Source organism: Ranitomeya imitator, chromosome 1 (assembly GCF_032444005.1).
Source record: "Ranitomeya imitator isolate aRanImi1 chromosome 1, aRanImi1.pri, whole genome shotgun sequence".
In the NCBI taxonomy this organism is placed as follows: Eukaryota; Metazoa; Chordata; class Amphibia; order Anura; family Dendrobatidae; genus Ranitomeya; species Ranitomeya imitator.
The window spans coordinates 255,687,681-255,831,859 of record NC_091282.1 but is presented as its reverse complement, the minus strand read 5'-3'; the positions used below and the strand labels follow the sequence as shown (position 1 = coordinate 255,831,859).

The window sequence follows — 144,179 nt, the reverse complement described above, 5'->3', positions numbered from 1 at the left end:
CTTGGTAATATTTAGAAAGGTTGGGAACCCCGAAACCCCCATTTAAACAATGACGATAGAGGTTAGCTCTATTAACCCTGGGAAGGCCACCCCTCCAGACAAAAGTATCGACTAGTCATCTTCAGTGCGCCCACACGGCCGAGCAAGAAAAGATGTAACTTCTCCCATGACTGGAGTAGCAAACGAAATTTGCAGAGAATGTGGGGATAATTGGCTGCAAAAAGGGAGTCTAAATTGGCTGTCAATTTTACTCTTAAGGTACCTTCACACTAAACGATATCAATAGCAATCCGTGACGTTGCAGCGTCCTCGCTAGCGATATCGTTTAGTTTGACACCCAGCAGCGATCAGAATCCTGCTGTGATGTCGTTGGTCGGGGCTAGAGGGCCAGACCTTTCTTTGGTCGCTGGCTCTCACGCTGACATCGCTGAATCGGCGTGTGTGACACCGATTCAGCGATGTCTTCGCTGGTAACCAGGGTAAACATCGGGTAACTAAGCGCAGGGCCGCGCTTAGTAACCCGATGTTTACCCTGGTTACCATCCTAAAAGTAAAAAAAGCAAACAGTACATACTTACCTAACGCTGTCTGTCCTCCAGCGCTGTGCTCTGCACAGCCGTGACTGGCGTATGGGGCCCGGTGAGCAGAGGGGGCCCGCATCGGGCCCCCTCTTACCTGCTCACCGGGCCCCTACCGGCAGCCGCAGGCTGAACCAGGCCCTTAGCGGCGGCCGGCGCTACAGCTGTACGCTATTGACATGCGGTCCCGCGCCCGCACGTCAATAGTTAACAGCCGCCAGCCGCAGCGTGCAGGTCGCCGGCGTCTGACGTCATTGTCAGTCGCCGGCGAGTGCACGGTGCAGCTGCGTGGAGAGATCAGGAGCGCGGCAGGTAAGCAGAACTTTTTTTTTTTTTGTTATTGAGAGCGGCAATCCGGCGGGGGGGGGGGGGGGTCCCATGGCAGTAAAGCCGGACACAGGGGGGGCAGTAAGGCCGGACACAGGGGGGGCAGTAAAGCCGGACACAGGGGGGGCAGTAAAGCCGGACACAGGGGGGGCAGTAAAGCCGGACACAGGGGGGCAGTAAGGCCGGACACAGGGGGGGCAGTAAAGCCGGACACAGGGGGGGCAGTAAAGCCGGACACAGGGGGGGCAGTAAGGCCGGACACAGGGGGGGCAGTAAAGCTGGACACAGGGGGGGCAGTAAAGCCGGACACAGGGGGGGCAGTAAAGCCGGACACAGGGGGGGCAGTAAAGCCGGACACAGGGGGGGCAGTAAAGCCGGACACAGGGGGGGCAGTAAAGCTGGACACAGGGGGGGCAGAAAGCCGGACACAGGGGGGGCAGTAAAGCCGGACACAGAGGGGGCAGTAAAGCCGGACACAGGGGGGGCAGAAAGCTGGACACAGGGGGGGCAGAAAGCTGGACACAGGGGGGGCAGTAAAGCTGGACACAGAGGGGGCAGAAAGCCGGACACAGGGGGGGCAGTAAAGCCGGACACAGAGGGGGCAGTAAAGCCGGACACAGGGGGGGCAGAAAGCTGGACACAGGGGGGGCAGTAAAGCTGGACACAGAGGGGGCAGTAAAGCTGGACACAGAGGGGGCAGTAAAGCTGGGCACAGGGGGGGCAGAAAGCTGGACACGGGGGGGCAGAAAGCTGGACACATGGGGGGCAGAGTGCTGGACAGAGATGGGGCAGAGTGCTGGACAGAGATGGGGCAGGATTGGACAGAGATGGGGCAGAGTGCTGGACAGAGATGGGGCAGAGTGCTGGACAGAGATGGGGCAGAGTGCTGGACAGAGATGGGGCAGAGTGCTGGACAGAGATGGGGCAGAGTGCTGGACAGAGATGGGGCAGAGTGCTGGACAGAGATGGGGCAGAGTGCTGGACAGAGATGGGGCAGAGTGCTGGACAGAGATGAGGCAGGATTGGAAACAGATGGGGCAGAGTGCTGGACACAGATGGGGCAGGATTGGACACAGACGGGGCAGAGTACTGGACACAGACGGGGCAGGATTGGACACAGACGGGGCAGAGTGCTGGACACAGATGGGGCAGAGTGCTGGACACAGATGGGGCAGAGTGCTGGACACAGATGGGGCAGAGTGCTGGACACAGATGGGGCAGAGTGCTGGACACAGATGGGGCAGAGTGCTGGACACAGATGGGGCAGAGTGCTGGACACAGATGGGGCAGAGTGCTGGACACAGATGGGGCAGAGTGCTGGACACAGATGGGGCAGAGTGCTGGACACAGATGGGGCAGAGTGCTGGACACAGATGGGGCAGAGTGCTGGACACAGATGGGGCAGAATGGAGACAGATGGAGACAGATGGGGCAGGATGGGGAGATCATAAGGGGCAGAATGGATACTCATGAGGGCAGGATGGGAGAACATATGGCTGGAGCCTGGAATGAGACACACGGGGGCTAGGATGGCGAATATTACCATATGGGCTAATTAAGGGATATTATTATTGCAGTGATGTATTTATTTTATTTTTTGAGTATACTGTTTTAAATGGGGGGGCGGTCCTGTTACTGTGTAGAGTGATACTATGTTGCCTTCTTCATGTGGTGTAATGTAGAAGTTGGGAAAATTAAGCAATGTGTTCTACAAGCGGAACTCGAGATAACTGTTTTATTTCCTGCAGAGACGAGTCCTGGCTGGATGAAGTGATGGCGGTCTGTGCTGGATGAAAGATGAAGGACTTCACCTAGAGACGTCACTGGTGAGTCAGTGTTACCTATACACTGACACTATACACTGTATACTATATACAGAGGTCCTGTGTACAATGTCACCAGTGATCACTGTATTACCTATACATTATATACAGAGCTCCTGTGTGTAATGTCACCGGTGATCACTGTATTACCTGTACACAGACACTGCTTAATAATTACAGATCTCCTGTGCATAATGGCACTGATGGTGATAGTATTGTGGGTTTTTTTTATTACTGATCAGTATTGTAGTATTCAGTCATTTGTGGTAATATGCGGTCTGGTCATGGTGTAGCGGTATTTGTTCCTTGTATTTTGTATTATTCGATCACTGTGGTGGTAATATGTCATCTGGTCATAGTGCTGTGGTATTTGTTCCTTGTATGTAGTATTATAGGTCATTTTAAAAATTGAAAAATAAATAAAAATATACCTAAATTGTATTGCATATTTTAACAAATATTTAGTTGGTTACAGTAGAGTAGGGCCTGGCCAAAAGTGTCAACCGTGTTATGGTGGTGGCTTAAAAAATCTTTTGGCCAAAACAAAAGCTGCCGGCTATGTATGTGATCTGGTGATGGGAACTGTCAATGTGTGATAGGTGAGAAGTGGAGATTTTCCAAGAGAGAGCAGTGGGACTGTGGACAGTTCGTGGGGTGGAGCCTGGAGGCGGGGCTGGGGTGGAGCCTGGGCGGAGTTTCAAGGGGGCCCCGAAAATTTTGCCAGTATGGGGCCCCGAAATTTCTAGTGGCAGCCCTGGGTAGAGCAGAGGAGAAGCCATTATAACGGAGGTAAGCCGATGGTGAGCTGTAAAGAGCATGAATCCATGAAAGAAAGTAGTCGGGAAACTTCCACTTCCGCAAGACCGCAAACAGATAAGGCCAAGAAATAGAGTCAAAGGCTTTTTTAATATCCAGCGACAATAACATGCTTGATAGTTTGCGCTGTTTGCAGAGGTGCAGCAGATGGGAGACTACCCTATATTATCTAAAGCGCTGAGATAGAATTTTAGCCAGTATCTTAAGGTCTATGTTAATAAGGGATATTGGTCTATAGTTAGACCAGAGTAAGTGATCGGAGTTTGGTTTTGGTAGCATGGATATTGCAGCCATTAAAGAGGCTCCCCCTGGTTTGTTACCATCTCTAAAAGAGTTAAAATAGTTAGTGAGGTGAGGAACTAGAACCGATGAGTATTTTTTATAGTAAAGGGCCGTAAATCCATTGGGACCTGTTTTTTTTATTAATTTTCAGCTGTTGAATAGCTATTTCTATTTCACTAGGAGTGATGGCTTGATTTAGGAGTTCAATCATGTTAGAACTAAGGGCTGGAAGAGGAATAGAATCTAAAAAGGTATCCAACGTTTCTGAATTTATAGTGGTAGTGACGTTATATAACTGTCTAAGCTTTTGCTGAAACAAATGAGTAATCTGTTGTGGATTGGATGTAATGCCCGAAGCTGTACACAAACGTATGGGGGGACGGGGTAGGGGCAGGCATTTTAAACGGCGAGCTAGGTTAGACTTATTCTTATTATTAAGGGTGTAGTAGCGTTGTTGTGACCGGCGTATGGCACAGTCTGCATTCTCAGAAAGACAGAGGTCAAGTTCTGTACGAGCATGGGAAAGGTCTTGGTACGTAGCAGGTGAGGGAGAGTTCTTCATCCGGGACTGCAAAGCTAATACCTTGCTCTCTAATTCAGCTATCTTTGCACATCTGTCTTTTTTCTTGCGAGAGGCCTCTTGAATACAGAAGCCTCTTAGCACTGCCTTATTAGCTTCCCATAAGGAAATTGGTGAGGAAGCTGATTGTTGATTCAAGGAGAAATAATCATCGAGGTGATTTTTCAATCTTTGAGCAATTTCAGGGTAAGAGAGCAATGAATCATTTAGAGTCCAGTTGAATGAGCGGGGTGGTGGGTGAAGCGTAGAGCATGAAAATTGGATTGGAGAGTGATCCGACCAGGGAGTAGATTAAATAGAAATATTTGACACATTTGGGATAAAGGGTGAATGAACAAAAATGTGATCAATTTTGGTGTACACTAAATGGCTTGGGGAGAAATAAGTATAGTCTTTATCTGGAGGTCTCTCCATAGGTCCACCCAATGATGTTGGGAGAGGAGCTTGTTAAGGGCAGCTGAGTCAGCAGAAGGATATAATGTCAAGGGAGTAGGGGATTGAGGGCTGTAGACTTATCAAGGCTAGCTTTAAGTATGCAATTGGAGTCACCACATAATAGCGTAGTCCCTTGGGCATGTTCGGAGACTAGTTCCAATAATCAAGAAAAAAAAACAGCTTGATGAGTGTTAGGAGCATAATAGGAAACAATGGTCACTAGCTTGTCTGAAATTGAGCCCCTCACCATTAAGTAAAGGCCCTCTTTGTCTACGACCGAAGATTTAAAGACGAAGGGAACGGACTTCTTAAAACAGATAGCGACGCCTTTGGTTTTGTTTGGGGCATTTGCTAAATAGAAGAGCTGGTAGGAGGTGGACAAAAACCTCGGGTAAGAGCTAGTTGAGAAGTGTGTCTCTTGCAGACATACCACGTCTGTTTGTTGAGATCTGTAGTAGCGGAAGGCCTTAGTGCATTTGTGCAGAGAATTAAGGCCCCCCACATTGTGTGACATGATTGTTAGTGGCATGATGAAAAAATGTTAGACAAGCTTCTAATCGTGGTTTGCAATTGAAAGTAGGAGTATTATTTTGGAATGGACCAAATTGGTAGAGTTCACTCGGGCGAGTAACAGGAATGGGAAGTTGGATAGACAGAACAATACATGCAGTTTGGATAGGAAACCTATAGGGGAAAAAGGGATAACCTTAACAATGGCTAAGCACGAATTGCTGAGCAGCAGTGTGTAAAAACACTGTGGGGTCATGTGGGTTTGTCAGGGACAACGCAATATAATGTACAATAAGTAAAGTTAGGTATAGAAGGTGGGTTAGAGTGAGCTGGATGTATGAATTAACAGACTTAGGAGTATTTAAGCGAATACCAGAATTTTGTATAAATATTTGGATAATGCATGTAATGTGGTACGTGTAAACCAAAGAGTAGATCATGTTAAGATCTAGTGTCCCAGGAAGAGGGAATAGGCATCGCAATTCTAGGAGAAGTGTAACAGTATTAAGTACCAACATACCCAAAGTAAAAAGTAACATAACATAGTATAATACTGGATCAAAAACAGTACAATAGAATTTAGAACAAGTCTCAGAAGGGTAACAGTATTAAGTACCAACATACTCAAAGTAAAAAGTAACATAACATAGTATAATACAGGATCAGCGACAGTACAATACAATTTAGAACAAGTCTCAGATATACAAATGGAAGGAGTAAAAACCAACAGCATATATATTAAGCATAGTCACTTATCCTTTCTGGAGATCAAGTTGAGGAGCGGTTACCAGTCCAGATCACCGGGAAAAGCTGAAGCACTCGAATACTTCTGGAGAAATGAATATCGAAATTGTACGCTCCGAAAATATCTGAGAAAATAAACTGAGAAACCTTATAAAAAATCTCTATCAGAGAAGTCATTGAGATATGTCTAGAACTCAGGCGCGTATGGACATTCAAAGTTCCCAAGCATTGAAAAATGACAGGCTAGCAGTTGAACAAAGGGCGAAGAAGACACCGTATAAAGTAGCCTATTAAATGTCTTGAACTCGAAATAGAACCAGAGTTTATGTATATTTTCAAGAGGGAATAGTTGGATCATGCGGCCTGGAGCGGCGATACTTGGGTTGAGGCATTGAAGACGAGGTTGGAGGGGGCGAAGGGGGATCCATGAGCTGTAAATTAGTGAGGCAGCTGCTAGCACCTTTGGGGGAGAGGACTGTATGGACCACTTCAAGATGAGTAAACAATTTAAAGGGGAATCCACAACGATACTTAATGTTTTTGGCTTGAAGAATTTCTAGGTATGGTTTCATTGCCTGCCTTTTGGCAATGGTAGTAGGGACCAAGTCAGGGAAAAGTTCATAGGGATGGCCTTGGAATACCAAAGGTGTGGACTTTCTTGCCGCAGGTAGAAGTTGTTCTTTTGTTTTAAAGAAATGCAGCTTAAGAATTATGTCTCTCGGTGGGCCATCTGGCTTACGTTTGCTCAAAGCTCTGTGGATGCGGTCCATTTCTAAACGCTCAACAGAGATACCGGGTACAAGTTCTTGAAACAGAGCTGTTGCTGTAGACTGGAGATTTATTTATTTATTTTTATTATATATTTGGGGATTATTTTTTTTATATATATTTTTACACATTATATATTTTTTTTACTTTATTACATTGTCCCAGGTTGGGACATAACTATATAAAGTCAGATCGCTGATCTGGAACTTTACATAGCACTGTGTGAGATCAGCGATCTGACAGGCAGTATAGAAGGCATGCCGACACGTGCTCTTAGCAGGTGCTGACAAGCCACCTCACTGAAGGACCAGGAAGGACCCCGCGTCCATCTTGGAGCAGGGAGTCTTCATGGAGACCACAGGAGCAACACAAACGCATTGCGTTGTTCCGGTGGGAGAGATCAGGGAGCCCCCATCCCTGCGCGATTGTTCTCTATGCCGCTGTCAGTACTGACAGAGGCATCAGAGAGGTTAAATGCCCACGATCGGTGCTAGCACCGATCATGGGCATTGCTGCAGGGTGTCAGCTGTCACATACAACTGACACCCGCACCTGATCACAGCGGCGCTCAGCGTGAAGCCGCGGTGATCGTGCCACCATACAATTACTGCTGCGGGCAGAAATGCAGTTCCCGCAGAGCAGTACTAGTACAGCGAAGGTCGCGAAGGGGTTAAGTAGGTGTCTGCTACCCATGCATGACCAGCATTTAAAATTATATTGCGCTGATATATTTTTCTGGCCAGTTTTTGTTTGGGGAATTATATTGACTAAGCGTAATAAAAAATCTTTAAAAAAAACTGTACTCTTTTTATCTTCTACTATATAATTGTCTAAGGGTCACTTCCGTCTGTCCTTCTGTCTGTCTGTCACGGATAGTCATTGGTCGCGGCCTCTGTCTGTCATGGAAATCCAAGTCGCTGATTGGTCGTGGCAAAACGCCCACGACCATTGCCACGACCAATCAGCGACGGGCACAGTCCGGCGGCAAAAGGGTGAACGGAACGAGATCGGATAAATTTGATCTTGCCAGAGGGACTCGGCAGGGATGCCCTCTCTCTCCATTATTGTTCGCCCTTGCGATTGAGCCACTTGCTGCTCACATTCGGAGAGCAGCTGGTGTTAAAGGCTTTATGGAGGGAGGAAAAGATTGCACTCTATGCAGATGACTTTCTCCTGTTTCTGGAGGATCACGTCGAGTCATTGAGCCAGGTGGTAGCTATTGTCGAGCAGTTTGGAGGAATATCTGGATTGAAGATAAATTGGGATAAATCCAATCTTATGATGGTAGACAGTGATAGATTGGGAGAGCTTGGATTTACTAAACTTAGAGTTGTTGACCAGTTTAAATATCTAGGAATACAGATTGCTTTACCGATCACGGAATATTCTAGATTGAATGTGCTTCCGCTCTTGGCTAAATTTAAGGATAAGGCCCAGACTTGGTGCAAGCTGCGTCTCTCAGTGGTGGGTAGGACGAACCTGTCTAAAATGATACTTATGTCGAAGCTCCTATATGTGCTTCATAATTCGCCGATGTGGCTCCCATGGGGTTTATTCCAGAGACTTAATTCCATATTTCGAGATTTGGTCTGGGGGGAATGTCAGCCCAGGATAAAATTAAGGATCTTGCAGAGACCCAAGGATGGCAGGAGCCTTGCTCTGCCTAATCCTTGGATATACTTTCTGGTGTCCAAGGGCCAAGATATTAGAGGTTGGGTATCAGGGGTAGTTGGGAGTTCGGTGCAGGCTATGCTGGGTTATGTGGTTCAGAGGGTCCCTCTGGTGCAAGGGTTGGAGGATGGGAGTTTTGGGCGGTTGGTTAAGAGGTTCCCCACTCTGGGTCTGTTGCAGAAGATGTGGTCCAGGATCAAAAAGATTAGAGAGATCTCTGAAATGACAATCTATACCCCCATCTGGATGAATGAAAGAAAATTTGGGTGAATTCTATAAATTTGGGGAACAGAAAGTTTGGTCGAGTAGGGGAATATTTATCGCAGCTACTGGTGAATCAGGAGTTAAGGTTGTTTGAGTCCTTACAAGGAGAATTTCAGATGACAGATACAGATCGGTTTCTTTATATAGGTGTCCAGCATGCCTATAGGCTGCAGAGGTGGGTTAGTGGTCTAAGGGTCCAGAAAGATATTTTACTAGATTATATTTATATGGAGGGGACCACAAAAAGGGTTATTTCTATGATCTATGAGGACCTGTTACACAACTTTTTGCTGTGGCACCCTATCCGTACACGGGACACATGGGAGGAAGAATTAGGAGTATTGGATGATGAAGTTTGGGAGTCTATATTAGAATATGTTCCGAAATTGTCACTAAGCGAGCGTGGTCGTTTGTCACAATTATATACCATTCATAGAGCTTACAGATCCCCTGAGTTTCTTCATAGGGTCGGTGTGAGAGGCACTTCTGAGTGTTCGAGATGTATGAATGAGGGCGCTGGTATTTTGCATATGTTGTGGGAATGTCCGCGTTTACAAGTTTTTTCGATTGTGGTGATTAGTCTGATAGAGGGGAGATATGAATGTGTAGTGCCTAGGACTCCTTTAGTGTGTGTGTTAGGGTACGTTGAAGAAATTGGAATTAATAACTCAAAGAAGTTGGCAGTGGCTAGGCTGCTGTTCATGGCAGGAAAGTTAATTGACAGATATTGGATAAGGGCTGAGCCGCCCTCTAAAAAGGAATACATTCAGCAAGTGGATTATGCAGTTTGTATAGAAGAAAGTATATATCGGAGAAGGAATGCTGAAAAAAAGTTTGAACAAATTTGGGCATAATGGTTGAAGATAATGTAAGGGAGGTAAATGGACATTTAAGACATATTAGAGGTTGAATAAAGATTCCTGGGTGAGAGTCCTGTTCCAGCTGTCTATTGAATGTGTATTGAAAAATCTGGTATTTTAGGTACCCACAGGGAGGTGGAAAATGTGATTGCTGTGTATTGGAGGGGGGGTGGGAGGTGGGGGGGGGGGGAGAGCAGGTGGTATTTTAACAAATTTTTTATGGGGAGGAAACCAAAATCTTTTAAATGCCTTATTGTATGTTATAGGGTATAATTTGTACTTTTTATACTTGTTGAATAAAAATCATCTGATTTAAAAAAAAAAGGATGAGAAGACATGGGCATGATGGCGACGTGGGGCAAGAATGAGAGGACATATATGGGGGCATGATGGTGACGTGGGACCAGGATGAGAGGACATATATGGGGACATGATGTCGACATGTGGGGCCAGGATGAGAGGACATATATGGTGGCATCTTGGACACCTGTTGGGGGCAGGATGGAGACACATGGGGCCAGGAATGAGACACATGGGGGACTTTATTACCGGAAGGTGCCAGGATGTAGGGCATTATTACTGCAGGAGCGAATTAAGGGATATTATTACTGCCGTGATGTATTTTATTTTTGAGGATACTTTTTTCAGTAGTGGGGAGATCCTGTTACTGTGCAGGGCAACACTGTCACTTTTTTTCTTCATCTAGCATAGTGAAGAAGTTGGGGAAAAATTGGAAAATGTGCTCTAGTGTTGTGAATTCCGTTCTGGAGCTCCCTCCTGTGGTTGCTAATGGTATTTTTGTGAGTTCTGCCCTTGGGCTCCCTCTGGTGGTTTCGAGTGGAACTGCTGCTCCTTTAGGTAGCTGTAGCAGCTGCCTTCACTAATCGCCTTGCCTGCGTTTGTTATTTAAACCTGCTCTGGGCCTTAGTCCATGCCTGCTGTCAATGTTCTTGGTTGGATTTGGTTCTCTCCTTGGAATTTTCATATGGCCAGTCATTGTCTGCAAAAGATAAGTTTTTGCTAGTTTTTGTTTGTCCATTTGTTTGGACTCTATTGCTTTGCAAATATGTCTCTTTTTGTCCAGCTTGTCACTATGTCTTATTCAGGCTAGCTGGAAGCTCTGGGAAAGAAGATTTGCCCCTCCACACCGTGAGTCGGTGTGGAGTTCATTTTTGTAAACTCTGCGTGGATTTTGTAGTTTTTTATACTGACCGCACAGTATCCTTTTCTCTCTGTCTATCTAGTTTAGTATTGGCCTCCTTTGCTGAATTCTGATTTCATTTCTGTGTACGTCATTTCCCTCTCCATTCACAGTCAATATTTGTGGGGGGCTATCTTTCCTTTTGGGGGTTTTCTCTGAGGCAAGATAGCTTTCTATTTCCTTCTTTAGGGGTAGTTATTTCTTAGGCTGTGAAGAGGTGTCTAGGGAGAGTCAGGAACATCCCACGGCTATTTCTAGTGTTGTTGTTAGGATTAGGGACTGCGATCAGTAGAGATACCACCTTCTCAGAGCTCGCTCCATGTTGCGTTTTGGCCACCAGGTCATATCAGTGTGGCCTCTTAACCACCAGGTCATAACAAAAATGAATTAAATGCATCTCAAAAGAAGGAAAAGAAAGTTCTGAACCATTTTTTTTTTCTGTGCTCTGTTCTGTCTTTTTTTTCCTCTTGATATCTGGGTGGTGCTGGATATATGCTCTGGTATGGAGGTTCAGAGTTTGTTTTCTCGTGTGGATCAACTTGCTGCAAGAGTCCAGAGTATCCAAGATTATATTGTCCAGACTCCGGCTCTAGAGCCTAGAATTCCTACTCCTGATTTGTTTTTTGGGGACAGATCCAAGTTTTTGAACTTCAAAAATAGCTGCAAATTGTTTTTTGCTTTGAAACCCCGTTCTTCTGGTGATCCCATTCAGCAAGTAAAAATCATCATATCCTTACTGCGTGGTGATCCTCAAGACTGGGCTTTTGCTCTTGAAACAGGGGATCCGGCATTGTTGAGTGTGGATGCATTTTTTCAAGCGCTTGGATTGTTGTATGACGAACCTAACTCAGTAGAGCATGCTGAGAAAACACTGTTGGCCCTGTGTCAGGGTCAAGAAGCGGCAGAGTTATACTGCCAGAAATTTAGAAAATGGTCTGTGCTCACTAAGTGGAATGAAGAGGCTCTGGCTGCTATTTTCAGAAAAGGTCTTTCTGAAACCCTTAAAGATGTTATGGTGGGCTTTCCTACGCCTACCGGTTTGAGCGAATCTATGTCTCTAGCCATTCAGATTGATCGGCGCTTGCGTGAGCGCAAGGTGGTGCACCATATGGCAGTGTCCTCTGAGCAAAGTCCTGACTCTATGCAATGTGATAGGATTTTGACTAGAGCAGAAAGACAGAAATTCAGACGTCAGAATGGCCTGTGTTTTTACTGTGGTGATTCTGCTCATGCTATTTCTGATTGCCCTAAGCGTACTAGGAGGGTTCCTGGGTCTGTTACCATTAGTACTGTACAGCCTAAATTTCTCTTGTCTGTTACCCTGATTTGCTCATTGTCGTCCTTGTCTGTTATGGCATTTGTGGATTCTGGCGCTGCCCTGAACTTAATGGACTTAGAATTTGCCAAGCGCTGTGGTTTTTCCTTGGAGCCTTTGCAGAGTCCTATTCCCTTAAGGGGGATTGATGCTACGCCATTGGCCAAGAATAAACCTCAGTATTGGACTCAGTTAACCATGTACATGGCTCCAGGACATCAGGAAAATATTCGCTTTTTGGTGTTGCATAATTTGCATGATGTTGTTGTGCTGGGTTTTCCATGGTTACAGGTACATAACCCAGTGCTGGATTGGAGATCTATGTCTGTAACTGGTTGGGGTTGTCAGGGGATACTGTTGTGAATTCTGTTGTCGGGCTCCCTCCTGTGGTCATGAATGGTACTTCGGCTGGTTCTGTCCATGGACTTCCTCTGGTGGGTGTTTCTGAGTTTCACAGGTGACGAGGTTAATTCGTTAGCTGCTGCTCTATTTAACTCCTCTTAGATCTTTGCTCCATGCCACCTGTCAATGTTCCAGTATTGGTCTAGTTCTCTCCTGGATCGTTCTTGTGACCTGTCTTCCCATCAGAAGCTAAGTTCCAGCTTGTATTTCTTTGGTTTGCTATTTTTCTGTCCAGCTTGCTATTTATTTGTTGTCTTGCTTGCTGGAAGCTCTGGGACGCAGAGGGAGCGCCTCCGCACCGTGAGTCGGTGCGGAGGGTCTTTTTGCGCCCTCTGCGTGGTCTTTTTGTAGGTTTTTGTGCTGACCGCAAAGTAACCTTTCCTATCCTCAGTCTGTTCAGTAAGTCGGGCCTCACTTTGCTAAATCTATTTCATCTCTGTGTTTGTATTTTCATCTTTACTCACAGTCATTGTATGTGGGGGGCTGCCTTTTCCTTTGGGGAATTTCTCTGAGGCAAGGTAGGCTTTATTTTTCTATCTTCAGGGCTAGCTAGTTTCTTAGGCTGTGCATCAGTAACTATCAGGTCATTCCGTGTGCTCTTAACCACCAGGTCCATTATTGTCCTGACCACCAGGTCATAACAGGATACATAGTGATATTCCATTGATGTCCATTTCCTCGTCCCCTTCTTCTGAGGTCCCTGAGTTTTTGTCGGATTTCCAGGATGTATTTGATGAGCCCAAGTCCAGTTCCCTGCCTCCTCATAGGGACTGCGATTGTGCCATTAATTTGATTCCTGGCTGTAAGTTCCCTAAGGGCCGACTTTTCAATCTGTCTGTGCCAGAGCATGCCGCTATGCGGAGTTATGTAAAGGAGTCCTTGGAGAAAGGGCATATTCGCCCGTCTTCGTCACCATTGGGAGCGGGATTTTTTTTTTGTTGCCAAGAAGGATAGCTCCTTGAGACCCTGTATAGATTATCGCCTTCTCAATAAGATCACTGTCAAATTCCAGTATCCGTTACCTTTGCTTTCTGATTTGTTTGCTCGGATTAAGGGTGCCAGTTGGTTTACTAAAATCGACATTCGAGGGGCGTATAATCTCGTGCGTATTAAACAAGGTGATGAATGGAAAACAGCATTTAATACGCCCGAAGGCCATTTTGAATATCTTGTGATGCCATTCGGGCTCTCTAATGCTCCATCGGTATTTCAGTCCTTTATGCATGATATCTTCCGGAATTATCTGGATAAATTCATGATTGTGTATTTGGATGATATTTCGGTTTTCTCCGATGATTGGGAGTCTCATGTAAAGCAGGTTAGGATGGTATTTCAGGTCCTTCGTGCTAATGCGTTGTTTGTGAAGGGGTCTAAGTGCCTCTTTGGAGTTCAGAAGGTTTCTTTTTTTGGGTTTCATTTTTTCCCCCTCGGCTATTGAAATGGACCCTGTTAAAGTCCAGGCCATTCATGATTAGACTCAACCTACATCTGTAAAGAGCCTTCAGAAATTTTGGGGCTTTGCCAATTTTTATCGCCGCTTTATTGCTAATTTTTCTAGTGTGGTGAAACCTCTGACCGATTTGACTATGAAGGGCGCTGATGTGGTGAATTGGTCCTCTGCGGCTGTTGAGGCCTTTCAGGAGCTTAAATGTCGTTTTACTTCTGCCCCTGTGTTGCGTCAGCCAGATGTTTCTCTCCCTTTTCAGGTTGAGGTTGATGCTTCTGAGATTGGGGCAGGGGCCGTTTTGTCTCAGAGAAATTCTGATGGCTCTTTGATGAAACCGTGTGCTTTCTTCTCCAGAAAGTTTTCGCCTGCTGAGCGTAATTATGATGTCGGCAATTGGGAGTTGTTGGCTATGAAGTGGGCATTTGAGGAGTGGCGACATTGGCTTGAGGGAGCCAAGCATCGCGTGGTGGTCTTGACTGATCACAAGAATCTGATTTACCTCGAGTCTGCTAAGCGGTTGAATCCTAGACAGGCTCGGTGGTCTCTGTTTTTCTCACGTTTTGATTTTGTGGTCTCGTATATTCCGGGTTCTAAGAATGTGAAGGCTGATGCCCTTTCTAGGAGTTTTTTGCCTGATTCTCCGGGAGTTCTTGAGCCACCTGGGATCCTCAAGGAGGGGGTGATTCTTTCTGCCATCTCCCCTGATTTGCGACGGGTACTTCAGGAGTTTCAGGCTGATAAACCTGACCGCTGTCCTGTGGAGAAATTGTTTGTTCCTGATAGATGAACTAGTAGGGTAATTTCTGAGGTTCATTGTTCGGTGTTGGTTGGTCACCCTGGGATTTTCGGTACCAGAGATTTGGTGGCTAGGTCCTTTTGGTGGCCTTCCTTGTCGCGGGATGTGCGTTCGTTTGTGCAGTCCTGTGGGACCTGTGCTCGGGCTAAGCCTTGCTGTTCCCGTGCCAGCGGGTTGCTTTTGCCTTTGCCTATTCCTGAGAGGCCCTGGACGCATATTTCCATGGATTTTATTTCTGATCTTCCTGTCTCTCAGAAGATGTCATCTGGGTGGTTTGTGACCGGTTTTCTAAGATGGTCCATTTTTGTGCCGTTGCCTAAGTTGCCTTCCTCCTCTGATTTGGTTCCATTATTTTTTCAGCATGTGCACTCTATGCAGATGACTTTCTCCTGTTTCTGGAGGATCACATCGAGTCATTGAGCCAGGTGGTAGCTATTGTCGAGCAGTTTGGAGGAATATCTGGATTGAAGATAAATTGGGATAAATTGGGATTTTGACTAGAGCAGAAAGACAGAAATTCAGACGTCAGAATGGCCTGTGTTTTTACTGTGGTGATTCTGCTCATGCTATTTCTGATTGCCCTAAGCGTACTAGGAGGGTTCCTGGGTCTGTTACCATTAGTACTGTACAGCCTAAATTTCTCTTGTCTGTTACCCTGATTTGCTCATTGTCGTCCTTGTCTGTTATGGCATTTGTGGATTCTGGCGCTGCCCTGAACTTAATGGACTTAGAATTTGCCAAGCGCTGTGGTTTTTCCTTGGAGCCTTTGCAGAGTCCTATTCCCTTAAGGGGGATTGATGCTACGCCATTGGCCAAGAATAAACCTCAGTATTGGACTCAGTTAACCATGTACATGGCTCCAGGACATCAGGAAAATATTCGCTTTTTGGTGTTGCATAATTTGCATGATGTTGTTGTGCTGGGTTTTCCATGGTTACAGGTACATAACCCAGTGCTGGATTGGAGATCTATGTCTGTAACTGGTTGGGGTTGTCAGGGGATACTGTTGTGAATTCTGTTGTCGGGCTCCCTCCTGTGGTCATAAATGGTACTTCGGCTGGTTCTGTCCATGGACTTCCTCTGGTGGGTGTTTCTGAGTTTCACAGGTGACGAGGTTAATTCGTTAGCTGCTGCTCTATTTAACTCCTCTTAGATCTTTGCTCCATGCCACCTGTCAATGCTCCAGTATTGGTCTAGTTCTCTCCTGGATCGTTCTTGTGACCTGTCTTCCCATCAGAAGCTAAGTTCCAGCTTGTATTTCTTTGGTTTGCTATTTTTCTGTCCAGCTTGCCATTTATTTGTTGTCTTGCTTGCTGGAAGCTCTGGGACGCAGAGGGAGCGCCTCCGCACCGTGAGTCGGTGCGGAGGGTCTTTTTGCGCCCTCTGCGTGGTCTTTTTGTAGGTTTTTGTGCTGACCGCAAAGTAACCTTTCCTATCCTCGGTCTGTTCAGTAAGTCGGGCCTCACTTTGCTAAATCTATTTCATCTCTGTGTTTGTATTTTCATCTTTACTCACAGTCATTATATGTGGGGGGCTGCCTTTTCCTTTGGGGAATTTCTCTGAGGCAAGGTAGGCTTTATTTTTCTATCTTCAGGGCTAGCTAGTTTCTTAGGCTGTGCCGAGTTGCATAGGGAGCGTTAGGCGCAATCCACGGCTATTTCTAGTGTGTTTGATAGGTTTAGGGATTGCGGTCAGCAGAGTTCCCACGTCCCAGAGCTCGTCCTTATTATCAGTAACTATCAGGTCATTCCGTGTGCTCTTAACCACCAGGTCCATTATTGTCCTGACCACCAGGTCATAACAGGATACATAGTGATATTCCATTGATGTCCATTTCCTCGTCCCCTTCTTCTGAGGTCCCTGAGTTTTTGTCGGATTTCCAGGATGTATTTGATGAGCCCAAGTCCAGTTCCCTGCCTCCTCATAGGGACTGCGATTGTGCCATTAATTTGATTCCTGGCTGTAAGTTCCCTAAGGGCCGACTTTTCAATCTGTCTGTGCCAGAGCATGCCGCTATGCGGAGTTATGTAAAGGAGTCCTTGGAGAAAGGGCATATTCGCCCGTCTTCGTCACCGTTGGGAGCGGGATTTTTTTTTTGTTGCCAAGAAGGATGGCTCCTTGAGACCCTGTATAGATTGTCGCCTTCTCAATAAGATCACTGTCAAATTCCAGTATCCGTTACCTTTGCTTTCTGATTTGTTTGCTCGGATTAAGGGTGCCAGTTGGTTTACTAAAATCGACATTCGAGGGGCGTATAATCTCGTGCGTATTAAACAAGGTGATGAATGGAAAACAGCATTTAATACGCCCGAAGGCCATTTTGAATATCTTGTGATGCCATTCGGGCTCTCTAATGCTCCATCGGTATTTCAGTCCTTTATGCATGATATCTTCCGGAATTGTCTGGATAAATTCATGATTGTGTATTTGGATGATATTTCGGTTTTCTCCGATGATTGGGAGTCTCATGTAAAGCAGGTTAGGATGGTATTTCAGGTCCTTCGTGCTAATGCGTTGTTTGTGAAGGGGTCTAAGTGCCTCTTTGGAGTTCAGAAGGTTTCTTTTTTTGGGTTTCATTTTTTCCCCCTCGGCTATTGAAATGGACCCTGTTAAAGTCCAGGCCATTCATGATTAGACTCAACCTACATCTGTAAAGAGCCTTCAGAAATTTTGGGGCTTTGCCAATTTTTATCGCCGCTTTATTGCTAATTTTTCTAGTGTGGTGAAGCCTCTGACCGATTTGACTATGAAGGGCGCTGATGTGGTGAATTGGTCCTCTGCGGCTGTTGAGGCCTTTCAGGAGCTTAAATGTCGTTTTACTTCTGCCCCTGTGTTGCGTCAGCCAGATGTTTCTCTCCCTTTTCAGGTTGAGGTTGATGCTTCTGAGATTGGGGCAGGGGCCGTTTTGTCTCAGAGAAATTCTGATGGCTCTTTGATGAAACCGTGTGCTTTCTTCTCCAGAAAGTTTTCGCCTGCTGAGCGTAATTATGATGTCGGCAATTGGGAGTTGTTGGCTATGAAGTGGGCATTTGAGGAGTGGCGACATTGGCTTGAGGGAGCCAAGCATCGCGTGGTGGTCTTGACTGATCACAAGAATCTGATTTACCTCGAGTCTGCTAAGCGGTTGAATCCTAGACAGGCTCGGTGGTCTCTGTTTTTCTCACGTTTTGATTTTGTGGTCTCGTATATTCCGGGTTCTAAGAATGTGAAGGCTGATGCCCTTTCTAGGAGTTTTTTGCCTGATTCTCCGGGAGTTCTTGAGCCACCTGGGATCCTCAAGGAGGGGGTGATTCTTTCTGCCATCTCCCCTGATTTGCGATGGGTACTTCAGGAGTTTCAGGCTGATAAACCTGACCGCTGTCCTGTGGAGAAATTGTTTGTTCCTGATAGATGGACTAGTAGGGTAATTTCTGAGGTTCATTGTTCGGTGTTGGCTGGTCACCCTGGGATTTTCGGTACCAGAGATTTGGTGGCTAGGTCCTTTTGGTGGCCTTCCTTGTCGCGGGATGTGCGTTCGTTTGTGCAGTCCTGTGGGACCTGTGCTCGGGCTAAGCCTTGCTGTTCCCGTGCCAGCGGGTTGCTTTTGCCTTTGCCTATTCCTGAGAGGCCCTGGACGCATATTTCCATGGATTTTATTTCTGATCTTCCTGTCTCTCAGAAGATGTCATCTGGGTGGTTTGTGACCGGTTTTCTAAGATGGTCCATTTTTGTGCCGTTGCCTAAGTTGCCTTCCTCCTCTGATTTGGTTCCATTATTTTTTCAGCATGTGCACTCTATGCAGATGACTTTCTCCTGTTTCTGGAGGATCACATCGAGTCATTGAGCCAGGTGGTAGCTATTGTCGAGCAGTTTGGAGGAATATCTGGATTGAAGATAAATTGGGATAAATTGGGATTTTGACTAGAGCAGAAAGACAGAAATTCAGACGTCAGAATGGCCTGTGTTTTTACTGTGGTGATTCTGCTCATGCTATTTCTGATTGCCCTAAGCGTACTAGGAGGGTTCCTGGGTCTGTTACCATTAGTACTGTACAGCCTAAATTTCTCTTGTCTGTTACCCTGATTTGCTCATTGTCGTCCTTGTCTGTTATGGCATTTGTGGATTCTGGCGCTGCCCTGAACTTAATAGACTTAGAATTTGCCAAGCGCTGTGGTTTTTCCTTGGAGCCTTTGCAGAGTCCTATTCCCTTAAGGGGGATTGATGCTACGCCATTGGCCAAGAATAAACCTCAGTATTGGACTCAGTTAACCATGTACATGGCTCCAGCACATCAGGAAAATATTCGCTTTTTGGTGTTGCATAATTTGCATGATGTTGTTGTGCTGGGTTTTCCATGGTTACAGGTACATAACCCAGTGCTGGATTGGAGATCTATGTCTGTAACTGGTTGGGGTTGTCAGGGGATACTGTTGTGAATTCTGTTGTCGGGCTCCCTCCTGTGGTCATGAATGGTACTTCGGCTGGTTCTGTCCATGGACTTCCTCTGGTGGGTGTTTCTGAGTTTCACAGGTGACGAGGTTAATTCGTTAGCTGCTGCTCTATTTAACTCCTCTTAGATCTTTGCTCCATGCCACCTGTCAATGTTCCAGTATTGGTCTAGTTCTCTCCTGGATCGTTCTTGTGACCTGTCTTCCCATCAGAAGCTAAGTTCCAGCTTGTATTTCTTTGGTTTGCTATTTTTCTGTCCAGCTTGCTATTTATTTGTTGTCTTGCTTGCTGGAAGCTCTGGGACGCAGAGGGAGCGCCTCCGCAAAGTGAGTCGGTGAGGAGGGTCTTTTTGCGCCCTCTGCGTGGTCTTTTTGTAGGTTTTTGTGCTGACCGCAAAGTAACCTTTCCTATCCTCAGTCTGTTCAGTAAGTCGGGCCTCACTTTGCTAAATCTATTTCATCTCTGTGTTTGTATTTTCATCTTTACTCACAGTCATTATATGTGGGGGGCTGCCTTTTCCTTTGGGGAATTTCTCTGAGGCAAGGTAGGCTTTATTTTTCTATCTTCAGGGCTAGCTAGTTTCTTAGGCTGTGCCGAGTTGCATAGGGAGCATTAGGCGCAATCCACGGCTATTTCTAGTGTGTTTGATAGGTTTAGGGATTGCGGTCAGCAGAGTTCCCACGTCCCAGAGCTCGTCCTTATTATCAGTAACTATCAGGTTATTCCGTGTGCTCTTAACCACCAGGTCCATTATTGTCCTGACCACCCGGTCATAACAGTACAGGTGGCCCAAAGTACTAATGCATCTCAATAGAGGGATAAGAGAAGTTCTGAGACCATTTTTTTTTCTTTGCAGTGTGTTTTGTCTCTATTTTCCTCTTTACCTCTGGGTGGTTCAGGACACTGGTGTAAACATGGACATTCAAGGTCTGTTCTCTTGGATGGATAATCTCACTACAAGGATACAAAACATTCAAGATTTTGTGGTTCAGAATCTGATGTCAGAGCCTAGGATTCCAATTCCTGATTTGTTTTTTGGTGATAGATCTAAGTTCTTGAATTTCAAAAATAATTGTAAATTGTTTCTTGCCTTGAAACCTCGCTCCTCAGGTGACCCTGTTCAACAAGTAAAGATCATTATTTCTTTGTTACGTGGTGACCCTCAAGACTGGGCATTTTCCCTTGCGCCAGGAAATCCGGCATTGCGTGATGTTGATGCGTTTTTCCTGGCGCTTGGATTGCTTTATGACGAACCTAATTCAGTGGATCAGGCAGAAAAAATCTTGCTGGCTCTGTGTCAGGGTCAGGATGAAGCGGAGATATATTGTCAGAAGTTTAGAAAGTGGTCTGTGCTCACTCAGTGGAATGAATGTGCCCTGGCAGCAATCTTCAGAAAGGGTCTCTCTGAAGCCCTTAAGGATGTCATGGTGGGGTTTCCTATGTCTGCTGGTCTGAATGAGTCTATGTCCTTGGCCATTCAGATCGATCGACGCTTGCGTGAGCGTAAAGCTGTGCACCATTTGGCGGTACTATCTGAGCATGGGCCTGAGCCTATGCAATGTGATAGGACTTTGACCAGAGCTGAACGGCAAGAACACAGACGTCGGAATGGGCTATGTTTTTACTGTGGTGATTCCACTCATGCTATCTCAGATTGTCCTAAGCGCACTAAGCGGTTCGCTAGGTCTGCCACCATTGGTACGGTACAGTCTAAATTTCTATTGTCTGTTACTCTGATTTGCTCTTTGTCATCCTATTCTGTTATGGCATTTGTGGATTTAGGCGCTGCACTGAATTTGATGGACTTGGAGTATGCTAGGCGCTGTGGTTTTATCTTGGAGCCCTTGCAGTATCCTATTCCATTGAGAGGAATTGATGCTACGCCTTTGGCCAAGAATAAGCCTCAGTATTGGACCCAATTGACCATGTGCATGGCTCCTGCACATCAGGAGGATATCCGCTTTCTGGTGTTGCATAATCTGCATGATGTGGTCGTTTTGGGGTTGCCATGGCTACAGGTTCATAATCCAGTATTGGACTGGAAATCTATGTCTGTGTCCAGCTGGGGTTGCCAGGGGGTACATGGTGATGTTCCATTTTTGTCTATTTCGTCTTCCACTCCTGAAGTTCCAGAGTTTTTGTCGGATTATCGGGATGTATTTGATGAGCCCAAAGCCAGTGCCCTACCTCCTCATAGGGATTGCGATTGTGCAATTAATTTGATTCCTGGTAGTAAGTTTCCTAAGGGCCGATTGTTCAATTTATCTGTGCCAGAACACGCCGCTATGCGGAGTTATATAAAGGAATCCTTGGAGAAAGGCCAAATTCGCCCGTCGTCATCACCGTTAGGAGCAGGGTTTTTTTTGTGGCCAAGAAGGATGGTTCTTTGAGACCTTGTATTGATTACCGCCTTCTTAATAAAATTACAGTCAAATTTCAGTATCCTTTGCCGTTGCTGTCTGATTTGTTTGCTCATATTAAAGGGGCTAGTTGGTTCACCCAGATAGATCTTCGAGGGGCGTATAATCTTGTGCGTATTAAACAAGGCGATGAATGGAAAACAGCATTTAATACGCCCGAGGGCCATTTTGAGTACCTGGTTATGCCATTCGGGCTTTCCAATGCTCCATCAGTATTTCAGTCCTTTATGCATGACATCTTCTGAGAGTACCTGGATAAATTCCTGATTGTGTACTTGGATGACATTTTGATCTTCTCGGATGATTGGGAGTCTCATGTGAAGCAGGTCAGAATGGTGTTCCAGGTCCTTCGTGCGAATTCCGTGTTTGTGAAGGGGTCAAAGTGTCTCTTTGGAGTTCAGAAGGTTTCATTTTTGGGGTTCATTTTTTCCCCTTCTACTATCGAGATGGACCCTTTTAAAGTCCAGGCCATTTACGATTGGACTCAGCCGACATCTGTGAAGAGCCTGCAAAAGTTCCTGGGCTTTGCTAATTTTTATCGGCGCATCAGCGCTTCATCGCTAATTTTTCTACTGTTGCTAAACCGTTGACTGATTTGACCAAGAAGGGTGCTGATGTGGTCAATTGGTCTTCTGCAGCTGTAGAGGCTTTTCAGGAGTTGAAGCGTCGTTTTTCTTCTGCCCCTGTGTTGTGCCAGCCAGATGTTTCGCTTCCGTTTCAGGTTGAGGTTGATGCTTCTGAGATTGGAGCAGGGGCTGTTTTGTCGCAAAGAAATTCTGATGGCTCGGTGATGAAGCCATGTGCTTTCTTTTCTAGAAAGTTTTCGCCTGCTGAGCGTAACTATGATGTTGGTAATCGTGAATTGTTGGCCATGAAGTGGGCATTCGAGGAGTGGCGTCATTGGCTGGAAGGAGCAAAGCATCGCGTGGTGGTCTTGACAGATCACAAGAATTTGACTTATCTTGAGTCTGCCAAACGGTTGAATCCGAGACAGGCTCGATGGTCGTTATTTTTCTCCCGTTTTGATTTTGTGGTTTCGTACCTTCCGGGCTCTAAGAATGTGAAGGCTGATGCCCTGTCAAGGAGTTTTGTGCCTGACTCTCCGGGTGTTCCTGAGCCGGCGGGTGTTCTCAAAGAGGGGGTAATTTTGTCTGCCATCTCCCCTGATTTGCGGCGGGTGCTGCAAAAATTTCAGGCTGATAGACCTGACCGTTGCCCAGCGGAGAAACTGTTTGTCCCTGATAGATGGACTAGTAGAGTTATCTCTGAGATTCATTGTTCAGTGTTGGCTGGGCATCCTGGAATCTTTGGTACCAGAGATTTGGTGGCTAGATCCTTCTGGTGGCCGTCTTTGTCGCAGGATGTGCGTTCTTTTGTGCAGTCCTGTGGGACTTGTGCTCGGGCTAAGCCCTGCTGTTCTCGTGCCAGTGGGTTGCTTTTGCCCTTGCCGGTCCCAAAGAGGCCCTGGACGCATATTTCTATGGATTTTATTTCGGATCTCCCCGTCTCTCAAAAGATGTTGGTCATTTGGGTGGTTTGTGATCGCTTTTATAAGATGGTCCATTTGGTACCTTTGTCTAAATTGCCTTCCTCCTCTGATTTGGTGCCATTATTTTTCCAGCATGTTTGTTCGTTTACATGGTATCCCGGAGAACATCGTTTCTGACAGAGGTTCCCAGTTTGTTTCAAGGTTTTGGCGATCCTTTTGTGCTAGGATGGGCATTGATTTGTCTTTTTCCTCGGCTTTCCATCCTCAGACAAATTGCCAAACCGAACGAACTAATCAAACTTTGGAAACATATCTGAGATGCTTTGTTTCTACTGATCAGGATGATTGGGTGTCCTTTTTGCCGTTGGCTGAGTTCGCCCTTAATAATCGGGCCAGCTCGGCTACTTTGGTTTCGCCGTTTTTCTGCAATTCAGGTTTCCATCCTCGTTTCTCTTCAGGGCAGGGTGAGTCTTCAGACTGTCCTGGTGTAGATACTGTGGTGGATAGGTTGCAGCAGATTTGGACTCATGTGGTGGACAATTTGACATTGTCCCAGGAGAAGGCTCAACGTTTTGCTAACCGCCGGCGCTGTGTGGGTCCCCGACTTCGTGTTGGGGATTTGGTTTGGCTGTCGTCTCGTTATGTTCCTATGAAGGTTTCCTCTCCTAAGTTTAAGCCTCGTTTCATTGGTCCGTATAAGATTTCTGAGGTTATCAATCCTGTGTCATTTCGTTTGGCCCTTCCTGCTTCTTTTGCCATCCATAATGTGTTCCATAGGTCGTTATTGCGGAGATACGTGGCGCCTGTGGTTCCATCCGTTGATCCTCTTGCCCCGGTGTTAGTTGAGGGGGAGTTGGAGTATGTGGTGGAGAAGATTTTGGATTCTCGTGTTTAAAGACGGAAACTCCAGTACCTGGTCAAGTGGAAGGGTTATGGTCAGGAAGATAATTCCTGGGTTTTTGCCTCTGATGTTCATGCTGCCGATCTGGTTCGTGCCTTTCATTTGGCTCATCCTGGTCGGCCTGGGGGCTCTGGTGAGGGTTCGGTGACCCCTCCTCAAGGGGGGGGTACTGTTGTGAATTCTGTTGTCGGGCTCCCTCCTGTGGTCATGAATGGTACTTCAGCTGGTTCTGTCCATGGACTTCCTCTGGTGGGTGTTTCTGAGTTTCACAGGTGACGAGGTTAATTCGTTAGCTGCTGCTCTATTTAACTCCTCTTAGATCTTTGCTCCATGCCACCTGTCAATGTTCCAGTACTGGTCTAGTTCTCTCCTGGATCGTTCTTGTGACCTGTCTTCCCATCAGAAGCTAAGTTCCAGCTTGTATTTCTTTGGTTTGCTATTTTTCTGTCCAGCTTGCTATATATTTGTTGTCTTGCTTGCTGGAAGCTCTGGGACGCAGAGGGAGCGCCTCCGCACCGTGAGTCGGTGCGGAGGGTCTTTTTGCGCCCTCTGCGTGGTCTTTTTGTAGGTTTTTGTGCTGACCGCAAAGTAACCTTTCCTATCCTCGGTCTGTTCAGTAAGTCGGGCCTCACTTTGCTAAATCTATTTCATCTCTGTGTTTGTATTTTCATCTTTACTCACAGTCATTATATGTGGGGGGCTGCCTTTTCCTTTGGGGAATTTCTCTGAGGCAAGGTAGGCTTTATTTTTCTATCTTCAGGGCTAGCTAGTTTCTTAGGCTGTGCCGAGTTGCATAGGGAGCGTTAGGCGCAATCCACGGCTATTTCTAGTGTGTTTGATAGGTTTAGGGATTGCGGTCAGCAGAGTTCCCACGTCCCAGAGTTCGTCCTTATTATCAGTAACTATCAGGTCATTCCGTGTGCTCTTAACCACCAGGTCCATTATTGTCCTGACCACCAGGTCATAACAGGATACATAGTGATATTCCATTGATGTCCATTTCCTCGTCCCCTTCTTCTGAGGTCCCTGAGTTTTTGTCGGATTTCCAGGATGTATTTGATGAGCCCAAGTCCAGTTCCCTGCCTCCTCATAGGGACTGCGATTGTGCCATTAATTTGATTCCTGGCTGTAAGTTCCCTAAGGGCCGACTTTTCAATCTGTCTGTGCCAGAGCATGCTGCTATGCGGAGTTATGTAACGGAGTCCTTGGAGAAAGGGCATATTCGCCCGTCTTCGTCACCGTTGGGAGCGGGATTTTTTTTTTGTTGCCAAGAAGGATGGCTCCTTGAGACCCTGTATAGATTATCGCCTTCTCAATAAGATCACTGTCAAATTCCAGTATCCGTTACCTTTGCTTTCTGATTTGTTTGCTCGGATTAAGGGTGCCAGTTGGTTTACTAAAATCGACCTTCGAGGGGCGTATAATCTCGTGCGTATTAAACAAGGTGATGAATGGAAAACAGCATTTAATACACCCGAAGGCCATTTTGAATATCTTGTGATGCCATTCGGGCTCTCTAATGCTCCATCGGTATTTCAGTCCTTTATGCATGATATCTTCCGGAATTATCTGGATAAATTCATGATTGTGTATTTGGATGATATTTTGGTTTTCTCCGATGATTGGGAGTCTCATGTAAAGCAGGTTAGGATGGTATTTCAGGTCCTTCGTGCTAATGTGTTGTTTGTGAAGGGGTCTAAGTGCCTCTTTGGAGTTCAGAAGGTTTCTTTTTTTGGGTTTCATTTTTTCCCCCTCGGCTATTGAAATGGACCCTGTTAAAGTCCAGGCCATTCATGATTAGACTCAACCTACATCTGTAAAGAGCCTTCAGAAATTTTGGGGCTTTGCCAATTTTTATCGCCGCTTTATTGCTAATTTTTCTAGTGTGGTGAAGCCTCTGACCGATTTGACTATGAAGGGCGCTGATGTGGTGAATTGGTCCTCTGCGGCTGTTGAGGCCTTTCAGGAGCTTAAATGTCGTTTTACTTCTGCCCCTGTGTTGCGTCAGCCAGATGTTTCTCTCCCTTTTCAGGTTGAGGTTGATGCTTCTGAGATTGGGGCAGGGGCCGTTTTGTCTCAGAGAAATTCTGATGGCTCTTTGATGAAACCGTGTGCTTTCTTCTCCAGAAAGTTTTCGCCTGCTGAGCGTAATTATGATGTCGGCAATCGGGAGTTGTTGGCTATGAAGTGGGCATTTGAAAAGTGGCGACATTGGCTTGAGGGAGCCAAGCATCGCGTGGTGGTCTTGACTGATCACAAGAATCTGATTTACCTCGAGTCTGCTAAGCGGTTGAATCCTAGACAGGCTCGGTGGTCTCTGTTTTTCTCACGTTTTGATTTTGTGGTCTCGTATATTCCGGGTTCTAAGAATGTGAAGGCTGATGCCCTTTCTAGGAGTTTTTTGCCTGATTCTCCGGGAGTTCTTGAGCCGCCTGGGATCCTCAAGGAGGGGGTGATTCTTTCTGCCATCTCCCCTGATTTGCGACGGGTACTTCAGGAGTTTCAGGCTGATAAACCTGACCGCTGTCCTGTGGAGAAATTGTTTGTTCCTGATAGATGGACTAGTAGGGTAATTTCTGAGGTTCATTGTTCGGTGTTGGCTGGTCACCCTGGGATTTTCGCTACCAGAGATTTGGTGGCTAGGTCCTTTTGGTGGCCTTCCTTGTCGCGGGATGTGCGTTTGTTTGTGCAGTCCTGTGGGACCTGTGCTCGGGCTAAGCCTTGCTGTTCCCGTGCCAGCGGGTTGCTTTTGCCTTTGCCTATTCCTGAGAGGCCCTGGACGCATATTTCCATGGATTTTATTTCTGATCTTCCTGTCTCTCAGAAGATGTCATCTGGGTGGTTTGTAACTGGTTTTCTAAGATGGTCCATTTTTGTGCCGTTGCCTAAGTTGCCTTCCTCCTCTGATTTGGTTCCATTATTTTTTCAGCATGTGGTTCGTTTGCATGGTATTCCGGAGAATATTGTGTCTGACAGAGGTTCCCAGTTCGTTTCTAGGTTTTGGCGGTCCTTTTGTGCTAGAATGGGCATTGATTTGTCTTTTTCTTCAGCATTCCATCCTCAGACAAATGGCCAAACGGAGCGAACTAATCAGACCTTGGAGACCTATTTGAGATGCTTCGTGTCTGCTGATCAGGATGATTGGGTGACCTTTTTGCCGTTGGCCAAGTTTGCCCTTAATAATCGGGCTAGTTCTGCTACCTTGGTTTCGCCTTTCTTTTGTAACTTTGGTTTTCATCCTCGTTTTTCTTCAGGGCAGCTTGAGCCTTCTGACTGTCCTGGTGTGGATTCCGTGGTGGACAGGTTGTAGCAAATTTGGACTCATGTGGTGGACAATTTGATGTTGTCTCAGGAAAAGGCTCAGCGTTTTGCTAACCGTCGTCGGTGTGTTGGTCCCCGGCTTCGTGTTGGTGATTTGGTCTGATTGTCTTCTCGTCATGTTCCTATGAAGGTTTCTTCCCCTAAGTTCAAGCCTCGCTTTATTGGGCCTTATAAGATTTCTGAAATTATCAATGCAGTGTCTTTTCGTTTGGCCCTTCCAGCTTCCTTTTCCATTCATAATGTGTTCCATCAGGGCTGCCACTAGAAATTTCGGGGCCCCATACTGGCAAAATTTTCGGGGCCCCCTTGAAACTCCGCCCAGGCTCCACCCCAGCCCCGCCTCCACGCTCCACCCCTCGAACTGTCCACAGTACCACCGCTCTCTCTTGGAAAATCTCCACTTCTCACCTATCACACATTGACAGTTCCCATCACCAGATCACACATAGAGCCGGCAGCTTTTGTTTTGGCCAAAAGATTTTTTAAGCCGCCACCATAACACGGTACACACTATTGGCCGGGCCCTACTCTGCTGTAACCTATTAAATATTTGTTAAAATATGCAATACAATTTAGGTATATTTTTATTTATTTTTCAATTTTTAAAATGACCTATAATACTACATACAAGGAACAAATACCACAGCCCTATGACCAGACCACATATTACCACCACAGTGATCGAATAATATAAAATACAAGGAACAAATACCGCTACACCATGACCAGACCGCATATTACCACCAATGACTGAATTCTACAATACTGATCAGTAATAAAATAAAACCACAATACTATCCCCATCAGTGCCATTATACACAGGAGATCTGTACTTAGTATGCAGTGTCTGTGTAGAGGTAATACAGTGATCACCGGTGACATTGTACACAGGAGCTCTGTATATAATGTATAGGTAATACAGTGATCACTGGTGACATTATACACAGGACCTCTGTATATAGTATACAGTGTATAGTGTCAGCGTATAGGTAACACTGACTCACCAGTGACGTCTCTAGGTGAAGTCCTTCATCTTTCATCCAGCACAGACCGCCATCACTTCATCCAGCCAGGACTCGTCTCTGCAGGAAATAACACAGTTATCTCGAGTTCTGCTTGTAGAACACATTACTTAATTTTCCCAGCCTTTACATTACACCACATGAAGAAGGCAACACAGTATCACTCTACACAGTAAGGCCATGTTCACACCATCCTTTTTTTAATGCGGAACCGCCGCGATTTTCCCGCTGCGGGTCCGCAGCTGTTTTCCATGCAGGGTACAGTACAATGTACCCTATGGAAAACAGGAACTGCTGTGCCCACATTGCGGAAAATCGCGAAAAAAGCCGCGCTGAATAGCCGCGGTAAAAAAGAAGTACCATGTCACTTCTTTTTGCGGAACTGCAGCGGTTCTGCACCCATAGACCTCCATTGTGAGGTCAAACCCGCAGTAAAACCCGCAGACGAAAAAAATATCTACGGGTTTTCTGCGGTTTGTGGTGCAGAACCGCTGCAGTGTGGCTGCCCCCCCCGTGCCCCAATCCCACCCCCCATGCTCCGATGCCACCCCCGTGCTCCGACGCCCCCCCCCCCCGTGCCCTCATCTCCCCCCCTTATACTTACCCGGCCTCCCGGTGTCCGTCCGGTCGTCTTCTCCCTGGGCGCCGCCATCTTGCAAAATGGCGGGCGCATGCGCGGTGCGCCCGCCGAATCGGTTGGCAGATTCGTTCCAAAGTGCATTTTGATCACTGAGATATAACCTATCTCAGTGATCAAAATAAAAAAAATAGTAAATGACCCCCCCCCCCCTTTGTCACCCCCATAGGTAGGGACAATAAAAAAATAAAGAATTTTTTTTTTTTCCACTAAGGTTAGAATAGGGTTAGGGTTAGGGGTAGGGGTAGGGGTAGGGTATTTTCAGCCATTTTAACCCTAAAAAACTTCCTAGAAAACACACAGACTCTGCATAGAAAACTGCATTAAAAAACGCATCAAAAAACGCATCAAAAAACGCACCAAAAAACGCACCAAAAAAAGGACCTGCGTTTTCTGCCAAGAGCTGCGGTTTTTAGTGCAGAAAAAACAGCAGGGAAATCAGGAACGTGTGAACATGGCCTAACAGGACCGCCCCCCCATTTAAAACAGTATACTCAAAAAATAAAATAAATGCATCACTGCAATAATAATATCCCTTAATTAGCCCCTATGGTAATATTCGCCATCCTAGCCCCCGTGTGTCTCATTCCTGGCTTCAGCCATATGTTCTCCCATCCTGCCCCATATGATCTCCCCATCCTGCCCCATCTGTCTCCATCGTATCCATCCTGCCCCATCTGTCTCCAATCCTGCCCCATCTGTCTCCATTCTGCCCCATCTGTTTCCAATCTTGCCCCATCTGTGTCCAGCACTCTGCCCCATCTGTGTCCAGCACTCTGCCCCATCTGTTTCCAATCCTGCCCCATCTGTGTCCAGCACTCTGCCCCATCTGTGTCCAGCACTCTGCCCCATCTGTTTCCAATCCTGCCCCATCTGTGTCCAGCACTCTGCCCCATCTGTTTCCAATCCTGCCCCATCTGTGTCCAGCACTCTGCCCCATCTGTGTCGAGCACTCTGCCCCATCTGTGTCCAATCCTGCCCCATCTGTGTCCAGCACTCTGCCCCATCTGTTTCCAATCCTGCCCCATCTGTGTCCAGCACTCTGCCCCATCTGTGTCCAGCACTCTGCCCCATCTGTGTCCAGCACTCTGCCCCATCTGTTTCTAATCCTTCCCCATCTGTGTCCAGCACTCTGCCCCATCTGTGTCCAGCACTCTGCCCCATCTGTTTCCAATCCTGCCCCATCTGTGTCCAGCACTCTGCCCCATCTGTGTCCAATCCTGTCCCATCTGTGTCCAGCACTCTGCCCCATCTGTTTCCAATCCTGCCCCATCTGTGTCCAGCATTCTGCCCCATCTGTGTCCAGCACTCTGCCCCATCTGTGTCCAGCACTCTGCCCCATCTGTGTCCAGCACTCTGCCCCATCTGTTTCCAATCCTGACCTGCCCCATCTGTTTCCAATCCTGCCCCATCTGTGTCCAGCACTCTGCCCCATCTCTGTCCAGCACTCTGCCCCATCTGTGTCCAATCCTGCCCCATCTGTGTCCAGCACTCTGCCCCATCTGTTTCCAGCAGTCTGCCCCATCTGTTTCCAGCACTCTGCCCCATCTGTTTCCAGCACTCTGCCCCATCTGTTTCCAGCACTCTGCCCCATCTGTTTCCAGCACTCTGCCCCATCTGTGTCCAATCCTGCCCCATCTGTTTCCAGCACTCTGCCCCATCTGTGTCCAGCACTCTGCCCCATCTGTTTCCAGCACTCTGCCCCATCTGTTTCCAGCACTCTGCCCCATCTGTTTCCAGCACTCTGCCCCATCTGTGTCCAATCCTGCCCCATCTGTTTCCAGCACTCTGCCCCATCTGTTTCCAGCACTCTGCCCCATCTGTGTCCAGCACTCTGCCCCATCTGTGTCCAGCACTCTGCCCCATCTGTGTCCAGCACTCTGCCCCATCTGTGTCCAGCACTCTGCCCCATCTGTTTCCAATCCTGCCCCATCTCTGTCCAGCACTCTGCCCCATCTCTGTCCAGCACTCTGCCCCATCTCTGTCCAGCACTCTGCCCCATCTCTGTCCAGCACTCTGCCCCATCTCTGTCCAGCACTCTGCCCCATCTCTGTCCAGCACTCTGCCCCATCTCTGTCCCATCTCTGTCCAGCACTCTGCCCCATCTCTGTCCAGCACTCTGCCCCATCTGTGTCCAGCACTCTGCCCCATCTGTGTCCAGCACTCTGCCCCATCTGTGTCCAGCGTTCTTCCCTGGGCCCCCCGGATCTCCGCTCTCAAGGAAAAAAAAAAAAGTTCTTCTTACCTGGCCGTGCTCCTGCGGCGGGCGAAGTTCTCTGTCTCCACGCAGCTGCAGCGTGCACTCGCCGGCGACTGACAATGACGTCAGACGCCGGCGACATGCACGCACGCTGCGGCTGACGTCAGCTGCCAGCCTCAGATTGGCTGGCGGCTGTTAACTATTGTCGTGCGGGCCCGCACCCGCACGTCAATAGCTTTGAACAGCTGCAGCATCGGCGCTAAGGGCCCGGTTCAGCCTGCGGCTGCCGGTAGGGGCCCGGTGAGCAGATGAGACGGGGCCCGATGCGGGCCCACTCTGCCCACCGGGCCCCATACGCCAGTCACGGCCGTCATGCCCTGATGGCGGCCCTGTAAAATGCTCACATATATACATACAGTATACCAGTATATGACGTCTTCTCACGCATTATAGGTGAGGTGTGTTATTAAAGACAATTCATAAAAATACACACATGCATTGTGTGCTGGTATTAGGGTACAGAGTGCAGCACTCCTCTGTAGACATGGCATCTCTACACTGATAGAACTATAATATATATACACATACATACACATATACACACACACTGTACATTACGTACAATATATACTACAGATACAAGGATCATATATATATATATATATATACACACTGTACGCTATACATTAACTACACTATATACTGCAGATACACTATTACATATACAAGGATCATCTCCAGTATATCCATACACTTATTTACAAACAAGAAAATACATATACTGCACACTACACTATATATTACATACACCATAGTATCATACGCACACTATTATATATACTTACCTATCCTGCAGGGCCTTCACCACCTGCACCATTATCCCAGGGCAGAAGTCAGTAGGAGGAGCCCCCAGCACAGCAGGAGACTATAGAGCGGCTGCTGTCTCTTCCATGCAGACTCTTGGTCACCCCCTCCCCCGGTCCCGACTGCAAGTGATGAGTACAGGGAGACTTCCTACACAGCAGTTTCCTAGCACTGGTGTTATGGAGGGACAGAGAAGTGTAGCCTAGTGCACTAGTGCCGGCAGCTTGATCCCACAGGAATAGTGGGGCCCCGGGGTCCCTCCTGCAGCCCAGTGAAGCCCTAGTTCTGGAGCCACTAGGAGGCAGCATCGCAGACTTGCTGACCTTTCCCGGCTTCAATCTCTTCCTGCAGAGCTCCGGTCACTGCTGCTGTTATGTTCTGGAGTAGGTGAGGGTGAGAGATGATGGAGGCGGAGCCTCTGCTGGAGGCGGCACCGAGCTCTGCACAGAGCAAAAGCCCAAGTCCTTGTGCAGCGTCTGCTGCAGTGAGTGCGGCCACATCAGACAGGAGCGATGCAATCACCTCATAATGCCTCCAGCCCAGCAGGAAAAAAGGTGGGGCCCAAAGTGTATGAGACATGCTGACTGCGTGTCTGGTCAGTCCGGGCCCTCCCTCCTTGCCTCTCCTCACCGGGCCCCTTACACATGTAATGGCTGTAATTCCCTGATGGCGGCCCTGTGTTCCATAGATCCTTGTTGCGGAGATATGTGGTACCTATGGTTCCCTCCATTGATCCTCCTGCTCCGGTGTTGGTTGAGGGGGAATTGGAATATGTGGTGGACAAGATTTCGAGGCGGAAGCTTCAGTATCTGGTCAAGTGGAAGGGTTATGGCCAGGAGGATAATTCTTGGGTTGTTGCCTCTGATGTTCATGCTGCCGATTTGGTTCGTGCTTTCCATTTGGCTCGTCCTGATCGGCCTGGGAGCTCTGGTGAGGGTTCGGTGACCCCTCCTCAAGGGGGGGGGGGGGTACTGTTGTGAATTCCGTTCTGGAGCTCCCTCCTGTGGTTGCTAATGGTATTTTTGTGAGTTCTGCCCTTGGGCTCCCTCTGGTGGTTTCGAGTGGAACTGCTGCTCCTTTAGGTAGCTGTAGCAGCTGCCTTCACTAATCGCCTTGCCTGGGTTTGTTATTTAAATCTGCTCTGGGCCTTAGTCCATGCCTGCTGTCAATGTTCTTGGTTGGATTTGGTTCTCTCCTTGGAATTTTCATATGGCCAGTCCTTGTCTGCAAAAGATAAGTTTTTGCTAGATTTTGTTTGTCCATTTGTTTGGACTCTATTGCTTTGCAAATATGTCTCTTTTTGTCCAGCTTGTCACTATGTCTTATTCAGGTGTTATGAAAGGCAATTCAGTACCACAATGGACATAGCGGTCAGAGCACATACAGTGATCTGACAACAACTCAAAATCATAGAACGAGCTCTGAGACGTGGGAACTCTGCAGACTGCAATCCCTAATCCTCTCCAAACAACACTAGAGGCAGCCGTGGATTGCGCCTAACTCTGCCTATGCAACTCGGCACAGCCTGAGAAACTAACTAGCCTGAAGATAGAAAATAAGCCTACCTTGCCTCAGAGAAACACCCCAAAGGAAAAGGCAGCCCCCCACATATAATGACTGTGAGATAAGATGAAAAGACAAACGTAGAGATGAAACAGATTCAGCAAAGTGAGGCCCGACTTTCTTAACACAGCGAGGATAGGAAAGATAACTTTGCGGTCTACACAAAACCCTAAAGAAAACCACGCAAATGGGGCAAAAAGACCCTCTGTACCGAACTAACGGCACAGAGGTACACCCTTTGCGTCCCAGAGCTTCCAGCAACAAATTAGACAAGCTGGACAGAAAAAATAGCAAACAAATAGCAAAGAAGAACTTAGCTATGCAGAGCAGCAGGCCACAGGAATGTTCCAGGGAAAAGCAAGTCCAACACTGGAACATTGACAGGAAGCCAGGATCAAAGCATTAGGTGGAGTTAAGTAGAGAAGCACCTAACGACCTCACCAGATCACCTGAGGGAGGAAACTCAGAAGCCGCAGTACCACTTCCCTCCACCAACAGAAGCTCACAGAGAGAATCAGCCGAAGTACCACTTGTGACCACAGGAGGGAGCTCTGCCACAGAATTCACAACATTCAGGCTAGCTGGAAGCTCTGGGAAAGCAGATTTGCCCCTCCACACCGTGAGTCGGTGTGGAGTTCATTTTTGTAAACTCTGCGTGGATTTTGTAGGTTTTTATACTGACCGCACAGTATCCTTTTCTCTCTGTCTATCTAGTTTAGTATTGGCCTCCTTTGCTGAATTCTGATTTCATTTCTGTGTAAGTCATTTCCCTCTCCATTCACAGTCAATATTTGTGGGGGGCTATCTTTCCTTTTGGGGGTTTTCTCTGAGGCAAGATAGCTTTCTATTTCCTTCTTTAGGGGTAGTTATTTCTTAGGCTGTGAAGAGGTGTCTAGGGAGAGTCAGGAACATCCCACGGCTATTTCTAGTGTTGTTGTTAGGATTAGGGACTGCGGTCAGTAGAGATACCACCTTCTCAGAGCTCGCTCCATGTTGCGTTTTAGCCACCAGGTCATATCAGTGTGGCCTCTTAACCACCAGGTCATAACACTCTAGATAACTATTATTTTCTGCAGAGTCGAGTTCTGGCTGGAAGAAGTGATGGTGGTCTGTGCTGGATGAAGAAGCAAAGCAAAGATGAATATCTTCAACTAGATACGTCACTGGTTAGTCAGTATACACTTACATTATGTAGTATATACAGAGCTCTTGTGTAAAATGTCAGTAGTGAGTCAGTGAGTTACCTCTACACAGACACTATGTACAGATCTCCTGTGTATGATTGGCAACGGTGATCCCTGTATTACCTGTACACTAACACTATACACTGTATACTATGCACAGAGGTCCTGTGTATTATTGCACATATGATAATAATAGCATTGTGTTTTTTAATTAATAGTCAGTAATGTAGTATTCGGTCACTATGTAGTTGTAATATGTGATTTGGTTATGGTGTGGCGGTATTTGTCCCTGCATGTGGTATTATTCGGTCACTATGTGGTGGTAATATGTGATGTGGTCATGGTGTGGTGGCATTTGTTCCTTGTATGTGGCATTATTCGGTCACTATATGGTGGTAATATGTGGTCTAATCATGGTGTGTCAGTATTTGCCCTTATATGTGGTATTATTGGTAATTTTTAAAAATGTATGTGACACATTCCCTTAAAGACAAATAAAAATATAACTAAAAAGAGTTTGGGGTATTTTAACAAATTTTTAATAGGTTAGAGTAAATGTAGGGCCCAGCCAAAAGAGTCTACCTTGTCGTGGAGGTGGATTAAAAAATCTTTTGGCCAAAACAAAAGCTGCTGGCTATGTATGTGATCTGGTGATGGGAATGTGTGATTGGTGAGGGCATGGTGCAGAAGTGGAGTTTTTCCAAGAGAGGGTGTGGGACTGTGGAAGGTTGGAGGGGTGGAGCAACTTTTGGGAAGCTGCAGGCTGGTATTTTTAAGCTATTAAGGACCCAATAAACATGGACCTTCCCAGCCTGATAATATAAGCCCTCAGCATGCTGTGATTTTTTTTTCCTCAGCTGGATTACACCTGAGGAAAAACTCGCAGATGAGCACTGCCTCATTGAATAACATTGGTGCGAGTGCAATGCGATTTTTTTTTATCACCTAAATGTAATTTACAAACAGCCTTTTATAGATCTAATTTGATTTTAAACAGGGAAACAGAGTTGCTTATTGGCGGACTCTACCGCTCCATTAGGCATGTTCAATATAGTAATTAAGAGTTAATTAAATATTGTAATTAAAAAGCTGCCTACCACAGAGGCAGCAAAACTGTTTTTGCCTCCAGATCCCTGCCCTGTTATGCCGCTTTCTTCTGTTCTTACTATAAAGAGATATAGAAAAGGATTTTCTTAGACGGTGAGCGGCCTCTCTATCGTGCGTACCTTATATAAGATCCAGCCCCTCGTCATGCAGTCTGCTTTTGCTAACCTTTATGGAAAAATGGGTAGTTCTAAAGAGCTTAATGAATTTCATTGTGGTCCCTAAGGGTATGGGTACACGTTGCGGATTTGCCTGTGGAATTTTCTGTGCGGATTCTGCATCTCTTGGCAGAAAACACAGGTCAAAATCTGTGCATTTTTTATGCGGATTTTGTGCGTTTTTACCCCTGTGTTTTCCTATAATGGAATCGGTGCAGAAACGCTGCAGAAACGCAGAAAGAATTGACATGGTCCTTTTTTTTATTCCGCAGCGGATTCTGTGCGGATTTTTCCGTACAATTAGCATTTTTATTTTCCCATTGATTTACATTATACTGTAAATTACTTGCGGTTCTGCAGCATTTCTGCATGGAAAAAACGCTGCGGATCCGCAGTAAATCCGCAACGTGTGCACATAGCCTAAGTATCATTGTAACAAGTCAGTTTGTAACATTACTTCCCTAATAAATATTCCATGATCATTTATATCAGGTATTATTGAAATATGGAAACGTTTAGGAACCACAAGAACACATCCATGAAGTGCTAGAAGGGTCTCGGAGTGCTGAAGTACATAGGGCATAAAAGTCTCCTATCCTCTGCTAACTCAATAACTACAGAGTTCCATATTCTCTAGCATTAACATCAGCACAAAACTGTGGTCTAGGATCTTCATGGGTCTTCATGGCAAAGCAGCTGCATGCAATTTTAATAATAATAATAAAAAAATGTATTATATAGCGCAAACATAATCTGCAGCACTTCATAATCAAGAATTTGCAATATATACGTATTACTAGCATACCAAGTGACTATATGAATAAGACTCGGGAGAGTCGAAACATCATGTTACTTTCTTGGTTGCTTAATATATATTTGTATCTTGCTCCCACATGCTGTTAATGTTGAATACATTTATCCTATTTTGCATATTCAATTACTAGAGTGTGCGGTCTCTTCTAAATTAACATTTGATTGGACTCTTACAGTCCGTGGCACCAGCACCTCGCCCCAAATTGACTGAGTGCACACCATTGTACCCTATTTATATCTGTGGCTGCAGTCATATGTGGCCCCATGAATGGGGAAGTTACAAGGTCCCTCTACTTACAAGTGAGTAAAGAACGAACCCCTCAGCACAACACCCCACTCCTGTCTGACCCCTGTTTAGAAGAGGGATTTCAGGGCAAAGAGAATTTAGTTCCGGCCCAAAGCAAACCGTCCCTGTACCCCCCTCAAATCGGCAACCAGTGCAGTGACTGGCACAAAGTGGAGGCATCGGTGAAGCATCTGAAATAAAACCCTGGCTGCCGCATTCAGGGTGGATTGGAGAGGTGAAAATTTGGTTAGAGGGAGACAGATCAGTAGATAGTTGCAGTAGTCCAAACGAGAATGAATAAGATCTACAGTAAGAGATTTTGCAGTTTCAAAAGTAAGAGTAGGTTAAATTCTGGAGATGTTTTTAAGATGCAGATAAGGTGAGCTAGTGAGTGATTGGATATAGGGGATAAAGGAAAGTTCTGTGTGAAATATAACACCAATACAGCGAGCGTGCCGCTTAGGAGTTATTATTAACCCTTTTCTGACATCAGCCGTAATATTCCGTCCATGTGACCTGGGCCAATTTGACCATGGACGGAATATTACATATGAGCGATCGACCGCGCTCACGGGTCTCAATGGCAGAATGCCATTATAACACAGCCACATAGTATATAACACAGCCCACATAGTATATAGCACAGCCCACATAGTATATAGCACAGCCCACGTAGTATATAGCACAGCCCACGTAGTATATAGCACAGCCCACGCAGTATATAACACAGCCCACGCAGTATATAACACAACCCACGCAGTATATAACACAGCCCATGTAGTATATAACACAGCCCACATAGTATATAACACAGCCCACGTAGTATATAATACAGCCCATGCAGTATATAGCACAGCCCACTCAGTATATAACACAGGCCACGCAGTATATAACACAGCCCACGTAGTATCTAACACAGTCCATGTAGTATATAGCAATATGGGCACCATATCTCTGTTAAAAAAAACAATTAAAATAAAAAATAGTTATATACTCACCTTCCGTCGGCCCCCAGATCCAGCCGAGGCAACGCTCCGTTCCTAGTAATGCTTTGCGGCAATAACCCGTGATCATATAGCGGTCTGCCACGTGATCTCGGCTCATGGCCGCAATGCATTCTTCGGACCGGAGCACGAGGAGCGGGAAAGGCTGGTGCGGACGGCGGCGGACTTCAGAAGGTGAGAATGTTTTTTTTTTTTTAATTATTATTTTTAACATTCTATGTTTTTACTATTGATTCTGCATAGGCAGCATCAATAGTAAAAAGTGAAGCGGTGTTTAAATCCCGCCCCAATCTCGCTGATTGGTCGCGGGCAACCAGCCGCGACCCATCAGCGACCCAGGATTTCCATTGCAGACAAACAGATGGAAATACCCCTTAGGCAATTATATACTGTATATAGATACTGGAAACCAATTCTGCTGATCAGCGGCATAGCTAGGATTTTGATTTAGGAAATAATACCTGAGTAGGCCGCTAACCAGGTAACCCTGATTACAGCTATGGTGGCACAGCCTAATAATGGATGTAAGAGAACCTCAGCAGATGATCATGCTGTTACTAAAGAAAATCTCTACACAAAACCAACACTGCCGCCATATAGTGACCATATATTGGTAGATACCAGTGATGCATAACATATAGGAGATCACAGTACAATTATATTTAGTGACTTACAGCTGACATTCTTTCTAGTGGAATAATTCACTTTTCCTGTCTTTTTCCATCTAGCCTAGATCGACATGACAACACATGTGCAAGTGCCCTAGAAAACAGTTCTGACATTTTTTCCCCCTAGTAAGTAATAATGCCCTGTGTGTGCCCCTTTGACAGTCACAATAACCCGAGTTCCTCTGTAACAATAAGTGCTCAGTTAAGATTTAATAATGTCCTAAGTCTCCCCCCTGTACAGCTCCCCTATACACATTAAGATGCTTTCCTATGCACAGTATAATGCCCCCACACTATATAATGCCCCCTGCACAATCTACTGAGCCCTTACTAGCACCAAAACTGTTTGATGTCCCCAACACTGTATAATGGCCCCCTCACTGTTCAAAGATGCCACATTAGCTCCCACACTGTATAATGGCCCCCTCACTGTTTGTTGCCCCCCTCACTGTAATCCCCACACTGTATGATGGCCCCCTAAATAGCCTCAATATAGTATAATGCACTCCATACAGTCCTCCATACAGTGTAATACACTCCCCATAGGTCTCCATACAATATAGTGCACTGCCCATAGTCCTCCATATAGTACAATATACTCCCCATAGGCCTCTATATAGTATAATGCATCCACCATTGGCCGCTACATTGTGTAATGCACTCCACGTAGGCCTCCGTACAATACAATGCACCCACATAGGCCTCCATATAGTATAATGCACTCCATAGGCCTCCATATAGTATGATGCACTCCATATAGGCCTGTATATAGGATAATGCATTCCCCATAGTCCTCTATACAGTATAATGCATCCCCATAGGCCTCCATATAGTATAATGCACTCCCCATAGGCCTCCATACAGTATAATGCACTGCCATAGGCCTCCATATAGTATAATGCCTCCATACAGTATAATGCACTGCCATAGGCCTCCATATAGTATAATGCACTCCCTATATCCCTCTATATAGCATAATGCACTCCCCATAGTCCTCCATAAAATATAATGCACTCCTCATAAAAAAAAAATACACTACTCACCTCTCCTCCTTGTACCCCGGCTGCTCTGGTCTATGGAGCGAGCATTCTGAACTCCCGCTGCGCCCCTCAGCTGGCGCCATGTAGAGACATCATCACACCCGCTGCACTGAGACTTCAGACGCCGAGGAAGAATAATGGGGGAGAGAGCATCAGCTGATGATCCCTCTTTTATCATTGCTTTCGACTGTATTGGCATCCAGGATGCCGATACAGTTGAACTTGTGATGACAGGCAGGGGAGATCGTGTCTCCCTGCTCTGCGAGTTTATATGTATTGGCACGCTGAGCACACCGATACCGTTAAAAGTAGCGTAGCTCCGATTGGGCCCCTCAAAGCTCAGGGCCTGGGGCGACTGCGCCCTCTGCCTCCATGGCAGCCACGCCACCACTGCTGATGTTTTGTCCAATAGGGGCGGTGTATAGAGAGAATAGAAGGGGGCTTAGGACTTGAGCCTTGAGGAACCTTGATAGTTAAAGGAAAATTAGAGGAGGAAGAGCTGGCAAAAGATACAGTGAAGACACGTGTTTTCTACAGCAGTAATGCAGTTCCAATTATATATATAAAATGTTTGCATATTATAGCGTTTCAGAGTGTAGCTTTAATTTGTAATACAGAGTGGCTGTCTTAGCTTGCACCTGTTCACACTTGTCTTTTTCTGTTTGGAAGTGCCAGTCAGTTTTTTTATATTTATAGTACACACCCTCTGATCACTCCTCACATCAGCCTAACACCCCGGCAGCAGGCGCGCTGTCTGGGTGTTATGTTTGACTCCAATCTCTCCTTCACCTCCCATATACAATCTCTTGCCCGCTCGTGCTGCTTACACCTAAAGAACATCTCTAGAATCCGCCCTTTTCTCACCATGGAAACAAAAAAAACCCTCACTGTCGCCCTGATCCACTCCCACCTAGACTACTGCAATGCTCTACTAATTGGCCTCCCCCTCACTCGACTTTCCCCTCTCCAGTCCATCCTTAATGCAGCAGCCAGGGTCGTCCATCTGGCTAGTCATTACTCAGATGCATCCGCTCTTCGCCAGTCGTTACACTGGCTGCCCATTCATTACAGGATACAATTCAAAGTACTTGTTCTCACCCACAAAGCTCTCCACAGTGCGGCACACCCTTACATCTCCTCCCTCATTTCTGTCTATGGGCCTAACAGACCACTGCGCTCTGCAAATGACTTTCGACTAACCTCTGTACTAATCCGTACCTCCCACTCCCGACTCCAAGACTTCTCCTGCGCTGCGCCAATCCTCTGAAATGCTCTACCCCAAGATATTAGGACCATCCACAATTTGCATAGTTTTAAGCGCTTGCTCAAAACACATTTGTTCAGAGGGGCCTACCACGTTAACTAATCAAAGTAATTTTATGTTTGTGTGTGTAGCCCATTCACTATCCCCATTTATCCCCCACCCCCTGAAGATGGCTGGACCATCATTGTAAATACATAATTGTAAATACACACCTGTGCTTTGTATCTCCCCCACCTCATTGTAGATTGTAAGCTCTCACAAGCAGGGTCGTCTTATTTCGCTTTAATTATTGTATTGTTGACGTTGTTACTTATGACTTTTGCGTTTGAAACTGTTAAACTATAAAGCGCTGCGGAATATGTTGGCGCTATATAAATAAAGATTATTATTATTATTATTAAGGTGCTATTAAATAGAGCTTGATCCAACCTGCCCATATTATTGCAGGCTTTTAGTCTGTGAGAGGCATCCTGTTAGGTTTAGGGTCCCAACAAAAGGGTACACCTTGTCACTGGCTGTTTGGCTCACATCAATTGGCTAATCTGTGCGCTAAATACCATCATTTTTTAACATGTTTTTTTGCAGCAGTAATGCAGATTCACATTAATATATTCAATGTTAGCATATTATAGAGTTTCAAAGTGCAGCTTTAATTTGTCTCTTTATACAGTGTGAGCCCCCACATAACCTCCTATATACAGTATGAGCCACTACATAGTCTCCTATGTACATACAAACATCCTATACACATATAAAAACAAAAATTACACTTACCTTGCTCACATTCCACTGGCGATCTGTTCCTGTTTCCTATGCACTGACTCTTCGCACAGCAGACAGAATGAAGCAATGTCATCATGTCTGCTGGCTCAGTCGCACATGCTGATAGGCGGAAGCGGGAGCAGGAGGCGCCGTCTCCACCAATGCATTTACCACTATCTGCATTCCGAGGATACGGATAGTAGTGACAGCGGGCGACAGAGGACAAATTGGACGTGAGGACATGGTGCAGCACGTGGGCCAATGTTTCAGCTCTTCGGCTGTGTTGGTCCCTGGGCCAGAGTGGAACAACCAGAGGGATGGATGTGGCCTCTGGGATGCAGATTGTCATGCTCTGATTAAAACTATTTAGCTACAGCTGCAATGGAAAGCAATACATTGAGTAGTATACAATTGGGTGGACTGCACCCAATTGGATTGACTGGAGTCACACTAGCATCTAAAAAATCTGTCCAATGTTGATCCAGAAAAGTAGGATGAGTGTCATGTGAATATAGTGCGATTTTTCTTAACTAACACCCATATGGCATCCCATTGCAATCCGTATGCAATGCGTTTTTAACATCAGCTTTTACATACTCTTATTCTCTATTTAATTTAAAGCTAGTTTACCAACTAATAAAACAATCTTATAGATAGATTTTTGCCTTTCATGCGGCACTAAAGGGTGTTTAGCCTTATTTAACCTACTACATAAATAATGTATTTAAAAAAACATAACGTGGGGTCGCCCTATTCTTTATAACCAGTCAAGGTAATGCAGACAGCTGTGTGCTTATATTATCAGGGTGGGAAAGTCCTGGTGCCAATCGGGGTAATGTTAGGGCAGACAAAGTACGGCTGCGCCGGAGCCACAGCGCGAAGACAAGAAGAGGATATCATCTGATGAAGATACGAGGCGGGACCGCGACACCCATCGGACCGGACCGCAGCAGGACCGCCCCTGGGTGAGTTTACTCTAACCTCTTTTTCTCATCTTTTAGGATACATTGGGGGCTTATCTACAGCATTTCAGAATGCTGTAGATAAGCCCCTGATGCTGGTGGGCTTAGCTCACCTTCGATTTTAGGGGTATCTTGTATTGGCCACAAGGACGGGTTGGAGGTGGTCCGCTTCTTCCTGGATGCCAGCAACTGGGATGGTGCAATGTTGTGAATTCTGTGGCAGAGCTCCCTCCTGTGGTCACAAGTGGTACTTCGGCTGATTCTCTCTGTGAGCTTCCGTTGGTGGAGGAAAGTGGTACTGCGGCTTCGGAGTTTCCTTCCTCAGGTGCTGTGGTGAAGTCGTTAGGTGCTGCTCTATTTAACTCCACCTAGTGCTTTGATCCTGGCCTCCAGTCAATGTTCTAGTATTGGACCTGTTTCCTCCTGGATCGTTCCTGTGGCCTGCTGCTCTGCATAGCTAAGTTCCGCTTTGCTATTTTGTTTGCTGTTTTTTCTGTCCAGCTTGTCTATTTGTTTTTTCCTGCTTGCTGGAAGCTCTGGGATGCAGAGGGTGTACCTCCGTGCCGTTAGTTCGGTACGGAGGGTCTTTTTGTCCCCTTTGCGTGGTTTTTGTAGGGTTTTGTGTTGACCGCAAAGTTACCTTTCCTATCCTCGCTCTGTTCAGAAAGTCGGGCCTCACTTTGCTAAATCTATTTCATCTCTACGTTTGTCTTTTCATCTTAACTCACAGTCATTATATGTGGGGGCTGCCTTTTCCTTTGGGGTATTTCTCTGAGGCAAGGTAGGCTTATTTTCTATCTTCAGGTTAGCTAGTTTCTCAGGCTGTGCCGAGTTGCATAGGGAGCGTTAGGCGCAATCCACGGCTGCCTCTAGTGTGGTTGGAGAGGATTAGGGATTGCGGTCAGCAGAGTTCCCACGTCTCAGAGCTCGTTCTATGTTTTTGGGTTATTGTCAGGTCACTGTATGTGTTCTGACCTCTATGTCCATTGTGGTACTGAATTACCTTTCACAACAGTACTGGAGGCCCAAATAATAATAATAATAATAATAATAATTTTTATTTATATAGCGCCAACATATTCCGCAGCGCTTTACAAATTATAGAGGGGACTTGTACAGACAATAGACATTACAGCATAACAGAAATACAGTTCAAAACAGATACCAGGAGGAGTGAGGGCCCTGCTCGCAAGCTTACAAACTATGGGGAAAAGGGGAGACACGAGAGGTGGATGGTAACAATTGCTTTAGTTATTCGGACCAGCTATAGTGTAAGGCTCAGGTGTTCATGTAAAGCTGCATGAACCAGTTACCTGCCTAAGTATGTAGCAGTACAGACACAGAGGGCTAATACTGCATAAAGTGTATGAGAACATGATGCGAGGAACCTTTTTTTTTTTTTTTTTTTTTTTTAATTATAAATAGGCCACACAGGGATCGTTAGGTTAATGCATTGAGGCGGTAGGCCAGTCTGAACAAATGAGTTTTTAGGGCACGCTTAAAACTGTGGGGATTGGGGATTAATCCCCACAGTACTAATGATTCTCAATAGAGGGAAAAAAGAAGTTCTGAGACCATTTTTTTTTCTCTGCACTGTGTTTTGCCTTTTTTTTCCCATAGACATTTGGGTGGTTCAGGACACAGGTGTAGCGATGGACATTAAAGGTCTGTCTTCATGTGTGGATCAGCTCACGGCAAGAGTACAAAATATTCAAGACTTTGTGGTTCAGAATTCTATGTTAGAACCGAGAATTCCTATTCCTGATTTGTTTTTTGGAGATAGAACTAAATTTCTGAGTTTCAAAAATAATTGTAAACTATTTCTGGCTTTGAAACCTCGCTCCTCTGGTGACCCAGTTCAACAAGTTAGGATCATTATTTCTTTTTTACGTGGCGACCCTCAGGACTGGGCATTTTCTCTTGCGTCAGGACATCCTGCATTAAGTAATATCGATGCGTTTTTCCTGGCGCTCGGATTGCTGTACGATGAACCTAATTCAGTGGATCAGGCAGAGAAAAATTTGCTGGCTCTGTGTCAGGGTCAGGATGAGATAGAGGTATATTGTCAGAAATTTAGGAAGTGGTCCGTACTCACTCAATGGAATGAAGGTGCGCTCGCAGCTATTTTCAGAAAAGGTCTCTCTGAAGCCCTTAAGGATGTCATGGTGGGATTTCCTATGCCTGCTGGTCTGAATGAGTCTATGTCTTTAGCCATTCAGATCGGTCGACGCTTGCGTGAGCGTAAATCTGTGCACCATTTGGCGGTATTACCTGAGCTTAAACCTGAGCCTATGCAGTGCGATAGGACTTTAACCAGAGTTGAACGGCAAGAACACAGACGTCAGAATGGGCTGTGTTTCTACTGTGGTGATTCCACTCATGCTATCTCTGATTGTCCTAAGCGCACTAAGCGGTTCGCTAGGTCTGCCACCATTGGTACGGTACAGTCAAAATTTCTTCTGTCCGTTACCTTGATCTGCTCTTTGTCATCGTATTCTGTCATGGCATTTGTGGATTCAGGCGCTGCCCTGAATTTGATGGACTTGGAGTATGCTAGGCGTTGTGGGTTTTTCTTGGAGCCCTTGCAGTGTCCTATTCCATTGAGAGGAATTGATGCTACGCCTTTGGCCAAGAATAAGCCTCAGTACTGGACCCAGCTGACCATGTGCATGGCTCCTGCACATCAGGAGGTTATTCGCTTTCTGGTGTTGCATAATCTACATGATGTGGTCGTGTTGGGGTTGCCATGGCTACAAGTCCATAATCCAGTATTAGATTGGAAATCCATGTCTGTGTCCAGCTGGGGTTGTCAGGGGGTACATGGTGATGTCCCATTCCTGACTATTTCGTCATCCACCCCTTCTGAGGTTCCAGAGTTCTTGTCTGATTACCGGGATGTATTTGATGAGCCCAAGTCCGATACCCTACCTCCGCATAGGGATTGTGATTGTGCTATCGATTTGATTCCTGGTAGTAAATTCCCAAAAGGTCGACTGTTTAATTTATCTGTGCCTGAGCACGCCGCTATGCGGAGTTATGTGAAGGAGTCCTTGGAGAAGGGGCATATTCGCCCGTCATCGTCGCCATTAGGAGCAGGGTTCTTTTTTGTAGCCAAGAAGGATGGTTCACTCAGACCTTGTATAGATTACCGCCTTCTAAATAAGATCACGGTTAAATTTCAGTACCCCTTGCCGTTGTTATCTGATTTGTTTGCTCGGATTAAGGGGGCTAGTTGGTTCACCAAGATAGATCTTCGTGGTGCGTATAATCTTGTGCGTATTAAGCGAGGCGATGAATGGAAAACTGCATTTAATACGCCCGAGGGCCATTTTGAGTATCTAGTAATGCCATTCGGACTTGCCAATGCTCCATCAGTGTTTCAGTCCTTTATGCATGACATCTTCCGAGAGTACCTGGATAAATTCCTGATTGTGTACTTGGATGACATTTTGATCTTCTCGGATGATTGGGAGTCTCACGTGAAGCAGGTCAGAACGGTGTTTCAGGTCCTGCGTGCTAATTCTTTGTTTGTGAAGGGATCAAAGTGTCTCTTTGGTGTTCAGAAGGTTTCATTTTTGGGGTTCATCTTTTCCCCTTCTACTATCGAGATGGACCCTGTTAAAGGGAACCTGTCACCTGAATTTGGCGGGACTGGTTTTGGGTCATATGGGCGGAGTTTTCGGGTGTTTTATTCACCCTTTCCTTACCTGCTGGCTGCATGCTGGCCGAAATATTGGATTGAAGTTCATTCTCTGTCCTCCGTAGTACACGCCTGCGCAAAGTAATCTTACCTTGCGCAGGCGTGTACTATGGAAGACAGAGAATGAACTTCAATCCAATATTTCGGCCAGCATGCAGCCAGCAGGCAAGGAAAGTGTGAATCAAACACCCGAAAACTCCGCCCATATGACCCAAAACTGGTCCCGCCAAATTCAGGTGACAGGTTCCCTTTAAGGTCCAAGCCATCCATGATTGGACTCAGCCGACATCTCTGAAAAGTCTGCAAAAGTTCCTGGGCTTTGCTAATTTTTATCGTCGCTTCATCTGCAATTTTTCTAGCATTGCTAAACCATTGACCGATTTGACCAAGAAGGGTGCTGATGTGGTCAATTGGTCTTCTGCTGCTGTGGAAGCTTTTCAAGAGTTGAAGCGTCGTTTTTCTTCTGCCCCTGTGTTGTGTCAACCAGATGTTTCGCTTCCGTTCCAGGTCGAGGTTGATGCTTCTGAGATTGGAGCAGGGGCTGTTTTGTCGCAGAGAAGTTCTGATTGCTCGGTGATGAAACCATGCGCCTTCTTTTCCAGGAAGTTTTCGCCTGCTGAGCGAAATTATGATGTGGGCAATCGAGAGTTGCTGGCCATGAAGTGGGCATTCGAGGAGTGGCGTCATTGGCTTGAAGGAGCTAAGCATCGCGTGGTGGTATTGACTGATCATAAGAACTTGACTTATCTCGAGTCTGCCAAGCGGTTGAATCCTAGACAGGCTCATTGGTCGCTGTTTTTTGCCCGTTTTGACTTTGTGATTTCGTACCTTCCGGGCTCTAAAAATGTGAAGGCGGATGCTCTGTCTAGGAGTTTTGTGCCCGACTCTCCGGGTTTATCTGAGCCGGCGGGTATCCTCAAAGAGGGAGTAATTGTGTCTGCCATCTCCCCTGATTTGCGGCGGGTGCTGCAAAAATTTCAGGCTAATAAACCTGATCGTTGCCCAGCGGAGAAACTGTTTGTCCCTGATAGGTGGACGAATAAAGTTATCTCTGAGGTTCATTGTTCGGTGTTGGCTGGTCATCCTGGAATCTTTGGTATCAGAGAGTTAGTGGCTAGATCCTTTTGGTGGCCATCTCTGTCGCGGGATGTGCGTACTTTTGTGCAGTCCTGTGGGATTTGTGCTCGGGCTAAGCCCTGCTGTTCTCGTGCCAGTGGGTTGCTTTTGCCCTTGCCGGTCCCGAAGAGGCCTTGGACACATATCTCTATGGATTTTATTTCAGATCTTCCCGTCTCTCAAAAGATGTCAGTCATTTGGGTGGTCTGTGATCGCTTCTCTAAGATGGTCCATTTGGTACCCTTGTCTAAATTACCTTCCTCCTCTGATTTGGTGCCATTGTTCTTCCAGCATGTGGTTCGTTTACATGGCATTCCAGAGAATATTGTTTCTGACAGAGGTTCCCAGTTTGTTTCGAGGTTTTGGCGAGCCTTTTGTGGTAGGATGGGCATTGACTTGTCTTTTTCCTCGGCTTTCCATCCTCAGACTAATGGCCAGACCGAACGAACCAATCAGACCTTGGAAACATATCTGAGATGCTTTGTTTCTGCTGATCAGGATGACTGGGTGTCCTTTTTGCCTTTGGCTGAGTTCGCCCTTAATAATCGGGCCAGCTCGGCTACCTTGGTTTCGCCGTTTTTCTGCAACTCTGGGTTCCATCCTCGTTTCTCTTCAGGGCAGGTTGAGTCTTCGGACTGTCCTGGTGTGGATACTGTGGTGGACAGGTTGCAGCAGATTTGGACTCATGTAGTGGACAATTTGACCTTGTCCCAGGAGAAGGCTCAACGTTTCGCTAATCGCAGACGCTGTGTGGGTCCCCGACTACGTGTTGGGGATTTGGTTTGGTTGTCTTCTCGTCATATTCCTATGAAGGTTTCCTCTCCTAAGTTTAAACCTCGTTTCATTGGTCCGTATAGGATTTCTGAGGTTCTTAATCCTGTGTCTTTTCGTCTGACCCTTCCCGATTCTTTTTCCATACATAACGTATTCCATAGGTCATTGTTGCGGAGATACGTGGCACCTATGGTTCCATCTGTTGATCCTCCTGCCCCGGTTTTGGTGGAGGGGGAGTTGGAGTATATTGTGGAGAAGATTTTGGATTCTCGTGTTTCAAGACGGAAACTCCAGTATTTGGTTAAGTGGAAGGGTTATGCTCAGGAGGATAATTCCTGGGTCTTTGCCTCTGACGTCCATGCTTCCGATCTTGTTCGTGCCTTTCATATGGCTCATCCTGGTCGTCCTGGGGGCTCTGGTGAGGGTTCGGCGACCCCTCCTCAAGGGGGGGGGGTACTGTTGTGAATTCTGTGGCAGAGCTCCCTCCTGTGGTCACAAGTGGTACTTCGGCTGATTCTCTCTGTGAGCTTCCGTTGGTGGAGGAAAGTGGTACTGCGGTGTTGTGAATTCTGTGGCTGAATTCACTCCTGTGGTCACAAGTGGTACTGCAGCTTCTGGGCTTTCTCCCTCAGGTGTTCTGGTGAGCTCGTTGGCTGCCTTGTTATTTAACTCCACCTGATTCTGTCTTCCTTGCTCCTTGTCTATGTTCCAGTGTTGGATCTGAGCTTCTGGATCTTTCCTGTGGCCTGCTGCTCTGCTTAGATAAGTGCTTCTTTGCTTTGTTGCTGTTTTTTCTGTCCAGCTTGTCTATTCGTTTTTGCTGGAAGCTCTGAGACGCAAAGGGTGTACCGCCGTGCCGTTAGTTCGGCACGGTGGGTCTTTTTGCCCCCTTTGCGTGGTTTTTTGCTTTAGGGTTTTTTGTAGACTGCAAAGTTCTCTTTGCTATCCTTGCTCTATCTAGAATATCGGGCCTCACTTTGCTGAATCTATTTCATCCCTACGTTTTGTCTTTTCATCTTGCTAACAGTCATTATATGTGGGGGGCTGCCTTTTCCTTTGGGGTATTTCTCTGAGGCAAGTCAGGCTTGTATTTCTATCTTCAGGCTAGTCAGTTCCTCAGGCTGTGCCGAGTTGCATAGGTAGTGTCAGGCGCAATCCACAGCTGCCTTTAGTTGTGATTAGGATAGGTTCAGGTATTGCGGTCTACAGAGATTCCATGTCTCAGAGCTCGTTCTATTGTTTTTGGGTTATTGTCAGATCACTGTATGTGCTCTGATTCCTGGCACACTGTGTTACTGGATTGCCTTCAGAACACTGCGGCTTCTGAGTTTCCTTCCTCAGGTGCTGTGGTGAAGTCGTTAGGTGCTGCTCTATTTAACTCCACCTAGTACTTTGATACTGGCCTCCAGTCAATGTTCTAGTATTGGACCTGTTTCCTCCTGGATCGTTCCTGTGGCCTGCTGCTCTGCATAGCTAAGTTCCGCTTTGCTATTTTGTTTGCTGTTTTTTCTGTCCAGCTTGTCTATTTGTTTTTTCCTGCTTGCTGGAAGCTCTGGGATGCAGAGGGTGTACCTCCGTGCCGTTAGTTCGGTACGGAGGGTCTTTTTGTCCCCTTTGCGTGGTTTTTGTAGGGTTTTGTGTTGACCGCAAAGTTACCTTTCCTATCCTCGCTCTGTTCAGAAAGTCGGGCCTCACTTTGCTAAATCTATTTCATCTCTACGTTTGTCTTTTCATCTTAACTCACAGTCATTATATGTGGGGGCTGCCTTTTCCTTTGGGGTATTTCTCTGAGGCAAGGTAGGCTTATTTTCTATCTTCAGGTTAGCTAGTTTCTCAGGCTGTGCCGAGTTGCATAGGGAGCGTTAGGCGCAATCCACGGCTGCCTCTAGTGTGGTTGGAGAGGATTAGGGATTGCGGTCAGCAGAGTTCCCACGACTCAGAGCTCGTTCTATGTTTTTGGGTTATTGTCAGGTCACTGTATGTGTTCTGACCTCTATGTCCATTGTGGTACTGAATTACCTTTCACAACAGTGCAATCTGTGACTTAATCATGGAATTATAAACATTAATTTTGACAAAAAAAAATTTGTATTTAAGGAAGTTTTTTATTTACACGGCACAGCACTGCCATGGGTGCGACCTGCGCGCTTTCCTTCGCCAACCTTTTTCTGGGGTACTGGGAGAGGGAGATATTTGGCGGGGGGGTCGCAGGCCGCCAGTGCTGGCTGCATTACATAGACGATTTGTTTAATATTTGGCAGGGACCTGAAAATGCATTGCATGAATGTATGCAGCAATTGAATAATAACAGGTACAACATCCAATTGACGTATCAAACAAGCAGAACTGCTGTTGATTTTCTTGACATCAGAATTGAGGTGGATGAGAATCGTTACTTACAGACTGATGTATTTAGGAAGTCGACTGCAGTGAATTCGCTTTTGCATGCAGATTTGGGTCACCCCTATAATACCATCAAAGCCATCCCATTTGGTCAGCATCTCCGGATGAAGCGGATCTGTTCTTCCACCGCTAATTTGAATCTCAGGCAGCTGACCTTAAAGCTATGTTTCAAGCAAGGGGCTATAGCAATAGGTGCATTAAAAATGGGTACCTAAGCGCAAAATACTTGCCATGGGAGGAATAGCTATGTCCACATAAGAAGACTGATGACAAAAATGACACGGTCCGTTTCATCTCGACATATAATGGCGAGTGGACCACCATGAGGAATTGTCTCCAAAAACATTGGGGAATTCTCATGGCGGATCCACTTTTTTCAAAATATTTGACTGAGCATCCCTTAATGACTGCAAGGAGAAGTAAAAATCTAAAGGACTTACTGGTATCAAGTCACTATGTTCCAGCACCTAGTAAAAACATGTTTGGATCTGGTGGTCCACCCAATGGATGTTATCCTTGTGGAGACTGTATCTCCTGTAAAAATATTTGTTGGGCTACTACATTTGAATCTGCTGATGGCAATAAAGTATTTTCTATTAATCAACATATAACCTGCAACTTGACGCAGGTTGTATACTATGCCAGATGCAGCTGTCCTAAAATTTATATTGGATTAACATCACAACCTTTGGGTACACGCACGCGTGAACATTTGCGTGATATAATGGCGGCGGAAAATGAGACAGATTGGACACAATTAAAAACACTACCACGTCATTTTAGACAATTTCATAGGTGTAACCCTAAGTTCCTCTCGGTAATGGGGGTTGATCGTGTCCGGTGTGGCATCAGGGGGGGGCAATATTAAGCGCCTCCTAGCACAGAGAGAGTGCCGTTGGATTCCCACACTGGGCACGATGACCCCCATTGGTCTTAATGAAGCACAAGGATTCTCCTTCTCCCACACTGGGCACGATGACCCCCAGTAGTCTTAATGAAGCACAAGGATTCTCCTCCTTTTTATAATAGTTTGTTGATGAGGCTTTATTCTTTACCTCTTTATCTCTACCAGGCACTATTAGATTTTATTTTTGTATTTCAGTTTTGTGTTTTTTAACTTTTTCAGTGTGCAGTGCCGTGCAGTATGACCGCATGCCAAAGTGCCTGTGCATATGCAGGGAGGAAGTAGGTCTGCGTCTCACACATATGCAAAGGCACTTTGGCATGCGATCATATGACCGAATGTAATCACTATTTAAACCGGACTGGGATCCTGATTAAGCCACACCTCCTGAGGAAGCGGTAACAATTTAATGTGAGACGCGCGTTGGGGTAAGGTGACCGGGACCTAGACGGAATGCCTACACTTATGGGTAATAATCCCCTTATTAATTATACATTCTTGGAATACTTGCACAGAAATTTATGGTGACGAATTTTACTACTGACGATGTTTGATTTATAAAGTCACTATACAATTGAGGTATATGCATGTAATATCTGGTAGTGATTCATGGACATGATGAATGTAGTGACCAGGAAAGCCATTACTAAGGTATGTTATATATCATATGGTAAGTGTGTTCTCTATTCCCTACATGATTACACTTGCAACATCGGCTCCTTGTCTTGCCTTGGGAGGAGGTAAACTATTTAATTCTATGCTGCCCTCTCCTGCCTTGTTTTGGTATTACAACTTGTAGTACTACACTGCCCTCTTCTGCCTTAGTTTGGCATTGCAACGTGTTTTTCTGATTTGAAGATAAGTGGCAGTTGGAGGTGGTGCGTGCGGGACAAACAGCACTTTTTGGACAGTTTTGGTGGGGAGAGGAGGTAGAAAACTGGGGCTCCTTGATTGGGACAAGCGAGGTGTACAAATAGCACCCTATTCGGAGTGCCCCGCGTCTTACAGCAACAGAGTGCTGAAACGATCTGATTAAGGTCAGTTTGATCCTCCCCCTTCACGCAGCACAGTTAGCACCATCCTCCCAAGGTCAGGACCGAGAAAAGTTTTTGACCGTCGCAATTGTAAGAAAAATTTTATCGGCTACCCATGACTGTTATATTGAAAAATATAAGGATTGTTACAAGTCTTCAGTAAAGTTCATCTTTCAAGTTTGCACAAGACCCCGGTGTATCCTTCTTTCGTCTGCAGACTCATCCCTTGTGGGCATCAACATAACTCACAGTCTCATATATCCGTCGTCTCCCCCTTTATAATTGCCACCGAACCTAGGGATTGTTAGAGCCATTGGAGTCACTGTGACTGAACCAACCTCCGAGATACTAGGCCCTGCATCTCACAAGACGGTGCTTCAATGTCCGCTGCTTAATTCCTTGATTTTGTTGCAGTAACATATGTCCCGTCCTGTTTTTCTTGGGTCACTTTATGTATCCATGGATATAGTCACAGTAATAACAAATTCATATACCGTACTTTATGTTTGTAATAATATGAATTTTCTATGTGAAATCTAGTGATTGATTTTTCAATAAACATTGCTATTTCGCCCACCACTGCCACCTCCAACTCCCCTAATCTCTTCTGAGGACTTTGTCACCTACTTCAAAAACAAGATCGACCAAACAAGGCAAACCTTTACTTTCCCACCACCCCAACCACTCCATATACCAGACCTCTGCCCTTGCCCAATAACTTCCCTCTCCAACATCACTGAAGGAGAACTTACTCGCCTCCTTTCCAAATCACACCTCACCACCTGTGCACTTGACCCCATCCCTTCCCACTTGCTCCCCAACCTCACTAACACGCTCATTCCAGCCCTAACCCATCTCTTCAACCTATCACTATCTTCTGGTACTTTCCCCTCTGCTTTCAAACATGCCACCATCACACCCATCCTCAAAAAAGCTGACCTTGACCCAACCGCTATGCCCCATATCACTGCTCCCGTTTACTTCCAAACTCCTTCCTGAAGAAAACCTGTTGGAGTTTGCAAAAGACCTGAGAATGGGACGGAGATTTGCCTTCCAGCAAGACAATGATCCCAAACATAACGCAAAATCTACAATGGAATGGTTCACAAATAACGTATCCAGGTGTTAGAATGGCCAAGTCAAAGTCCAGACTTCAGTCCAATCGAGAATCTGTGGAAAGAGCTGAAAACTGCTGTTCACAAACGATCTCCATCAAACCTCAGAGCACGAGCTGTTTGCCAAGGAAGAATGGGCAAGAATTTCAGTCTCTCGATGTATAAAACTGATAGAGACATACCCCAATGTTTGAAGCATGATATGTGGGAAAATGTTGAAAAGTTCCAGGGAGCCGAATACTTTCGCAAAGGCACTGTATCTATATTTTTATCTATTTAGAAAAAAATGGAACAGCACAAGATAAATTGTATGATGGGTGTAGGACCTACCCAGCATAACATCTGAATTTTGCAGAAGTATATACAAAAGGAAAAAGCAGGCAGCTCTACAATATTTACCAAAAAATGTGGATTTTATTCAGCCCATATGGCGTGGTGATGACGTTTCGGTTCAACTGAATGTTTTTCAAGCCAAGTTTGAAACATTGCCATGCCATATGAGCTGAATAAAATCTGCACTTTGTGGTAAATATGGAAATGCTGCCTGCTTTTTCCTTTTTTACCTATCTATCTATCTATCTATCTATCTATCTATCTATCTATCTATATATAAAGCAGGCAGCACTCCAGCAAATTGTGAAAAAAGTGGACTTTATTAGTTGATATGTCGTGGCAACGTTTTGGTTGTGACCAGCCTTTTGCTTGAGGTGCGAGTGAAACATCAGACTGCACTCAGATGTCATCCCAGTGCAGCCTGCTGAATGACGAGTCTGGCCATGGAGGAGATGGAGAAATTGCTTTCTCCATCTCCTCTGCACCAGTGCTGTGATCCGGTGAGAGGACGGGAGCACAGAGCACTGACACTCAGATCATACTCCCGACACAGGAGGAGCAAAGGGTCAGTAGCATATTGCATCCGATGCCATACACTCAGGCTCGGACTGCCCCACAGGGTAACAGGGGAATCCCCCGGTGGGCCCCTGTTCAGATCTGGGCCCCCAACCCCACTGTATGGGCAGTACTTGGCATAATTCACATGATTCACTCTGTACAGAAAATAGCAGCATCTCTTTCATTAACCAAACTATCCAGTTTATTATTATATAGATATATAGGTAAATTTGTGAACAAGGGTAGTGTAATGTTTGTATGCAGGTGAAAAGTGGGGCCCCCCAAAGTCAATGTTACTGGTGGGCCCTTGGCACCCCAGTCCAACACTGCATACACTGGTGTGACCCCGGGCCTTACCCTGATTTTGCTGTTTGATGCATCTATAGCTATTACCATGAAATATTACCCGCCACTAGTTACACATATAAAGATATTTAACTACATAATTGTAATTTATGATTTATTTTGTTGAACACGCTTTACTATTATTCGGACCTTTCCAAGTAGGAGGCACATTTCTATTCTACTCTGTGATCAGACTTACAGATTAACCCCTTTCTGACCTTAGACGTACTATCCCGTCGAGGTGACCTGGGCCTATCTGACCCTCGACGGGATAGTACGTCATAACGATCGGCCGCGCTCACGGGGGAAGCGCGGCCAATCGCGGCCGGGTGTCAGCTGCATATCGCAGCTGACATCCGGCCCTATGTGCCAGGAGCGGTCACGGACCGCCCTCGGCACAGTAACTCCCGGCACACTGCGATCAACCATAATCGCAGTGTGCCGGCGGTATAGGGAAGCATCGCGCAGGGAGGGGGCTCCCTGCGGGCTTCCCTGAGACCCCCGGAGCAACGCGATGTGATCGCGTTGCTGCGAGGGTCTCTTACCTCCTCCTCCTCCTTGCAGGCCCGGATTCAAGATGGCCACGGCATCCGCGTCCTGCAGGGAGGTGGCTTCACTACGCCTGCTCGGAGCAGGCACCGGGAAGCATAGGAAAAGTGCACGTCAGATCGCTGATCTGACACAGTGCACAGCAAAGTGTCAGATCAGCGATCTTACACTATAACATGATGCCCCCCCCCCCCCCGGGGCAATGTTATAGTGTTAAAAAAAAAAAAATATTCCTATGAGTAAAGAAAATGTTTAAAAAAATTCCCCACCCCCCCAAATAATATTGTTCCTATAAATACAATTCTTTATCTAAATAAAAAAAACAAAACAATAAAAGTACACATATTTAGTATCGCCGCGTCCGAAATAACCCCACCTATAAAACTATATCACTAGTTAACCCCTTCAGTGAACACCGTAAATTAAAAAAAAAACCCGAGGCAAAAAACAACACTTTAGTCTCATACCGCCAAACAAAAAGTGGAATAACACGCAATCAAAAAGACTAATATAAATAACCATGTTACCGCTGAAAACGTCATCTTGTCCCACAAAAAACGAGCTGCCACACAGCATCATCAGCGAAAATATAAAAAAGTTATAGTCCTCTGAATAAAGCGATGCAAAAACAATTATTTTTTTTGTATAAAATAGTTTTTATCGTATAAAAGCGCCAAAACATAAAAAAAGATATAAATGAGGTATCGCTGTAATCGTACTGACCCGAAGAATAAAACTGCTTTATCCATTTTACCAAACGCGGAACGGTATAATTGCCTCCCCCAAAAGAAATTCATGAATAGCTGGTTTTTGGTCATTCTGCCTCACAAAAATTGGAATAAAAAGCGATAAAAAAATGTCACGTACCCAAAAATGTTACCAATAAAAACGTCAACTCATCCCGCAAAAAACAAGACCTCACATGACTCTGTGGACTCAAATATGGAAAAATTATAGCTCTCAAAATGTGGTAACGCAAAAAATATTTTTTGCAATAAAAAGCGTCTTTCAGTATGTGACGGCTGCCAATCATAAAAATCCGCTAAACACCCGCTATAAAAGTAAATCAAACCCCCCTTCATCACCCCCTTAGTTAGGGAAAGATTAAAAAAAATGTATTTATTTCCATTTTCCCATTAGGGTTAGGGCTAGGGTTAGGGTTAGAGCTAGGGTTAGGGCTAGGATTAGGGTTAGGACTAGGGTTAGGGTTAGGGTTAGAGTTAGGGCTAGGATTAGGGTTAGGGTTAAGGCTACAGTTAGGGTTGGGGCTAAAGTTAGGGTTAGGGTTGGGGCTAAAGTTAGGGTTAGGGTTTAGATTACATTTATGGTTGGGAATAGGGTTGGGATTAGGGTTAGGGGTGTGTCAGGGTTAGGGGTGTGGTTAGGGTTACTGTTGGGATTAAGGTTAGGGGTATGTTTGGATTAGGATTTCAGTTATAATTTGGGGGTTTCCACTATTTAGGCACATCAGGGGCTCTCCAAACGCGACATGGCGTCCGATCTCAATTCCAGCCAATTCTGCATTGAAAAAGTAAAACAGTGCTCCTTCCCTTCCGAGCTCTCCTGTGTGCCCAAACAGGGGTTTACCCCAACATATGGGGTATCAGCGTACTCAGGATAAATTGGACAATATATAAGTTCCTTGGGGGGTCTAGTTTCCAATATGGGGTCACTTGTGGGGGGTTTCTACTGTTTAGGTACATTAGGGGCTCTGCAAACGCAATGTGACGCCTGCAGACCATTCCATCAAAGTCTGCATTCCAAATGGCGCTCCTTCCCTTCCGAGCCCTCCCATGCGCCCAAACGGTGGTTCCCCCCACATATGGGGTATCAGCGTACTCAGGATAAATTGGAAAACAACTTTTGGGGTCCAATTTCTCCTGTTACCCTTGTGAAAATACAAAACTGGGGGCTAAAAAATAATTTTTGTTAGAGAAAAAAATAGATTTTTTATTTTCACAGCTCTGCGTTATAAACTGTAGTAGTGAAACACTTGGGGGTTGAAAGTTCTCACATCACATCTAGATAAGTTCCTTGGGGGGTCTAGTTTCCAATATGGGGTCACTTGTGGGGGTTTCTACTGTTTAGGTACATTAGGGGCTCTGCAAACGCAATGTGATGCCTGCAGGCCATTCCATCTAAGTCTGCATTCCAAATGGCGCTCCTTCCCTTCCGAGCCCTCCCATGCGCCCAAACGGTGGTTCCCCCCACATACCACATATGGGGTATCAGCGTACTCAGGTCAAATTGGACAACTACTTTTGGGGTCCAATTTCTCCTGTTACTGCTGGGAAAATACAAAACTGCGGGCTAAATATAATTTTGGGGGGAAATTTTTTAATTTTTATTTTCACGGCTCTGCGTTATAAACTGTAGTGAAACACTTGGGGGTTCAAAGTTCTCACAACACATCTAGATAAGTTCCTTGGGGGGTCTAGTTTCCAATATGGGGTCACTTGTGGGGGGTTTCTACTGTTTAGGTACATTAGGGGCTCTGCAAACGCAATGTGACGCCTGCAGACCATTCCATCTAAGTCTGCATTCCAAATGGCGCTCCTTCCCTTCTGAGCCCTCCCATGCGCCCAAACGGTGGTTCCCCCCACATATGGGGTATCAGCGTACTCAGGATAAATTGGACAACAACTTTTGGGGTCCAATTTCTCCTGTTACCCTTGTGAAAATACAAAACTGGGGGCTAAAAAATAATTTTTGTGGGAAAAAAAAAGATTTTTTGTTTTCACAGCTCTGCGTTATAAACTGTAGTAGTGAAACACTTGGGGGTTCAAAGTTCTCACATCACATCTAGATAAGTTCCTTTGGGGGTCTAGTTTCCAATATGGGGTCACTTGTGGGGGGTTTCTACTGTTTAGGTACATTAGGGGCTCTGCAAACACAATGTGATGCCTGCAGGCCATTCCATCTAAGTCTGCATTCCAAATGGTGCTCCTTCCCTTCCGAGCCCTCCCATGCGCCCAAACGATAGTTCCCCCCACATATGGGGTATCAGCGTACTGAGGACAAATTGGACAACAACTTTTGGGGTTCAATTTCTCCCGTTACTTCTGGGAAAATACAAAACTGCGAGCTAAATATAATTTTGGGGGGAAATTTTTTTATTTTTATTTTCAAGGCTCTGCGTTATAAACTGTAGTGAAACACTTGGGGGTTCAAAGTTCTCACAACACATCTAGATAAGTTCCTTGGGGGGTCTAGTTTCCAATATGGGGTCACTTGTGGGGGGTCTACTTTCCAAAATGGTGTCACTTGTGGGGGGTTTCAATGTTTAGGCACATCAGTGGCTCTCCAAACACAACATGGCGTCCCATCTCAATTCCTGTCAATTTTGCATTGAAAAGTCAAACGGCGCTCCTTCCCTTCCGAGCTCTCCCATGCGCCCAAACAGTGGTTTACCCCCACTTATGCAGTATCAGCGTACTCAGGACAAATTGTACAACAACTTTTGGGGTCCAATTTCTTCTCTTACCCTTGGGAAAATAAAAATTGGGGGCGAAAAGTTAATTTTTGTGAAAAAATATGATTTTATATTTTTACGGTACTGCATTATAAACTTCTGTGAAGCACTTGGTGGGTCAAAGTGATCACCACACCTCTAGATAAGTTCCTTAGGGGGTCTACTTTCCAAAATAGTGTCACTTGTGGGGGGTTTCAATGTTTAGGCACATCAGTGGCTCTCCAAACGCAACATGGCGTCCCATCTCAATTCCTGTAAATTTTGCATTGAAAAGTCAAATGGCACTCCTTCGCTTCCGAGCTCTGTCATGCGCCCAAACAGAGGTTTACCCCCACATATGGGGTATCAGCGTACTCAGGACAAATTGTACCACAACTTTGGGGTCCAATTTCTTCTCTTACCCTTGGGAAAATAAAAATTGGGGGCGAAAAGTTAATTTTTGTGAAAAAATATGATTTTATATTTTTACGGTTCTGCATTATAAACTTCTGTGAAGCACTTGGTGGGTCAAAGTGCTCACCACACTTCTAGATAAGTTCCTTAGGGGGTCTAATTTCCAAAATGGTGTCACTTGTGGGGGGTTTCAATGTTTAGGCACATCAGTGGCTCTCCAAACGCAACATGGCGTCCCATCTCAATTCCTGTCAATTTTGCATTGAAAAGTCAAATGGCGCTCCTTCATTTCCGAGCTCTGTCATGCGCCCAAACAGTGGTTTATCCCCACATATGGGGTATCGGCGTACTCAGGACAAATTGTACAACAACTTTCGGGGTCCATTTTCTCCTGTTAACTTTGGTAAAATAAAACAAATTGGAGCTGAAGTAAATTTTTTGTGAAAAAAAGTTAAATGTTCATTTTTATTTAAACATTCCAAAAATTCCTGTGAAACACCTGAAGGGTTAATAAACTTCTTGAATGTGGTTTTGAGCACCTTGAGGGGTGCAGTTTTTAGAACGGTGTCACACTTGGGTATTTTCTGTCATATAGACCCCTCAAAATGACTTCAAATGAGATGTGGGCCCTAAAAAAAATGGTGTTGTAAAAATGAGAAATTGCTGGTCAACTTTTAACCCTTATAACTCCCTAACAAAAAAAATGTTGGTTCCAAAATTGTGCTTATGTAAAGTAGACATGTGGGAAATGTTACTTATTAAGTATTTTGTGTGACATCTCTGTGATTTAATTGCATAAAAATTAAAAGTTGGAAAATTGCAAAATTTTCAAAATTTTTGCCAAATTTCTGTTGTTTTTTTTTTTTCACAAATAAACGCAGGTAATATCAAAGAAATTTTACCACTATCATGAAGTACAATATGTCACGAGAAAACAATGTCATAATCACCGGGATCCGTTGAAGCGTTCCAGAGTTATAACCTCATAAAGGGACAGTGGTCAGAATTGTAAAAATTGGCCCGGTCCATAACGTGCAAACCACCCTTGGGGGTAAAGGGGTTAAAAGCATTGAGATGAAAGTAGCAAACACATAGCAGTCACTTATGGAAACTCTAATCTGTTGCTGGTTTATTACTAATACAAGAGAGTTGTCAGAGTTGCCTCCTTTGTACAATGTGGATTTCCCAGCCCTGATTTTGTAGAGATCATTGGTCAGTGAATGGGTTAATGGAGCAGGCAGCTCGGACATGCGTAGTAGCGCCCTCTGGTGTCATATAGCCAGATCGCGTGTCGGCTCCTTTTTGGCACTGGCCGCTTCCCTCCGCTGATCACAAGGCCGGGACGAGTCTGCGGACTATGTCGCCCTCCCAGCCACACCGGGTGTGAGCGCCGTCTGCGGGAGGAGGTCGCCCTGCCCCCGGCTACTCATCGGGGGGCGGCTGTGTGCGGGGCAGGAAGCTTCTGGGAGGAGGGGAGAAGTCATGGAGGGGATCTCAGCCCTGGAGAAGAATGTGGCCGAGCTGACGGTCATGGATGTTTATGACATCGCATCAGCGGTGGGGCAGGAGTTTGAGCGAGTCATTGACCACTATGGCTGCGAGGCTATTAGCCGGCTCATGCCCAAAGTTGTGCGGGTGCTGGAGATCCTGGAGGTCCTGGTCAGCAGGAACAACATGAGCCCAGAGCTGGAGGAGCTGAGGCTGGAGCTGGACCGGCTGAGGCTGGAGCGGATGGACCGGATAGAGAAGGAGAAGAAGCACCAGAAGGTGAGGGACTGAGGACATGACACCTGTACATGATATATGTATATATATATATATATATATACTACTTATAGGAGCCACCACCCGCAGTCACATGAGGCTTCTGCTGTCACCACAGAGGCGTCTTTATTGTGGCGCTCCACAGTCCCTCATATTGGTGCCATGCCGTCCCTGCGCCCAATCGTGAGTCCCATCATTGTCCCCTAGGAAGAGCTGGAAGCCAGATGTGAAAATAAAACCTCCTTATCAGGCTGTGCCCACCGGCCAAGGGTCCCGCAGATGGGCGCGTGGGCCTCCTGACCCAGATATGGTGCAAACCTATGTGGAGACCCTACTATGTGTGGGATTTACCAACGCAGTCTATGCCTGCGGGAGCATACAGAGTAGGGTACAGAGAAGGCTGCAGAGCGGCCCCGTCGTAGCACCCCCGCCGCTCTCTGTCCACTACAGACGAGGAGGGAAATGGTCTCCTATTAGGGGTGTCAGGTGTTGATACCAAATTTCACTTATATTTAAAGGGTTAATCCCAACTTCATAGATGGATATTGCCACCTAGTAATTGTAAAATTTACAGCTGTTCTTAAGATAGTACCACTTTATTTTTTTCTTTAAAGCTCATTGCCTAGGAGACCGACCACTGCTATTGTCTAAGGTTGTGAGAATTGTGCTGAAGCTGGCCGGGATTGAGAAGTATCTTCAGTGACCCCAGCCAGCCTCAGACCAGTGCTTGCAAGAACTGCCCATGTCCTTCTGTCTAGCATCTGAGGTGGCAGCTCTATTGTATTGTTGATGGGCATCACCTGAAGTTCTGTCTGCTCCATCTCTTGAGGTCTAGAACAGAATAAAGTACTTTGCTCTGAGCATTGGGCTCCCGTGACTCTTGTAGGTTGAGCAGTTGTCCTTCTGTGGACCGCTTTTAGTGGGCACTAACCACTGCAAACCTGGAACACCCTGCAAGACCTGATCCCTTGGAAATGCTCCACTGCTACATGAGCAACAGAAATTCAATGAATGTGTCACTAATAAGGCTTTGATCTTTCAGGAACTTGAACTGGTGGAGGATGTTTGGAGGGGAGAAGCACAGGACCTTCTTGGCCAAATTGCTCAACTACAAGAGGAGAACAAACAGCTACTTTCCAATCTGTCCCTAAAGGATGTCAATTTGACCGAGGAGGACTTCCAGAAGCATGAAGGTAAGCTAGATGACACAATGGCTCCAACTGTTACAGGAGATGTTGGCTCTCCTGACATGTCTGTTACAGTAAATACTTCTAATGATTAGCTATTAGACTCCTTATTGTTACTCTCGTACTTGGCGCCCTTAATTACACATCGCTTTACAGACATTATCCATCACCGTCCCCAGTGGGGCTTACAAACTACAGTAGATTTTCTATCATTATGTCTTTGGAGGTCGTGAGGAAACCCACACAAACACAAGGAGAACCTACGAGCTCCTTGCAGATCTTGTCCTTGGAGCGCCACTAATCTAACTTCCCTGCTCCTAGTGTTATACTCGCCAGCTGCCGTCTTCTGTTATCTGCGCTGCTCCAGTCGGTCTACAACAGTTTGTGACCAGGGTGGTTCGCTCCAGTGTTTGCTGGAAGATCTGGTCGTCACTTCTCAATATAAGGCCGGGGTCACACTTGCGAGTGTGATGCGAGAAATTGGCACGAGTCTCTCGCATCAATACCCGGCACTGCCGCCGGCACTCGGACCGGAGCGTGCGGCTGCATGTATTTCTATGTCCCGAGTGCTGGCGGCAGTGCCGGGTATTGATGCGAGAGACTCATGCCAATTTCTCGCATCACACTGGCAAGAGTGACCCCGGCCTAAGTCTGAGAGCCAGAACGAGACTCTCATAGACTCACATTGGGAGCTGGTGACCGTCGCCTCCTAACTCTTGGTCAGTCAGCGGTTGTGATCACAAGATGGCGGTGCAGGACCGGAGCGGCGCTTAGAAGAGCTGAGGATGGCAGCTGCTGAGTATAATATTAGGCTCAGGGAACTTAGAATAGTAACACCACTCCAGCGCTGAAATGAAAAATAATTCTAAAAATGAATTAAAAAAGAAAAACTGCATATGGGTAAATCTAAGTGTACTAATTATATTTGTATTGCTCACAAAAATATTGCCAGTTTGTTGTATTATTCTGATGTATAAAAGGAATTATAAGCCATATGATTTGCTAGCTTTCCCCATAATTTGTCATATTTTAGTTTCTGTAGCCGGTGTGTGCCAACCTTGGAATACAAGTCTGCAGTCTGTGTGACTGCAGACTTGTGAGTCTTCAGGCCGTGCGCACTTTTAGGATGTGATTAGCATATTCCCGGCCACATTCCGACTAGACTGTATTCGGCCTCACTCAGTACACTTGCATTGAGCGAGGCTGCCACATCTAGTCTGCAGGTGACCGCTTTATATAAGTCAGAGAGCCTTCCCACAGTGCACTGTGATCGCGATGTGAGGATACACAAGTCTGCAGTCAGTGAATGCGGACTTGTAACTTAAGACCAGACGGCCAATGTGCCGTATCGTCACTCGTGTAAATGCCCACTACTAAAAAATTGACTACAAAATTAACTATTTATGAAATAATAAAACTTTGATAGGTTGGTGTTCATATTTCTTCCTCGGAGTCCCTTCTAGCGGCTTCATACAGACGCTCACGTCTTCTTCTGGTGTCCATTTATCCACTTAGAATAGAACAGCTTGTGCTGGAAATAGTGACGCCTCCCTGCTAATGGTGACTACAGATGAGCCCGTGCTATCGGCGGGAGCCCTGCCACGGCTGTACCGGTCCGACACTGTACAGGGACAATGGAGCATATTATATTACATAATTCACATGTTCTTAGAAGTACTGGCTGTCCAAAGAGTAGAACTAAAGTACTGTACATCAGGGGTGTCAAACTGCATTCCTCGAGGGCTGCAAACAGGTCATGTTTTCAGGATTTCCTTGTACTGCACAGGTGATAATTTAATCACCAACTCATTATTTGTGTAGGTGATTAAATTATCACCTGTGCAGTACAAGGAAATCCTGAAAACATGACCTGTTTGCAGCCCTCGAGGAATGCAGTTTGACACCCCTGCTCTACATCACAAAATCAGTTGACCTATATTTTGTTTTATTTTCCACATCACAATTTATGTTTATTATCCTTCTTGCTGTTTGTTTTTTGTTTCTGGCTACATATTATGGTGAGGTATTTTCACTGCTTTCACCAATTGCAAAACTTTGTTTTCTTTCTTTCCTCCTATAACACTTTCAGTTCATTTAGTATTTAAAGATTATTATTTTTATTATTATTATTTGCAGCAGATTTTTCTGCTGTAAAAATCCGTGTTAAAAATAAAAAACGCTGCTTAAAATACACACATTTTTGCCACAATAATAATATTATTATTATTATTATTATTATTATTATTTTATTTTTATTTTTTTCTTCTTCATTCATTTGAATTGGGTGAAAAATGCATAAAAAAAACTGGAATAATTTAGCTGCGGTGAATTTGGAAAAACGCTTTGAAGTTTGAAATCTTGATGGAAAAAATAAGCAGCGTGTTCACGAGATGACAGAAGTCTGTCACACTGCAGTCTGTAAAAAGCTGTTTTTTTTTTTTTTTTTTTTTTTTTTTTTTCTTACCACGGGGGAAAAATATGCAAAAACGCAAAGTGTGAACAAGGTTTTAGGTGGCTGAACCCACCAACCATCTAGTATCGGCATGTTGGATTTTTACATATCGATCCTAAAGATGAGTGATCCATTTGTTGGAGTTGGTCCAGCATGCAAGTCTGGTCATCTCCATCTGAACCTTTTATTCTCACCAAATAAATCATTCAGATATCGAGGTTTTTTGTTAATGTACTAGAATAACGGACCAAGTATCATCAGTGACTTCCATCAGAGTTTGGTAAAGTGTCTTTTGTTTTTTATTCCCCTACCCCCCCCCCCCCCCCCCCCCCAATCTCTTCATGGAGCCACAGACTTTCAATGCCAAGTTTGTCACTCTGATCAATATTGGACATGTCTCCACGATTTTTTGCATGGATCTCCTCTGTCCGCAAAAAAGTCCTAAAAACAGTCCCATAGATTGTTGAAGGTACAAGTGTTATCTGAAAAAATGGATAGAACTTGTACATGAAAAATGGATGTGTAAATGAGCCTCAGTTCACGTTCACACGTTCAGTATTTGGTCAGTTTTTTTTTTTTTTTTTTTTACATCAGTATTTGTAAGCTAAAACCAGGAGTGGGTGATTAAATGCAGAAGTGGTGACTAGTGATGAGCGAGTATACTCGTTCCTCGGGGTTTTCCAGAGCATGCTCGGGTGGTCTCCGAGTATTTGTGAGTGCTCGGAAATTTAGTTTTCCTTGCTGCAGCTGGATGATTTACGGCTGCTAGCCAGCCTGAGTACATGTGGGGGTTGCTAGGGAATCCCCACATGTAATCAAGCTGTCTAGTAGCCACAAATCATGCAGCTGCGCCAAGGAAAACGAAATCTCCGAGCACTCACGAATACTCGGAGACCACCCGAGCTTGCTCTGGAAAACCCTGAGGAACGAGTATACTCGCTCATCACTAGTGGTGCATATGTTTCTATTATACTTTTTCCTCTGTTCCTCTCCTGGTTTACAGATACTGCTGTGAAACACTGAACGTGACCTTAAGAGTCTGGCAGTGCTTGGGCCTCATTCACACATCATTATTTAATTAGTATTTGTATGCCAAAACCATGTTTCTCCAGAACACCGAACAGGTGTCAGTGGTTTTTCTCTGTAAGTTCCACTCCTGTCTTTAGTATACAAAACTAATAGAATGCGGAACAAATACTGACGTGTGAATGCGGCCTTACACTCCTCCCCCATTTGGAATAATGAGCGTGTAAGCGGTGAGGGCACCAATCAGATGTTTTCCTTAATTATTTATTTTAGGAAAGATGTGGAATATTAATTTGAAAGCGTACGTGTACATTTATTCACAATGCTGCAATCCCAGCCCCACCGCAGTGCCAAGAAATGTGTCCATGAAATGTATTTCCGAAAATGTAACTGACCGACACCACACGTCTCAGACGTGCAGCAACTTTTTCTGGAACTTGATTGTGTATTTTATCATTGTGACAACCTGCTGTGCCCTAAAGCATCAAGAAAATGTGTTTCCGTAGCTCTGATGTCCCTGCTGATCTCATTCATCGGCGTGTTGGAACGCTGGGAACAAGCTTTAAAGTGTATTGATTGCCCCATCTAAATGGCAGATCTGCCCCTTCCGATCCGTTTTGTCATTATGTTCACCAGTGATAATACATCTAAACAGAACAACATGCTATACATGTTAGAGGTGCGATCCATCACCTTCCAAATGATTATTTTTTTTTTTTTTTTTTTCTGAGACTTGTCTGTATTGGGCCAGATCCATGTAAAAGTTTACAAGTGCATCCCCATTTATTTCATGGCTCTCAAACCGATTGATCTAGAAGCATGAATGCGCATAGTTTGGGAGATCTTCTGACAGCGGGGATGTACAACCTGCAGCCCGTGATGCTGTTCAATATGGCCCCAGACATGCTTGTCTGCATCTATTGGCTGGCAGTGGTGAAACGATGCAGCAAATAAAGGCAATCGGTTGGCAGCAGTCTCCATAGTGACGTAAAGTCCAAATATCCAAGGATCCCACTTGAAGAAATCCAATGCGTTCAACATCGATAGATGGCATCCAAATCTCAGTTGAAGTTATCAAAATGTGGTTTATTCTGCCAAGAACATCAGTGACAACGTTTTGACCTGAAATAGGTCTTTGTACTGGATAAACAGGAAGAGCGGATTCAAATAGTGTGGTTTACAATGCTAGAACAATCAGTACAAACCAGGCCCACATCATACAAAAGGACATTAGAACCGTGGCTTTCTCATTGCAAACCTGCCGTGCACACCATTGTTTTGTCCCTGTACCCCCTATCATGGACTCATAAACATTAACATTAGCTGATGTGTGAGAGGCCTTTAGTTGCTTAGAGCTTACCTTGGGATGCTTTGTGATCTCACAGACTACTATATTCCATGTTCTTGGAGTGTGTGTTTTTTTTTTTTTTTTTTTTTTTTTCTCAACTTACTTTTAGGCCTTTTGTGAAAATCTGATATGAGTGTAGGTCAAAATTTACTGACCTGTCTTTAGCGAGAGAGAAAACACCTATGACTAACACGGTCGCTTGCCTGGAAGAATTTGTGATGTGGATGCAACAGACAAATGATACTACAATGTGTGCTATACAGTATGCAGTATTGTATACAGGTAGTAAAAAGCTTTCACATTGAAAAAGTATGGAATATACAGTACAGCCCAAAAGTTTGGACACACTTTCTCATTTAAAGATTTTTCTGTATTTTCATGACTATGAAAATTGTAAATTCACACTGAAGGCATCAAAACTATGAATTAACACATGTGGAATTATATACTTAACAAAAAAGTGTGAAGCAACTGAAAATGTCTTATAGTCTAGGTTCTTCAAAGTAGCCACCTTTAGCTTTGATGACTGCTTTGCACACTCTTGGCATTCTCTTGATGAGCTTCAAGAGGTAGTCACAGGAATGGTCTTCCAACAATCATGAAGGAGTTCCCAGAGATGCTTAGCACTTGTTGGCCCTTTTGCCTTCACTCTGCGGTCCAGCTCACCCCCAACCGTCTTGATTGGGTTCAGGTCTGGTTACTGTGGAGGCCAGGTCATCTGGAGTAGCACCCCATCACTCTCTCCCTCTTGTTCAAATAGCCCTTGCACAGCCTGGAGGTGTGTTTGGGGTCATTGTCCTGTTGAAAAATAAATGATGGTCCAACTAAAACTTAACATGAACAAAACAGAATTCATTGTCTTTCCCCCATCTCACGCAACCCCCCCCCCCCCCAACGAACCTATCCATTACAGTAAATGGCTGCCCACTCTCCCCAGTCCTACAAGCTCGCTGCCTCGGGGTAATCCTTGACACTGATCTCTCCTTCAAACTGCATATCCAAGCCCTTTCCACTTCCTGCCGCCTTCAACTCAAAAATATTTCACGGCTCCGTACATTCCTAAACCAAGAATCTGCAAAAACCCTAGTCCATACCCTCATCATCTCCCGCCTCGACTACTGTAACCTCCTGCTCTGTGGCCTCCCCTCGAACACTCTCGCACCCCTCCAATCTATTCTAAAATCAGCTGCCCGACTAATCCACCTACCCCCCCCGCTATTCCCCGACCTCTCCCCTCTGTCAATCCCTTCACTGGCTCCCCATTACCCAGAGACTCCAGTACAAAAACCTAACCATGACATACAAAGCCATCCACAACCTCGTCTCCAGGTACTTTCCTGCACGCAACCTCCGATCCTCACAAGATCTCCTTTTCTACTCCCCTCTTATCTCCTCTTCCCACAATCGCATACCAGATTTCTCTCGTGCATCACCCCTACTCCGGAACTCTCTCCCACAACATATCAGACTCTCGCCTACCATCGAAACCTTCAAAAAGAACCTGCAGTAACCACCGATCGACCAAACCACTGCACGACCAACTCTATCCTTACCTACTGTATCCTCACCCATCCCTTGTAGATTGTGAGCCCTCGTGGGCAGGGTCCTCTCTCCTCCTGTACCAGTTGTGACTTGTATTGTTCAAGATTATTGTACCTGTTTTTATGTATACCCCTCCTCACATGTAAAGCGCCATGGAATAAATGGCGCTATAATAATAACTAAGGCAAGCCAGGTGGAACAGCATGCCGCTGCAAGATGCTGTGGTAGCCATGCTGGTTCAGTATGCCTTCAATTTTGAATAAATCCCCAACAGTGTCACCAGCAAAGCACCCCCACCCCATCACACCTCCTCCATGCTTCTTCACGGTGGGAACCAGGCATGTGGAGTCCATCCGTTCACCTTTTCTGCGTCGCACAAAGACACAGTGGTTGGAAGCAAAGATCTCAAATTTGAACTCCTCAGACCAAAGTACAGATTTCCACTGGTCTAATGTCCATTCCTTGTGTTCTTTAGCCCAAACAAGTCTCTTCTGCTTGTTGCCTGTCCTTAGCAGTGGTTTCCTGGCAGCTATTTTACCATCAACACCTGCTGCACTGTCTCCTCTTAACAGTTGTTGTAGAGATGGGTCTGCTGCTAGAACTCTGTGTGGCATTGACCTGGTCTCTAATCTGAGCTGCTGTTAACCTGCGATTTCTGAGGCTGGTGACTCGGATAAACTTAACCTCAGAAGCAGAGGCGACTCTTGGTCTTCCTTTCCTGGGGCGGTCCTCATGTGAGCCAGTTTCTTTGTAGTGCTTGATGGTTTTTGCAACTGCACTTGGTGACACTTTCAAAGTTTTCCCAATTTTTCAGACTGACTGACCTTCATTTCTTAAAGTAATGATGGCCACTCATTTTTCTTTACTTAGCTGCTTTTTTCTTGCCATAATACAAATTCTAACAGTGTATTCAGTAGGACTATCAGCTGTGTATCCACCAGACGTCTGCACAACACAACTGATGGTCCCAACCCCATTTATAATGCAAGAAATCCCATTTATTAAACCTGACAGGGCACACTTGTGAAGTGAAAACCATTTCCGGTGACTACTACTTGAAGCTCATCAAGAGAATGCCAAGAGTGTGCAAAGCAGTCATCAAAGCAAAAGGTGGTTACTTTGAAGAACCTAGACTATAATACATATTTTCAGTTGTTTCACACATAGTTATGAAAATACAGAAAAATCTTTAAATGAGGTGTCCAAACTTTTGGTCTGTAATGTATGTTAAAGGCGTTTGACCTTTTTTAGCACATAAAGGAGGAGGCATTTCAAAAACCTGACCTGCACATCCAAACATAGACTAAGTGTGAACAGGTGCTGAACCTAGAGTCGCCAACTCGTATATAGTTAAATAAATAAGGCAGCACACTGCAGCGCTAGAACATACAAACTTGAAATACGAAATTTGAACTGCATTACTGCACTAGAAATATGAAAAATGAGAGCATTTAGCGCATAAAAATGGCCAATTTTATGTGTACCTGGTAGCCACTTTACGGCATCTCTTATACCAGGTCCTACGCTTGCCTTACCTCGCTGAGAACAAACTTGAAATACGAAATTTGAACTGCATTACTGCACTAGAAATATGAAAAATGAGAGCGTTTAGCGCATAAAAATGGCCACAGGTGTTTTATTTACAGCACGTCCAATACCCCTCCATAGACAGAGAGAATTTTAGTCTAGGAAGAGGTTTCACATGTACCCATTCAGATGGAGACGTTTATTCTCAGCGAGGTAAGGCAAGCGTAGGACCTGGTATAAGAGAGATGCCGTAAAGTGGCTACCAGGTACACATAAAATTGGCCATTTTTATGCGCTAAACGCTCTCATTTTTCATATTTCTAGTGCAGTAACGCAGTTCAAATTTCGTATTTCAAGTTTGTATGTTCTAGCGCTGCAGTGTGCTGCCTTATTTATTTAACATAAAAGGAGGAGGTACATATGGACTGTGGTCTTGACAACCCCTTTAACACCATGCCTTTGTTTCATTTTAAAGGGATTTTCTTTAAACATGTTAGTTCCTAAGCTATCCTCTTTTACTATTGTTGTTGTCACAGTTCACACAGTGCTGCCAACAATGTCACAGATCTCAACAATATGTCAGGGATCCCGGGGAGGATACCTTTTATCGTCCCCACTACTCACACCAATTTGTCATGAACCGGGGTTGTTTGATTGCCCCTGGTTCCTTCTGAAGGGGATATATCTATATCCCAGTTCCGTTTTGGAACTTGCAGCTATCTGGTGCCCCCCCCCCCCCCCCCTTACACTCAGGTCAGATTAGGTACTGCACTTAACAGGCAGCCTTTCTGGCGACTAATTACCCTATGTACTGGCTATTGGGCACGCTGCAGCGAGGGCGATATAACTACCCCCACACAGGTGGGAACAATAATTATCAAGGCCGCCGTCGCTACAAAGATTCCAAATCGCACAGAACAAAGTATACTGCCACCAGCCCCGATTCCACAAGGGTTAACTGGTCCGGAGCCAACCCAAATCAGTAGCGTGATTCACTTCAGAGGACGTGACAGTTCGTTTATAGGGAAAGAGACAAGCTAGTAAATTATATATTTTACTCCATAAAGGGTAGGCAGTGTTTACAAGGTATAAAAAAGATATAAAGAAGACAAAATCATGTGTACATTACAAATTACAAAATAAAATAGGATTAACGTTGAAAAGAGAACACTTACATAGCGCTCATATCATTTCAGCTTGTGACTGGCCGTGTTCTATGGAGGAGAAAGGGTTTCCATATATCCAGATGTATGAGCAGATTTGCAGAGCTGTTGCTAGCTCGCTTCCTGGACCAACTCTAACACCCAATTTAGCATGGGTAAAGATATGCCCTCTTGTCGTGACATCACTAAGTGAGCTGAGGAATGATATGCACTGCTTTTCTACTTATTTACGTTTTTGGTTTCACCAGACAAAGGCGTTCCTTGGGAGGAGGAATGGGCAGTGTCAAGCCATAAACTTCTTCAGTGATTATAGTGAGGGTTTGGAATTGCACACATGCAAGCAGCAGTCAGAGAGAGAGAAGAGGGGGGGTCGGAATAGCCCGCAGCCTGTGTCTTGTAAAGTTAGGTAGATACTCAAACATGGCATATTCACACTATCGTGACAGTTGTCTTTGGCAATTCTAGGCATGTCAGAAAGAGAAAGGCAAGTGATGAAAAAGCTGAAGGAAGTGGTGGACAAACAACGGGATGAAATAAGAGCCAAAGACAGAGAACTTGTTCTGAAGAATGAAGATGTAGAAGCTGTGAGTATCTTTTTTTTTTTTTTTTTTTTTTTTTTTTTTTTTTTTTTAGATTTCTGTTTATTTGGTACAATTATTCAGTTGTCTGTGTTAAATTTAGACAAGTCGGTGAAATACCCTGTAGACTGTGAGCCCTCGCAGGCAGGGTCCTCTCTCCTCCTGTACTTGTGTGTGCCTTGTTTTACTCATGTTTATTGTACTTGTCTATATTTGCCCCATTCACATGTAAAGCGCCATGGAATAAATGGTGCTATAAAAATGAATAATAATAATAATACGCATGTAATTGACATCTTGGCACATGAACTTAGAGGTTAATTTTTTTGGTCTTGGTCTATCTAGTAGTAATAAGTGTAAATTAAAACTTGTCAGAAATGGTGCTGAGCCACCTCCCTAGTGTTCGAGTTGGTTTGTCGAACTGGGACGTGTTCGACGAACCCCGCCGAACCCCATTGAAACCAATGTGCGGGCCTGCCAGGGCTCTGTGCGTGTGCAGGCATCGTCCGATGGGACTACAAGTCCCATCGGACGATGCCTGCTACAGTGAAAGTGATTGACACATTAGCCAATGATGGGACAGTAGTAGTCCATCATCCGGCTAATGTGTTGAATGGGAAAAAAAAATGCTACATACATGCTTACATATAGACATACAGCACATACTCACCATTACTTGTCATTTTGTTCCCCGAAGCCAGTGTCATCTGTAAAAAAAACAAAACAAAAAAAAGATTAAAATAACAAACAACCAATATACTCACTGTCAGCAGAAATCCACGAGTGTCCCACGACTATCTCCCGTGGAGAACGGCAGCATCAGCTAATGCGACCGCTCTCCTGGGGCTCCGGGAACACAATGACGGGAGGAAGGTATTCCGCCGCCGCTGTAAAAAAATAGTCCCTAGTCTCACTTTTGGCATTGCTGTGTGAGAAACTTTCCCACGCAGCAATTGCCATAAAGTGAGACTTTGAACTATAGTAACCTCTCAGTGATGCACTGCAGGAGCCATTGTCTCCTGTCGGTGTGTCACTGAGGGTCCTATAGAGCAGGGACATCACCCGATGTCACTGTTCTATAGGGGAGATCGTCGTGGGACACTCGTTATTAATTGGACTACGGCGGACAGGTAGTATACGGTTTATTATTTTACGTTTTTAGCAGGCGCTGAAGTATGGTTAAATGAAGAATATTAAAATACTTTTTTCCTAATGTGTGCATGTTTTATTAACCCTATATTACTTTTGGATTAATAATGGATAGGCGTCTTATTGACGCCTTTCCGTTATTAACCCGGCTTAATGTCACCTTACAATAGCAAGGTGACATTAACCCTTTATTACCCCATATCCCAGCGCTACACGGGAGTGGGAAGAGAGGGGCTAAGTGCTGAAATTGGCGCATCTCAAAGATGCGCCATTTCTGGGGCGGCTGCAGACTGGTATTTGTAGCCGGGGGGACCAATATCCATGGCCCCTCTCTAGGCTGTCTGCGTAGCCTTTCTGGCTATAAAATATAGGGGGACCCCACGTTATTTTTTTTTTTTTTTTTTTTTTTTTTTGGGGGGGCCCTATTTTAATAGCCAGTAAAGGCTACACAGACAGCTGCGGGCTGATATTCATAGCTGGCTACAAATATTGGCCCCCGGCTATCCCCCTCTGGCGCAGAAAATTGTGCAGGAGCCCACGCCATGTGTTGTTTTTTTTTTTTTTTTTTTTTTTTTTAAATTAAACGCTCCATTAAGACATCTTTCACACTTGCGTTGGTACGGGTCCGTCGCTATGCGTCGAACTGACGTACCAACGCACGTTGTGATATTTGTGCCCATTCTGAAGTCCGGGGAGGATGGGGCAGAGTTTCGGCTGCACATGCGCCTTAGAAAATGGCAGACGCGACGGACAAAAAACGTTCACTTGAACGTTTTTTTTCGTGCCGACGATCCGCCAAAACACGACGGATCCGTTGCACGACGGATGCGACGTGTGGCCATCCGTCGCTAATACAAGTCTATGGGCAAAAAACGCATCATGCGAGGACATTTGCAGGATCCGTTATTTTCCCAAAACGACGGGTTGCTAAAAACGCAAGTGTGAAAGTAGCCTAAGGCTGCTTTCACACATCAGGTTTTTGTCGTCGGGCACAATCCGGCGAGTTTTGAAAAAAAAACGGATCCTGTGGGGAAAAAACTGATCCTGCAAATGTGCTCGCAGGATGCGTTTTTTACCCATACAATTGTATTAGCGACGGATGGCCACACCGCGTCCGTCGTGCAACGGATCCGTTGTGTTTTGGCCGACCGGGTCAATAACGGAGAGGCGTCAATAAGATGCCTATCCATCATTAATCCAATAGTAATAAAGGGTTAATAAAACACGCACACATTAGGAAAAATATTTTAATATAATTCATTTAACCATACTTGCCATACTTCAGCGCCTGCAAAAAACATAAAATAATAAACCGTATACTACCTGTCCGCCGTAGTCCAATTAATAACGAGTGTCCCACGACGATCTCCCCTATAGAACAGTGACATCGGGTGATGTCCCTGCTCTATAGGACCCTCAGTGACACGCTGATAGGAGACAATGGCTCCTGCAGTGCATCACTGAGAGGTTACTATAGTTCAAAGTCTCACTTTATGGCAATTGCTGCGTGGGAAAATTTCTCACACAGCAATGCTAAAAGTGAGACTAGGGACTTTTTTTTTTTTTTTTTTTTACAGCGGCGGAGGAATACAGTGCGGAAGGATACCTTCCTCTCGTCATTGTGTTCCTGGAGCTCCTGGAGAGCGGTCGCATCAGCTGATGCTGCCGTTCTCAACGGGAGATCGTCGTGGGACACTCGTGGATTTCTGCGGATCAGGGAGTATATTGGTTGTTTGTTATTTTAATCTTTTTTACAGATGACACTGGCTTTGATCAAAATGACAAGTAATGGTGAGTATGTAATCTGTAATGTAATCTGTATGTAATCTTTTTTTTTTATTCAACACATTAGCCGGATGATGGGGCTACTACTGTCCCATCATTGGCTAATGTGTCAATCACTGTCACTGAAGCAGGCATCGTCGATGGGACTTGTAGTCCCATTGGACGATGCCTGCACACACGAACAGAGCCTCGGCAGCCCGCACAGACACCGCCCGCACACACACGCAGTCTCCGCCCACGCACCGACCACACTCCATTATAGTGCATCATTGCACTATGCGAACGTTCGATTCCGATATCGGAACTCGGTATCGGAATTCCGATACAGCGAATATTGGCCGATACTGCAAATATTGGGTATCAGAATGCTCAACATTATTCAGCACAGATCTTTTGGTGAACGAACAGTTATTGAACAGAAACTCGAACAGCCGAATTTTAAGCAAATTGTTCGAGTTTGACGAACAACTCGAACACCGCCCAAAACAGCTTGAATTTGAAATTGGCGAACAGTTCGACTCGAACACCGCTCATCTCTAGTCAGAAATAAAGAACAGTTACTTGATCCTGACTGAATAGTGAAACCTTTACAATTCCTAAGTAAATAAAGTTTATTTCAGTACTAGATGGTAGCCCAATTCTAACGCATCGGGTATTCTAGAATATGTATGTAGTTTATTTCTGAAGATTTTAGAATAATACATTGAATACACAGGAGCCAGCCGGGCACGACCAATTAGTGAAGCGTGGTTCAAATCCCACGTCAATTCGCGGTCTGACTGCGCTTGTCGCTGATTGCTCGCGGCCGGCCACGTAGTGTATAGCACAGCCAGGTAGTATATAGCACAGCCACGTAGTGTATTGCACAGCCCACGTAGTGTATTGCACAGCCACGTAGTATATAGCAATGTGGGCATCATATCCCTGTTAAAAAAAAAAAAAAAAGAATTAAAATTTAAGAATGGCTATATACTTACCATCCATCAGCAAACTTCCCCCCTCCAGATCCAGGCAAGGCATTTATCGATGCTCCTCAAGATCGCTCCGGTCCCAAGAGTGCATTGCGGTCTCGCGAGATAACCGCACGTAATCATCTCGCGAGATCACAATGCACAGAGCAGTCACCGGAGCGTTGCGAGGAGCGAGAAAGGCCTGTTCTGGATCTGGGCCGACGGACGGTGAGTATATAACTATTTTTTATTTTTTTTAAATTTTTAACATTAGATCTTTTTACTATTAATGCTGCATTGGGAGTATGGAGCAGGCACTGATGGCTGGGGAGTAGGGAGGGACTAATTCTCAGCTGGACTGTGCTCGTCGCTGATTGACCAATCAGCGACGCGGGATTTCCGAGACAGACAGACGGAAGTGACCCTTAGACAATATTTCAGTAATAACCTATTTGACTGTACTAATCTATAGCAATATGTGTTCTTATTTAAGAAGTCCTCCCATCAAAGTATCTCCTATCTTAATTTATTGAAATCATCATATTATATGGCACTGTTTACTTACAATTGCTCATTTTGCCTTTCTACCCAGCTAACACTTCTCTTTTCTGTGCTCAATATAGAAACAGTCTCTTGTCCCTGCACTTATCATTCCTCTCCAACTCCTGACCCAGTGGCTCCCTCTCCCCCACCCCCTACCAAGAACCTTTGCAGACACTCCTACAGGGAAAATAGACCTCCTGTTTATATAAAGAGCTTAGAAAGATTCAGCGAGTTAGTTTCTAATCGTGTGATGTCATAAACCTAATGGAAAAGGGAAGAATTAGCTGGGTAGAAAGGCAAAATGAGATGAGCAATTGCAAGTACACAGTGCAATATATTTATAGAAATGTTGATGGGAGGAGTGCTTCTTTAAACTGTTGGTAATCAATGATTGTGTTGATATGTTTGATTCTGTAAACTAAGGGTACCGTCACACAGTGCCATTTCGATCGCTACGACGGTACAATTCGTGACGTTCCAGCGATATCGTTACGATATCGCTGTGTCTGACACGCAGCAGCGATCAGGGATCCTGCTGAGAATCGTACGTCGTAGCAGATCGTATGGAACTTTCTTTCGTCGCTGGATCTCCCGCTGTCATCGCTAGAACGGTGTGTGACACCGATCTAGCGATGCGATCTAGCGATGCGTTCGCTTGTAACCAGGGTAAACATCGGGTTCCTAAGCGCAGGGCCTCACTTAGTAACCCGATGTTTACCCTGGTTACCAGCGTAAATGTAAAAAAAAACAAACAGCACATACTTACATTCCGGTGTCCGTCAGGTCCCTTGCCGTCTGCTTCCCGCACTCACTGACTGCCGGCCGTAAAGTGAAAGCAGAGCACAGCGGTGACGTCACCGCTGTGCTGTGCTTTCACTTTACGGCCGGCAGTCAGTGAGGGCGGGAAGCAGACGGCAAGGGACAGATACCGGAATGTAAGTATGTGCTGTTTGTTTTTTTTTTTTACGCTGGTAACCAGGGTAAACATCGGGTTACTAAGCGCGGTCCTGCGCTTAGTAACCCGATGGTTACCCGGGGACCTCGGCATCGTTGGTCGCTGGAGAGCTGTCTGTGTGACAGCTCCCCAGCGACCACACTACGATTTACCTACGATCACGGCCAGGTCGTATCGCTGGTCGTGATCGTAGGTAAATCGTATAGTGTGACGGTACCCTAAGGGATTTAGAGTGATTTTTCTTTTGTTTAATTGTGTCGGACACATAGTGTTAAGCTCCCAGGCCTTGAAATGTAACATATTGGCTGCTTCTCCCTCCCTTAGACATTGTGCAACTGCAAAAAGTGGCTCAAAAAGGTGACCTTTAAAAGGCTGCGATCTACATACCAATTATCAATAAGTTGTACCTTTTTCAGGAGATTTGGTCTTTTTGTAACCGCACTACATCACCTGTAGACCTAACAGACACCGTGCTAAAATGTCTGTCATTACTCCTGAGGGTGCAGAGTGACTACGATGGACCTCTCACAGTCCATCACGATCCAGTAGAAACAGAACGCATGACACCTGTGTGAACAGAGCCTTGAGGTCTACTTTATATATTAAAGGGAGAAGGTACATTTATTATTTTAGGTATGACTAGATTATAACAGTCTAATGTGTGTTTCTGGGCCAACTACAGTTGCAGCAGCAGCAGAATCGCCTCATGAAGATTAATCATGACCTACGACACCGCATTACAGTGGTGGAGGCACAGGGCAAATCCCTGATTGAGCAGAAAGTGGAGCTGGAGGCGTATCTGCAAGCCAAGGAGCAGGAGTCTGCTAATATGAGGATGGAAATTGCTAAGCTGAGAGAAAGGTTGAAGGGAGAACCGGTGCAAAATGGTGACGAGAAAAAGGAACAGGTAGGTGAGCTAAACAGGGGTCTAGTTACTAGTTGTTAAAGGGGTTGTCCACTACTTGGTCAACCCCCTCATGTTTGGCCCTGTTAAAATAAAAACCCTATACATCTCCCGTGCTGGCGCTGTTCCTGCGGTGTTGGCACTGTCGCTTCTGGAGCTCACATGAGTCCTGTGCCCAATCAGCGCTGGCGTCCCTGTTCCCGCCTTCGGACAAGACGAACATCAAGAGGAAATCAGAGCAGCTGCAGGCCTGGCTTCCTGTTCATGTTAAATACATCTAATTTGATTGGGCATAGGGCTTGTGTGACCAATACCTCACATGAGCCCTGAGAACGCAAGTGCCAACACTGCTGGAAAAGCATCGGGAGTGAGTAACTGTTTTTTAATGTGGCCAAACATGAAGCATAAGTAGTGGATAAGCACTAATGGTATATATTTCCTGGAAATGTTGTCCAGAGCATCTGTCACTAAAATCTGTATTGTGTTTTTTTTTTTTCTTATGTTGTGCTTGGGAGCTGACTCAGATTGTCAGACCCTCTCCCCCACCCCTCCCCCAGTCTGCAGGAGGGGGAACTTGTGGTGCCTCCACCCTTTCATTCCCAGATTCACTCATGACTTCCAGAAATCGTTGAAAGGACTGGCCTGTCGTGTATGTGTCCTAATGCACCAATCAAGTCTCACACTGAAGACAACCGAGAATAGCCAATCACTGCACTCCGATTTCTTCATTAAAGTCAGTCTTGAGTGGTGCATGAACAGCCGGATGCTCCTTTCCACTCCTGGAGGAGTTATGGGGACCACAGGTTTCCTTTTCTAGTAGGAAAGGGCGACCATAGTAAAGAGATGTAATGCAGAAAGGAGGGAGGGATGTGATGTGTTGGCACAGGATGAGCAGAGCACCTGCAAGACGGGACACAGGAAAGTCCAACTAAAGTCAGAAGCTTGAGTGTGTTTCGATCTTTTTCTAGATTGAAGCCATAAATGAAGATTGTATTTTTGACTCAGAGAAATTATCTATGGACCTTAAAGACTCCAATCGGCCCAGATTTACATTGCAAGAACTGAGGGACGTCTTGCATGAAAGGAACGAGCTGAAAGCCAAAGTCTTTATGCTGCAGGAAGAACTTGCATATTATAAAAGGTAAGGTAAAATTAATAGGATTAATGACGGAGTTCTGGGCACCAGACATGCTTCTATATGCATTTTATTTTCATTATTTTGTACTTGATGTTTGCAATCTATAACAACAATTTCTCCTTCGCCACATTGGGGGACACAGGACCGTGGGTGTATGCTGCTGCCAGTAGGAGGCTGACACTAAGTAAATACAAAAAAGGTTAGCTCCTCCTCTGCAGTATACACCGCCCACTGGCTCCAGATAGATCCAGTTCATGCTTGGTGTCCGTAGAAGGCACACTGGGGTCTGCTATTCAGACCATACTTTTTTTTATTTTTATATTTTTTTTAATAAACCGTTGTGCAAGAGGTAGACTGGGGCGACTGACTCTTTCAAGGGGCCGATCTCCCCCAAACAACAACAGGCGAGCACGGCGAGTGTCGCCTCCCGTACCCTCTCCTGCTACGTGGGATGCCAGGCCTGAGCTATTTTAGGGGCAACAGTTCCCTTCAGGGTGCCGATCTCCCCGCAACAGACAGGAAAACTGAGTGTTGCCTCCATGTACCCCCTTCTGAGCCACAGCCGGACAACCTGCCCTGTGAAATCCTAGGGGAGCAGCGGTGCTGCAGGGAGCTGGACAGTCCTCTCCTCTTCCCTCTCAAAGGGATGGTGGATTTGAGGGTTCCTGCACTGTCCCTATTGCAGCCATGACCTGCATGCAGAGCATCTGCCCATCGCTTCCTCCAGGAGGAGATCCGGCGCTGCACTGATCGTCCGGCGGTGAGTTTTTCATCGGGGGGGGGGGGGATGTAGGCTCCGCTAATTTAGTCCCTGTCTTTGGCCCTTGCTAGGCCGCAAGCCGGTAATCCCGCCCCCTTCCACGCGTCACTCTGGCGGTCCCGCTCACCTGCCTCTTCTGTTCTCACCGGCTATATTTTGCCACCCAGCAGGCTCAGCACGTCACAGCAAGCTTCCTCTGCCCTTGAGGTTCGATTCTGCACACTTGGGGACAGAACGGGGACAGAACTCTTGGGGGCACAGGTCCTGGGTAAGTGCTCTGCCACACTTCCCTCAGGCTTCCCTCCCATTTTTTTTCTTCAAGTGCTTTGCTATTTTCAGCTGCACAATTGGCTTCCTGCGGTATTTTGAGGGTTAACAAGCATACATAAGTGTGGCTTATACGAATGGTTGAGGGATTAGATACTCTATTGTTTTAATGATGGTAGTAATTAACAAGATGAGCTGCTTTGTGGGGTGGGGGTGGGGGGCTGTGGGATCGAAGGGGGCTGTTTGAAGGGGGAGGGGGGGGAAACTCTATTGAAAATGTAAATGTAACATGTTAATTGCCTTGTTGTTCTTAATAAAAATTTATTTGAATAAAAAAAAAAACAAAAAAAACAAGCATGCATCATGTCTTTACCTAAATCCTCTAAAAAGACCACTAAAAACAGTGTTTTTTGCTTCATGCACCTGCTGTCAGACTGCGTTACCAAGTAGGCATACTGCTTCACTCTGTCAGGCTTGCGATCCCAAATGCGCTCAGGAGCCCCCCACCGCGTCTGAGCCCATAGTGACCAGTCCCCCTTAGTGGGCCTTGTCACTTTCGCAATCTATGGCCTCTTTGACTAAGGTCATCAAGTCCCTCCAGTATCCTTTCAGGACCACGACTGCTAATCCGTCTGTCTCAGAATTCCCCTACATCAGGGGAACCATCGGCATTCAGGTGCCTTCCTCGCTTAAGGCACAGACAGGCATCGAGGAAGTGGGTACATAGCTCGCCCCCAGGCCCTCTGGAGCTTCGGCGTCAGATAGCTCTCTTTCTCGCTCTCCCTCTCAAGGAGTGGACTGCAAACGTGACTCTGAGTTGGATGGGCCCCTTAACCTGGGCACTCTAGGTCATCAGGCTACTGAGGATAGTCTGAGGCCGTCAACCAGTCACTGCAGGTGGACAAACAGCCTACTTCGTCACTCGGATACTGCAGTGTCTTTTACAAGGTCTAAACGTCCTCATAGGGTGTTTGCCAATCACTCTGAGTTTCAGGACATAGTCCAGCGACATAGGGATCACCCAGACAAAAGCTTTGCAGGTCATAGATTGTTGGAGACCAGATATTCTTTCTCCCCTGACCTCCGCAAACAATGGACGGAATCTCCTCCAGTGGATCCTCCCATATCGCGTTTATCATCCAAGACTCTGCTGTCCCTACCAATGGATCTTCCATTAAAGATCCCACAGATCGTCTGACAGCTTCGCTCGTTTGATTTTTTTTGAAGCGTCTGGCTCGGCACTTTTTCCCCTCCTTTGCAGTGACCTGGGTAGCCAAAGCAGTGGCTTACTGGGCAGATTCCCTGCATAAGGCCATAGAGAAGAGTGATCTTCCTTCTGAGGTAGCGGAGATGGCCAATGAAATTTCTTTGGCTCGTGATTGTTTAGTAAATGCTTCCCTGGATGCGGCTAATTGCTCTGCGCTTACCACTTCCAACGCAGTAGCTCTTAGAAGGGCACTATGCCTGAGGAACTGGCGTGCGGACTCAACATCTAAAAAGTTCTTAACATCTCTTCACTTTCTCAGCGGTTGTTTATTCGAAGAAAAGCTGGACCAACTGATTTCAGACGCTACAGGCAGGAAGAGTAAATTCCTCCCCCAGCAGAGAGTTAGGCGTCCTATCCGCCGTCAGCTGCAGACTCTTTTTTTTTTTTTTTTTTTTTTTCCGGTCCTTTCGCAGCAATTACGGGTGGTTCTCGTTGGCTAGTTCCCCCACTTCGGGGTGCCCTGCTCATACGGACAAGAGTCCTCAGTCCTCAAGCAAACTCAGCCACTCGTGGATGGGCCACCCCAAGCAGTCCAGATCTGGGGGATCCAGACCCTTCAGATCCTCAACTAAGTGACTCGCAACCTTGCCCGGACGACACCATCAGAGTAGGCGGCCACCTACTCCTCTTTAGCCATGTCTGGCTCGCAGTCGTTCACGAAGAGTGGGTCAGAGATCTGGTGTCGTTTTGGATACAAAATGGAATTTTCTCCCCCCCTTCCCTCCTCAAACCCCATTCTTTTCTTCCTGTCCACCCGAGGCAGGCTCTGGCCTTTTTCCAAGCCATAGAGATGGGGTCATTACCCCGGTCCCAGAGAATGAAATGTTCCAAGGGTTCTAGTCAAACCTGTTCACGGTACCAAAGAAGGATGGTTCAGTCAGACACATCCTGGACTTAAAGCTTCTAAACAGATTCGGCAGAGTCCGGCATTTCAGGATGGAGTCCCTCCATTCCGTCATTTCCTCGATGGAACGAGGGAAGTTTCCAGCCTCCATCGACATTCGAGATGCGTATCTTAACATCCCAAAGTTTCCTCCTCGCCAAAAATTTCTTCCCTTTGCAGATCGCGGAGAACATTTTCAGTTATCAGCCTTGCCCTTCAGCCTCGCCAATGCCCCCAGGGTATTCACAAAGGTCATGGCGGCTGCCATGGCCATTCCACACTCTTGGGGCTTAGTCGTTGTACCTTATCTAGACGACCTACTGATCAAAAGGGCCATCTTTCTAACCCTGTGTGGAGTGCGTCCGCATTTCTTTGGATAAATCTTTCTTGGCTTGGCTGGTTAATCAACCTGACCAAGTCCTCTCCCGTTCCGGCTCCGCAGATTTCCTTCTCAGCATGATCCTGGGCACTTCCTGAGGGTTGATGATTCTCCCTTGGGACAAGGTCCTAGCTCTTCAATGGGGAGTCCGGGCGCTCTGTCATTTATCTCCTTGTTCCATCTGTTTCGGCATGAGGATTCTCGGGAAGATGGTAGCCGCAATGGAAGCAATCTTCTTCGCTCAACTCCATCTTCAGCCCATGCAACATGCACTCCTTTTTTCCCTCAATCGCTCATATCGACTGACCCCTCGGGTCAAGCAGGCACTCCAGTGGTGGATTCTCTGGTTCCTCCTTCCTTCAAGGGAAGTCCTTTCTCCCAGTCCGTTGGCTGGTGGTCACAACCGACGGCAGTCTCTTCGGCTGGGGAGCTGTTTTTCGTCATCACACTGCTCAGGGGATTTGGTCCCTGCAAGAATCTCATCTTCCCATCAATGTCCTGACGATCCGAGCGACTTGGCTGTCCCTGCTTCAGTTCAGTTGTCTCCTAGCAGGCTGCCCCATCTGTATCCAGTCAGACAATGCCACAGCTGTGGCCTACATCAATCATCAAAGGGGCACTCGCCGCAATGTGCGAGGTGGAACATATCATTCACTGGGCCGAAAGGAACCACTCTGTCATATCAGCCGTTCACATTCCAAGGGTGGAAAATTAGGCTGCCGATTTTTTCCTCAGCCGTCAGGGCCTGGCCTTGGGAGAGTGGTCTCCACCAGGAAATTTTCAAACAGATTTGCCTTCGCTGAGGGACTCCTGACATAGACCTGATGGCTTGGTTCAATGCCAAGGTGCCAGTTTGTGGCCCAATCCCAGGACCCGAGAGCCATCAGGGTGAACGAGCTGGTCCTCCCCTGGAGTCGCTTCCATCTTCAATATCTGTTCCTCCAACCCCAACCCCCCCCACCCCCCCCACTCTTGATTCCGAAGGTCATCAGGAAGATCAAGGCGGAGGGGGTATTGGTGATTCTCATTGCCCCGGACTGGCCACGCCAAGTGTGGTACTCCAGAACTCGTTCAATTAGTTGCAAACGTCCCTTGGTGACTCCCAGATCGACCGGATCTTCTTTATCAGGGTCCGATTTACCACTAGAACTTAAGGGCCCTATGTTTGACTGCTTGGCCGTTGAGTCCTGGGTTCTGACTCAAGTGGGTTTTTCCCGCAAAGTAGTTTCCACCATGATCAATGCTCGAAAGCCGGTGTCGGTGCGTATCTATCATCGGATCTGGAAAATCTTCTTCAATTACTTCAAAGAAAAAATTGACCACATTCGACAGGAAATCCTCTCCCAATCTCTTCATACCATGCACTGTCCTCCCTCCCCCACTGCATCTAGTTCACTCTCTGACTTTGAAGCAGTTACAGAAGAAGAAGTAATCCGGCTCCTTGCAACTTCTCGCCCAACCACTTGCACCAGTGACCCCATTCCGTCACGTCTCCTCCAGTCCCTCTACCCCAGCTGTCACCTCTCACCTAACAAAAATATTCAACCTTTCTCTCATTTCCGGTATTTTTCCCTCCTCATTTAAGCATGCCATCATACATCCATTACTTAAAAAACCATCCCTCGACCAAAACTGTGCCGCTAACTATAGACCTGTCTCTAATCTTCCCTTCATCTTTAAACTCCTCGAACGCCTGGTCCACTCCCGCCTTATCCGCTATCTCTCAGATAACTCTCTTCTAGACCCTCTTCAATCTGGTTTCCGCTCTTTACACTCTACTGAAACTGCCCTCACTAAAGTCTCTAATGACCTACTAACAGCTAAATCTAATGGTCGCTACTCCATGCTAATTCTCTTGGATCTCTCCGCAGCATTCGATACTGTGGATCATCAGCTCCTCCTCAATATGCTCCACTCTATCGACCTCAAGGACACCGTTCTCTGCTGGTTCTCCTCCTATCTCTCTGACCGATCCTTCACTGTATGTTTTGCTGGTTCCTCCTCTCACCTTCCCCTTACTGTTGGGGTTCCTCAAGGATCAGTCCTAGGCCCCCTCCTCTTCTCTTTGTTTGTCCAATAGGAGCAGTATACAATCAGTAGATTTGGTTTCCAGTACCATCTCTATGCTGACGATGCCCAATTATACACTTCTTCTCCTTTTACAACGCCGACCTTTTTAGAAAACACCAGTGATTGTCTTACCGCTGTCTCTAACATCATGTCCTCCCTCTATCTGAAACTGAACCTGGCAAAAACTGAACTCCTCGTGTTTTCTTCCTCTATTAACCTACCTTTGCCTGACATTGCCATCTCCGTGTGCGGTTCCACCATTACTCCAAAGCAACATGCCCGCTGCCTTGGGGTCATCCTTGATTCCGAGCTTTCATTCACCCCCCACATCCGATCACTGGCTCGCTCTTCTTATCTACACCTCAAAAACATTTCTAGAATTCGCACTTTTCTTACTTTCGACTTTGCAAAAACTCTTACTGTTTCACTTATTCATTCTCGTCTGGACTATTGTAACTCTCTACTAATCGGCCTCCCTTTTACCAAACTCTCCCCGCTCCAATCTGTCCTGAATGCTGCAGCCAGGATCATATTCCTCACCAACCGTTACACCGATGCCTCTACCTTGTGCCAGTCATTACACTGGCTACCCATCCACTCCAGAATCCAGTACAAAACTACTACCCTTATCCACAAAGCACTCCATGGCTCAGCACCACCCTACATCTCCTCCCTGGTATCAGTCTACCACCCTACCCGTGCTCTCCGCTCCGCTGATGACCTCAGGTTAGCATCCTCAATAATCAGAACCTCCCTTTCCCGTCTCCAAGACTTTACACGTGCTGCGCCGATTCTTTGGAATGCACTACCCAGGTTAATACGATTAATCCCCAATCCACAGAGTTTTAAGCGTGCCCTAAAAACTCATTTGTTCAGATTGGCCTACCGCCTCAACACATTAACCTAATGATCCCGGTGTGGCCTATCATTAAAAAAAAAAATAAATAAATAATCCTTGTATCATGTTCTCATACACTTTATGCAGTTAATAGCCCTCTGGGTCTGTACTGTTACATACTTAGGCAGTTAACTGGTTCATTCAGCTTTACATGAACACCCGAGCCTTACACTATGGCTGGTCCGAATAACTAAAGCAATTGTTACCATCCACCTCTCGTGTCTCCCCCTTTTCCTATAGTTTGTAAGCTTGCGAGCAGGGCTCTCATTCCTCTTGGTATCTATTTTGAACTGTGATTTCTGTTATGCTGTAATGTCTATTGTCTGTACAAGTCCCCTCTATAATTTGTAAAGCGCTGCGGAATATGTTGGCGCTATATAAATAATAATATTATTATTATTAACTTGTGCAGAAGTCGTCCTTCCCACCATTTTGGAATTTCTTCAGTCTAGTGCCGAGTTCCCTCAAATGGCAGGTCTCTGCCTTGTCCGTCCTGTTCCAGCGTAAGATCGCTTCCAAACCCCAGGTGAAAGCGTTCTTTCAGGGAGTCTCCCACGTGGTACCTCCCCTATAGAGCACCTCTAGATGTCTGGGACCTTAATTTGGTCCTGGGTGTCCTACAAGAGTCTCCCTTCGAGCCATTGCAGGACATATTCATATCTCTCCTTTCATGGAATGTTGCCTTCCTTGTAGCGATTACCTAGATCAGCAGAATCTCTGAGTTGGCTGCTCTTTCCTGTGAAGCTCCCTTTCTGGTTTTTCACTGTGACAAGGTGATCCTCAGACCGTCTCCGTCCTTCCTTCCTAAGGTGAGGTGGTGTCGTCTTTTCACAACGAGGATATCATGCTTCCCTCGTTTTGTACTGCTCCGAATCACCGAGTGGAAAAGGCTCTTCATTCCTTAGATCTTGTGAGGGCTCTTGGGAAGTATATATCTAGGACGGCACCTTTTCGCCAGACTGATGCCGTGTCCATGCTCCCAGCGGGACACCGGAAGGGATTGGCCGCTTCTAAGTTGACAATAGCCAGATGGATTTGGTCGACTATTTTTAGGAAGCTTACCTCGTCAGAGGCAAGCCGATTCCAGCAGGGATCAAGGCACACTCCACTGTCGGTAGGCGCTTTGTGGGCCATTCGTCATCAAGCATCTGCGGCGCAGGTTTGCCAAGCAGAGACCTAGTCCAGCCTGCACACTTTCACATAGCATTATGATGTCCATACTCGGGCATCTGCAGATGTATCTTGCAGGCAGCGGTAGCACATCTTTAGATGGCAGGTGCCATGAGTTTACTCTGTTATGTTGTTACTTCCAACCCAGAGACTGCTTTGGGATGTCCCACGGTCCTGTGTCCCCCAATGTGGCGAAGGAGAAATAGGGATTTTTGTGTACTCTCCATAAAATACTTTTCTCCGAGCCACTCATTGGGGGACACCGCACCCACCCTTTTGGCCTGTTGCCTATGATAAGTGTTATAGTTTTGACATGTTGTACCTACGGTTAATTTTAGTTAATCTCCCACTGCTTGGTCACTGAACTCGTTCTATCCGGAGCCAGTGGGTGGTGTATACTGCAGAGGAGGAGCTAACCATTTTTGTGTTCACTTAGTGTCAGCCTCCTAGTGGCAGCAGCATACACCCACGGTCCTGTGTCCCTCAATGAGTGGCTTGGAGAAAAGATTTTACGGTGAGTACACAAAAGTCCCAGGACCGTGGGTGTATGCTGCTGCCACTAGGAGGCTGCCACTAAGTGAATACAAAAAAAAAAAAAAAAGTAGCTCCTCCTCTGCAGTGTATACACCACCCACTGGCTCCGGATTGAAACAGTTCATGCTTTGTGTCTGTAGGAGGCACACTGTGTTCTGATATTCAGACCATACTTTTTTTTTTTTTTTTAAACCTTTTTCCACAAGGAAGACTGGGGCGACGGACACTTTAAAGGGGACGATCTCCCCTCCCCCCCCCCCCCCCCCAACCAACAACAGGCAAGAGCACGGCGAGTGTCTCCTCCCCATATCCCCTCCTGTGATGTGGGATGCCATGCCTGGGCTATGCTAGGGGCGACGGTTCCCTTCAGGGCGCCTATCTCCTCGAACCAGCAACAGACTGGAACGTGGAGTGTCGCCTCCATGTACCCCATTCTGAGTCAGGCTACAGCCGGACACAGCCCTGTGAAATCCTAGGGGAGTGAACTCTTAGCATACACAGAGGCCCCTATGGCATCCGTGCTTCTCCCGCTGCACCACCACTGATTTGAACAGCGGTGCTGCAAGGAGCTGGACGGTCCCTCTCCACCTCCCCTCAAAAAGGGGATGGTTGATGGAGGGTTCCTGCACCGTCCACATTGCAACCCTCACCTTCAAGCAGAATGCCGGCCCTGCCTTTCCTCCATATCCGGCAGTCAGTTTGGGATCCCAGGGGGCTCATGCACCGCGATCCTCGTTTAGGACATGAAGCGCCTTTTGTATTCTCGGGGGCCATCTTCCTGCCCCCCTCTTCAGGAACCTTACAATCAGCCTCCCTGAACCCCCTCCCCCCCCCTTTTTATCTGCAGATCCTGCTTTGAGCACTGATCTGCAGGGGACGGGCTGGAACAGGACCTGGCCCACAGGATAGAGCCCAAATCTGGGCACAGGATCTGGGAGGCATCTGCTCAGGGTAAGGGACCCCTGCATTACTCCACTCCCCTCGGCAGTATCCCCTTTTATAATTTCTGTAGGAAGCCCTATTAAGGGGCTCATAGAAGGGTACATGTAATTCTTGTCAGTCTGCTCAGAACTCCTCACTCTGCAAAGCCCGCAATCCCCAAATAGGCTCAGTAGTCCCTCACTGTCACTGAGCCAGTATACCTAGTCCCCCTAAGTGGACTTGGCCACCATCGCAATCCATGGCTCATCTGGCCAAAGCGACTGAATCCCTCTGTGAATCGAACGGCTCCTGTGACTGAGACAGATAGACCCCCCCTTACCAGGGGGCCGTCGGCTAATGAGGGCGCAGCATTCCAGAAACGTGCAGGTGTCTGGAAAATGGACATGTAGTACGTCTACTGAGCGATCATGTACTTCGGCATCCGCGAGCATCACTCCTCGCTTTAGCAAACAGGACTTACTTATTTAAAGGGAACCTGTCACCTGATTTTGGCGGGACAGGTTTGCAGTCATATGGGCGGGGTTTTGGGGTGTTTGATTCACCCTTTCCTTACCCGCTGGCTGCATGCTAGCCGTAATATTGGGTTGAAGTTCATGCTGTGTCCTCCGAAGTACACGCCTGTGCAAGGCAATCTTGCCTTGTGCACGCGCAGTATGCTTTGCGCAACTGCGGGCAAAGCCGAAAAGCATTACTGCGCATGCAGCCAGCGGGTAAGGAAAGGGTGAATCAAACACCCGAAAACACCGCCCATATGACCGCAAACCTGTCCCGCCAAATTCAGGTGACAGGTTCCCTTTAAGACGTCATCCACAATTTGTAGGTTGATGTGGACTCCGCTTCTGCTCCGGATCACGCTGTCCTTCAAAGGACTAAATTCTCTCATAGAACATAGGCAAGTCACCCGGACAGGGAATGTCTGGATAAGCGATGCATTACATCGGATGCCATTCCTGGGCTGATTTTCAGAGGCGATGGGTCCCTTTTTAAAGGGCACCAATCTCTCCACACAATCAACATTCAAGCGCATGGAGTGGCGCCCCCTTATATCCTCTCCTGCGACTTAGGATGCCATGCCTGGGCTGTTTTTAGAGACGATGGTGCCCTTTAAGGGACCCTATGATCTCACACCATCAAAAGACGAGCCCATGGAGTGTCACCCCCATGTATCCTCTTCTGCAGCCAGACCTAATGCCGGACAACTAGCCCTGTTCACCCGGTTCCTGAACTCAGTGGATGTACAGAGGCACTCCTTTTTGGCGTCCAAGCAGCCCCCACTGCATCACCACTATTTATCAAATGATGTAAGGAGGCGGACGGTCCCTCTCCACTTCCCTGTTAAGGGGATGGTGGATCAAGGGTTCATCACTTTAACTCTACACTGTCCAAAGACAGCAGCAACAGCAAGAGAATTTTATCCTGGCCTACGCATTCTACCGCCCAGCAGTTTTCTCCGGGTAACCCCTCCACCCTTCATGGGTTGCTAACGTAATGGGCTCCTGATCAGAGACCTTAACTACTGATTTCAGCAGAGGCAGTACAGCTGGCCAATCAAATCTCTCGAGCGGGAGACTGTCGTCCATGCGTCTTTGGATGCAGCTAGTTGCACAGCGCTGTCTGCAGCAAATGCCATTACATTCAGTAGGGCATTATGACTCAGAGGATGGAAAGCGGACTCTGCATCCAAAAAGCCGCTGACATAACCCTTTTAGCAGAGTGGTCAGATACGTTCCCTATGCAAAAGGACAGGAAAAGTTTGACCGATCCTGGACCACAAAGTTCTAACAAGTTTGTCAAGGCCTGCCATTTTCAGATGGAGTACCTCCATTCTGTCATTACCTCAATGGAAAAAGGTGGATTTACTGGCATCCATTATCATTCGGGCTGTTGACTTCCACATTCTATTTAAGGGACCGTTCTTCCAGTACTGCGCTGAGTCGTCTGTATCACTTGCGTTACCCTTCCTCGCTTGGGCTGGTGGATATACTTAAACAGGTCTTCCCCATTTCCAGCCCAACAGTAATCTCTTTTGAGGATGATCCTGGACCTCGTTCCCTCATTCCATCCAATTTGTTATGAAGATTCGGGGGAAAATGGTGGCAGCAATGGAAGTAGTCCCCTTCGCTCCGCTTGTCTCTGTGGGTCAGTCAGGTTTCAGATGGTGGACTCTGAGATCCTCCCTCAACCAGGGGAGATAATTTCTTCCGGTTTAATGGCTAATAGTGACTACCGATTCCAGTCTTTTGGGCTAGGGAGTGTCATCACTGTTGAAAGCCGCCGGTCAAATATATCTACCGTAATATAATTTTTTTTTTTTTAAAGATCCAAGAGATACCCTTACAGCAATCTGTATCTGTCTCCTGGCGGTCACCCAATTCGAAGTCTTATCGGATAACGCCACGGTCGTGGCGTACATTAATCATCAAGGGGGTACCCGCAGCCGGGCGGCCATAGCTCAGGCCGCTCACATTCCCTGATGGGCAGAGGTCGATCACTCGCTGATCTTGGCGGTGCAAGAAAACTGGATGGCAGGCTGCCTGGGTCTTGCCTCAGGCGAGTGGGATCTCAATTAAGAAGTCCTCCAACAGATCTGCCTTCGCTGGGGATCTCCGGAGGTAGATCATATGGCGTCCATACTGAATGCCAAAAGTTCTCAAGTTCATAGTTAGATTTTGAGACCCACAAGCCATTGCAGTGCATGCTCTGGTTCTCTGTGGTGCTAGTTCCGTTTCCCTCTTCTGCTACTTCCGAGAGCCTTTAGGTACGGAAACGATCCCAGTGATTCTAGGCGATCCGGACTGCCCACGTCAGGCGTTGTTTGCGGAACTAGTACAATTCATTGCCATCTTTTTCTGGCGATTGTCGGATCATCCAGATCTGCTCTCCAGGAACTACTTTGTCACCAGATTCCAGGGGTCCCATATGTCTCAATTTGGCCGTGGAATGCTGGGTTCTGACCCAGGTGGGACTCTCATAGCTAGTTGTCAGCGACTTGTGCTTGTTAGTCCGCTTCAGTACGCTTTTTGCTTGGGGCAGGAATCTGACTCCTTCTCCATTTTTATTTTTTTTCTTCAAAGCAATCTGGATTCAAGCCGGGTACTCTGCTCGCTGAAAGTCCAGATTTTGGTTTTATCGGTCATATTGCAACAAAACTGCAACTAAGTATTTCACTCATGCAGGGAGTTTCACATGTGGTCCTTCCCTATCACGTACCGCTAGATGTTTGGGACCTTAACTGTTCGTGGGAGTCTTCTGTAAGACTCCTTTGATCCCTTTCATGATGAACTTTACCTGCTTGGAAGGTCGCCTTTTTTTTGTGGTGGTCACATCGTTCAGGCGAGTTTTCGGAGCTGGCTGCTCTGTCCTTTCGGATGTTTTTCCCTTATTTCCGTCAATGCAAGATTGTCCTCAGGCCGTACATGTCCCTTGTTGCCGAGGTGGTATCGCCTTCCACCGTTACGAGGACATTGTTCTTTCCTCATCTTGTTCAGCTCCAGTTCACAGGGTGGAATGAATTCTCCATGCTTTGGGCGAGGTTAGAGCTTTATTTGGGCCTTCTGATCGTTACAGGAAGTGTTTAACCGCTTTGTCGGTTATGATAGGCAGGTGGTTTCGTTCCACCATCCAGGAGTTTTTCCGTGTCAGAGGTCAGCCTATCCCACCGTGGATCAAGGCACACTCCACTCGGTCGGTGGGTGCTTCGTGGGCCATTCAGTATCAAGTGTCTTCGGAGCAGGTTTGCAAAGCGGCGACCTGGTCTAGCCTGCACACTTTCTCAAAGCATTATGTCCATACTCGGGCATCTGCAGATGCGAACCTGGGTAGATGAATTTTGCAGGCAGCGGTAGCGCACCTTTAAACAGCAGACGTCGGGAGTTTACTCTGTTATGATGTTTCCCACCCAGGGACTGCTTTGGGATGTCCCACGGTCCTGTCACCCAATGTGGCGAAGGAGAAACAGTGATTTTTGTTTACTCTCTGTAAAATCCTTTTCTCAGAGCCACTCAATGGAGAACACAGCACCCACCCCTTTTTGGCCTGTGGCCTATGATGGTTTTACAGCTTGACATGTTGTGTCTACTGTTAATTTTTTTGTTAATCTCCTACTGCTTGGTCCACTGAACTGGTTCAATCAGGAGCCAGTGGGTGGTGTATACTGCAGACATACACCCACCGTCCTGTGTCCCCCAATGAGTGGCTCGGAGAAAAGGATTTTATGGTGAGTACACAAAAATCCTTGTTTTACTCACTTTTTGATCATTTTGAAAGGTGTTATCTGGGATTTTGTTGATCAGGGCCACTGTCACAACTCTCTAGTATGGTATACATAAATGGATTTTCTAAACTGATAATCCCCCAATAATAAAATATATATATATATATATATATATATATATATATATATATATATATATATATATATATATATATATATTTTTTTTAATACTTGCCACATGTTTGTATTAAGTGCAGAGGTTTTTATTTTATGCCGTTTCTATAGAATATATAGTATGTTTTCATAGTCTGAATTGTGACTTAATTTTGATGATTTTGTCTCTCTAGCGAGGAAGCCGATGAGGAAAACAAGCTTCCGCAGTCATCTCCTATAATTAACCCCAAACCTCCCAACCCTCAGGAGTCTGGTATCAAAAGGCTGTAAGTAAAGTTCTTGTGACTTAGTTGATATTCTAGTTAAAAGTATGCTATTTTGTTAAAAATCTTAGTAATTAATAGTTTATTACTACGACTATAATACTTAGTTTTAAGCCATGCTTTATAAAAAAAACAAAAAAACTTATTTAGTAGACTATATTGTATAGACCAGGATGGTGTCCTTGGCAGCGGTGAATGGCCATGAGATGAGAATGAATCCATATACTGGCTGAAGCATGGTCAGTGTGCTTGATGAGACATAATAAATATATATTATAATTTTTTTCTGTTAAAGACCTTGATACTTTAGCTATACCTGTCACAAGGCTTTATTTGCGCTAAAGCTGAGCTGATCGCATGCCACATCAACTGGCTTAAAATATCCTGTTCTTGTTAATCAGTGAAAGGGAATCTGTCACCAGGTTTTTTGCTACCTAATCTGAAAGCAGCATAGTATAGAGACAGAGACCCTGATTCCAGCGATGTCCCCTACTGGGCTGCTTACTGTAGTTTTTATAAAATCAATGCTTGTGTTAATCAGATCATTACAAGACTATTAAACAATCTGCTATGTAGTCCTCCATATTCATGAGCGTACCCCCATTGCTGATTGGCTGCTTTCTGTGTACACACAGAGCATAGGCAAAAAGCTGCCAATCCGCAATGGGTGCGAGGTTATACATATCTCGGCATTCAGAGATCTGGTAGATTCACAGCAGATATGTGGGTTTTGTTTTGTTTTTTTTCTTACAACTTCAGCAAGCGGCTGACAGATTCCCTTTAACTCAACCTAATAATTGGAGCTGATCTACAAAACTATTAAAAATAAATGGTTCCTATCAGTATCTAAGAGAGGCAATGAGTGCAATTTTTGTTTTTATAGAGGTATAAAAAAATATAAAAATTAGAGCTATGTGGTGATCAGTTATCTGCAGCAAGAACAGTTTTCCTTTTAGACAGTTTTCACAAATCTTTCTATTGAAAGTCTGCAGTTCTTCCTCTATCAGCGGTCACGTGGGACCGCTCATTAGAGTAACGGTGACCGCTGATAGAGAAAGAAGCTGCGGCACCGAAGACAGCTGTGCGGGAGAAGGAGCCGGACGCCAGGACCAGGTAAGTATGTCATAGTTACCTGTCCACGTTCCAGCCGCCGGGCGCCGCTCCACCTTCCCGGCGTCTCTGCGCTCTGACTGTTCAGGTCAGAGGGCGCGATGACGCATATCGTGTGCGTGGCGCTCTCTGCCTGATCAGTCAGAGCAGAGAGACGCCGGGACCGGACGCCGGTAGCTGCAAGCAAGAGAGGCGAGTATGTGTTTTTTTTTTTTTTTTTTTTTTTTACTGCAGCGCAGCAGCAATGGCAGAGATTTCTATGGGGCAATATGAACGGTGCAAGAGCACTATATGGGGCAGAGCTATAGGGCAATAATGAACGGTGCAGAGCACTATATGGGGAACAGCTATAGGGCAATAATGAACGGTGCAGAGCACTATATGGGGCACAGCTATAGGGCAATAATGAACGGTGCAGAGCACTATATGGGGCACAGCTATAGGGCAATAATGAACGGCGCAGAGCACTATATGGCACAGCTATGGGGAAATAATGATCTATTTTTATTATTGAAATTCACTGGTAAATGCTGCATTTCCACCCTAGGCTTATACTCGAGTCAATAAGTTTTCCCAGTTTTGTGTGTGTGTGTGTATGTGTATGTGTGTGTATATATATATATATATATTTAGTCTAAATCTACATGTGGAGAACAAATGCTAAGAGAAGATAGACTGCCAGTTCACTGTGGTGCCATGTGACACAGACCAGTATACTCTGGAGAGGAGCAGGGAGAGGAAACCAGCAGAGTGAGACAGAGAAAGATCGTGCTGAGCTTTCTAACAAGTCCTTTTCTTTATCGCTTCATTGGGGGACACAGGTAACCATGGGTGTGTGCTGCTGTCTCTAGGAGGCTGACAATGGGCAAAAAAAAAAAAAAAAAAAAAAAGCTCCTCCCCAGCAGTATACACCCACCGACATGCCCAAAGCAACTCCGTTTAACCTTAGTACTGTAGGAGGTGGACCTGATCCCAGATCCGCATTTTCCCTTGCAGGTTCCCTGTTTGTGTTTTTTAATCTTTTTTCTTTGTTTCCTTTTGTTTTTCAGGTTCTTCGTTCTAGGGTAGCAGAGTGTAATGTCTCACCCTGTTTTCCCATATGTATGTGACTGAGAGAGCAGTGTGGTGTTGTCCGCATCGCCCACTCTCGGACCCGCAGGCAGGACTTGTCTCCCCTGTCACCCTTATGGGTGTTTCAGGGTGATTCCTGGTGGCCAGTCCTCGCCTTTTCCCTCCTCACCCCTCGGAGAGGGCTGAGAGGAAGACTGTGGTCACCAGCAGTGGTCTCCCCCTTCTTGCAAGGGGTTGATACCGTCCTCTGCACCGTCCGGAGACAGTGTGAGAAAGAGGATCCCCGTTGCCAGTGACCCTCTCCCACCCGAGGGCTCCTGATGGATCCTCATCCGTGATGACGATTCGTGGACCCACCTGCTGCTAAGGTATTCCTTCCATGCCCCCACCCCTTGGCGCAGGCGGTTCCCTTCTCATTCCTGTCCCTTTTTTGGGACAGGGTTCCTCCACTGACAGCGACACCGCAAGTACCTTTAGTCCCTTTCAGCCTGGCCATATTTTTCAGCCCCGGCTATTTTATACGCCTCCTTCCCCAGCAGTGCACTTTAAATTTCGTGCTCTTTTCGGATCTATCGGGGTCCTGTGCGCTTTCTTTCGGTGCCCTTTTTCTTTCACCACCCACCGATTGCCAGCCGATCGGGCCAGTGCTTACTTTTCTGCCAGCCAGCAGATTCTTTCTGGCCACAACCCTCTGGCGTGTCGGCCAATCAGAGGGGCGCTTTCGTTTATTCATGTCGGCTACGCCCCCTTCGGCTCATTGGCCAACCGGATTCATCTTCAGAACCTATAAACAGATTGAAGCATCTGCCAAATAGTTTAAAAGATAACAGTTTTTCTTAAACTATAAAAAAATAAAATAAAAAAAGCATACATTGCATTCATGAATGGACCTGACAACACAGGTAAGATTACGCCATATGTTTGGTTTTTTTCATGTCAGCTACGCCCCCTTCAGCTCATCGGCCAACCGGATTCATCTTCTCTGCCAGCTTCTCTTGACACGCCCCCTGCTCTACAGTGTGCGGTTGTGCCTACGCTGCGGGTGCCATCTTTGCTGGATCCTGCATCTTCAGTGTCCAGTCTCGCTGCATCTGCCTCGGACTAGGGGGACACAGCCATCCTGGGTCTTCTGCTGTTCATCACTGCATCAGATAGGATCCCTCCATTATAACACTCCTCAGCGGTACCTCAAGCTCGACTTATGCGCAACTCTGCAGAGGTAGTTCGCCTCAAGGTCTTCGGGGTCCCGTTCCCACAGGTTTTCCTCTGTGATGGGTCACCCCCACCTGGAAATGTTTCCAGGGGTCAGAGGCAGACTTCTTTTCTTCAGAGACACTTGGTTGTGAATGGTCGACGACGCCTGGGTCAGAGAGATCGTTACGTCTGGTTACAAGATCGACTCTTCTCTCCCCCCAGGCAGATGTTTCTTTCTGTCTCGCCTGCCAAAACTTCCATCTCAGGCACATCAGTAATCGTACCCGTTCCTTGGAACGAACGATTTTCAGGGATCTACTCCAATCTTTTTGTAGTCCCGAAGAAAGGCTGATCGCTCCATCCAATCTTGGATCTTAAGCAGTTGAACCGTCACGTGCGCATCCGACACTTTTGAATGGAGTCCCTATGCTCGGTGATAGCCTGAATGGAGCCAGGGGAATTCCTTTTTGTTCCGTAGACATCCAGGATGCTTATCTCCACATTACCATTTCTGTGCAACACCAGAGATTCCTTCGATTTGAGATCCAGGAGGATCATTATCAGTTCATGGCACTTCCTTTCGGCCTAGCATCTGCTCCCAGGGTGTTCAAGAAGGTCATGGCGGCGGTCATGGCCATCCTTCGTTCCAAGACACTCTCATCCATCTAGGCTGGATAGTCAACAGGGAGAAGTCCTCCCTAATTCCAGCTCAGCGCCTGGTATGCCTAGGTATGCAGTTCGACACAGCTCAAGCTCATGTCTTCCTCCCAAAGGAGGAGTTTGCATCTCTTTGCCAGGGAATCCGCTCGCTGAAGCGTCCAGCCCCCCTTCCTCTACGGTCCTGCATCAGGGTCCTGGGGAAATTGATTGCCTCCATGGAAGCTGTGTCTTAAGCCCAGTTCCACACACAGCCTCTTCAGCTGGCTCTCTTGTCTGCTTGGGACAAGAGGACCGCTTCCCTGGACCAACCGGTTTTTCTGCCTCTCATAGTGAGGCAATGTCTGACTTGGATGCTGTCTGCATCGGTTCTGCGCGGGACATCTTTTCTCCCTTTTCGGTGGCAAGTCATCACCACCAACGCCAGTCTCCTTGGTTGGGGAGTGGTCTTCCTTCATCACGCAGCCAGGGTCGCTGGAACGCTCAGGAAGCCCTTCTCCCCATCAGTCTTTTAGAGATCAGGGCAATCTTCCTTGCTCTTCTTCACTGGTAGTCTCTCGTCACAGGCAAGCTGATCTGCATTCAATCGGACAATGCAACGGCTGTGGCTACATAAATCACCAAGGTGGAACTCGCAGCAAACAAGTCATGTCAGAGGTGTCAAATATTCTGAGAGGGGCAGAACGGAATGTCCCTGCCTTATCGGCCGTGGAAAATTGGGCTGCCGATTTTCTGAGTCATCAGGGTCTCGCATCAAGTGAGTTGCCTCTCAATCGCACTGTCTTCAACCAGATATGCCAGAGATGGGGCACTCCGGACGTCGACCTCATGGCATCTTGGATGAACCACAAGGTTCCTCGTTTCGTTTCCAGGTCCCGGGATCCGCTGGCCATCGGTTGCGATGCCCTTGTGATCCCATGGTCCCAGTTTCAACTGCCTTATCTTTTTCCACCTCTCTCCCTGATTCCGAGAGTTGTGAAAAAGATAAAGGCAGAAGGGATTCTTGTAATCCTGATAGCCCCAGACTGGCCAAGACAGCCCTGGTACGCGGAGCTAGTCAACATGCTCATGGATGTTCCCTGGAGGCTTCTAGACTGTCCAGGTCTTCTCACAAGGCCCCCTCTTCCACCCGAGTTCTCAGCCTCTGAGTTTAACGGCATGGCCATTAAGGCCGCAGTCATGTAGGAAGCCGGTTTTTCTCATAAGGTTATTCTGACCATGATTAAGGTGAGAAAACCAGCATCCTCGTGCATCTACCACGGATGTTGGAAGGCCTTCTTCCGGTGGTGTGAGAAGAACAGCTTGTTCCCAATGTCCTTTTCACTTCCTTTTATCCTTTCTTTTCTACAGGCGGGTCTTGACTCGGGTCTATCCCTTAGTACCCTTAAGAGACAGGTTTCCGCTCTATCCATTCCCTTCCAGAGAGATCTAGCTTCTAATTTACAAGTGAAGACTTTTCGCCCACCTGGTGCCACCTTACCATTCCCCATTAGATCCATGGGACTTGAACCTTGTCCACGCCTTTTGAACCCATCCAGGACATCTTTTTCTCTCCTGTCATGGAAGGTTGCCATCCTAATCGCCATTACCTGTAGGCCAGATTTGTGCAGTGTACGACTGATTGTTGTCCTATTGACAGACTGTCCCACCTCAGCTGTAGATCTCTGCAGTTCATCCAGAGTGATCAGGGGCCTCTTGGCTGCATCTCTGACCAGTGTTCTCCTTGTTTGAGATCTTGGGTCTTGGTAGATTTGCAATGGTATGATACTCCTTCCACTTCAATATAATCGCTTGCACAGTGCTCCTTGGGATGTTTAAAGTTTTGGAAATCATTTTGTATCCAAATCTGGCTTTAAACTTCTCCACAACAGTATCACGGACCTGCCTGTTGTGTTCCTTGGTCTTCATGATGCTCTCTGTGCTTCAAACAGAACCCTGAGACTATCACAGAGCAGGTGAATTTATACAAAAACTTGATTACACACAGGTGGATTATATTTATCATCATTAGGCATTTAGGACAACATTGGATCATTCAGAGATCCACAATGAACTTCTGGAGTGAGTTTGCTGCACTGAAAGTAAAGGGGCCGAATAATATTGCCCGCCCCATTTTTCAGTTTTTGAATTTCCACAAAAATTTAAAATAACCAACACAACTTCACAATTGTGTTCCACTTGTTGTTGATTCTTCACCAAAAATTTACATTTGGTATCTTTGTTTTGAAGCATCGTATGTGGGAAAAGGTTGAAAAGTTCCTGGGAGCCGAATACTTTCGCAAGGCACTGTAATATACCGTAATGTATATCTTTATATTTCATAGACAGATAGCAGAATAGCTGATTCATTTGTCAGCTTCTGTAAAATCATTACAGAAGCAGACAGGATAGGAGACATGGTTTACATACAGCAAACCATTGCAGAACAGTTAGATTTATATATGTCTGTGACTAATACCGTTAGGAGTATGTGTGTGTAAAATTTGGGACCTGTTTACTGGCATGGGCTCCCACGCAATTACCTCCGCCAGAGTAGGAAAGCCAGTGACTGAGGACAGATATCAATAGCCTAGAGAAGGACCATGGTTATTGCGCCTACCCCTGTAGTGGTGGCATATAGGGTAATAAGGGGATGATAAGGGTTTAATGACACCTTTGTATTGTAAGGTGACATTAAGCCGGCTTAGTAATGGAGAGGTGGACATTGGCATTTGGTGAGCATGGTAAAAAAAAACAAAGAAACATTATGGAATTGCAGGGTTGTTTTTTTTTGTTTTGTTATTTTGCAATCTAACCGCACTTGGAATTTTTTATTTTCTTGCTTTTGAGTACACAATATGGTAAAACCAATGGTGTCGTTCAAAAATACAACTTGTCCTGCAAAAAACAAGCCCTCACATGGGCATATTGGAAAAATAAAGTTATGGCTCTGGGAAGAAGGGGAGCAAAAAACAGACTCAAAAACAAAAAAGGGCTCCGTCATGAAGGGGTTAAGGTGATGTTCACACGTTACTCTTATGTCAAGCTTAAGCACAAAAAGGTTTTGTCAGGGTACATTTGTCTCTTGTACATGGTGATAAAGTTTAGTGCATAAAAAAAAAAAAAAAAAAAATCTGATTCAACTTCAGGTTTTGGAAAACGCAGCATAACCTGATACCTGCATTTTTTGCTTAGTTTTTGCACAATCCATTGCTTTCAATGGATGAAAAACGCTGAAACAAGTGACTTGCTGCATTTTGCAAAACCAAGCCAACAGGAAGAAAAAACTGAGTGTATATGAGATTTCTGAAATCTCATTGACTTTGTTGGTACTGTGAGATGTAGCTGAAAATTTGCATAAAAAACACTGCAAAAACGCAATATGTGAACATAGCCGAAGTATGAGTACATAGTGACCATAACGTCTCATGTCTTACCTTTTCCAAGCAAAGGATTCTTATTTCTACGGTAACATAAACTCCCCAGAGATCAACTTGACTAAGTGTTACCATGTGAAACCCAAAAGGAGAACCCTGAACATGTGGTCACAGTACACCAGTTTGGTGTTATGTTTTTCTTATTTTTCCTATTTTTAGATGGCTATCTATCCTACACATATTCCACTTCCATTTCATGGACTTTCTGGTGGCTTCACTGTATAGATGACGCTTTCCACCAACTAGGAGGAGCTCCTATTGTGGGCTACCATCTCCTATAGCGCATGGAAATTATTTTCTGCCTAGACTGCGAATTACGGTATATTATCCTGCACTGTACACTGTATTCTAGATCTCCAAGTAGCAACATGTGATTGTTGTCGGAGTTCCCCTTTTGTGTGGTTGCTCTGTTACTACCAGGCACACTATTGTGGTTGCTATCCAACCATATTTCCATTTTGTGGAATTCCCCAGTTTTTTAGCCTTGATGGCTCTATTTTTCTACCTCCTAGTGGGAGCTCTGAGGGAGGGTAACTTACCTATACAGCCATCCCTCTGGCTAACTTACTGTTCCCCTGATGGATTCAGTTATATTGTGGTCACCTCCAAGCCATTACAGGATATATGATTTAACTCCTTAATCCCATTAGACGTACTATCCCGTCAAGGTGACCTGGGACTTAATTCCCAGTGACGGGATAGTACGTCCAGCGCGATCAGCTGCGCTCATGGAGTCAACTTTTAACCCTTATAACTCCCTAACAAAAAAAAATTTTGGTTCCAAAATTGTGCTGGTGTTAAGTAGACATTATTTTGTGTGACATATCTTTGATTTAAGGGCATAAAAATTCAAAGTTAGAAAATTGCGAAATTTTCAAAATTTTTGCCAAATTTCCATTTTTTTCACAAATAAACGCAAGTAATGTCAAAGAAATTTTACCACTATCATGAAGTACAATATGTCTCGAGAAAACATTGTCGGAATCACCGAGATCCGTTGAAGCATTCCAGAGTTATAACCTCATAAAGGGACAGTGGTCAGGATTGTAATAATTGGCCCGGTAATTAACGTGCAAACCACCCTCGGGGCTTAAGCGGTCAACCCCTTCATGACCCAGCCTATTTTGACCTTAATGACCTGGCTGTTTTTTGCAATTATGGCCAGTGTCCCTTTGAGGTAATAACTCAGGAACGCTTCAACGAATCCTAGCGGTTCCGAGATTGTTTTTTCGTGACATATTGGGCTTCATGTTAGTGGTAAATTTAGGTCGCTAATTTTTGCGTTTATTTGTGAAAAAAAAAAATATGAAAATTTGGCTAAAATTTCAAATTTTGAATTTTTATTCTGTTAAATGAGAGTTATGTGACACAAAATAGTTAATAAATAACATTACCCACATGTCTACTTTACATCAGCACAATTTTGGAAACCATTTTTTTTTTGCTAGGAAGTTAAGGGTTAAAATTTGGCCAGCAATTTCTCATTTTTACAACGAAATTTACAAAACTTTTTTTTTTTTTTAGGGACCACCTCACATTTGAAGTCAGTTTACGGGGTCTATATGGCTGAAAATACCCAAAAGTGACACCATTCTAAAAACTGCACCCCTCAAGGTGCACAAAACCACATTCAAGAAGTTTATTAACCCTTCAGGTGCTTCACAGCAGCAGAAGCAACATGGAAGGACAAAATGAACATTTAACTTTTTAGTCACAAAAATGATGTTTTAGCAACAATTTGTTTTATTTTCCCAAGGGTAAAAAGAGAAACTGGACACCAAAAGTTATTGTACAATTTGTCCTGAGTACACCGATACCCCATATGTGGGGGGCAACCACTGTTTGGGCGCATGACAGGGCTCGGAAGGGAAGGAGCGCCATTTGACTTTTTCAATGAAAAATTGTCTCCTATCTTTAGCGGACACCAAGTTGCGTTTGGAGAGCCCCTGTGTGCCTAAATATTGGAGCTCCCCCACAAGTGACCCCATTTTGGAAACTAGACCCCCCCCAAGGAGCTTATCTAGATGCATAGTGAGCACGTTGAACCCCCAGGTGCTTCACAAATTGATCCGTAAAAATGAAAAAGTACTATTTTTTTTCACAAAAATTTTTTTAGCCTCAATTTTTTTTCATTTTCACATGGGTAACAGGATAAAATGGATCCTAAAATGTGTTAGGCAATTTCTCCTGAGTACATCGATACCTCATATGTGGTCACAAACCACTGTTTGTGCACACGGCAAGGCTCGGAAGGGAAGGAGCGCCATTTGAATGAAAAATTAGCTCCAATCGTTAGCGGACACCATGTTGCGTTTGGAGAGCCCCTGTGTGCCTAAACATTGGAGCTCCCCCACAAGTGACCCCATTTTGGAAACTAGACCTCCCAAGGAACTAATCTAGATGTGCGGTGACCACTTTAAACCCTCAAGTGTTTCACAGAGGTTTATAATGCAGAACCGTGAAAATAAAAAATCATTTTTCTTTCCTCAAAAATTTAATTTTTAGCCCACAATTTTTTTATTTTCACAAGAGTAACCGGAGAAATTGGACCCGAAAAGTTGTTGTCCAGTTTGTCCTGAGTACGCTGATACCCCATATGTGGGGGGAACCACTGTTTGGGCACAAGTCAGGGCTCAGAAGGGAAGTAGTGACTTTTGAAATGCAGACTTTGATGGAATGGTCTGCGGGCGTCACGTTGCGTTTGCAGAGCCCCTGATGTGCCTAAACAGTAGAAACCCCCCACAAGTGACCCCATTTTGGAAACTAGACCCCCCAAGTAACTTATCTAGATATGTGGTGAGCACTTTGAACCCCCAAGTGCTTCACAGAAGTTTACAACGCAGAGCCGTGAAAATAAAAAATCATGTTTCTTTCCTCAAAAATGATGTTTTAGCAAGCAATTTTTTATTTTCACAAGGGTAACAGGAGAAATTGGACCCCAATAATTGTTGCCCAGTTTGTCCTGAGTATGCTGGTACCCCATATGTGGGAGTAAACCACTGTTTGGGCGCACGTTGGGGCTTGGAAGGGAGGGAGCACCATTTGACTTTTTGAATGCAAGATTGACTGACTGGAATCAATGGTGGCGCCATGTTGCGTTTGGAGACCCCTGATGTGCCGTAACAGTGGAAACTCCTCAATTCTAACTCCAACACTAACCCCAACACACCCCTAACCCTAATCCCAACTCTAGCCATAACCCTAATTACAACCCTAACCCCAACACACCCCTAACCACAGCCTAATCTTAACCCTATTTCCAACCCTAGCCCTAATTGCAACCTTAAGGCTATGTGCCCACGTTGCGGATTCGTGTGAGATTTTTCCGCACCATTTTTGAAAAATCCGCAGGTAAAAGGCACTGCCTTTTTACCTGCGGATTTCATCTGTGGATTCCTATTGAGGAACAGGTGTAAAACGCTGCGTAATCCGCACAAAGAATTGACATGCTGCGGAAAATACAACACAGCGTTTCCGTGCGATATTTTCCGCACCATGGACACAGCGGATTTGGTTTTCCATAGGTTTACATGGCACTGTAAACCTGATGGAAAATTGCTACGAATCCGCAGCGGCCATTCCGCTGCAGATCCGCAGCCAAATCCACACCGTGTGCACATAGCCTAATTCTAACCCTAACCCTAGTTCTAACCCTAATTCTAGCCGTAACCCTAACCCTAAGGCCAGGTTCACACTGCGCTAGCAGCAGCCCGTTTAGCACATACGCTAACGGGCTGCTGCTAGCGCAAGTGCCGATGTTTGCATCGCGCTAGCGCAGATAGCTAGCAGATGCTCTATCAGTCACGGACCCGGAAACGCTGCAGCCCGCGTCTCCGGGTCCGTCACTCAATGACGCACATCCCTAGCGCACGCCCATTGTGGGCGTGCGTTAGCGATGTGTCCGACATTGCTGTCAATGGTGGCCGTAACGGACTACGTTACACCGCGTTTATGCCGTGGTGTAACGTAGTCCGTCTAACGGACTGCTTAGACGCAGTGTGAACCAACCCTAACCCTAGTAACATAGTAACATAGTAACATAGTTAGTAAGGCCGAAAAAAGACATTTGTCCATCCAGTTCAGCCTATATTCCATCATAATAAATCCCCAGATCTACGTCCTTCTACAGAACCTAATTGTATGATACAATATTGTTCTGCTCCAGGAAGACATCCAGGCCTCTCTTGAACCCCCCGACTGAGTTCGCCATCACCACCTCCTCAGGCAAGCAATTCCAGATTCTCACTGCCCTAACAGTAAAGAATCCTCTTCTATGTTGGTGGAAAAACCTTCTCTCCTCCAGACGCAAAGAATGCCCCCTTGTGCCCGTCACCTTCCTTGGTATAAACAGATCCTCAGCGAGATATTTGTATTGTCCCCTTATATACTTATACATGGTTATTAGATCGCCCCTCAGTCGTCTTTTTTCTAGACTAAATAATCCTAATTTCGCTAATCTATCTGGGTATTGTAGTTCTCCCATCCCCTTTATTAATTTTGTTGCCCTCCTTTGTACTCTCTCTAGTTCCATTATATCCTTCCTGAGCACCGGTGCCCAAAACTGGACACAGTACTCCATGTGCGGTCTAACTAGGGATTTGTACAGAGGCAGTATAATGCTCTCATCATGTGTATCCAGACCTCTTTTAATGCACCCCATGATCCTGTTTGCCTTGGCAGCTGCTGCCTGGCACTGGCTGCTCCAGGTAAGTTTATCATTAACTAGGATCCCCAAGTCCTTCTCCCTGTCAGATTTACCCAGTGGTTTCCCGTTCAGTGTGTAATGGTGATATTGATTCCTTCTTCTCATGTGTATAACCTTACATTTATCATTGTTAAACCTCATCTGCCACCTTTCAGCCCAAGTTTCCAACTTATCCAGATCCATCTGTAGCAGAATACTATCTTCTCTTGTATTAACTGCTTTACATAGTTTTGTATCATCTGCAAATATCGATATTTTACTGTGTAAACCTTCTACCAGATCATTAATGAATATGTTGAAGAGAACAGGTCCCAATACCGACCCCTGCGGTACCCCACTGGTCACAGCGACCCAGTTAGAGACTATACCATTTATAACCACCCTCTGCTTTCTATCACTAAGCCAGTTACTAACCCATTTACACACATTTTCCCCCAGACCAAGCATTCTCATTTTATGTACCAACCTCATGTGCGGCACGGTATCAAACGCTTTGGAAAAATCGAGATATACCACGTCCAATGACTCACCGTGGTCCAGCCTATAGCTTACCTCTTCATAAAAACTGATTAGATTGGTTTGACAGGAGCGATTTCTCATAAACCCATGCTGATATGGAGTTAAACAGTTATTCTCATTGAGATAATCCAGAATAACATCCCTCAGAAACCCTTCAAATATTTTACCAACAATAGAGGTTAGACTTACTGGCCTATAATTTCCAGGTTCACTTTTAGAGCCCTTTTTGAATATTGGCGCCACATTTGCTATGCGCCAATCCTGCGGAACAGACCCTGTCGCTATAGAGTCCCTAAAAATAAGAAATAATGGTTTATCTATTACATTACTTAGTTCTCTTAGTACTCGTGGGTGTATGCCATCCGGACCCGGAGATTTATCTATTTTAATCTTATTTAGCCGGTTTCGCACCTCTTCTTGGGTTAGATTGGTGACCCTTAATATAGGGTTTTCATTGTTTCTTGGGATTTCACCTAGCATTTCATTTTCCACCGTGAATACCGTGGAGAAGAAGGTGTTTAATATGTTAGCTTTTTCCTCGTCATCTACAACCATTCTTTCCTCACTATTTTTTAAGGGGCCTACATTTTCAGTTTTTATTCTTTTACTATTGATATAGTTGAAGAACAGTTTGGGATTAGTTTTACTCTCCTTAGCAATGTGCTTCTCTGTTTCCTTTTTGGCAGCTTTAATTAGTTTTTTAGATAAAGTATTTTTCTCCCTATAGTTTTTTAGAGCTTCAATGGTGCCATCCTGCTTTAGTAGTGCAAATGCTTTCTTTTTACTGTTAATTGCCTGTCTTACTTCTTTGTTTAGCCACATTGGGTTTTTCCTATTTCTAGTCCTTTTATTCCCACAAGGTATAAACCGCTTACAGTGCCTATTTAGGATGTTCTTAAACATTTCCCATTTATTATCTGTATTCTTATTTCTGAGGATATTGTCCCAGTCTACCAGATTAAGGGCATCTCTAAGCTGGTCAAACTTTGCCTTCCTAAAGTTCAGTGTTTTTGTGACTCCCTGACAAGTCCCCCTAGTGAAAGACAGGTGAAACTGTACAATATTGTGGTCGCTATTTCCTAGATGCCCAACCACCTGCAGATTTGTTATTCTGTCAGGTCTATTAGATAGTATTAGGTCTAAAAGTGCTGCTCCTCTGGTTGGATTCTGCACCAATTGTGAAAGATAATTTTTCTTGGTTATTAGCAGAAACCTGTTGCCTTTATGGGTTTCACAGGTTTCTGTTTCCCAGTTAATATCCGGGTAGTTAAAGTCCCCCATAACCAGGACCTCATTATGGGTTGCAGCTTCATCTATCTGCTTTAGAAGTAGACTTTCCATGGTTTCTGTTATATTTGGGGGTTTGTAACAGACCCCAATGAGAATTTTGTTACCATTTTTCCCTCCATGAATTTCGACCCATATGGACTCGACATCCTCATTTCCTTCGCTAATATCCTCCCTTAAAGTGGACTTTAGACAAGACTTTACATAGAGACAAACCCCTCCTCCTCTCCGATTTTTACGATCCTTTCTAAACAGACTGTAACCCTGTAAGTTAACTGCCCAGTCATAGCTTTCATCTAACCATGTCTCGGTTATTCCCACTATGTCAAAGTTACCTGTAGATATTTCTGCTTCTAGTTCTTCCATCTTGTTTGTCAGGCTTCTGGCGTTTGCAAGCATGCAGTTTAGAGGATTTTGTTTTGTTCCAATCTCCTCGCTGTGGATTGTTTTAGAAATGTTCTTACCTCCCTTCTGAGTTTGTTTTCCTGGATCTTCTTTGTTCAAGTCTAATGTTTTTCTTCCCGTCCCCTCTTCTTCTAGTTTAACGCCCTCCTGATGAGTGTAGCGAGTCTTCTGGCGAATGTGTGTTTCCCAGGTTTGTTGAGGTGTAGTCCGTCTCTGGCGAGGAGTCCATCGTACAAGTAATTCACACCGTGGTCCAGGAATCCGAATCCTTGTTGTCTGCACCATCGTCTTAGCCAGTTGTTTGCATCAAGGATCCTGTTCCATCTCCTGGTGCCATGCCCGTCTACTGGAAGGATAGAAGAAAAAACTACCTGTGCATCCAGTTCCTTTACTTTCTTCCCCAACTCTTCAAAGTCTTTGCAGATTGTCGGTAGGTCCTTCCTTGCCGTGTCATTGGTGCCAACATGTATCAGAAGAAATGGGTGGACGTCCTTGGAGCTGAAGAGCTTTGGTATCCTATCGGTCACATCCTTGATCATCGCACTTGGAAGGCAGCATACTTCTCTTGCAGTTATGTCCGGTCTGCAGATGGCTGCTTCTGTGCCTCTCAGTAGTGAGTCTCCCACCACCACCACTCTTCGTTGCTTCTTGGCTGTACTTTTTGCTGTCACTTGTTGCTGTGTGCCCTTTTCTTTTTTGCTTGCTGGTATTGCTTCATCCTTAGGTGTGCCATCTTCATCCTCTACAAAGATTTGATATCTGTTCTTCAGTTGTGTGGTTGGTGATTTCTCTAGTGGGGGGGAAAAAAAATTCTTTATTTTATTATTGTCCCTACCTATGGGGGTGATAAAGGGGGGCTTTATTAATTTTTTTTATTTTGATCGCTGTGATAGGTTCTATCACAGTGATCAAAATGTACCTGTAACGAATCTGCCGGCCGGCAGATTCGGCGGGCGCACTGCGCATGCGCCCGCCATTTTGGAATATGGCGGCACCCATGGAACTGACGGAGGGACACAGGAGGTAGGTTAGTATGTGGGGCGTATCGTATAGCGGGGGTGTGGGGGGGAGGGGGGGGTTTTGGAGCTCCGGCCTGCAGGAGCGCAATCCGACCATGACGCATATGCTGCGTCACAAGTCGGATTGGCACAGGTTTTCATGATGCATACGGTGCGTCAAAGGTCGGGAAGGGGTTAATATGGATTTTTCTTGTGTGATCTTTGACTGACTTTTATCATGTCTGTATAATTATTTGTTTTATGCAAGTGCGAGCACTCTTTTTAGTGCCACCATATACTGCCTAAAATAGAGATATTATCCTTCTCACTTGCGTTCCAGATCTTTCTTTGACCATATGTTCTGTTTTCTACTTTTGGGTTTACAGTTCTATTCTGAATGGGCTGACATTCACCTTCTAAGTAAATGTCCCCCCACAGTGGTTCATTTAATCCCTTTAAGTTGATGTACCGTATATGATTTGCTACATTCAGTATGTGCGTGTTTGGAATTATTACCATGTGTAAAGGAAAGCAGTTTTTTGTCCCTTTTGTTGAGATTTAATTTCTCACTTTTATAGAGCTCCATTAATTTCACTGTGCTTTACGGACATCCATCATCACTGTCCCCATTGGGACTCGCAATCTAATTTCTCTTTTGGAGTGTGGGAGTGGAGTACCTGGAGGAAACCGATGCAAACATGGGGAAAACATACAAACTACACGCAGATGTGGTCTCTGGTGGGATTTGAGCCAAAGACCTCAGTTGTAAACGGTCACCATGCTGCCCATTGTGAGATCTTTAACCCCTTAATGACCGACAATACGCCTTTAAACGGCGGCAGTTAAGGGTACTTATGCCCCAGCGTCGGAAAATCTCTGGAGTCACAGCTATCGGAGGTAGCAGAGACCTTCGGAGAACAGGATTCGGGTTGGTTTTTACCGACTCCAGTGTTGTGATCACCGGTATTCACAGAATTGCGGCGACCGCAAAAAAAAAAGTCTGATTTCCCATTTAATTTCGCTCTCCTCTGATATGATCTAGCACATCAGAGTAGAGAGAAATGGAGTCCCCCGAGCCTCCTCGGTACCTGCAATGACCCTCTGGCTGTGTCCCCCGACCCTCGGTGTCTTCTTCTGGGAAGAAAATGGCGGGCGCATGCGCAGTGCGCCTACCGAAATCTGCCAGCCGGCAACAATGAGATTTCTCCTATTGGTTCATTTTGATCACAGTGATCAAAGTAAAAAAAAAAAAAAATAGTAAATCAAACCCCATTTTATCACCCCCTTTCTTAGGTAGTAATAATAAAATTTAAAAAAAATGGATTTCCATTTTTCTGTTAGGGTTGGGGCTAGGGTTAGGGTTTGGGCTAGAGCTAGGGGTGTGTTGGGATTAGGGCTTTGTTACGGTTGCAGTTAGAATTGAGGGGTTTCCACTGGTTAGGCACATCAGGGGTTCTCCAAACGCGACATGGCGCCACCATTGATCCCAGCCATTTTAGCATTTTGAGCTCCCTCACATACAGTGTATCGGAGTACTCGGGAGAAATTGCACAACAGATTTTGTGGTCCATTTTCTCCTGATACCCTTGTGAAAATTAAAAAAAAATTTTGTTTCACAATAATTTTTTTGGTGAAAAAAGTAAAATGTTAATTTTTACCTTCCACATTACTTTTGTTCTTGTGAAGCACCTGACGGGTTAATATACTTCTTGAATGTGGTTTTGCACACCTTAAGGCAGGGATCCCCAACCTGTAGCTTGGGAGCCACATGTGGCTCGCGGTACCATGAATTGTGGCTCGCGGCTGTCTGCCAGCTTGGTACATTAGTTCCAGTTCTAGCAAACAGGTATGAAGAGCACATCTGAAAATGGTGAATTTTGTGAGCAGCCCTGTACAGAAGAGCAGATCTGGATGCACATATACTGGTCTTAGGGGTTTTGAGATAATTTATGTATGGTACGCTGGCGGCAAGATGACACCACCTGTCAGAGGAGGTGTTGGACGCTGGATGTGACAGTCTTGGGAGTGCTTTATAGGAGAACACTGAATGGGGGTATTGTGGGATCCCCTGGATCTTTGTACACTGCTTTGGGATAATTTTTGTGGAAAAGCTTTAGTTACCATTATGACTGTAATGGGGGCTTTGGTTGCCACTCTTGTGAGGGGGTGGGAGAAACGTTGGGGACCTCTGCCTTAAGGGGTGCAGTTTTTAGAATGGAGTTACTTTTGGGTATTTTCTGTTATGACCCCCCTTCCCCCAGCTCAAGTCAAATGTGAGTTGGTCCCTTAAAAAAAAATAAAATTGTAAATTCTGTTTGAAAAATGAGAAATCGCTTGTCAACTTTTAAACCTTATAACATCCTAACAAAAAAAAAAAAAAATTCTGTTTACAAAATTGTTCTGATGTAAAGCTGACACGTGGGAACTGTTGTTTATTAACTATTTTGTGCGATATCTCTCTGATTTAAGGGCACAAAAGCTAAAAATTTTAAAATTGCTAAAATTTTTGCCAAATTTCTGTTTTTTCTTTCATAAATAAACGCAAGTCATATCGAAGAAATGTTACCACTAACTTTAAAGTACAATATGTCACTAAAAAAGAAACTCAGAATCCGTGGGATCTATTGAAGCGTTGGTTATAAACCTCATAAAGTGACAGTGGTCAGAATTGTAAAAATTGGCTCTGTCCCGAAGGGGTTAATTACCCATACCCATCCATTGCATCACATGATAGTTCAGAACATGAGGACTACCAGGTCACCATACAGCTACAGGATTTGAGTGCTCACGCAAGAAGCAAAAGATATCCTGTTGCTCCATTACTTTGGCAGGATTATGTGTGGATCCATAAGCTGTTGCTTTGGCCTCTTTCCTAATATTCCATACCACTGAACCTAGCAAACTTTAACATTTTCCTTGAAACGCGTACCACTTCACATTATATCTGACATATGTTAAGTTGTTTTCATTTTTTGTAGTGATGAGTTCCACACAATACACAGTTATTTGCTTATATTCACATCATGGCTTGTCTGTTTCCTCTCTCTGATCGCATTTTCCAGGTAACCAGGCCTTCCATTACTTCCTCATGGTTTCCAAAGTCATCGAGCATGTAGTGAAACTGCATGATCCTGATGTCTCATCAGTATGTCATCCTTTTTGTCACATCCTCTTAGGCTGCCGTCACACTAGCAGTTTTTGGTCAGTATTTTACATCAGTATTTGTAACCCAAAACCAGGAGTGGGTGATAAATGCAGAAGTGGTGCATATGTTTCTATTATACTTTTCCTCTAATTGTTCCACTCCTGGTTTTGGCTTACAAATACTGATGTAAAATACTGACCAAATACTGCTAGTGTGATGGCAGCCTTAACAGTTTTACACAATTATGTGTAAAAGTGTTGTTCTTCTGCAACTTCTTGTCACTTGTCCAATAACCATGTAGGTACCAAGGTCATTGCTCACATATAGGAGCGGGAGAGCAACCAAAATTGTTGGTGGTCCTGGAGGATTGAGGAGCACTTTTAGTTTCTCCAGTATATGCCCAGCAGTATGGGAGATGGTGATTGTTTTAACCCTAACAGAAGACCTGTACATTGAAAACCATGCGTCAGAATAACATATCTATAAAGTTTTATGCCAAAAAATGGGACCTCTAGATTGCATGGTGCTATGGACTTCTTCAATACCTGGACCAGATATATCTCCACACTGTCCTCCACCATGCTAACGCTCCATACTGTGCCTCACTCTCTATATCTTCACACCTTGCCCTTTTCCCCTCTCGGAATGAATGTGTGTACATACATACATACATACATACATACATACATACATACATACATACATACACTTTGTTTTTCAGATTATAAAACTCGCCCCAAAAAAAAAGAAAAATAGGAAAACTTTTTTTTTAATAAAATGGTGGTGCTTCTTATAATACATGCGTCTTATTGTTTACCGGAGGTGGAGGCTGCGGTGAAGCGGGGTCGCTGCTGGAGGAGGCAGGAGTGGGGTGATGCTGCAGTCCGCAAGCTGGGATGAGGGGTTGTTCCAATGTGCGCCGCTGCAGGGGTGTCCGGCGCTGTGGGGGTGTCCATCAGAGCTGCCCAGTGCTGCTCGATGGTGCTGCGGGTGTCTACGGTGCCTGGCAGTGCTATGTGGGTGTCCGGTGCTGCGGGCGTGTCCAGCGGTGCTGCTGCGGGTGTCTCCGGTCTGGTGCTGCTGCAGGGGGCTCTGCCTACATTTTGTGAAAGGCCAGAACCCCCGCAGTGCCATGGTTTCCTGTGTGGTGGACTTCGGGGAAAATAGCCGCCTTGCGCATGCGCAGATGGAGATCTCGGCACCAAGATCTCAGGAGATGAGATCTCAGCGCTGAGATCTTGGTCCCGAGATGTCCACGACCATTTTCCCGGAGTCCACCACACAGGAAACCATGGCCCTCCTGCGGGGGCTCTGGCCTTTCACAAAATGTCAGCAGAGCCCCCCGCAGCAGCACCGCCGGATACCCACGTAGCACTGCCGGGCACCCACAGCACTGCTGAACACACCCTCATCCCAACCTGCAGCCTGCAGCAACGGTACCGGTAAGGCATATACGCTTATAAGAGGGACCCCCATTTCCCCCCCCCCTTAAATTAGCATCTTATAATCTGAAAAATACGGTATATGTTTAAATGTAAGGTGGGCAGCAAAATCATGTGATGTGATTTTGGATTTCCCCCTGGTAATGCGGCACAAATTGGGCAAATCACTTCTGTTGACGATTCTGCGTGCTCTGAAGTCACATGCTCTTGTAGATGGGTCTCAGTATAATCCATTTTACCACAATAAGGGCAAGTAAGACTGTGGCAGCTGGACTGAGAGCGTCCCCACCATAGTCTAAATCAGTCTACCCTTCATTAATAGCAGCGAACAGTGTTCCCGCTATGAGGCTATGTGCACACTTTGCAGATTCCACTGCGGATTTTTCCGCAGCGGAATTGCAAAATCCGCAGTGAAAACCCATCGCGGTTTTTACTGCGGATTTATCGCGGTTTTTACTGCGTTTTCTTCTGCGGATTTTCAACTGCAGTTTTCTATTGGAGCAGCTGAAAATCCGCAGAAAAGAAGTGACATGCTGCGGAATGTAATCCGCAGCGTTTCCGCGCGGATTTTTCTGCAGCATGTGCACAGCGTTTTTTGTTTCCCATAGGTTTACATTGAAATGTAAACTCATGGGAAACTGCTGCGGATCCGCAGCGGTCAAATCCGCTGCGGATCCGCAGCAAAATCCGCAAAGTGTGAATATAGCCTTAAAGAATAATGACTAGTCACTGCACCCCCACGCCCATAGTCCCTCCCATCAATAGGTGCCAGGTTCAGTGCATAGAGGTGGGAGGGTTTTTGGGCGTGGAGAGCAGTGAATATTAATTTCTCTGTAGGCACAGTCCTTAACCTCAGCAGCTCACATCCCCCCCCCCCAATCCACACACAGCAGGGTCATCCTGACTATAATAGATGTATATGTATCTGATGGTCTAATTCACCTTTTGTAAGTAGTATTCCCTTAGAGATTATACATGTTATACCATTTTGCAGTGCATGTTGTATATTCTATTTTACATACTATACTGACCATCCATAATGTTTTTTCTGTCTGTTGTGTCTGTTTTCATCAGGATATTTACGGCCATAATGCCCATGGTAGCAGCAGGATTGATTGCAGATGATCCCACATTGCAGCCAATCAGCAGGCTTATCTCTCTTGTAGGACCCATTTTCATTGACTATGTCTTGCGCTTGTCACTTTTGTGCATGCAGTGAGTGTGCTGCCATCACTTGTCTAATCTGCTGCCATTCTGACTGGCTGATTGTGGGATTGTTGAAAAGAAAATCGTGCATCCGGCTGCCAATCAGAATGGCCATTCAGTGTCTTTACACAGATTCATGATGAGGATGGCAACTAAACATGTCTAGATTATAACAGAAATATGAAGGTATTGTGTACTTCAGCTCTTTGGAAAGGACATCTAGGTTATCCAGAATATATTCATAAGGCTTTATTCAAAATACAGAGGCCAAAAGAATGGTATACCTTCCCCCTCCCCCCATCTTACACAGAGGGAGCCTATTGCTAAAAAAAAATCTACTGTATTCAACCGTCAGAAAAAACAGAAGCGAGGAAATAATATAAAATGACTATTTTATTACTAAGGATTAAACAAAGCAAAATGCATTGCCTCATAGAATCTGGACAGTAATCCATGCTTAAAAATAATTAGATGCCGGCTAAAGTAAACCCAAAAACATGAAAGACCTATATACACCCAGCCCGTTCAGTAAGAAATATGGGCCAAGTAAAGGTATCTTCTTCATTTGCACGCAAAGTGTTTCACCCATGCTTCTTCAAGGGGCAAGTTATACTTCTTTTTTTTTTTTTCTCTTCACAACAAAAGCCTTTCTGTGATGTTTCCACTGTATATCTATACATAAGAACAAAAAATCATTTACAGCAAACATCTTTTTATTCTTCAGCATAAGGCACATTGTAAATACCTCCATAATCCCCAAGCATTTTGTATATGGTGTTTTGTGGCTTCCAGACATGGATAAATGATACGCAAAACCCCAAAGAACGCAGTCATAAGTCCAAATATATAAAATATATAAACTTTATTAGATACCAACTGATCGGTGTACAGTAAAAAGAGGGAAACCCACCCATGTCATCAACAACACATACAAACGGACAGGCCCTAATGCACTATACCCCATATCATGAATGTCAGAGCCAGGTAAATACATAGCATATATAAGAGAATCATAACCATATCTTGGCAATTAGTGACAGTATTCTAGTACATACATACCGGCAGTAGAAGATGGGTGTATACGTACATCAGAGACCCGTCCCCCCCAACGCGCGTTTCGGCAAGGTGCCTTTCTTACGTATATGCAGTTTGTCCAGGTGGTCCTAGTCAGTCATATATCCTTTGCTATTTTTGATCTATGATATATGTCTAGTGATTGACATGCTCCCCACTAAGTATTTGTTATGGATAAATGATAGTAGCAATGGTTCTTCCTTTCATTTGGTGCTTCTTCCTGCCATCAGGCCCACAAGTAGAAAATTACATAATTTATAGACTATAATAAGCAAATCAAAAAAAGGGACATTGAATAAAATCGTGGCTGGTTTAGTATAGGGGAAAGGAAACATTTAGACATTAAGATTTTAAGTAGACATATGTAATAAAATTGCTCCTGCCTTGCATGCTGTGCGGTGCTAATATGTGCACTGTGCTGTAGTGTGGCGCTGACTGCATGCTTTACACCGCGCCTGGATTGATGCCGTGCTTTAAAAAGAACTTTACAGATGTAATTTAACCAATATTTTCCCCTGTACTAGTCCCAAACGGTTATTTGCAATCTATATGTCCCTTCTTCACTCTTCTGATCCATGTCTATTATATCTGTATAGTAAACTTATGTTGGTAATCCAAGGTCAACCATCTCTTTTACAGTATGTTGATGTGTTTTTGTTTTTTTTTTATTTTATTTTTCTTTTTACATCTGGAAATATAAAATTAAAGGTTGACATGCATATTCATAAAGCTGTGAAAATCTTAAGCATACATATGTCAGTATGGTAGTCCTTAGGCTATGTGCCCACATTCAGGAAAGTGTGCAAAATTTTTCTGAGCAAATCTGGACTACTTTCGCAGAAAATCCGCACGCGTATTTTTCGCATTTTTTTTTTTTTTTTTTTCTTCCACGGAGCTTCCCAATGCAATAATATAGTGGGAAATCCGCAAAAAAAACCTGCAAAATTAATGAACTTGCTGTGTTTTTTTTCTGCGATGTGTTTTTATCGCAGAAAAAAACGCAACGTGTGCACATAGCCTTAAAGTGAACCTGCCAGCCCAACTTTATGTAAAGACACGGCTGTAATCTAGATTAAATTGATACCTTTTGGTGAAGAAATCCGCTTTATGGTTCTTTAATCACCATTTGATTTCTGCTAACTGGATTTCAGTGCACAAGGGCCGGACTGTACACGGGGGTCTTCTCCTCCCTGTCTGTATTGCCCCAGTTACTTTGCCGGCCTCCGGTCCGTGAATGACGGGTCACTGTTAAGATTTAAGACAGAGCAGGCAGGTAAGGCCGGGGTCACACTAGCGTATTGCATCCGATGTGAGAGCATCGGATGCGATATGCTAATGACACTCGGCTCCTGCTCGCAGCAGAGCAGGAGCCGAGTGTCATGCGTCTGTGCTCCGATTCTCTCGCACAGGGAGGATCGGAGCACAGCTGCGGAGGAGGCGGAAAAATAAATTTCTCCATCTTCTCCATTGCTGGGGTCCGCTTATAATGCACATCACTCGGATAATATCCTAGTGGTGTGCGCTGTCTCACTCGCACCCATAGGCTTATATGGGTGCGAGTGAGCCGAGAGTTTTCCTCTGTCCGAGACAATCGCAGCATGCTGCGATTGTCTCGGACCGAGGAAAACGGCCGACAAAAAGTCGGCTGGTGGGAGCGGCCCCATATGGTAACATATGTCCAGCCCCTGTGCACCGAGATCTAATCAGCTAAAAACTCCAAATACTGAGCAAAGAACCACAACAAAGCAGATTTATTCACCAAAGGTATCAAGGTAATCTGTATTACAGCCAAGTCTTTACTTTAGATTACAAAATTGTTCTCTAGGGTCCCTTAAAAGGAGTCTGTCAGCAGGCCATTGCTATATAATCTGCACGCAGCATGCTGTTGGTGTTAGAAGCCTGATTCCAGCGATGTGTCACTTACTGGGCTTTGTTTGTGGGTCAATAAAATAAGTGTCTTATCAGCAGGAGATTATCACTACAGGACTTGGGGTACCGTCACACAGTGGCATTTTGATCGCTACGACGGCACGATTCGTGACGTTCCAGCGATCTCGCTGTGTCTGACACGCTCCTGCGATCAGGGACCCCGCTGAGAATCGTACGTCGTAGCAGATCGTTTGAAACTTTCTTTCGTCGTCTAGTGTCCCGCTGTGGCGGCATGATCGCATGATGTAACAAAGGTGTGCACGATATTGTATACGATGTGCGCATAGTAACCAACGGCTTCTACATCGCACATACGTCATGAAATTATCGCTCCAGCGTCGTACATTGCAAAGTGTGACAGCAGTCTACGACGCTGGAGCGATATCGTTACGACGCTGGAGCGTCACGGATCGTGCCGTCGTAGCGATCAAAATGCCACTGTGTGACGGTACCCTAACTGCCTTGTGCCTCATGGTCAACTCCTCTGTGTAACCAACTCCTACCATTCATTAGCAGCTTTCTGTCAGTGTTGTGTGCGATGCACGGCTCAGCATTCCGAGCTCTGCTAGATCTGCACAGAGAAAACTGTGATCTTGGCACAACTTCTGCACCCAGCAAATTAAGTAATACATCATTGGACTACTCCTTCCTTCAGCAGTGTGTGCTTATGTTTTAATGAACGCTAATCTAGGGAATCAGTAATATTAGGCAGAAAATCTGAAGTGTCTTTCTTGGGATTTGAATTTAGAAATATACAGCTCTGGCAAAAATTTAGAAACGACCACATCAAAACCCTGTCATGGGCAGCCCAATCTCCAGCCCATTGGAAACCTCTGGAATGTAACCAAGAGGATGATGGATAGTCAGAAGCCATCAAACAAAGAACTGCTTACATTTTTGCGCCAGAAGTAGTGTGAAAGACTGGTGGCAAGCATGCCAAGACGCATGAAAGCTGTGATTAAAAATCATGGTTATTCCACAAAATATTGATTTCTGAACTCTTCCTGAGTTAAAACATTAGCATTGTTGTTTCTAAGTGATTATGAACTTGTTTTCTTTGCATTATTTGAGGTCTGAAAGTAATACATTTTCTTAACTTTGACCATTTTTTTTTTCTGTCAGAAAAAATTCAAAATGTATTGCTTGGAAATTCAGAGACATGTTGACAGAAGTTTATAGACTAAAAGAACAATTTACATTTTACTCAAAAATATACCTATAAAGAGAAAAATCAGACAAACTGAACATTTATAACCTAGCAATGGGTAGAAGACATAGTTTTATAAAATATTCCTGCAATTGCTTCACAGTTATTATTGTTGTCATATTACAGTATATAGCTAATGGAAGGTGAGTTTTTGTTTGCTCTTTTGCCATTAGGTCATAGCGCCGTTTGGTATTAATATCTCAAGTGTATACTAGATAAATGTGAAAATTACAACAAACTTGGACCACATTCACACATTGAGTATTTGGTGAGGTTTTTTTACCTCAGTATTTGTAAGTCAAAACTAGGATTAGGTGATAAATACAGAAGTGGTGACGTGTTTCTATAATAATCTTCCTCTGATTTTTCCTCTCCTGGTTTTGGCTTGCAAATGCTGAGGTAAAATACTCAACGTTTGAACGTGGACTTAAATAGATTGACCAAATTAATTAAAAAAAAATAAAAAATTCTTCTAAAATGAGCACCAATAGGACAGCAACATCCACTTCACTGCAATAAACGGAGCTACGCTGAAATATTATACACAACCTGTGCCGCTCAGTTATGTTCACTAGTTTTTTTTTTTTTTTTGGCGTGCATTCTGAGCCCAAATCCTTATACCGTGTATAAAAACTCTTCAAATATGATTCCAAATAGCTTCCCATTTGTTTTTAAAAAAAAAAAAATGCATATAGTGCACGTATCGGTCTTTACTGCTTGCATTTTTAATACATGTTCTAAAAAGCATTGTCAGTTTTTCCATGCACAAATTTTGGAAAGCTCGCATTTATTGCAGTTTAGGACTTTTGCAGTTGAAATGTGCCAATAAACACAGGCTATTGTTGTACCCCCATATATTTTTTTTTTTTTTTAATTAAAAACTATACTGGAAAAACACCTCTAACACTAGATTCTATGCCGCGATGCCTTGTCTGCTTATGTGATCATGTTTAATCTTTTTCTTTAGGTTTAGCTTTTTTTCACGGGATAAGAAGCGGATGCCCATGACTCAGAAAAATGTCACCTTTCAGGAATCCTTTGGCGTCTGGGCAGATTACAACAGAGACGACGGATACACAGAGCAGGGACAAGAAGCATTACAGCACATGTGACTAGACCGTACATGAGCACACGCAGCGCTGAGTTTTCGTTCTGCCTTACATGCCTGAAAACATTTCACCATGCCATAACTATACTTAATCCGAGGATGCCTATGCACTGCATGGAGGATTAACCTAGTAACCCGGTTACTTTATGGTGGTTTGTTTGTATTACAAGTGCAGGGAAAACTGCTGTCAGAGCCTGGCGTACTAAGGCTTGGTTACTGTTCTGTGTAGCAAGTTGTACCTACAGACAGCTGGCATAGCTTTCTAAGTAATATTAAAAACTACAGTGCCTGGCGCATTTCATTGATGTCTTCTCCATTCTTAGAAATGTGTGGTGTCTTCAGATCTGTGTACACAGATGACAACCACACTAAGCTATGCTTTTATAGCTTGCGGAGTTAATACTACCAGCCTAACTGTATGTAGGTAATGAGTGTGCTTTAAAATGAGCTTGCTGGGAAAAGCGGATAAAATGGATCCAGCTACATGTAAGGCCGGGGTCACACTTACGAGTTCAATGCGAGAAACTCGCACAAGTCTGTCGCATCAATACCCGACACTTGGACCGGAGCGTTCAGCTGCATAGAAATACATGCAGCCGCACACTCCGGTCCCGAGTGCCGGGTATTGATGTGAGAGACTCGTATGAGTTTCTCGCATTGAACTCGCAACTGTGACCCCGGCCTAAGGTAGAAGAATGTTACGTGTGGATACGACTTGTGGGAAGGGTTCGAGAAGATTATCGGGAACAAGAGTTGGTTAGGACACATACACCTATTATATTTTGGTGTAAATATGCCAGCAATTGGAAGAATGCCAAAACACTCGTTTATCAGGTGATTGTATCGCTCATACCGGCACTAAAATCCTAAAGATGAGGTCCGCTGCCAACAACGATATGTTCTGCTCAGAACAATGATCTTGTCTGCAATTAAATGACTGCCGATCTGCTTTAATATAAAAAAATCGGCAATCGTTTAAAGGGGTATTCTTCATATTAGAAGTTAACACGTTTCCGAAGGATAAGGATGGCTTCTTGTGATGAGACGTGCTCGTATAACGTCCTATCCGAGCGGGCTCGGGTGTTTTCAGAGTATCTCAGGCGTTCTTTTAGTATGTTCAAGTCCCCTCAGCTGCATGATTTGCGGCTGTTAGACACAACACATGCAGGAATTGCCTGGTAGGGAATCCCCACGTGTGTTTAGGCTGTCTAGCAGCTGCAAATCATAGCATAACATCATATACGAGCACACCATAGAGATACTTGGATAACACCTGAGCATGCTCGGATAAAACGTCATACGAGCACATTTGCTCATCACCGATTGCTTATATTTAAGTTGATCGGCGGTCATTTAATTGTCAACAAGATTGTTCTGAGAAGAACATATTGTCAGCAGGAGACCTCATCTTTATGATTTTAATGCCGGTATGAACGATAGTCAATTGATAAACGAGTGTTTTGCTCATTCATCTGGTTTCTGGCATATCTACACCATAATATAATAGGCATACGTGTTTCCTAACTAATGACTTTGACTGTTGTGGGTCCGACCGCTGGACCACCCATGAATTCCGAGACGCGGAGCATTAAAGAGCCCTTGTAGATAGATTGGATGTCAATTATGCGCACTTTCACTCCATTCTTCCTTTTTTTTTTTTTCTTAAAAAATATGACCACAAAAGGTGGCCAAGCGCTGTGCTTCAGCAATCTCGGGCATTCCCATAACAAAGAATGGAGTGGAAGTGGGCATGACCCACATAGCTACTCGAAGCCCCGGTTCTCTGGATCGGTGGGGGGACACAGCTGTCTGATCCCCAGCGAATGTGAAAAAAAACCTTCAAAATTGAGAATCCCCCTATTAGACTCATTTATCTGTGACCACATAAACCAGATCCTAATCTGAGGCTACTGGACTAGAGAAAATGGTGTGCAATAGTTTATTCTGTCCTTTTTACTTTATGATTAACGGTGTAAGGAAAGCTGCATAGGAGTACTGTTAATAAAACGGAAGCACAAGACATTTTTTTTTTTTTTTTCTCTTCAGACTGAAAAGTCCTTCTCTTCACGCCTGCGGTGTAAATTTACTCTAGAATACGCAGGGATTTGACCTATGTTCTGGTCACCCGCAGCAAGCAAGTCCTGCCAGGATCTCTCTGCGGGACCATAGACTTTTTAGGGATGTAAAAACTTCATGGCTGAGAGTCTTCCAATTCTCTATCTGGGCTATAAATTAAGGTTGATTAAAACTGGAACAAATCTCCTTGTGTTGTAATGAGCTCATAGGGGTACTATAAAAAGGAAGTTTGGCTAAGAGTTGCCAGCATCCTTTTGTTCTGTGTGCCACTTATCCACAATTCTTCACTAATTGTTACAAACTACGTTTGCACTAGAGATTGCCTGTAATTTAGCCACTTGTTACATCTTTTATGAGGCATTTCTATTTTCATCCAGAAACTGTACAATAATTTATAGGCTTAATATAAAAATCCCAAACTGTGGAAACACTAACACTGCATTGTTAAACAGTCGCTTCAGGATTATCTTGGTGTGTAAACAGGCTAGCGATCACCCGATGGACGAGCAAAACTGTCACTCATTGGGTGAATTGATCTTTTGCAGCAAAGGATCATCATTGCATTGTCCTGTGTATACAGCTTTCACACTGCCGAGAACAATTGCAGCGTGTGCGCGATCTCTAGGATAGATTGCTCAGTCTGCAAAGTTTCCTTTGTTCCCCATTCAAATAACTGTTTGATAAAATTTCACTTATTAGCGGTTGCATCGTGCCAACCATCAGTTCTTGTAAACTGACCTTAAGTGTAATAGATCTACTTGGACACAACTACTGAAAGTGATGGATGAAAGATCTGATAATGACTTGAATAGATACATTACTTTTGTGTCTTGTCTCCATGTTGGACAACACATCAGATGTCTCAAGAACTGCAGCCGATGGAAAGAAAGGATTGTTTGCCTCGTGTAACAGTTGTGCCAAAGGGTCTTTTTCAGTATGCAAGGGATCTTCCAATGGAGGAAATATACCGGTAAATGTGTCTAAATCCAAATCTACGCTGGCAAATACTGTGAGTTAGAGGATTTGATGACCTATATACTGTTATTTTGGTAAAGCTTTACTATTGTGTAATAAGTTATGCAACTTTCTAATAGAAGAAAAGTTGAAAATGAAATAATGTACATTATTGTCCAATTTTTGTACCAATAAGGCTTCATTCAGATGTCTGGGATTTTTCATCAGCATTTGGAAATCCTTTACTATCTCATTAGAGAAAAACTGATTTTTATTTTTTTCTCTAATCAGTCTTCAGTCTTTTTCTCTCCCCACCCCCCCAGATCTGGTGCCCATCGATCATTCTGAAAAGCCACTCCTATCTGTCTACATTTTTCGTCTTTATGGAGGGATCAAATTACACTTTCTGACTGTACAAGTATCAAAATGGAAAGGGGTGACAAGTTATTGGGAAAAATAAAAGGCAAATTATAGAAAAATGCAGTGGCTGAGTCCTTCTTCATTACTGCAGTCACTAGACGCTACAAGTCGTATAGCGATAGTGGCCAGAAAGGGCCATTCCACACTCCATTTATCAGAAAAGGGCAGTTGTAATTTAATGTAAAAAGTCGACTAAGGAAACATTTCTTTTAATCAAGTGATATGTCTCCTTTATGTGATGTAAAATGGGCCTGACTTTGTAGTACTGTCTGCATCACCGCTTTCTAATTTTTCTTGGTCCTAATCCGCCAAAACATGAAGGTGCCAGGGCCTTGTCCTTGATCAGTGTTTTTTTTGTTTGTTATTCTTTTCCCAAATTTTTTTGGAAGTTTCTTAAAAATGCTTAAGTTAGGATCTCAAACCAGTGATTGGTGTAATCACATAGGCTGAATTCTCATATATTGATTTCCATCAAGATGCATCCCCAGCTGCGCCAAAGCAACTAATAGGGGTCCCTCAGAGGTTGAGAGGCGGTGGTCTATGTCAAAAGAAGTAAAAGCTTGATAAAGTTGCATAATTTGTTGTGTTCACATTGTGTTCACATTGCTTTAAAGCAACCCGTTCAACACATAGCGTTGACTGGCTGCTTTAATGCTATACCCCTAGCGCAGATGATTCATCTGTGCTAGCGGTGATGGAGGCTCAGACGCTGCAGCCCGCGTCCGAGGCTCCGTCACTGAAAGACGACACATCGTTAGCGCATGCCGATTATGGCATGCGTTGGCGATGCACCCGATAATAGGGGTTAATGGCAGCGTTAACCGACTGCCATAACGCAATGTAACCCAGTCTTATAGGACATAGAGAAGAGGTCCTGGTCAAAGCAGACAGACCTTGAAGGGAACCTATAAGCTTCTTTCTTTACATCATTCCACCCCCCCAATACAAAGAACACCTTTTGTAGGGATCCCATGTACGAGTCATGATAAATTAACATAAAAGCCATATGCAAATCAAGCTGACACTGTATTTTGGGATGTGTACAGTCCCTGTGCTTGGACTGCTACCTTCAGGTGAACTTCTAGTGTAGGAGCCATACACACATCATGCTAGATTTCTCATGACTGGTAAATCTAATCACTAAGAATAATTTTCTTGGGGTACAAGAGCCAATACAGACATATCACTAAATACTGGTGTACAAACGTGCCGACAGGCATCTTCTATGCAAGATCGTAGCTCACTCCGGCCTACTCTACCCAGTAGTGCATAGAATTCCTTTGCTGTATTCTTCGGGAGAAGAGCGGTCCTAATAATGGTTGTGTTTAGAGAAATCCTTCTATTGCAATTGAGGGGCAGGGTTCAGACAGTCCTATTTCATGATCCACAGACTGACAGCAGGTCTCCTCCTGACCCAAACTTCCAGAAGCCTAGGCCTATATGAGGCTGTAAGTTCAGGTTAGGAGACTTATGGCCCACAATGCCCCATCTGACCACATGTAAACTGTCAAGCATAGCCGTCTGAATTATGTTTAATACAATGTCATGTCTCTAACATTAAACGTATATTTAAATGGGTTGACTGCCAATAGCTTATTTTTTGTATGAATTGATTAAAGAAAATTGAGGCATACTCTTTCCAGAGCCGGCCGGTCCGGATGTCTGTACCAGCTACGGAAGCAGTGGTGTGACTCCAGAGTGGGGCAGTCTGTAAATGGCTGCAGCGGTCAGATTAATACAGGTGGAGACTCACCTCTGATAACGTGCTCCTAAACTCAACTGACCGCTGCAGCCAATTACCGACACCGCTGCCATATCTAGGGCAGAATTTGAGTGAAATGTGCTACTAGGATCTACTAGGGAATGCTGGAAGAGAAGAATGACTTATTTTAAATGAATTTATTAAAAATGATTCACTAAAAATCAACCTCACCCAACCCAAACACCCCAAAATAATATATTTACTGTCTGACAACACCTTTGAAGAATGAAATTAAAGCAATGTAGAAGATTGGAGTTCAGTTTAGGCCAGTTTCACAGCAATGTATTAATAATCGTGTGTCGCCTAGACCCACAATATCACAGGTGATGTTTCATCGGTATATACGGTAGTCAACAGTATTCCACACTAGTTATATTGATGGCCTGTCTATTGAGGAGGAAAATGACTTTCACACTGAAGTTCTGAGCAACTTTATGTATTGTATCCGTGCATTTTTCATGCACAAAGTGGTAGAGAGCAGGGCATGCGACATTATTAAATGACCCACATATTGTAGATGCTCATGTAAGTGGCTGCAAAGGTTAACCAGCTCTGCAGTACAGACTAAAAACAGGCCGTTTTGATGCAACTTATTTTTAGCCATATAATGTCTGAGCGTTTACGATCGGAGGGCTTTTTTTGTCATTATATGCAGCATCCTCTGCATTTGATAAGGACCCTTATATCATAACTTTTTTAATTTATGTTCAAGTTACCATCCTTTAAGTAATTGGCCATCTTGCAGCTTTTCTTCTATATAATCACTCCAGTTAACTAAAGTTGTTCTAAATATTAGGATTTTTGGCTTTTTTTTTTTTTTTTAATTTTAAACCCAGAGTTTTGATGCACAGGAAAATTTACTTAAGATTTTGCTATATAAAAAATATATCCAGGGTGGTCCAAAAGTAGGCGGACAGAAAATAACTTATTTTGATTTATTATTATTATTTATTTTGAATTTTTATTCTGTTAAATCGGAGAGTTATGTGACACAATATAGTTGTAAAGTAGACATGTGGGAAATGTTTTTTATCAGCACAATTTTGGAAACACATTTTTTTTTTTAGGAAGTTATAAGGGTTAAAAGTTAACCAGCGATGTCTCATTTTTACAACAAAATTTACAAAACCAATTTTTTTTTTTTTTTAGGGACCACCTCACATTTTGAAGTCAATTTGAGGGGTCTATATGGCTGAAAATACCCAAAACTGCTCAAAACCACATTCAAGAAGTTTATTAACCCTTCAGGTGTTTCACAGCAGCAGAAGCAACATGGAAGAAAAAAAAATTAACATTTAACTTTTTAGTCTTTTAATCTCCCCCTTCATAACCCTATTACACATACTGTCCACCTACTTTTGGACCACCCTGTATATAGTCACTAAAACAATTATAAAAAAAAAAAGCCATGATGTTTTTGGGGTTTTTTGCTATTCATATTTACAGTGGATATTACTTTTTGCAAAGCAAACTGCAATTTGTTGAAAAATCTCCATTATTTGTTCCAGACTTTGCCGCTGTGGATTTACCAACCCATGTGGAAGTACCCAAAGGCTTCTACACTATATATTATTCAGTCTGTGCTTTGCCTTTAGTAGGTTAGTGACATAGATGTTGGATACCATCTGTGCGCTCGTCCGTGCCTTCACCTATTGACTCAAAAAAAACGGAGGGTTTGTTGAGGAATATTTACCTGACCACTTACTTTATGCAATTTGCTATTTTTTTTATAACTTTATATAGTGATAGAATACTATTTATTGCAAAGGTAAATTGTGTATAATTCTCACATTTATAGGTCACATAACAGCCATTTTGTCTGTTGTGCCTAATAAATTCTGTATGCAAATAATTGCATTTGCCATATGGTTTTACAGTATTACTAGATTGAGTAATAGTAGAAGATTTTGAGATTTTCTGTTTATTGACGCTGGACAGTGCGCTCTTACGAAGTGCAATGTAATCTGCTCCAGGAATACAAGAGACTTACATACGTTTGGATATTTTCATCAAAGTTTGTTGTGGAAGAAAAAAAATAAAGGTTAAATTAACAACAAATGTGGAAATTGATTTCTCTTATTTTATTAAGTGGCGGGGGGACATCTGCATTGTGTACTATATGAAATGCGTTTTCTCCACAGATCTAAGGTTCAGTTAATTCTTTCCTATTTTTCTAAACATAAGGGCTTTTCCAGCAATTAAAAAAAAAAGCTTAAAAAGTGAAGTATGTATTGATTATTGCTATATTAATCCAATGATTGTCCGAGATCATAGAACATTTAGGATTGGCCTGGAGTTGTTATACTTTAGTATTTCAGACTCTCTCCTGGTCACTATTCTTGTGGTAAATTGGGCTTGGCTTAGCTCCTCCTTTGTATTCCAGTCCAGGCCCATTTAGCATCATAATAGTACTGTATAGGCTCATTTTTGATGTGCTAATTGGGGCTTAGCTTCCATACAGAGGAGGAGGTCCTAAAAAGTAAAAAAACAAACGCTACATCCTTACCTTCTGCTGTCTGTCCTCGGCGCTCTGCTTCTCTGGTCTGGCTGTGAGCGCCGGGCAGCCAGAAAGCAGAGCGGTGACGTCACCGCTCTGCTTTCCGGCTGACCGACGCTCACAGCCAGAGCAGGAGGAGAGCAGAGCACAGCGCTGGAGGACAGACGGCTGTAGGTAAGTATGTAATGTTTGTTTTTTTACTTTTAGGATGGTAACCAGGGTAAACATCGGGTTACTAAGCGCGGCCCTGCGCTTAGTTACCCGATGTTTACCCTGGTTACCAGCGAAGACATCGCTGAATCGGTGTCACACACGCCGATTCAGCGATCTCTACGGGGAGTCCAGCGACGAAATAAAGTTCTGGACTTTCTTCCCCGACCAGCGATCTCCCAGCAGGGGCCTGATCGCTGCTGCCTGTCACACTGGACGATATCGCTAGCGAGGACGCTGCAACGTCACGGATCGCTAGCGATATCGTCTAGTGTGACAGTACCTTAAGGATGGTAACCAGGGTAAACATCGGGTTACTAAGCGCGGCCCTGCGCTTAGTTACCCGATGTTTACCCTGGTTACCGGGGACCTCGGGATCGTTGGTCGCTGGAGAGCTGTCTGTGTGACAGCTCTCCAGCGACCAAACAGCGACGCTGCAGCGATCCGGATCGTTGTCGGTATCGCTGCAGCGTCGCTATGTGTGACGGTACCTTTAAGCCAGTAGTTTACACACCAGTCCCCTAATCAAAGACCTATTCAAACCAGGAATACAAGGTGGAAGGTAAGAATCTGTAAAAAAAAAAAAAAAAAAAATACTAGGACCAAGTCAAAGTGGCTGCAGTGTAGACAATAATGAAAATAATGGCCCCATCATTGAAATAGTTTAATTATAACTTTCTGATTTTTGCATAAAACTCTCCCTTTTTAGGTGCTATCTAATCTCCAGCAAGCTTAACTTCCAGTCTTTCCAACAAGTATATACATAATAAAACAAAGAAAAAGAACAAATTTAGAGTTGAGGCTAAAAACTTCCTTTATTGATAATAAAAATATAAAAACAGCCAAATGACTCATAAAAAGACAAATGGACGAGTAAAGGTACCGTCACACTGAACGATATCGCTAGCGATCCATGACGTTGCAGCGTCCTGGATAGCGATATCGTTGAGTTTGACAGGCAGCAGCGATCAGGATCCTGCTGTGCCATCGTTGGTCGGAGCAGAAAGTCCAGAACTTTATTTCGTCGCTGGATCTCCCGCAGACATCACTGAATCGGCGTGTGTGACGCCGATTCAGCGATGTCTTCACTGCTAACCAGGGTAAACATTGGGTTACTAAGCACAGGGCCGCGCTTAGTAACCCGATGTTTACCCTGGTTACCAGCGTAAACGTAAAAAAAACAAACACTACATACTTACATTCCGGTGTCTGTCCCCCGGCGCTGTGCTTCTCTGCACTGTGAGCGCCGGCCGGAAAGCACAGCGGTGACGTCACCGCTGTGCTTTCCGGCTGGCGCTCAGTCGCATAGTTGGTCGCTGGAGAGCTGTCTGTGTGATAGCTCTCCAGCGACGCTGCAGCGATCGGGATCGTTGTCTAGATCGCTGCAGCGTCGCTAAATGTGACGGTACCTTAACAATACAAAAAGAGGGTGATGTACCAGTAGAATGGTCCAAAAGTATGAAAGGGTGAGGAGGAAGCAAAGTGTCCTTTTTATCTGGTATACACATCACCATAGTATTTGTAACCCCTTCACAAACCATATCAAAACATGTGAATAAGGCCAAATAATTGGCAAGCCTTACCCATTCTATTGGACAGTCCTAAAGTAGTGCAAAACGTCCCCAACGCCCGTTTTGCTTATTTAATCCATATCTTTCTCAAGGTGAAGTAACTGGAGAAAGAAGCTCTGCAGGACCTTATAACACAGTGAACTCTGGTCACATGGCCAATCATTCGGATTGGACTGTCTGCACATGCGCAGATCGCCATGCACGCGTCTCATCCACCCTCAGCCATCAAGCCATCAGCGCACATGTCCGGGAGCGAGGATGCGTTACCCAGGCTCCTGGACAATCCATTATTTTGTTAGGGGTGTGATCATGTTACGAATGTTATCCTGTTCCCTTTTATGATTGGAGTGTGTGTGTGGCTTTCACTGCTCTGCGCCCTTGTTCATATCCCAACATCTGTGCTGCTGTGAGCATGTCTGGGAACCTTAGTAATGTGTCCTCACTCCTGGACATGGGCACTGGTGGCTTGATGGCTGGGGGTGGATGAGAGGAGTGCGCAGCAATCTGCGCATGCGCCGACAGTCCAATCCAAATAGATGGCCATGTGACCATGGTTCACGGGTAATGAGGTCCTGCATAGCGTCTTTCTCCAGTTACTTCCCCTTGACAAAGCTATGGAATAAATTAGCGAAACACACGTGGGAGACATTTTGCAGTTCTTTTGGTACTGTTCAGTAGAATGAGTAAGGCTTGGCACTTATTTAGCCTTATTTAAATGTTTTGATATGGTTTGTGGAGGAGTTACAAATACTATGATGTGTATACCAGATAAAAAGGATACTTTTTCTGTTTCCTTCTCACCCATTTATATTTTTGGACCATTCTACTGGGACATCACACTTTTTTTTGTATTGTTACTTTTCTGTCTTTTTAGGAGTTATTTGAATATATATATATATATATATATATATATATATATATATATATATATATAAATTTTTTTTTTATTTTATTTTTTGTACCAATAAAGGAAGGTTTTAGCCTTAAAACTCCACTTTGTTCTCCTTTTTTTTTCTATATGATAGGAGTGGCTTTTTGAGCACATTTGTTTATTGCTTTATGGTTTATTATTGCCTGATATCTATTCACCATTATGTGCCTGGATTTTGTGTTTATAATAATAAAACGATAAGGCCGAGTCCCCAAGCCTTAAAGTGCAAATCAACACCTACGCCAATTGACTCTGTTCTTATTTTGCATATTGAACCCATTTAGAAATGCGCTGGCATGTGTTCTATGAATGGAAACCAAAAGGGAATTAAAACTGAATGGGAAATATTAAAGGACTTACGGTAGGTATTTTTAGAAAACCTGCCGTGAGGATCATTCAGACGTCTTGTTTTTTGCAGACGAGTGCTGTACATGGTTTTCACCTATAGCACTCCTACCTGTGATTGTCTGAGGCCATTCACATGTCTGTGGCTTTTCACTGCAAAAAAAAAAAAAAAAAAAAAACGCGGAGACGTGTCCTGTTATGATCCTGCAATACAAGTCTATAGGTCTGTGTAAAAAAAAAAAAAAAAAAAAAAATTGGATCTTACTTGAATGTCATCCAAGTGCGGTCTGATTTTCACGGACTGCCAGAAATGAGAATTTTTTTTATTTTTTACATTCTCCCCGTATAACAAAATGTGATGACACTCAGACCACACTTTGATCAAAATCTGGTCAAAATAAATAATAATCTGTCCGTTTTCATCATACATGAGAAACTGATAGCTTACTCCTTTGTTACATTACAACAATGAGTTTTGGTAATTTACGCTGTGTATTTAAAAAAAATTTCAAGTCCCCTTTTTAATTAAAAGGTGGAGAAATGGTGCAGGAACTCTGTAACATCAAAAGGTCATCATGGGAACGCATCCTAAGACCAGCATTACACTACCGTAGAATACGGGCATGTGCTATGCGAGAAAATATCGCATATCACTCGGCCCAATGTTACTCTATGGGGCAGCTCACATCAGTGTATATTTTCTTGGGCGTATTCCGCATGCGTGTAAAATCGCAGCATGCTGCCATTGTCAACTGGACTCTGCTGAGACTCGCCAATGCAAGCCTATGGGTGCAGGGAAAAATAAAAAGAAAATTGCACAGCACTCGGACCATGCGAGTGCTGTCTGATTTTTATGCCCTGGTGTCCTTTGAAAAGCCAGCAATTCATGTGCGCCATACAGTAAAATCCCACTGACGGGTTAGAATAGATATATACATATAGATGTTAGTGACACACATAAATATGTACTATATATATATATATATATATAATCATAGAAGAAAAGCCGGCAATCGATCTGTCGTGTACTGTAACATCACTGCAGGAGCTGGCAGGATAGAAGAGATGGATTACATACAATAAATATACAGATGTCAGTGACAAATACAATTAGTACAGTGTAGCTTACTGTACACGTGTTTAAGATTTTTCTGAAAACAATGGCATGAGCTCCCCTCATAATTTTCATAACTAGCAGAGGGAAAGCCAACGGCAGGGGGCAGATGATTATAGCCTGGGAAGGGGGTAACTTATGGCGCTTCCTAGGCTATTATCAGCTTACAACTGTATACTTAGCCTTTACTGGCTATTAAAATGGGGGACCCTAAAAAAATAAAACGTAACTTTTATTATAACTAAAGCCACACCAAAACTAAACCAAACACCCAAGTGAATAAAAAACTGGGGCAAAGTCTCAACCACATGGTATGGTGACCACAGAGGCTAGTTATCCCCTAATAGGACTAAATGATTTCCTCTACAAAATATTAGAGAAATCAAGTTAAACTAGGTTATGACCTATGAAGAAGCGGAAGTCGGAAAACCATCTACAACACTCACCGTCAAACCTAGTTACATGAGCAGACAATAAAAATACCATCGGTAGTAGCGTATGATATAAACGGTGCTACTGGTGGCTATATAAATAGTATAAAAGGAACAATCTCACCAGTTCCAAGGTGTGGGCACAGGAGCACCGGATAGTCTCTGGTCAGAGGATGATCCGGAAAATAAAGGAGACGACAGTCCCTATGTCAGTCCCTATGGGGCTATCAGTAAGCTATCCCCAAAGCTCCTGCCCTTACAAGGGCAGTCCACAGCTACCCCTGTATAAACATGCCCTGCACTCTCCCTGTATAGTCCGTCCAGACGCGTTTCATCCAAGCCAATTCTTCAGGGGACTTGCTTGTGCATGGAGATAAAGTGCCTATGTGCTAAAAAGGAGGGACACGAAGTCCTGCCACCCTCTATGCTCTCTGCAAGACCCCCCCCCCCCTTTTGACACCAAGTGCCAGAATTGGCACATCTTAGAGATGGGCCTTTTCTGTGGCTGCTGAGAGCTGATGTTTCTCCTAAGCCTCATTGGGGGACACAGGACCATGGGTGTTATGCTGCTTGCCACTAGGAGGAAACTAAGTAAACACATAAAGAATTAGCTCCTCCTCTGCAGTATACACCCCCTCTCTGGCCAGTAATGACCCAGTTCTTGCTTAGTGTCCGTAGGAGGTACTTGGGTCTGCTTCAGACCCCAACGCTTTTTTAGCTCTCCTTTTTTATTCTATTTTTTTTTTTCATTCCATTTTTTTTATTTTCTTACTTAACGGAGTGAAGGGGGCAACGGATTCCTTTTAGGGTCCGATCTCCCCCGAAACATCAACAGGCGAGATCGCGGAGTATACCTCCCCGTATCCTCTCCTGCAACGTATGGGGCACGCCTAAAGCTTCCTCAGGGCAACTGTTCCTTCACGATTACGATCTCCCTATTCCAGTATCACGGCGAGCACATGTTGGCCCTCCTTCATGTTCCTCTCCGGGGCCACAGCAAGATAATGGACTGAAGATGGCGGCAAGTAAGGCCCACCTATGGCGTCAATAGCCCCGCTACTCAGAAGGGTGCTCTCCATCTCCCACTAAGGGAGGACGGATTCAGCTATTACCCTCAAGATGCAGGGCGCAGCAGCAGCACAGCCTGAGGACAGGCACCACTGACCGGGAGTACGAGGCCCCTGCTTTGCGTCCCTCTGCTTGAGAGTGCGGGTCCTGGCCCCTGGAGGTATCCATTGGCTTGCTGCCAGTGGCAGTTGGCCGGCGCATTTTCGCGGTACGAGGGGGGGCGCCACACGTTTCCAGCTTCTCCTGGCACCCATCGCCGACAAGGCCAGAAAATTTAGTCCCCGGCTTTCTGCCGGACTAGGCCCCATTCTCTTAGCGCCGCCCTCCACCGGCGCTCCACCTACCCTCCTGGCGCTTCTCGGCCTGCACGAGGCGCCACTGGTAATCTCGGGAGCCATCTTACCTGCAGAACCGGTCGTGGATTCTCTCCTGGCATTTTTTCTTCCTGTGGGCTCCCCATTTCTACAGCAACGCCGAGCCTAACCGCATCTTCCCTGGGGACACTGGCACAGGACCGTGGGTAAGCTGCCTCACCTCTAGTAGAAAGTTTAACCCCTTCTCTGCACTCATAGTCCTGCTATTTGTATTGGAGAAAATAGACATCTACTTTACCTCAATCTAAGGAGGCAAAACGGAGTAATAAAAACCACAGTTTTTTACTTCATGTGCCACTTGCAATTCTACTTTGCCACGTGCCCACACTACTCCTTTGTACGCGAACTGTGACTCGGCCTGTGCGCACCCGCCTTCTGTCGCCACCTCCAATTTCTTCACAGACCCCGCCGAGTCTAACCCTCCTGAGTGGGCCGCTTCTTTGTCGCGCTCTATGGATTCCCTGGTTAAGGCATTAGACTCTTTCCGGGGACCCTCCCTAAGTCCGCTCCCCCCCCTGTCGACCGCGATGGAACCTGGCGACTGTACTGAGCAGTTCAACCACGGGGCGTACTAGGTCACGGGAGGCTCGGGTTCCAGGCAAAGATCCCATGCCTTGCCCCCTGTACATGCTTGGGCTTTTGGGCTTCGGCTTCTGCGAGCTCAACCTCTCGCTCCCCTTCCCCCGAGTGTCATAGCGCACATGATTCGGAATACGAGTCAGAGGAAATCTTTAACCCAAGACTCCTATCGGCCAAGAGCCGCTTGACTCCCTTTATTGAGGCAGTCAACAAGACACTGAGGGTGGATGAGGAATTTGTATCCTCTCAGGAACACGTCGTGTCTTTTAAAAAGGCTAGACGGGTCCAAAAGATATTTGCTAATCATCCTGAGTTTAAGGACATTATCCAAAAACACGAAACACCCAGATAAGCAATTTATGGCTCAAAAGCCAAATATCCTTTTGCCACGGATCTAATAAAGAAATTGCTACTCTCTCCTTCTGTGGACCCTGCCATATAACAGCTCGCATGCAAAACAATCCTGTCTTTGTCTGACGGTTCATCAGTTAAAAACCCTACTGACGTCAGATTGATTACCTGGCTCGCTCAGTCTTTGAGGCCTCAGGAGCAGCCCTCCTTCCATCTTTCGCCGCTACCTGGGTGGCTAAGGCAATGGTCGCCTGGGCAGAGGTGTTGACCTCTACCATTCATGACAGTATTCTTCCCCCGGAAGCGGCCAGACTCGCTAACCAGATAGCACAGGCCGGGGACTTGGAAGTTAATGCCTCTATAGATGCGGCTAACTGCGCGGCACAGGCGGCCGCAAACGCAGTCTCCATTAGAAGGGCCCTGTGGCTCCAAGATTGGCGAGCAGATTCTGCTTCTAAAAAGTCGTTGACTTCTTTGCCTTACCAGGCTGGTCGTTTATTTGGAGAGAAACTAGACCAAATCATTTCTGATGCTACTGGAGGGAAGAGTAAATTTCTTCCTCAGCAAAGACCTACCCGTCCTTTTCGGAATCAACAACAGTCTAGGTTCCGACCCTTTTGCAACAACTCTAGCTGGTCTTCCACATCCTTTGCTTCTGGGTCAGAACGAACTCCGCGAGGATACAGAAACTCCCAGGTCTCATACAGACCTAATCGTTCCTGGAAGCCCAGACTAAGCCTTCTGGATCTAAGGGATCCAGACCCCTTAGACTTTCTGCGCAATGAGTCGTTGACACGTCCAGCGGACACCGACACAGTAGGCGCACGCTTATTGTCATTCCGTCAAGCTTGGCTCTCAGTCGTTCACGACGTGTGGGTCAGAGAGCTAGTATCCCCCGGATACAAGATCAAGTTTCTTCTCTTCCAACCCCCCCCCAAATCAAGGGCATCGGATTTTCTTCAGGCCATACAGGCACTTCGAAGGGACGGTGTCTTTATTCCGGTTCCTCACGACCAAAGGTTCAAAGGGTTTTACTCGAATCTATTCATGGTTCCAAAGAAGGACGGCACCCTACGGCCCATGCTGGACCTAAAGCTGTTAAACAAGTTCATAAGGGTTCGGCACTTCAGGATGGATTTGCTCCATTCTGTCGTAGTGTCCCTGGAAAAAGGAGAGTTCCTAGCATCCATAGACATCAAGGATGCCTATCTCCACATTCCGATTCTCCCCTCTCATCAGCAGTTCCTACGCTTCGCATTTCGGGACAAATACTTCTAGTTTGTGACCTTACCCTTCGGCCTCGCCACCGCTCCAAGAGTTTTCACCAAGGTCATGGCAGCTGTCATGGCCATTCTTCATGCTCGGGGAGTGGTGGTTCTCCCGTACCTAGACGACCTATTGATCAAAGGTCCGTCCCATTCAGCCTGTGAAGCGTCTGTAAGAATAACCGTGGATACTCTCGCCGGGCTGGAAAACCAACTTTGAGAAGTCATCTCCAGCGCCAGCCCAGAAAATCTCCTTTTTTGGGCATGATCCTGGACTCTTCCCACGAGATGGTCATTCTCCCTCCGGAGAAGGTCTTGTCCTTAAAACAAGGGGCACGCAGCCTTTCCCGCCCCAGTCTCGCTCCATTCGTTTCACTATGCGCATCCTCGGGAAGATGGTCGCAGCGATGGAAGCCGTTCCGTTTGCGCAGTTCCATCTCCATCCCTTGCAAAATGCGCTTCTGTTGGCCTGGGACAGGAGCCCATTCTCCCTCGACCGTCGCTCCCGCCTGTCCCCACAGGTCAGGCAGACCCTCAAATGGTGGACACTAAAAGCTTCATTGAACCACGGGAAGTCATTCCTCCCGTTGCACTGGTTAGTGGTGACCACCAACGCCAGCCTCTTGGGCTGGGGTGCAGTTTTCAACCACCACACGGCGCAGGGTCGTTGGTCCATACAAGAGTCGCGTCTCCCAATCAATATCTTGGAGATTCAAGCTATCAGATTTGCCTTACGCAGCTTTCACCATCTCGCAGGTCATCCCATCAGGATCCAATCCGACAACACCACAGCGGTGGCATACATCAGCCGGCAAGGGGGAACCCGCAGCAGGGCGGCCATGAACGAAGTCAGTCACATTCTACGCTGGGCCGAGACCAATCATTCGCTCATATCGGTGTGGAGAATAGGGCTGCGGACTTCCTCAGTTGCCAAGGTCTCACCTCGGGCAAATGGTCTCTCCATCCGGAAGTTTTCCAGCAGATTTGCCATCGCTGGGGGACTCCGGATGTGGATCTCATGGCCGCCTCAAGGCTAAACAACCAGGTTCCCCAGTTCATTGCTCGATCTCGCGATCCACACGCCATCGGAACAGATGCTTTGGTTCTGTCGTGGCATCGGTTCCGGCTTCCGTACATCTTTCTTCCTCTTCCTCTGCTCCCAAGGGTCATCAAGAAGATCAGGGCGGAGGGGATACCGGTGATCCTTGTCGCGCCGGACTGGCTGCGCCGAGCATGGTACGCGGAACTCTTCCAAATGGTCGCCAATGTCCCCAGGCGGCTTCCAGACCGCATGGATCTTCTCTCACAGGGCCCGATTTACCACCAGCACTCCGGGGCTGTTGAATTTTGGAATTTATCCCAAGCCAGATTCTCTCCAGGGGTGTCCTCTACCATGATTAGTGCTAGGAAACCCACATCCATGCGTATTTATCATCGCATCTGGCGCATTTTCTTTTCATGGTGCAGTGCTCATGGACGTTCTCCCCTGGTGTTTTCCACTCCGTACATCCTGGCATTTCTCCAATCAGGCTTAGAATCAGGTCTCTCCCTAAGCTCGCTCAAGGGACAAGTGTCCGCATTGTCAGTCCTATTCCAAAGGAAAATCGCTTCCAGACTACAGGTTAAGACGTTCATTCAAGGAGTCTCCCGGGTGACTCCCCCCTATAGAATGCCATTAGCTTCATGGGATCTAGACTTGGTTCTCGGAGTTCAAGAGACTCCTTTCGAACCATTGCAGGATATATCGCTAACTTTTCTTTCTTGGAAAGTGGTCTTTCTAGTGGCAATTACGTCAATCAGGTGAGTTTCGGAGTTGGCAGCTCTCTCCTGCTGTCCCCCTTTTCTGATTTTTTTTCATCCAGACAAGGCAGTTTTGAGGACTTCCCCCTCCTTCCTGACGAAATTTTTCTTCTTTTCACCTCAACGAGGAGATTGTCTTGCTTCTGTCTGGCACCTACTCATCGTATCAAGAAAGCTCTCCATACTCTTGGACGTTGTTAGGGCTCTTTGGTGGTACATATCTCGGACAACCTTCTTCATGCTCCCGGAGGGCCATAGGAAAGGTCTAGCCGTCTCAAAGGCCACCTTCACCAGGTGGATTCGCTCAACTATCCAGAAATCCTATCGCGCCAGGAACATGCCTGTCCCAGCTGGGATTAAGGTGCATTCGACTCGGTCTGTGGGCGCCTCTTGGGCCATTCGGCACCAGGCGTCAGCACAACAGGTTTGCAAAGCTGCGACTTGGTCTAGTCTGCATACTTTTACCAAACACTATCACATTCATACTCAATCCTCGGCAGACGCTGCTCTTGGCAGGCACATTCTGCAGACAGCGGTACCTCAGTAAGCCAGTGGAACATGGTGTTTTAGCAGCAGTGCAATTGCTCCGCACCCAGGGACTGCTTTAGGACGTCCCATGGTCCTGTGTCCCCCAATGAGGCGTAGGAGAAAAGGAGATTTTTGTGTACTCAACGTAAAATCTTTTTTTCCGAGCCAATCATTGGGGGACACAGCACCGACCCTGTTAGCCTATTGGCTTGTTCTTGTTTCCTCCTTGGTTTGGACATAGTTACTTGTCTTGGTTTTTTTTTTTATACTCCTACTGCTTTACTACCGAACTGGGTCATTACTGGCCAGAGAGGGGGTGTATACTGCAGAGGAGTTAATTCTTTGTGTTTACTTAGTGTCCTCCTAGTGGCAAGCAGCATAACACCCATGATCCTCTGTCCCCCAATGATTGGCTCGGAGAAAAAGATTTTACGGTGAGTACACAAATCTCCTTTTTTAGCCTGGGGGGAGGAGGCAGTATTTATGGCCCCTTCCTAGGCTATTAATATCAGCCCGCAGCCGTCTGTATAGCCTTTGCTGGTTATTAATGATAGGGGGAGCCCATACCATTTTGTTCAGAAAAATAATCTTTTAATTAAATACATGTACAGTAATTTGCCCACAGTGTACAAATTGTATTAGTAACTGTCATCTACATATCTACCTATTCTATTTGTATTTACTGTATGTAATCCATCGCTTCTATCCTGTCAGTTCCTGCAGTGATGTTCCAGTACACGGAAGATGAATTGCCGCTTTTTAGGGTATGTGCACACGCTGCAGATCCGCAGCAGTTTTCCATGCATTTACAGTACCACATAAAGCTATGGAAAACAAAATCCGCAGTGCACATGCTGTGGAAAAGACCGCGCGGAAACGTGTTTATTCCTCAGTGGTTTACACCTGTTCCATAACAGGAATCCGCAGGTGTAAAATCCATACAAAAAATACAAAAAAAAACAGCGTTAATTCCACAGGAAATCCGCAGTGCGGATTACCTGTGGATTTACCAAAATTAGTCTGGAAAAATCTGCAGAGTAATCCGCATTGTGTGCACATAGCCTTATTCTATGTGTGTGTGTGTTTTGATGAATATTTCCTTTGAAAATAGTGTAAATGACAGAGATAACTACTGCATGTGAAAGCTCATATTATAATCGCATAGCAATCACACTGCATTCGGATGTAAATCGGATGCTAGGGGTGAAAAATCAGATTGTACTCTCATGACACTCGTGTGTTATGTTTGCTAATGACAGGTGTTATGAAGGCAATCCAGAAACACAGTGTGCATAGCGATCAGAGCGCACACAGTGATCTGACAAATACCCAAAAATACAAGAACGAGCTCTGAGACGTGGAAACTCTGTAGACTGCACACCTGATCCTATCCTAAACACAACTAAAAGCGGCTGTGGATTGCGCCTAACAACTACCTAGGCAACTCGGCACAGCCTAAGAAACTAGCTAGCCTGAAGATAGAAAAATAGGCCTGACTTGCCCCAGAGAAATTCCCCAAAGGAAAAGGCAGCCCCCCACATATAATGACTGTGAGTAAGATGAAAAGACAAAACGTAGGGATGAAATAGATTCAGCAAAGTGGGGCCCGATATTCTAGGACAGAGCGAGGACAGTAAAGCGAACTTTGCAGTCTACAAAAAACCCTAAAGCAAAACCACGCAAAGGGGGCAAAAAAAAAACCACCGTGCCGAACTAACGGCACGGCGGTACACCCTTTGCGTCTCAGAGCTTCCAGCAAAACAAAAGACAAGCTGGACAGAAAAAAAGCAACAAAAAAGCAAAAGGCACTTAGCTATACAGAGCAGCAGGTCACAGGAACAATCAGGAGAAGCTCAGATCCAACACTGAAACATTGACAAGGAGCAAGGATAGCAGCATCAGGCGGAGTTAAGTAATGAAGCAGTTAACGAGCTCACCAGAACACCTGAGGGAGGAAGCTCAGAAGCTGCAGTACCACTTGTGACCACAGGAGTGAATTCAGCCACAGAATTCACAACAGTACCCCCCCCTTGAGGAGGGGTCACCGAACCCTCACCAGAGCCCCCAGGCCGACCAGGATGAGCCGCATGAAAGGCACGAACAAGATCGGAAGCATGAACATCAGAGGCAAAAACCCAGGAATTATCTTCCTGAGCATAACCCTTCCATTTAACCAGATACTGGAGTTTCCGTCTAGAAACACGAGAATCCAAAATCTTCTCCACAATATACTCCAATTCCCCCTCCACCAAAACCGGGGCAGGAGGCTCAACAGATGGAACCATAGGTGCCACGTATCTCCGCAACAACGACCTATGGAATACATTATGTATGGAAAAGGAGTCTGGGAGGGTCAAACGAAAAGACACAGGATTGAGAACCTCAGAAATCCTATACGGACCAATAAAACGAGGTTTAAATTTAGGAGAGGAAACCTTCATAGGAATATGACGAGAAGATAACCAAACCAGATCCCCAACACGAAGTCGGGGACCCACACGGCGTCTGCGATTAGCGAAAAGTTGAGCTTTCTCCTGGGACAAGATCAAATTGTCCACTACCTGAGTCCAGATCTGCTGCAACCTATCCACCACAGAATCCACACCAGGACAGTCCGAAGACTCAACCTGTCCTGAAAAGAAACGAGGATGGAACCCAGAATTGCAAAAAAATGGAGAAACCAAGGTAGTCGAGCTGGCCCGATTATTAAGGGCGAACTCAGCCAACGGCAAAAAGGACACCCAATCATCCTGGTCTGCAGAAACAAAACATCTCATATGTTTCCAAGGTCTGATTGGTTCGTTCGGTCTGGCCATTAGTCTGAGGATGGAAAGCCGAGGAAAAGGATAGGTCAATGCCCATCCTACCACAAAAGGCTCGCCAAAACCTTGAAACAAACTGGGAACCTCTGTCAGAAACAATATTCTCAGGAATGCCATGCAACCGAACCACATGCTGAAAGAACAAAGGTACCAAATCAGAGGAGGAAGGCAATTTAGCCAAGGGCACCAGATGGACCATTTTAGAAAAGCGATCACAGACCACCCAAATAACTGACATCTTTTGAGAAACGGGAAGGTCAGAAATGAAATCCATCGAAATATGTGTCCAAGGCCTCTTTGGGACCGGCAAGGGCAAAAGCAACCCACTGGCACGAGAACAGCAGGGCTTAGCCCTAGCACAAATCCCACAGGACTGCACAAAAGTACGTACATCCCGTGACAGAGATGGCCACCAGAAGGATCTAGCCACTAACTCTCTGGTACCAAAGATTCCAGGATGACCAGCCAACACCGAACAATGAAGTTCAGAGATAAGTTTATTAGTCCACCTATCAGGGACGAACAGTTTCTCCGCTGGACAACGATCAGGTTTATTCGCCTGAAATTTTTGCAGCACCCGCCGCAAATCAGGGGAGATGGCAGACACAATGACTCCTTCCTTGAGGATACCCGCTGGCTCAGATAAACCCGGAGAGTCGGGCACAAAACTCCTAGACAGAGCATCCGCCTTCACATTTTTAGAGCCCGGAAGGTACGAAATCACAAAGTCGAAGCGGGCAAAAAATAACGACCAACGGGCCTGTCTAGGATTCAAGCGCTTGGCAGACTCGAGATAAGTCAAGTTCTTATGATCAGTCAATACCACCACGCGATGCTTAGTTCCTTCAAGCCAATGACGCCACTCCTCGAATGCCCACTTCATGGCCAGCAACTCTCGATTGCCCACATCATAATTACGCTCAGCGGGCGAAAACTTCCTGGAAAAGAAAGCACATGGTTTCATCACTGAGCAATCAGAACCTCTCTGTGACAAAACCGCCCCTGCTCCAATCTCAGAAGCATCAACCTCGACCTGGAACGGAAGAGAAACATCTGGCTGACACAACACAGGGGCAGAACAAAAACGACGCTTCAACTCCTGAAAAGCTTCCACAGCAGCAGAAGACCAATTAACCAAATCAGCACCCTTCTTGGTCAAATCGGTCAATGGTTTGGCAATGCTAGAAAAATTACAGATGAAGCGACGATAAAAATTAGCAAAGCCCAGGAACTTTTGCAGACTTTTCAGAGATGTCGCCTGAATCCAATCCTGGATGGCTTGGACCTTAACTGGATCCATCTCGATAGTAGAAGGGGTAAAGATGAACCCCAAAAATGAAACTTTCTGCACACCGAAGAGACACTTTGATCCCTTCACAAACAAAGAGTTAGCACGCAGGACCTGAAAAACCATTCTGACCTGCTTCACATGAGACTCCCAATCATCTGAGAAGATCAAAATGTCATCCAAGTAAACAATCAGGAATTTATCCAGATACTCACGGAAGATGTCATGCATAAAAGACTGAAACACAGATGGAGCATTGGCAAGTCCGAACGGCATCACTAGATACTCAAAATGACCCTCGGGCGTATTGAATGCAGTTTTCCATTCATCTCCTTGCCTGATTCTCACCAGATTATACGCACCAGGAAGATCTATCTTAGTGAACCAACTAGCCCCCTTAATCCGAGCAAACAAGTCAGATAACAATGGCAAGGGATACTGAAATTTAACAGTGATCTTATTAAGAAGGCGGTAATCAATACACGGTCTCAGCGAACCATCCTTCTTGGCTACAAAGAAGAACCCTGCTCCCAGTGGTGATGACGATGGGCGAATATGTCCCTTCTCCAGAGATTCCTTCACATAACTGCGCATAGCGGCGTGTTCGGGCACGGATAAATTAAATAATCGACCTTTAGGGAATTTACTACCAGGAATCAAATTGATAGCACAATCACAATCCCTATGCGGAGGTAGAGCATCGGACTTGGGCTCTTCAAATACATCCTGATAATCAGACAAGAACTCTGGGACCTCAGAAGGGGTGGATGACGAAATCGACAAAAATGGAACATCACCATGTACCCCCTGACAACCCCAGCTGGATACCGACATGGAATTCCAATCCAATATTGGATTATGGGTTTGTAGCCATGGCAACCCCAACACGACCACATCATGCAGATTATGCAACACCAGAAAGCGAATAACTTCCTGATGTGCAGGAGCCATGCACATGGTCAGCTGGGCCCAGTATTGAGGTTTATTCTTGGCCAAAGGTGTAGCATCAATTCCTCTCAATGGAATAGGACACCGCAAAGGCTCCAAGAAAAACCCACAACGTTTAGCATAATCCAAATCCATCAGATTCAGGGCAGCGCCCGAATCCACAAACGCCATGACAGAAAACGACGACAAAGAGCATATCAAGGTAATGGACAGAAGGAATTTGGACTGTACAGAACCGATGACGGCAGACCTAGCGGACCGCTTAGTGCGCTTAGGACAATCAGAAATAGCATGAGTGGAATCACCACAGTAGAAACACAGACCATTCAGACGTCTGTATTCCTGCCGTTCAACTCTAGTCATAGTCCTATCGCACTGCATAGGCTCAGGTTTAACCTCAGGCAGTACCGCCAAATGGTGCACAGATTTACGCTCGCGCAAGCGTCGACCGATCTGAATGGCCAAAGACAAAGACTCATTCAAACCAGCAGGCATAGGAAATCCCACCATGACATCCTTAAGAGCCTCAGAGAGACCCTTTCTGAACAAAGCTGCCAGCGCAGATTCATTCCACTGAGTGAGTACTGACCATTTCCTAAATTTCTGACAATATACTTCTATATCATCCTGACCCTGGCACAAAGCCAGCAAATTTTTCTCAGCCTGATCCACTGAATTAGGCTCATCGTACAGCAATCCGAGCGCCAGGAAAAACGCATCGACACTACTCAATGCAGGGTCTCCTGGCGCAAGAGAAAATGCCCAGTCTTGAGGGTCGCCGCGCAAAAAAGAAATAATAATCAAAACCTGTTGAATAGGATTACCAGAAGAATGAGGTTTCAAGGCCAGAAATAGCTTACAATTATTTTTGAAACTTAGAAACTTAGTTCTATCTCCAAAAAACAAATCAGGAATAGGAATTCTTGGTTCTAACAT

At 45.3% G+C, this 144,179-nt stretch overlaps 1 protein-coding gene across 3 annotated transcripts; it reads left to right on the top strand.

Annotated features, from left to right (window-relative positions):
- The first annotated feature begins 60,872 nt into the window (after positions 1-60,872).
- Positions 60,873-121,929, top strand: RILPL1 (Rab interacting lysosomal protein like 1). 3 transcript variants are annotated; one of them, XM_069755964.1, is made up of 7 exons: positions 60,873-61,372; positions 62,412-62,562; positions 72,080-72,198; positions 78,257-78,481; positions 79,447-79,619; positions 93,347-93,439; positions 119,769-121,929. In XM_069755964.1, exons 1-7 carry the CDS (start codon positions 61,088-61,090, stop codon positions 119,911-119,913), a joined length of 1,191 nt encoding a protein of 396 aa, XP_069612065.1. In that variant the 5' UTR covers positions 60,873-61,087; the 3' UTR covers positions 119,914-121,929. The 3 variants fall into 3 exon arrangements, with proteins under 3 accessions (XP_069612065.1, XP_069612070.1, XP_069612071.1); XM_069755969.1 differs by lacking the exon at positions 119,769-121,929 and adding an exon at positions 102,409-103,761; XM_069755970.1 differs by lacking the exon at positions 119,769-121,929 and adding an exon at positions 114,460-114,636 and having other exon boundaries at positions 60,879-61,372.
- Positions 121,930-144,179: the final 22,250 nt, after the last annotated feature.

Coding starts and splice junctions, on each gene's coding strand:
- RILPL1 (XM_069755964.1), top strand. CDS start 61,088: ATGGAGGGGATCTCAGCCCTGGAGAAGAATGTGGCCGAGCTGACGGTC. Junction 72,199..78,256: donor AGAATGAAGATGTAGAAGCT/GTGAGTATCTTT, acceptor GGCCAACTACAG/TTGCAGCAGCAGCAGAATCG. Junction 79,620..93,346: donor GAACTTGCATATTATAAAAG/GTAAGGTAAAAT, acceptor TTGTCTCTCTAG/CGAGGAAGCCGATGAGGAAA.